Genomic DNA, 144179 nt, shown 5'->3' with positions numbered 1-144179 from the left:
TGTCAGAATTGTTACATTTTGGGCCAAGCTAGTTTACAAAGTTAAACCACAAAGTTAAATCATGCTGTTCTCTCATTCATGCATTGATTGCATTAAAGGTTACATACCCGCTGAATAGGCCACAAATCATCTGTCTGATGGATTCAGTTACTGGCAAAATTGAAATAACTGGAAGGCAAGAATGAGAGAAGAACTGTCACTTTCTTATCCTAATCTTTCCCTGGTGGCATAATTACAAAAATCACAAATGCAGGAAGCGTACACATTTAAAAGTAGCATCACGCCTCTGTTAGATTAGATGTTCTCATTCTCAAAATGTCAGTTCAACATTGCAAATTCACAGATTAACTGTCATTGTCCAAATGAAAATTAAACTGATTAATGTGGCAGCGTATACATCTTTGGGAAGTTTGAAATGACAATACTGATGTGATAAGCTGACCAAGTCACCAAAGATGCCAGATTTGTAAAGACATCACATCCATTTACTCATATATAAGACGTGTAGTAAGGGGGAAAGTTTTGCGTCCCACCCGCCCCGGGAATTGTAGCATGGACCATGCAAAGGTCCATTGACCTTGAGTGGGATTTTTCAGTTTTGGGATGAGCAAGGCCGGAAATTCCCGCCCTAATGTTTGAATCTTTTACTTTGTTAGTCCAGAGAATACAAATGATATTGAGTATCCCGTTAAAACTGCTTATCCTGTCACATGGTGCACAGCCACATAGCAGAACTTTATCATAATGGCAGCAGTAACAAAAGATTTGGTGATGGGTACACCAAGTTTAAGGTCAAGTGAAAACTTCAAAGAAGAAAATTGAAAATTTTTCTTGACCACTACTGACATACTAAATGAAAGAGAATTTGGAATGTATTATGGGCTGCAACATCCCATAACTATTCATCAACCTTATAGCTTCTGATGTCTGAACCTTTCAATTGGGTTTTAAATTTGTAATGGCATTTTCCCCGTACTCAGACATAGCACTCTCACCTCTTAAGATTGTCCAAGACTTGAACTGAAGTATAAAGGGACTTGGGAGTCCTGGTTCAGGGCTTTCTTAAGGTTAACGCGCAGGTTCAGTTGGCAGTTAGAAAGGCAAATTCAATGTTAGCATTCATGTCCAGAGAGCTAGAATAGAAGAGCAGGGATGTACTGCTGAGGCTATATAAAGCTCAGGTCAGACCCCGTTTGGAATATTGTGAGCGGTTTTGGGCCCCACATCTAAGGAAGGACGTGCTGGCCTTGGAGGGGGTCCAGAGGAGGTTCACATGATCGATCCCAGGAATGAAGGATTTGTCATGTGAGGAGTGGTTGAGAAGTTGGGGTCTATACACAATGAGTTTAGATGGATGAGGGGGAATCCAATTGAAACTTCCAGAGTACCGAGAGGCCTAGGTGGAGAGGATATGGGAGAGACTAGACTCGAAGCCATGACATCAGAGTGGAGGGATGCTCCTTTAGAACTGAGATGAGGAGGAATTTCTTTAGCCAGAGGATGGTGAATCTGTGGAACTCATTGCCACAGAGGGCTGTGAGGCCATGTCATTCAGTGACTTTAAGACAAAGTTGGATAGGTTCTTGATCAATAAGCGGATCAAGGGTTACAGGAAGAGGGCAGAAGAATGTGGATGAGAATCATATCAGCCATGATTGAGTGGCAGAGCAGACTCGATGGGCCAAATGGCCTAATTCTGCTCCGAATATTATGGTCTTAATTTCTAATTGAAGGGATGCTGCGCTGTTAGGAGTTGCCAAATTTCAGTTAAGACGATAAGCTTAGGCCCTTCTATGTTCTCTGGTAGATGTAAACGACCTTAATGCATTATTTGAAGAGAAAAGCAAGGGAATTCTCCTGGTGTCCAGGCTAACAATTATCTCTCATTCAACATCAATAAAGAAAAACTGACTCTCTGGTCATTATCACATTGCTATTTGCTTTGTCTTGCTGTGTGTCAATTAGTTGCTGCAAATTACAACAGTGGCACCACTTCATTAGCTGTGAAGCATTTTGGGTTGCCTTGTGTTTGTTATAGGCATCAAATAAAAGCAAGTCTTCCTTTTTCACAAAGAAGAATTCATTAAGCCCATGATTCATTAATCCAAAAAGAACGCCTCACCCACCATGTTACCCAACTAAATCCTAAACTGCTTTTTAAAATTTGTTTAGGGGAGATGGGGTGTCACTGGCTGGAGCAGTATTCATTGTCCATCCCTAATTACCCTTGAACTCAGCAGCATTTTTAGAGTAACCACATTACTGGAGTCACATATAGGCCAGACCAGTAGTTGGTTTCCTTCCCTAAAGAACATTAATGAACTAGAGTGTTACGACAATCAACAATGATTTCATGGTCATCATTGGACTTCAGTTCCAGATTTTTAATGAAATCAAATTTCACCATTTGTTGGACCCTGGATCTCCGGATACTAGTCCGGAGATACTGGATAACATTGGAATAGTTTAGGTTAGAGGGTCATTAGATTGGTTCCACTGGTCGGCGCAACATCAAGGGCCGAAGGGCCTGTACTGCGCTGTAATGTTCTATGTACTATGTTCTAGTCCAGCAACAATACCACAGCACCACCATTTCCTCCCCCACTCTCCCAGGAAGACTATTCAAAGTGTTTATTCTGACTTTTTCCCCTTAAAGCCTCTGTGTGAGATCTGAACAAAATTGCCCTTTTTAGTTTCTGCCTTCTTGTCATAAAGCAATGCTATGGATTCACCTCATTTATCCTGTTTAAAACCTTGCAATGTGACTAAATGAGTCAGTTCCTGAAACTAACTTTTGCTAAACAAAACACAATTCCTTTCTAAGTAATCCTTCAATGCATTCGCAAAAGTTTATGAGGGCAAGTTGTCTCCTGGCCAAGGTTGTCCAAAACTAATTGCACCTTTGAAGCTGCTCAAATTAAAAATGGAACAAATTTGACTCAGATATCACCACCCCTCCCAAATAACAAAAACTTCCCTTACCAGTTCCTTTTTGTTTTCCCTAATTTGATTATGCAAACATCCAACTGTTTCGTAACAAAATAAACCCTTATACTTTGCTCTGTTATAAATTTGTCTGATAGGATGAAAAGAATATAAAATTAATTTAGGATCCAAGGAACTTGTTTTCAAGTCAACAAGTCTTGCAATTTTGTTTTGAAGCCTTTGTACAGCTTAAAACTGCAGAATCCTTTTGCAGATATGTTATAATCTATAAATGATCATAAAGGGCAATATTTACGCCTGCTTTCTTCTTACTTTTGACTGCTATGTACAATGTGGACATTCACCAAATGGAGTTTTTCCTAATGAAGTTAAAGCACTAATGTCATTAAATAGGTAAATAATACATGGAAGAGTCTCAGTTGTTGCCAGTGGTAACAGTATGCAAATGATGTCAGCTGCATAGTGAGCAAGTTGTTCAGCATGTCTCGAAGTCAACATGTGGCCTTCAAAGATTCAGCAATTGTCCCATTCCTAAGGGCTAAGCCTGTCACTTTGCTAACAAGCCAGGAAGAGAATGAATGACACTGCAATGTCAACTATACAAACTCTAAAAGGAGTGAAATTCCCCAGGTCTCCCCCACAGCCACACATTTTCTGTGAACTACTGACGTGATTGTATAGCACATTGCACCGAATTTTCAACAGTGGCCAAAGCTGACATTGTGTCATTTTATTTCAAGTTTTTGACCTTTCTGAATCCTCTGTGCTTTTTAAGACCATAGGATATAGCAGCAGAATCGGGCCGTTTGGCCAACTGGATCTGCTTCACCTTTTAGTTGTGGCTGATATGATTCTCATCCCCATTCTCTTGCCTTTTTCCCTTGATCCTCTTTTGATCAAGAACCTGATCTATCTCTGTGTTAAAGATGCTCAATGACCTGGCTGCCATAGCCCTCTATGGCAATGAGTCCCACAGATTCACCACCCTCTGGCTGAAGAAATTCCTCCTCATCGCAGTTCTAAAGGAGGGTCCCTTCACTGAGGTTGTGCCCTCAAGTTCTAGTCTCTCCCATTATCCTCTCCAGGTCCACTCTATCTAGGTTTCTCAGTATTCTCTAAGTTTCAATTAGATCCCCCCTCATCCTTCTAAACTCCATCGAGTATAGACCCAAACTCTTCAACCCTTCTCGTATGACAAATCCTTCATCCCCAGGATCATTCTTGTGAATCTCCTCTGGACCCCCTCCAAGGCCAGCACATCCTTCCTTAGGTATGGGGCTCAAAACTGCTCTAATATTTTCTGTGTTTCTCAACAGTAATTGGACTACTTTTGCAAAAAGGTCCAGTCGCTTGGGCTAGAAAGATGCATTGGAATACTTATACATTAAGCTCAAAATGCAATCCTTTTTCCTATAACATTTTCATAACCTTTCAGGAAAAAAAGTTGCCACGCTAATATAGATATAGCTTGAAAGATGCATGGCTATATTTTCCAGGTTCTGATGAAATGTCATTGACCTTAAACATTGGCTGGGATTTTCCAGACCCACTGCAGGGCGATTGCAGCAGACCAGTCAAAAGTCCATTCGCTTTTGGCAGGACCAGCCTTCTCCAGGTGGGACTGGAAATTCCCAGCCATTAATCCTGTTTCTCCCCCGATAGATACAGAGGAGAGAATTTCTTCAGAGTGTTTCCAGCATGTTCAGAGTTTTATATTTCAGATTTCTAGTACATACAGAATTTTAGTTTTGTTTAATATTTCATACCAGATAACCACTTCTAAATTCATTTTTTAAATTCATGTTGCCTTATCAATCATACAATGGCCATTTAATTTTTAAAACAATTAAAATGTCTTCGTTGTTTAAAACAATTTTTTGTTTTATTTAAAACAATGGTGCATTTGAGTTTTCTATCCCCAGGTCAACGCACAGAGGCTTACTGTATATGTACATTTGGCAGCTTTGTGCAAAATGGAGCAACTTGGAATTAAGATCAGTATTTGCCCCATGCCAGTACAGTAGGGTAGTTCTGATGTTGGGACCAATTAATAGACAATAGCAGAGAAAACCAAAAGTCCTAAGTACCAATTTGTGTAAATCTGCAACGAGCTGACTTTGGACACAAACTGTAGAGGTCCTTCATGGTAGAGTCACAACTGTTTAGAATCATCATTCGACTTGTTAAGCAATCAATATGTTGAGAATGTACGGAGATGTACAAAGTTTCACCAGAAGAAAACTCCTTTGTCCAAAGCCTTGGGGATTTAGTAATGAAATATCTTGGACTATGATCCCTGTTAACTCTGAAAAAAAAACGGCACTACCTATGAAGAAAAAAATGTTCCCGCAAGACCGTAGCTATCATTTACATCAGCTATCACTCAAATCTTTTTACCTAAAACTTTCTGTCTCAGCTGGAAATGACAAGAATAAAATAAATTTAGATACTGCCAACCTGATCTCCTTGGCACCATATGCTATTTACATGCTAACAAAATAAAAGTATTTCATATTACATAGAATGTGGATGCTATCACACCTTCAGTGGAAGTCACGATGCTGTAACAGTAACAGTATTTGCATCTAGGAATATTAAAAAGTTCCTAGAACTGAGACATCTTTGGCAACAAAGCCAAAATAACTTTGTTAACTGGATTATGCTTCAGCTGCCATTTGAAGAGCATTAAGTGAGTAAGAAAAACATGGTAATTATCTTCGCAGCCAGTGACAAGGCATGGTATTTTCTGCAACCACTTCTGACTCAACACTCTGATCAGCTGCTATTTACTTACGAAGTTCAAGTTTACCCACACTTTGGAGGGGCCTGTGTGACATGTGTTCCTGGTTGAAGATGGCCCACAGCATAAAGCTATCCCTAATGCATTACAAATTGGCAAACCCATTCAGAGAGACCATAGAGAGGCTGGATGAAGGAATAGAGAAGTGGATATTCAAGTTTGCAGATGACACAAAGTTATAAAGAGTAACAGGTTCCACGTACGGAGCCTTTGCCAGTTCCCATCTGAAGTGTTATATCCAGTTTTGGAACCACATCTGAGGAGATTTGTTGGCCTTGGCAGAGGAGCAGTGCGGATTTACCAGAATTATACCAATACTTAAAGGTTCAAATGGAGAATAGGTTGCATTATCTTAGTTCACATTCCCTTGTCTTTGTAAGATAAAGTGCATAGTTCTCTAATAGAATCCCTACAGTGCAGGCGGCCATTTGGCCCATTGATCCTGCACCAATAACAATCCCTCCCGAGCCCTACCCCGTGACCCCATGTATTTACCTTTCTAATCTTCCTGACACTAAGGGGCAACTTAGAATGGCTAATCCACCTAAACTGCACGTTTGGACTGTGGGAGCACCCGGAGGCAACCCATGCAGACACGGGGAGAATGCGACAGTCATACAGACAGTCACCCGAGGCTGGAATTGAACTCAGGTCCTTGGCGCTGTGAGGCAGCAGTGTTAACCACTGTGCCACCCACTGTCACTGTACTGCCCACAATGAAGTGCTTAACATGATTAAAGGTTTTGACAGGGCAGCTAGAGAGTATTTTTTTTCTCCTCGATGGAGAATTCAGAACGAGGGGGCATAACCTTAAAATTCATGCTGGGCCATTTAGGAATAAAATCAGGAATCATTTTCTCATACAGAGCATCAAGGAAATCTGGAATTCTCTCCCAACAATAACTGGATACTGGATCTGTTGAGATCAATAAATTTTTGTCAAGGGTAGGAAGGGAAATGTGGAAGAAGAGCAAACAATTGAAGTTACAGAATAGATCCGTCACAAACCCACTGAATTGTAGAATATGCTCAAGCAGCTTAGATTACAAAGGGAAGAATGTCACATTGATGGAATAAAATTGTTGGCCCCAGGTTGGTGCTTGGGTGGCATGGTGGTTAGCACTGCTGCCTCAGAGGGCAAGGGATCCAAATGCAATTCCGCCTTGGGTGTTTATGTGGAGTTTACAAGTTCTCCCCATGTCTGTGTGGGTTTCCTTTGGGTGCTCTGGTTTCCTCCCACGCAAATTGGCCACGCTAAATTGCCCCTTAATGTGAGAGTGACTATGCTTAATATGACGTGCTATAAGCCCCTAACTAGTGACTTGTTCCAGAAATCATTAGCTGCTGAAACAGACGAAATTCTGAGCTATGTAATGTGAGGTGGGGAGGTGGGGAAGTCGGTGGTGGTGCGGGGGGAGGGTGGGGGGGGGAACGAGAGATTGAGAGATGTTAGTGATGGGACATATTTTCACCCAGTGTTATTATTGGCCAAGTGACAGTCATCAATTTGAATTGAATCACGGTGCAAAAAAAAACGAATTACACATTCCTCATAATTTATTTCACTACAGGGTGCCTCAAGAGATCCTTTATTGTTTTACTCTCCTATAATAATGTCTCCAGAGTCCTACAGGGTGGGAAAATTCCAACGCAGAACAAAAGAGACAATTACCTGCAATATAAAATATGCAGTTGCACACATTCTTGCTAAGAATGATTGGCAAACAAGGATAAGCATTGTGCTCTTCAACTTCAGAGAGAGGAAGCCACAACCAATTCCTAATGTTCATACCCAGGGACAGAAGCTACACACTTCTGAGTACTGCAGACATGCTCCCACTCAAATACTTCCATCAACTTAATCTCAGATGCAGCAAAACCCATTTATTCTTGGTCAATAAAATTATAACTTTAGTTAGAATTCTCCTATTTTTGTTTCTTCTATAGAAACTGCTGACAGTTGTAAATGAAATATTTTGAAAAATCACTTTCTAAACTTATAAATTGAACTGTGGTGGCATAGGGGTTAGCACTGCTGCCTCACAATGATAGGGACTTGGGTTCCATTCCCAGCTTGGCTCACTGTCTGTGCGGAGTCTGCACATTCTCCCCATGTCTGTGTGGGTTTCCTCCGGGTGCTCCCACAGTACAAAAGATGTGCTGGTTAGGTGCACTGGCTATGCTAAATTCTCCCTGAGTGTACCTAAGCAGGCACCAGTGAAGTGGCTAGTGGATTTTCACAGTAATTTCATTGCAGGGTTAATGTAAGCCTACTTGTGACACCAAAAAAACTTTAAACTGAGCAATCTTTAAACTGCAGCTGGGCTAGATATCTTATTTCTCTTATTTCCTGGAGTTCATAGAATACTAGCAGTCGAGTGTCTTAATGTGCAGCAACAAACGCAGAGTTTAAAATGCTCTTTGACAGTAACCAGACTGTGTTAAAGGTATTACTCTGGAGGCATTATTATAGGAGACCAAAACAATTAAGACTCTGCTTGAGGCAAAGCAGAAAGTGACTGTTCTCCGGTGAGAGAGATGAAATGCTAGCTTGATCTTTGGAAAATGTTTAAGTTCAGGCAGCCAGAGAGAAAGTTCCATTTGAGATCTTTGGACGGTCAGTGTGTTAAACATGTGTGTTTGGTGTTCCTCAAATCAAATAATTTACCAAGGACAATGGTTCCCATCTAGAAATCTAACCCCCCACCCCTTGTGCTTTAAAACGGATTAGCACTGGCCAGCTGGATCAATAATAAGTAGCAAGATAATCATCTGAACTGCCTCCAGGAAATTTGCAGAACTTAGGTAGAAAAACTTGGATTTAGCAATGCAAATATGCCAGCCTTTCATATGTGTAAAACTTAGGGAGTAATCCTTTCAGTATAACCTTTTAAAATAATGCTGCACAACATAAAATGAATTCACACACAACTCTTGGTAGCACGATACATTTATTGCACGACCCTCCTCTCCTCCCTTTCTCTCCATAAGCTCCTCCGTGTATTGTGCGTTATACAACGCACTCTGCACTCCCATTTAACTGGCCAACCACACGCTATTGCAGAATTTGCTTTGAGTGTAGGGAGCTAGGTCTTGGCCAACAATTATTTGCTCAAGGTTTGCATGTAAATGTTATGAAAAGAACGTTTCTGAAGTCATCCGTGCAAATTTGTAATATCATACCTGCTAAATCTCACTCATTTACAAGCCACAGATTCGTTTTAAAATATTACCCACTGAAAACCCACTGCAATTCAGAAGGTGGGAGGTGATCTGCAACATAGCATTAAAGTTGATAAAATGCTACTAAGGATCATATTCACATCATATTCACATTCACCTCATGCCTAAGAATAAAGATTGTGCCAATGATTACATTGAGTTTACGATCAGGCTCAGTCTTTGATCATAAACCACAATCAAAACTCTCACTGAAATTGGTCATGGCTATGGAACCAGTGCCAACAAATTCTTACAAACCACCCTACACTCATTTTATGATAATCACCATGATCTCCATGGGGAATCAATAACTGACCTCCCAGTTGGGCTTGTTGAATATGAGTTCCCTGGGGACTGGTAATTAGCCAACCAGGTGGAGCTCACGTACTGAGTCCTGTATAAAGCGAGACCATGAGAGGGTCCATTCACTTTTTTTTGTCCTGGTTGGGATCTGCTGTGTTCACCACAGGCTTGTGGTTACGGTTTGTTACCATTTTGTGCAAAAAAAAGCACAGTTCCTTCACAGCTGACTCCTGAAGTTTTAAATGGGTGGCACAGTGGCAAGCAGTGCTGCCTCACAGCTCCAGGGACCTGAAGTCATTTATATTCACATCCATATTGTAAAACTCAAGCCAGTCTTTCTCCATTATTAAACATTATTAATCAAAACTTATATAGATTTCTTCCCTTTTTTAAAAATGCAATCTTTACTGCACGCATTTTACAAGTTGCCTGCTGCTTGGCCACTGTTAAAAGGTTTTGTTAGGTGAGGCAGTGAATTCTTAACAATTCAATAGCCATTCAATTCTCTTAGAGTAAACATTCTCATAAAATCTGCAATTTGAACGATTTGTGGCTTTTTTTTATTGCTATCTGAACTCAAATATAATTCATCTTCCCGTTGGAATTTTTGAAAATGCTTTCAAAAGGAATAAAGTTAATTCACAGAATTTTGGCCTTTTTTCAGTTTTTGAATATTTTGACTTCTTAACTTCTATTGATGGCTAGAAGCAATTGAACTCCTGCCACATTTCCTTGTTGTAAAACTGGCAGATATATGATTCCTACTTAAAGGGGCATTACCAAAACACTAAGGAATACTCTGGAGTATTTAACCCTGCCACACTTCAATCTAAAAATTTTCCTTAAATGCCATCATCTTGTTCGATCAGGTAGATTTTTTGGAAATTTTGATTTGATTTGATTTATAATGGCCATGTATTAGTATACAGTGAAAAGTATTGTTTCCTTGTGCGCTATACAAACAAAGCATACCATTCATTGAGAAGGAAAGGAGACACTGCAGAATGTAGTGTTACTACAGCTAGGGTGAAGAGAAAGATCAACTTAATGCAAGGTAGGTCCACTCAAAAGTCTGATGGCAGCAGGGAAGAAGCTGTTCTTGAGTCAGTTGGTATGTGACCTCAGGCTTTTGTATCTTTTTCCTGACGGAAGAAGGTGAAAGGAAGAATGTCGGTGCATGGGGCGCATGGGGTGCACGGGGTCCTTAATTATGCTGGCTGCTTTTCCCAAGGCAGTATGAAGTGTAGACAGAATCAATGGATGGGAGGCTGGATTGCATGATGGATTGGGCTGCGTTCACAACCCACTTCACTTTTGAAATGGAGTTTTTTGTGTTTCTAAGACTTTACTTAAATATACTGTAAAATGCAATTAGTGATCGCATAACACAATTATTCTAGCATCTGTGCAATCATACTCTTTATAAATGTGGTCAGGTTTTTTTAATTCTATCACAGAAATGGCCTGTCATTATGGACACCAATCCTATCCATTCTCTTCAATCAAAATGGTTGCATTCAAAGCTCTGCCAATTGAAATTGTGTCAAAAAATATCTGGTATGTGGTTTGATCACCGTGGACTTGCTCAAACTACTGAATGGTTCAAATTTGCTTTGAGCAAGATTCAATTTCAAATTTGGAGCAACAATACACACATTATTTGGATCCCATTCTCCAAATTCGATTAGTAGTTCATCTTTGTTGCAAAATTACTTAAATTCGTATCACATTATGAATATTTCACGGTCATTGAGTACAATACCAGTGATCAAGATTACTAACACTCACGCGAAGCTGATGTATTAACACTTGACATTACTAATGTAGCCCTAGGTGATAAATTTACTAATTAACAACTGGCAATTATTATACCCATGTGTTTTTACTACCCTTCATTCCCCTGAGATGTACATTATTCCCTGAATGGTGAATTGCATCTCATTCCTCTGCCTCTTCCAGTCGAACTTTTCACAACAGAGCGCTGCAGGGTAGCTTGAGGTGATGCTTAGATTTCCTTGACCCTCTGTGGAAAATGCTTAGGGATCGGGAAGTCAATGGAAGTAATTTTAACTTTTGATGCCAGCGTGTCCCCGGCCAATTGTTGCTGGAAACTTGGCTAAGTGAAGGAAGACACTAAAGGCTGATGGGAAATGTGGCTAAGTTACAGAAGATACTTTGAGGAATCAAGGAATCTTCCATGGATACCAGATAGCAGGAGGTCCCTCGACTTCAAAAGGTTAATAGTTTGAAATGCCAGAGGTAGGAAATGAACAATGGTTGTAAGCAATCACCCATCAATGGGAAGACAGAGTTGGTTATTGTGATGGATGGGAATTCATTAACTGGACATCTGTCGTGATCTGAAGGAACAAAGAAATGCAAGTAGGCACACATCCCCAGATATAAGGACTGTCACAGACTTAGCTAAATCAGCGATCACCTATAGAAAGACCATCGTGGAAGAAGGTAGTCTCAAGCATTGGGCTTGAAGGAGAAGTTCTATCCCCATTCCTGTCTGGCCAGTACAATAAGATGGTGACATCTTATTGCCTTCTGCTGCCAATGACATAAGCTCTGGAACGCCCTCCCTAATTATTTCCACCTCTCTCTGTCCTTCTGAAAGATGTATCCTAAAAATCTAACCCTTTGAATAAGATTCTTACCACTTGCCCTAATATCTCCTTTTGAGGCTCAATGTTAAATATTGTTTGGTAGCACAGTGGGCCGTTTTGCTATGTTAAAAGTGCAATATAAGTACAAGTTATTGTTGTTGTAGTACCATGTCATTTGTCCCAGAAATGGCGCAAAGCAATCTATGTATCATGAATTTCTCAGGAGCGCAGTCATTGTTGTCGAGTTTGACCTCGATTTATATCTAGTTAACTCTATTCAGGTGGGACAACCTCATAGACTCTACAATTAATCGCAGCCCTTCCTAACCTAGCAAGACTAAGTAACAGGGATTTCCATTCTTGATCTCAGTTTAAAACTCCAGTTGCAACAAAGTGGCCAACTCTGCTTGAATGTATTTGTGGAGGATTCATCGTGTGGGCCCTTTGCTTCCAATTACCCCATCCAGTCAAACAGACTTGTGTTGTCAGATCTTGAATATTGAAATAGCTAATAAACTCAAATATACATAAGAAGAGAAAATTTGTTCAACACCTAATTTGTTAAATGCCCCAAGGCATTCAAGGGGCGGAGTGTGGAGGAGTGCGGGGGGTGCATTGCGAGGAAATAAATACAATAACAATCACTAGAGACAAAGTGCTAGGGAAACTAATGGGGCTAAAGACCGATAAGTCCCCTGGATCTGATGCGTTGAATCCCAGGACGTTAGAGGAAATAGCCAAAGAGATAGTGGATGCACTGGTCACAATCTTCCAAGAATCCTTAAGTTCTGGAAAAGTCCCAGAGGATTGGAAAAGTGAAAATGTAACACCTTTATTCAAAGAGGAAAGGAGACAAAAACACTAAGGCTAGTTAACTTAACATCTGTCATTAGAACCCACTATAAAGGACGTAATAGCTGAGCATTTAGAAATGCAATCAAGCAGAGTTAACGTGCTTCATGAAGGGAATCCATGCCTGACAAATGAATTAGAATTCTCTGAAGTGGTAATAAGCAGGATAGACAAAGGGGAAGCAGTAGATGTAATATACTTGGAAGACTGAAATTTTGGTTCCCTTATCTAAGGAAAGATACATTGGCATCGGAGGTAGCCCAAAAAATATTCACTAGGTTAATCCTGGGTATGGAAGGATTTTCTTATGAGCTAGGTTGAGTAGATTGGGTCCGTACTCATTGGAGTTCAGAAGAGTGAGAGATGACCTTATTGAGACATATAGGATTCCCAGGAGCCTTGACAGGGTAGAGATTGTTTTCCCTTGTGGGAGAGTCTAGGACCAGAGGGCATAATCTGAGGAAGGGGTTGTCCATTTAAAACACCGATGAGGAGGAATTTCTTCTCTCAGAGGTTAATGAATCTGTGGAATTCTTTATCGCAGAGAGTTATAGAGTCTGGAGAAGTACATCCAAGGCTGAGGTGGACAGTAATGGAACCAAGGGCTATGGGGATAAGACAGGAAAGTGGAATTGAGGGTTATCACAGAGGATCGCACATGATCTCAGAGTGGCGGAGCAGACTCAATGGGCCGAATGGTCTATTTCTGTTCCTCTGTATTGTGCCCTTATGATTTATATTATAGTAAAATTATTGTTGTAAAATTTTGTATTGAATTATGGCGTAAAAAAATTTGCATTTTCAATTTAAATCTTCAAGCAAATGAAACAGGATTAATTATAGAAAATTTACTGTGTAGGCGAATATAATCTCGCTGAGAAGAGGACAAAACCTCCACAGGGTGGTGCTATTGTAACAGATTAACAGTCTATCTGTTGACCATTTGTGGCCTGAATTTTGCTGTCAAAATAATAGTGAGGCTAATGGCATTGGCAGTCACGGAGGTGCAAATGGTGTGGTAAAATTTAGATGAGAGTAGATGCCCAGTTAAATGTGTAAACCATGAAGTGGCTGTTGGAGATGGGCTACTCTGCTTTTGGTTTTGCAAAAATAGCTCCTTAATTCCAGCTCAGACAAAAACAGCAAATGCTGGAAAATCTCAGCAGGTCTGACAGCATCTGTGCAGAGAGAATAGAGCCAACGTTTCTGGATGACCGTTTAACAGAGCTGAGTTGAATCTGGATGACCTTTCGACTAGCTCCTGCACTGAGGGAGTGAGGTTCATGTACTTTCACGATAATATAAAATAAACTCTCTACAAAACGTATTTCGGTTGGATTAACTACTCTATCATCGACGCGACAAGTGTCAAAGATTGCCAGTCAACCTCTCTGATACTGATCACTATTATAAATGTGGGGTTTCATTCCTTCATGTTTTAATTGTTGTTTGAAATTTTAAGACTTTTTAAAAAGAAACATTTCCTTGTTTCCGGATACCCGGGGTCTATTGGGGTGGGTACTGGGTGAAGCACTCCTATTCCTTCTGACTCACAAGCAGTGCTATGAAGATACCTTCTCCCTCAAACTCACCTCACCTCCCATTCAGCCACTGGGTTTGTTGAGGCCTGAGAAATCTGGCTTCCTCGGAGAAAAACTGCAATTATCCAAAGTATCTCGGGGATGGGTTGGCTGTTCACTCAGTGGTGAGCCTCTGTAAAGATTGGAAAGGGTGGTTTCGGGTTAAATTTCAGATTTTAAAATTTTAACCTCTGACCCAAAACCAGCATACCTGGTTTTGAATGCTTATACTCAGAGTCTGCAGCACAGAAATAGGCCATGTTCCCCAGCCAAGAAAAACAAACCCTTCAAAATCTTGTGCTTTTTCAAACTAATTTATGGGATTGGAATGTGGGTGTAGCTGGCAAGACTAGTATTTACTGCCATCCCTAATTGCCCTCAAAGTGAACAGTTCACTCAGCTATTTCAGAGGGCAATTAAGAGTCAATTGCATTGGGCCTGGAGTCACATGTAGACCAGACCAGCAGATCTCTTTCCCCCAAGGGCATTAGCAAACTAGATGGGTTTTAGCAACAATTGACAATGGTTTCATGGCCATCATTAAGCTTTTACTTTCATTTTTTATCGACTTCAAATTCCACCATCTGCCATGGTGAGATTTGAACCCATGTCACAGGAGCACTCCCCTGGCCTCTGGACAACTGGTCCACTATGCCACTGCTTCACCAATGTATGTTCCAATGAGACCACCTCTCGTTCACCCCCAGGATTACTCCCCCAGGATTGGGAGCGGTGCGGTGGCATAATGACTAGCACTGTTGCCTCTCAGCACCAGGGACCCATATTCAATTCTGGCCTAGGGTGACTATCTATGTGGAGTATGCACATTCTCCCTGGCTCTGTGTGGGTTTCCACCGGTTTCCTTCCACAGTCCAAAGATGCGCAGGTTAGGTGGATTGGCAGTGGTAAATTGCCCCTTAGTGTCAGGGGGACTAGCAGGGTAGATAAGTGGGGTTACAGGAATAGGCCTGGGTGGGAATGTTGCCAGTGCAGACTCGATGGGCTGAAAGGCCTTCTTCTGCATTATAAGGATTCTATGATTCTTCAAAACTCCAGTGAACTAATATACTAAGCCCCTCTACATAGGACAACCATCTCATCTCAGAGACCATCTCATCTCAAAGACCAATCTAGTGAACTTTCACTGTAATAATGCAGCTGTAAATATGGAGACCAAAACTGCGCACAGTATTACAGGTGTGAATAAATTAAATTCATCTTCCTTTACTTCAAGTTCTTTTTAGTTTATAGTGATACAAACAAAATCAGAATTGTTCAATCCTTATTCCTTGAACGTGGCATTTGGGATTCACTCTGTAAATGCTCTAACTTGGACCAGATAGGAAATCGATAGTAGCACTGGGAATCTACACTTATTCTGGAGAGAAATATGATCCAAGTATTGATTCAGTTCATATCATTGCAGATTGATATTAATGCTTTTCTTTGTTAACTTTCCCTTGGGTCACTTAAATGGTAGTGGGAGATAATGATGATAATTAATTTCTGGAACTCTAGGACGCATCAGATTTTGTCTCAATATTTTTGCTGCTCTCCATTTCCTGACAATCTCTGATTAGCCCCAAGATAGAAGATGCAGCCTCAGCCAGATTGGCAAGAAACAACAAAACAGCCACTGACCTTAAGTGCTGCCACATTCTGGTCAATTTTATTTAACAGCAGAATGCCCAGCTTAACTCTCTTCACCTAAGAACATAAGAACATAAGAAATAGGAGCAGGAGTAGGCCATCTAGCCCTTCGAGCCTGCCCCGCCATTCAATAAGATCATGGCTGATCTGAAGTGGCTCAGTTCCACTTTCCCGCTTTCTCCCCATAACCCTTAATTCCCTTGCCTGTCAAAAACCTATCTACCCGTGTCTTAAATATATTTGGCGAGGCAGCCTCCACTACTTCAACGGGCAGAGAATTCCAGAGATTCACCACCCTTTGAGTGAAGAAGTTCTTCCTCTACTCTGATCTAAACTGCCCCCTCCCCATCTTGAGGCTGTGTCCTCTAGTCCTGCTACCCTTTCTAAGTGGGAAGAATCTCTCTACCTCTACCCTATCCATCCCTTTCATTATCTTATACGTCTCTATAAGATCCCTTCTCATCCTTCTAAACTCCAACAAGTACAGAACTAGTCTATTTAGTCTCTCTTCATAGTCCAACTCCCTCATCTCCGGTATCAGCCTAGTGAACCTCCACTGCACTCCCTCCAAGGCCAATATATCCTTCCGCAAGTGCAGCGACCAAAACTGCACACAATAATCCAGCTGCGGCCTCACCAGTACCCTGTGCAGTTGCAGCAAGAATCTCATACCCTCTCATACCCTCCTTAAAATCTGCCTCTTTGTTAAGTTAGACAGACTAAGACAGGTGACCTATGTGGCTCAATATCAAATCTTGTCTGAAACCATTGGTGTGCAGCCCCTCTGAGACTTTACTAAGTTTAAGGTGCTACATAAATGCAAGTTGTGACTGTTGTAGTTAATTGTGCCACATCAAGAATAGGTATCAGCTGTGTCTTGCCTGTTTTCACCAAGCATAAATTTGAGTGAAACTAATTGATCGAGTGATGTTGGTGCACTTAGTTGGAAGCATTCTTGGCTGTGGATCAGAAAACAGCATATCCTTGTCCCACTTTAGTAGTTGGGCATATATCAATGCTGATAGTCCCATGCAGGTGCAAAGGAGAGTCAGAAATACTATCTAGATTAAAAAATTGAATAGAGTTTTTGATGGTTTAGGAGGGTATTAATCAGCCCGTGGACTATTGGAACAGCTGTAATTAGCTGAACTAACATTTTCCTTCAACTATTTTTGACAGTTATTTTTAAAAGGATATAAAGGCTGCAGAGGAGATTCACTAGGTTGATTCCGGAGTTGAGAGGGTTGGTTTATAAAGAAAGACTGAGTAGCCTGGGATTACACTTATTGGAATTCAGAAGAATGAGGGGAGATCTTGTAGAAACATTTAAGATTATGAAGGGAATAGATAAGATAGAAGCAGGAAGGTTCTTTCCACTGGTGGGTGAAACTAGAACTAGGGGGCATGGCCTCACAATAAAGGGAAGCAGATTTAGGACTAAGTTGAGGAAGAACTTTTTCATGCAAAGGATTGTGAATCTGTGGAATTCCCTGCCCAGTGAAGCAGTTGCAGTTACCTTGTTGAATGTTTTTAAGGCAAGGCTAGATAAATGTTTGAACAGTAAAGGAATTAAAGGTTATGGTGAGTGGGCGGGTAAATGGAGTTGAGTCCACAAAAAGATCAGCCATGATCTTATTGAATGGCAGAGCAGGCTCAAGGGGCCAGATGGCCTACTCCTGCTCCTAGTTCTTAAGTTCTTGATGGAGTTTTATGATAAACATTTTCTTACAGTCTTTGATTGCTACTGGTGTGTACAAGCTGCAGCTAAGAAGAATGGAAATCCTTCCAAGCATACAAATTGTGGGCAAGACCAGACAGATCCTTGAATTTTTCAGTGTACGAGGGATCACACTCACCTTTTCTCTTAAAAAGAGTCAAACAAGAAAATTTGGTATGTCAGCTATGGCTCTCATCAACATTTACAGATGCACAACAGAAAGCATTCTTTCTGGTTGTAACACAGCTTGGTATGTTTCTCGGTGCTGAAATTAGATTTTCGGGAATGTTTAGATGTTCAGGAACATAATATTTTCCCCTGTAAACACCTGGAATAAATGCTCTGTTGCTCTGGTCACTGTTCTCCCCTCTTCTCCTACTTCTTGCAGGAGTTGTGGTGTAGATACTCTTAGGATTTTCTTCATGTGTGATCCCTGGCCATGTTATCAGCATGTGGATGTGTCGGCGTTGGACTGGGGTAAACACAGTAAAAAGTCTGACAACACCAGGTTTTAGTCCAACCGATTTATTTGATAGTAAACGCACAAGCTTTCGGGTTAGTCCCTTCGTCGGGTGAATGGAGAGTTCTGGCCTCAGACAGAGCATATAAAGCACAGACAGTTTAGAGATTACTGATTAAAATCACATTGTCGGCGACTTCAAGACTTGAACAGCAGGTTAGGTGTAAAGATTTGCATTCTAATCAGTAATCTCTAAACTGTCTGTGCTTTATATGCTCTGTCTGAGGCCAGAACTCTCCATTCACCTGACAAAGGGACTAACCCGAAAGCTTGTGCGTTTACTATCAAATAAATCGGTTGGACTAAAACCTGGTGTTGTCAGACTTTTTACTATGTTATCAGCAGCCATTGAGTCTCTGCAGTGCAGAAGGAGGCCATTCATCCCATCAAGTCTGCACCAACAACAATCCCACCCAGACCCTGTCCCCGTAACCCCTCATATTTACTCCACTAATCCTTCTAACCTACACATCCTGGGACACTAAGGGACAATTTAGCATAGCCAATGCACCTAACCCACACACCTTTAGACTGTGGTGGAGAGAGGGACAAGATGATAGAGGATCTGTGATCCTGTTCTTAACTGGCAGCTTTGTTGTGTCTGCAGGATTGATGCTAGGAGACCATGGAGGTTGAACAAGATAAGGAACTTTATTGAGGAGATGTGTTCAGCAGAGGCTGCAAGCCTACTCTGCACGTTTACCCGCACGAACATTTCTGATAATGTTTATGCATGCATTATTTTAAAGTGTTCAATTCAGCTTCAATGCAGCTAAAACAAAATCACTATAAATGCACAGCATTTCCTTCCCCCACCCATTTTAAGTCGGAGTGGGATAGTGGTTGGTGCAGACTCAATGGGCCGAATGGCCTCTTTCTACACTGTAGCATTCTGTGATTTCTATCAATCAAACACCCCTAATGCCTTTATACAAGCGTAACATGAATAATGAACACCAACAATCAGTAAGTCAGACAATTCAGAGGCCATCAATTTCTGAATGGTTGCCGGCAAAATTCAGACATCTGCTTCTTGGCACTAGTTGCTACTTCAGGCGCTTTTGACTTTGTATGAGCGTCACCGGTGCTCGTTTTGACCAATGTCTATGCTGTAACTGCGGCTTGACTCTGTGCTTGATCTGCAATTGAGGTGTTGTTTTCCCTGACCAGTTGTGTCAGGTTTTTGGGAAGACTCAGGTCGGAATTCACCATCATTGTGTTCAGATTCACTGCACATAGTGCTTCTGGCTAATCGCTTCTCCCACCAGACTCCAGACGACATCATCCCGGATCTGGGTATATACGAGACAGGTCCAGTCTATGTGATAATTATGTCAGAAACCCATTTCGCTCCTGTAAAGACGTTCTGAGCCAGAACGTCTTGTCCTTGGCGGAAGGCACGACATTTAGCTTGGTTTTCCAGCCATTGGGTCTGACGTTGTTGTTTCTATTGAGTGATTCCATTAGTCTTTGGTGGTTTTAATAAGTTGAATGTTGAATGTAGTTGTTGCTTCATCAGCAGTAATGCTGGGAAGGTTTTTGTCGTTGAGTGAGCAGTATTCCTATACAAGAGTAGGAATTGATTTAGACATTGAGTCATGAGCCCTGTTTCCCAGTTGCCTTTGACGCATGTTTCATTGTTTGCACAAAACATTTTGCTGGTCTGTTCATAGTAGTTAGTGATGTGCAGGCCTAATGTGTTGTTGTATGCATGCATGTAGGTCCAACACGTTGTAGTATGTATGCATGTAGGTCTGACATGTTGCAGTTGGTGCAAGTCTAACATGTTGCATTCTGTTCACCTTCAGGAAGCTTTCAAATTCTTGAAACATGAGCTGTGGTTAAGTCATCAATTGCTCATGGAAACCAAGATTTCTCTCAATCACCTTCTCTGATGATGTTGATTTCGTGATGGTGACTTCTGGCCTCTTTGAATGAGCATTGACTACAATTTGGAGCACATGTCCTTCAAATGTTCCTACATAGTCACTGCACACCTGTTGCCAAGCCTCTTCTGGTCATTTCTAAGGACACAATAGCGCGACAGCAGATTTTGCACCTACACACAAGAGGTATAGTGTTCTTAGTGAAAAAAAAGGCCATTCAGCCCATCGAGCCTGCGTTGAGTCTCCAAAATAAGATCTTACCCAGGCCCAAGCCCATCTCCTCCTGTCACCCTATCCCCATAATCCTGCATATTTACCATGGCTACCCCCCAACCTAAATATCGGGACACTAAGAGGCAATTTAGTATTGCCAATGCATATAACCTGCACATCTTTGGACTGTGGGAGAAAACCAGAGCGCCCGACAACTTCTAGTTTTTATTTTGACATTGCAGGTTATGCAACGGTTTTAAAATGGTCACCAAATTTGGAACAAGTCTTCCATAGCAGTTCAACAATCCTAGGAAAGATCAAGCTGGTTAACATTCTGAGGTATGGGTGCATCTGTAATAGCTGTGACCTTTGAAGGAGACTTGCAAAGGCCTGTGGCATCTATACTTATTCCAAATACTCAACTGAAGCTTGGAAAAACTTACATTTGTCCTTGCAGACCCTCAATCCATTGTCCTCCAATCTTTGAAGAGTGGCATGCAGATTCTGAAAATGTTCTTCTTCACCTTTACCGGTTGCCAGAATTTCATCGATCTAACACTGGATTTCACTTTTCCCCTCAAGATTTGATCCATTGGTGTTTACAGCAATGCTGGAGTAGATCTGATGCTAAATGGTAACCTTGAGTACTGGAATAAGCTTTATGCATCACAATTATCAGAAGCTCTTGTGACATCTGATCAATGTTGATTTGAAGGATAACCTGGTTTAGGTCACGCTTGCTAACATGTTGACCTCCTGTCACCCCTGCGAGCAGGTCATCAAAATGGAGTACAGGGTATTGTTCCACACACAGTGTAGGATTGAGTGAATTTGAAGTCTCCACAAATCCGTACAGGTCTACCCTTAATAACAATTGGTGTAGTCCATGCACTAATGTTGGCAGGTTCCAAGGCCTTCACCAGTTGTTCCAAATCCACCTCTACTTTTGGTTTGATAGCATAGGGCGCCAACCTCACCTTTAGGCATTTCACTGGACTCTCTTCTCGGATCTCCAACTTCACTGACATGTCTTTCACACACCCCAGTTCACCACCAAAAACAGCAACGTGTTCCTTTAGGATTTTGATGAGGCCCAATTCTGCAACAAATAGATCAACTTTGACCCAATTTAGTCAAATCTTTTCTAACTATATTTAGCCTATTAATGCCGGATAATTGCCTTTTATTATGTGCAAGCACAAATCTGCTGTTTGCCTGTATGGTTGTACAGCTACATCATTGCGGCCCTTCAATGGAATCATTTCACTAATATATATGTCTTCATATATATATATATATATATGTTTTTTGAAAGTTTCAGGGGAATATGTCTGAGTTTTAATTTCTTGACAATCACTGGCACCAACAAGACATCTTTAGTGGCTATGCATTCAGCAACAGAGTAACCCAGTATCAATTCATAGCATCAGCAATGCTAGTACATTGTGACAATTTGTCTCCAGACTGTGATTCAGTTCACTTCTTTCACCCTTTTTACACCACGTGAACACTTTTTCCTTTGTTCTGTTGACATGCTGCTTTATTTTATTCTTGAATTTTGCTCAAAGCTTGCTTTTACTTTTAGCAGGTGACCTCAATGTGACCTCTTTTTCTATAGCTTCTGCATACAATATCCTTGAACCAGTATTTCACTGTTGAATGTCCTGTCTTCACATCTATTGTGGCAAGTACGCACCTACACTTGAGTTCGGGTTTTGAAGCTCTTAGATGTCACTTCAGTCAACATTTTATGAATCCTCATATTCAAACTCAGTTGCTGAACTTCTCTTGTTGCCAGCTACATTGAAAAAGGTGATGGATATTGCTATGCCAAATTCAGGTTACTTTCATAGAACATTACATTACAGCGCAGTACAGGCCCTTCAGCCCTCCAAGTTGCGCCGACCAGTGGAACCAATCTAATGACCCTCTAACCTAAACTATTCACTGACAATTTGAATGCCCTTAAAGTTGGCGAGTCCACAACTGCTGCAGGCAGGGCATTCCACGACCTTACTACCCTCTGAGTAAAGAACCTACCTCTGACATCCGTCCTATAATTACCACCCCTTAATTTAAAGCTATATCCCCTTGTGTTAGCCATCACCATCCAAGGTAAAAGGCTCTCACTGTCCACCCTATCCAATCCTTTGATCATCTTGTATGCCTCATCAGGTCACCTCGTAACCTTCTTCTCTCCAATGAAAATAACCTCAAGTCCCTCAGCCTTTCCTCATAAGACGTTCCCACCATACCAGGCAACATCCTGGTAAACCTCCTCTGCACCCTTTCCAATGCCTCCACTTCTTTCTTATAATGCGGCAACCAGAACTCGGTTAGCTTCAGTTAGTAAGTGTTTCTGTATTGCTTCACCTCAGACCAATCTGTCCCTGATTGTATCATTTAATACATCACCAAACTCCCACCACTCTACATGCCTTTTCAACATAACCATGAAGTGTACAATTGATTCCCCCTCTCCTTGATTATATTTGTGAAATCTGAAACATTTCATGACAGCTTGGGCAAACAGTGGGCTTGCAGATTTTGTATGATTTCACCATGTTTTTTAGTTCCCAGTTTTGCTGGCTGCTCTAGACTTCAGAGATTAATTTTTTTTCACCCATTCTGCTGAGGAATGTGGAAACCCTTATCTCTTCTAGTATTTTCTTAGCTTGCACAACACAGTGAAACCATTTCCGATGGGAACTTTATTGCTCCGTGGTTGCATCAAAAATTCCCATGGTTCCAAAAAAGTTCCGACAGTTTTCTTTCTATCAAAGGCGTTCCACGTGCACAGTGCGTTTTCAGTAACTATCTTGCCTTTCCCTTTTAGAACATGGCACAACCTAAACTCCACCCTATTTTTTCTTAAAGCACCCCCCAAATCTATACTGGCTTCAGCAGAGAAATTGTTACGTCCACCCAGCCCGTTCTGTCTGGAGCACACGGGAAACTTTTGTTTTTTTTTCCCCAAAAATCCTTTTCCTTGACCTTCCAACAACTTTTTTTTCCTCGCTGGTAGCTAGCAAATACTGCTCGACATTCTTGTTGCCGGTTTTGGCGTTGTGTCTGCAGGATTGAGGCTAGGATGCCACAGAGTTCAACACACTAAGGAGTTTTATTAAGGGGGTGTGTTCAGTGCAGACTGCAAATCTACTCATGACAATTAGGGGGCAGCACAGTGACACAGTGATTAGCGCTGCTGCCTCACAGCGCCAGGGGCCTGGGTTTGATTCCAGGCTTGGGTCTGTGTGGAGTTTGCACATTCTCCCCATATCTGCGTGTCTTTTCTTGGTGCTCCGGTTTCCTCCCACAGTCCAAAGGTGAGCAGGTTAGGTTGATTGGCTGTGCTAAATTGCCCCTTATTGTCAAGGGGACTAGTAGGGTAAGTACGTGGTGTCAAGGCGATGGGGCCTAGGTGGAGATTGTGGACGGTGCAGACTCGATAGGCCGAATGACCTCCTTCTGCAATTGTAGGGATTCTATACAAAAAAATACCCACACAAATGCTCAGTGACAACACTTCAGGTGACATCAGGCATGCATTATCTTGAAGGGCTCTGTTCATCTTCAATGCTGTTGATAAGAAACCATTAAACCTCAAAGTGCACATCCACAGACTTCCAGCAGGGGTCATTAAAGAGCAGTTAGTTGCTGGAATCCCGGTCATATTTCCTATTTTAATTCCAGGCTCCAAGAACAATGGCAGCATTCCTCTTTCACCCTGGCAACAGCTCATAACAGATTGGGGATCAAACCAGGGACTTCTCTTGGCTCAGTGCTAGTTTGTTGACTTTCCCCGTCATGACCGAGATCGCGAACAATCTGCAAGGAAACTTCCCAACCCCAATAGCAGCCGAGTAGGGAAATAAATCCTAGATTAAAATCCACAGGAGCGAACAGCAACTAGCTGCATTTCACAGCTGGCATTGCCACAATTCCCACAGGACTCACAACAATGCTCAGGCTTATTACTCAATCATTTGTGTCTGTATTTCCGATAACCCCTTTTTGCCAGAATGCCTCTTAAAAGGTTTTATCATCACAGCATTAATTGTGTTCTGAATGCAAGATGTCTTTCACCTCTGCAAAGATCACATTGTTCCCACCTTTCCCTTTGCTTTGGGCTAACTGATCTCATATTTATGCCAATGAATCAGTGATTAGAGATTCGGTTACGCCTGGCAACATGTCCACTCTTCTCAAACTTTGAAACTGAGTCAGGTTCTCTTTCATTTGTCACCCAATACGAACAAGCTGAATTCTAACCAACACTCAAAGTTGTCCCCAGAGAGGTGAAACCTTTCAGCCTCCCTCGACTAAATTCCATTTTAAAATTAAGGTCAAACGAATCAAAAGGTTAAAAATAAATTTAAAAGTTCATAGCTATGACGTGAATCTAGCCTTTCATTTTGGGTTCACAGACATTTAAAGACTTTGTGTTAATCAAATTCAAAACGTGTCGGTGTCTTTAGCAGTTCATTCATAAGAATATGATTGTTTGTCTGATTGATGGGCTAATGTGGTGTTGAGTGTCTCCACCTTACAATCAAGTCCAGGCTTTTTGTAAAGGCAACAAAGGAACCACTGTTTACAAAGTTCAGATGGATACCTGGAAAGCACAGCTTTCTGTTTATCGTGACCTCCATTATTACCCTCAGTACTTCAGAAATACCTCAGTGCAGTTTCAAAAGTGTGAATCAAAAATTTGATTCGATTTATTATTGTCACGTGTATTAGCATACAGTGAAAAGCATTGTTTCTTGTACGCTATACAGACAAAGCATGCCGTTCATGGAGAAGGAAATGAGAGAGTGCAGAATGTAGTGTTGCAGCAACCTGGGGCTTTTTGGGACCTCAACAACAAAGCAGCCAGCATAATTAAGGACCCCATGCATCCCGGACGTTCTCTCTTCCCCCCCTCTATCTACGGGAAAAAGATACAAAAGTCTGAGGTCACGTACCAACCGACTCAAGAACAGCTTCTTCCCCTGCTGCTGTCAGACTTTTGAATGGACTTACCTAGCATTAAGTTGATCTTTTTCTACACTCTAGCTATGACTGTAACATTACATTCTTCAACCTCGTTTTCTTTGTGTGCTTTGTAAAGCACGCACGAAACAATACTTTTCGCTGTATGTTAATACATGTGACAATAATAAATCAGATCAGAATGGCCAAAAACAAAACTCTTGCACTGAACCATTCAAATGGAACGGTGATTAATCCTGCCTCATTGCACATTACCAGATCTAGAAAAGCCTGCTCCCTCGTTGGCTCTAGAATGATCTGCTCCAAGAAATTGTCCTGAATACGCTCTATAAACTTCTTTTCCAGGTTACTTTTGCCTATTTGATTCATCAAATCTACATTTAGAGAATGCTACCCAGGATTATTGTGGTGCCCATCTTCCATACCCCATTTATTTCTTCCTGTATACACTCTGTTCTTCAGGATGGTTACTGATAGGGGCCTATAGAGTGTGAGAGAAAGATGGTTTGCAATTTGAAAACCAATGTAAGAATTTCTACAATACTTAAAGAGAAAAAGAGAGCAAAGCTAGTGGTGGTTTTCTGAGGAGTGAGTCACGGAAATCGATAATGAAAAACATGGAAGTGGCAGCGGTGTGGGGCTTAGAAAATATTGGTCAGCAGGAAGTTTTCTTACCCATGACGACTGACCTGGTGCTGAGATTTCATGGGCTGTGGAATCAATATCGAAGATTCCCAAACACAACTCCCATCTGATTTTACACCACTGTGCCACCACCTCTGCTGGGTCTGATCTGCCCTGTGTAGTATTGGCTGTGCCTGGGACAGTCATACTTACCCAAATCATCCCTTACAATTTCAGGCTGTTGCTTGACCAGCCTGTAGGATAGCACAAGCCTCCAGGTGTTAATGAGGATGATTTTGTAGGGTTCACAGGGCTGGATGTACCATTACCCTTTCTGATACCAGGGCTGATGTCAGGTGGCTCATTCGCTTTCATTACTTTTTGAAGTTTATTTATTAGTCACAAATAAGGCTTACATTAACATTGCAATCAAGTTACTGTGAAATTCCCCTAGTCGCCACACTCTGGCACCCATTCGGATCAACGCACCTAACCAGTATGTCTCTCAGACTGTGGGAGGAAACCGGAGCACCCTGAGGAAACCCACACAGACAACGTGCAAACTACACAGACAGTGACCCAAGCCGGGAATTGAACTCAGGTCCCTCTTGTAGGTCAGGAGGCAAATGGACTAGCACAGTAAAGGATAGCAGATTTCCTTCCTGAAACGGGCACTAGTGAACCAGCTGGGATTTGAGATTAGTTTTTAATTCCAGATTTTTAAAATTCCACCAGCTGCCATGATGGGATTTGAACCAATGTCACCAGAGTATTAACCTGTCCTCTATATTACTAGGCCAGTGACATTACCACCACACCATCACCTCCCCAATATCTAGTAGCTCTCTGGGGAGTGAACTACACAAAGCAGCTAAGAAAAGGTTGGCATTGTTGATGAAATTCTGTACATCAGATATTGAATGTTAGAATAAACAAATACAGAAATGAGATTATAATTAGCAACTTAGATGCTTTATAAATTTTATGTGCCAACATGCATTGCTACTTTTGCCCCATATTTGCACAAAGGTATGAATCAGGATCTGTTTGCAAAGAAATCAAAATATCTAGAGTGGAGATGAAATCAGCAGTTCAACAACGAGGCTGCAAAGAGAACTTGGAGTGCAATGATTTCCAAACACTCTTGAAATTTTTTTTTAAATGAGACCAATTTCAGTAAACACTGCTCATTAGGAAGATATTATTTGGGGGTTAATGAGCCAAGTTAGTTCTAATGAATGTAATTACTGCAAGACTATCATTTACTTAAATACTTAATTGTGTCCATTCTCCACGTGGTGCTGGAAATTGTCATTTTAATCTGTTATGATCTAAAATGTTATGCAGCAGAAGTTCAGAATGCACCCTGTTAGTTAGAACTTGTCTAGAGTCACCCAAGTCAAGCTATTTAATTAGCCCAAAAATTGAAATAAAGGAAATTTGCAATTAGTGCTGAGTTCTTGCCCCAAGAGGCAGATGCCCTGCTGAAGGCTTTAACACACAAACTCTTAGCCGGTCAACATCCTACAGCTACATCCTGTCCTGCACACCCATTTCACCCTGCCTGTTTTTTTTAAGCTTAATGTTTATTTATTAGCGTCACAATTAGGCTTACATCAACACTGCGATGAAGTTACCGTGAAAATCTCCCAGTCACCACATTCCGGTGTCTGTTTGGAAACACTGAGGGAGAATTTAGCACAGCCAATGCACCTAACCAGCATGTTTTTCACATCTTGCCAACTTCCTGACCCATAGCTATTAAACTTAATATCCCTGATCTCCCGTATCAATCGCTCCAGAACCCAGCCTTAATCTTCCCCAACATCCACTAGACACAATCAGAATCTATTGCAAACCCAGCTTACTATCAATGGATGAACAGGGTTAAAAATTGGTAAACGTAATAGGGTTGGGACACGCTCTGGAACTGTCTGGCTTCACCACAAATTAAACATTAATCTCCAGGACACTGCTGTGAGTAACTCTGGGAGGAGGATTAATAAGGAGCATTGAAACAAAGTGGATTGTTTTGGAAAAAAATTATTTTAGCATTTATTTATTAGTTCCAAAAATAGTGAAGGTGGGAATAAAACTCTGCAATCATCAAGAATCACCGAGTTGAGTCTTGAAGAGTCTGTTCGCTTTCCAATTGGTACATGCAGGATGTATAGTGTTTGCACGGACATTTAGGCTGACTAATGGCAGGAATATGAGGATGGGCAGTGGATCACACAATACAAAAATCAAATCTGTGTTGGCAAACTCAAGACACATCCTGCCTGGTCAGAGGAAGAAAGGGACAACACCCCATTCATGGATAGTACCATAATAACACTTGAAAGAGATAATGACTATTTTGTACACTGAAGCTATGCATGGCTGGCACAGTGGTTAGCACTGTTGCCTAACAGCGCCAGAGACCTGGGTTTAATTCTGGCCTCAGGTGACTGTGTGAAGTTTTCACCTTCCCCCTGCGTCTACGTGGGTATCCTCCTGGTGCTCCAGTTCCCTCCCACAGTCCAATGATATGTGGGTTAGGTTGATTTGCTGTGCTAAATTGACCCTTAGTGTCAGAGAGATTAGCAAGGTAAATACATGGGGCTATCGGGATAGGGCCTGGAAGGGATTGTTGTCGGTGCAGACTCGATGGGCCAACTGGTCTCCTGCACTGTCGGGATTCTATGATTTGTAACCAAACAAAAATCATGATGAGAGCAGTGGGGAGAAACAAAAATAAGATGTGGAACCACAACTGTGAGGATACAACAGAAAGACAGACACCCGAGTTCTCATTAACTAAGATTCAAGTCTAGTTTTTAAAATACACAACAATGTTTAAGTCAAAATTATTTTATGACCTGCCCAAAAGGTTCAACAAGGGAAGCTGCAATCTGGATATAAAAAAAACAATGAATCTACAATAACATGCGGGTGACTGGAATCTAAACCAGTCAGGCAGAAACTGGCATATCTAACTTTTAAAAGTATTGACGTGTCAAACATGAACTGTACCCCTCAATTCACTCATTCTGAGATATGTTATCACCTGAATTGCACATGAGCAAGAATACCAACACGCAGCTGTCTGTGGTTAAGTTTCAATTACTGCAAATACCATTTGTGAACAGGGTTCTAGATAACAGCCAGACAGATCAGAGAAGTGATTAAGGTGACCACAACACGGCTTTAAGAACGTGAGAACCTGCACAGTAATTGAAAGAATTGTTAAAGGGGAATCGTCATTAAAATCTTGAAAGCGATGCAAGCGCGTAAATGTCATTTCTCCAGCATGACAAAAACAAGACATTTCTCCACAAAATCATTTCCATGCCTTTCCTTGTTGAAATACACAAACCTCAACCCAATTGCTGTGCGTTTAGCCTAGCGGTGGGCAACCTGTGGCCCATTGGGGTTCTGAGTGTGGCCCACAAGAACTTTGTTGAAATAGCTGTTCTAGTTACTGCACATTATTCACCCAGTTGTCAACTAAAAGCCCATGGACCATAAAATAGTTATAGTGCAAAAGGAGGCCATTTGATCCATTGTGTCTGCACTCGCTCACTGAATGAGCATTAAGAATTAATGCCATTCTCTCATTTTATATTCCCCATACCCTTGCATATTTCTATTCAAATAATCACCTACTGCCCCCTTGATGCCTCGATTGAACCTGCATCCACCACACTTCCAGGCAGAGCATTCCAGACTTAAACTTCTCATTGTGTGAACATCTTTTGCAAATCACTTCCAATTGGTGCCACTCTCATTCTTGACCCTTTTACAGATGGAAACAGTTTCTCCCCACCTACTCAATCCGGCCCCTCAGGATTTTGAGCAGCTCTATCAAATCTCCTCTGGGAGAACAGTCCCAGCTTCTCCAATCTATTCTCATAACAGAAGTTAGAATATACAACATGGTAACAGACCCTTCAGCCCAAATTGTCTATGCTGATCAGATTTCTTAAACTGACCTAACCCCATTTGCCTTCGTTTGGTCCATATCCCTCTAAACCTTTCCCATCCATGTACCTGTCTCCAAATGTCTTTTAAATGTAAAATGTAAAAACTGACAGGAAATATACAGTAAATGGCAGAACCCTTAGGAGTATTGATAGGCATGGGGATCTGTGTGTACAGGTATATAGGTCACTGAAAGTGGCAATACAGGTGGAGAAGGTACTCAGGAAGGCACGTGGCATACTTGCCTTTATCGGCCGGGGTATTGAGTTTAAAAATTGGCAAGTCATTTTGCAGCTTTATAGAGCCTTATTAGGCCACACTTGGAATATAGTGTTCAATTCCAGTCGCCACACTACCAGAAGGATGTGGAGGCTTTTGAAGAGATTTACAGAAAAGATTTACCAGAATGTTGCCTGTAATGGAGGGCATTAGATATGAGGAGAGATTGGAGAAACTTGATTTGTTCTCTCTGGAGGTTGAGGGAAGAACTGATAAAAGTCTACAAGATTATGAGAGGTATGGACAGAGAGGATAGTCATAAGCTTTTTTCCAGGTTGGAAGAGTCAATTACTAGGGGGCATACGTTTAAGGTGTGAGGTTGAAAAGAGATGTACGAGGCAGATTTCCTACACAGGGAGAGGTGGGTGCCTGGAACCAGTTGCTGAGGAAATAGTGGAAGCAGATACGGTAGTGACTTTTAAGGAGCATCTTGACAAGTACATGAATGAGATGGGAATAGGGGGATATGGCCCCCAGAAAGGCAAGGGGTTTTAATTAAGTCGGGCAGCATGGTCATGCAGGCTTGGAGGGCCGAAGGGCCTGTTCCTGTGCTGTAATTTTCTTTATTCTTCGTAACTGTACCCGCTTCTACTGCCTTCTCTGGCAGCTTATTCCATATACACATCACCCTCCATCTGAAAATATTGCCCCTTAGGTCTCTTCAGTTTTTCCTCTCTCACCTTAAACCTATGCGCTCTAGTTTTGGGCTCCTCTATCCTGTAGAAAAGACCTTGGCTATTGACCTTATCGATGCCCCTCATGGTTTTATAAACCTCTCTAAGGTAACCCCTCATCCTCCTATGCTCCAAGGAAAAAAGTCCCTGCCTATCCAGCCTCTTATTATCCAAACCTTCCAGTGCTGGTAACATCCTTGTAAATCCTTGTTTTTTTACACCTTTTCCGGTTTAATAAGTTGTAATGATTAAACCCGGAGAAACTCACAGATCGTCACCTTATCAAATGATCATTTAAAGGTTTTCATCCTTGGGACCATCCTCCAATCTGTTCACCCCTCCTAAAGTGTGGCACACTTAGGAGTGTAGAGTAGACAATACTCCAACTGAGTAGACAGTTGGAGTATTGTCTTATTATTATTATTGGAGTATTGTTGGAGTATTGGAGTAGACAGTACACCAACTGAGGACTCAAAGTGTCCAGCATGACCTTCTTGTATTCTATCCCCCTATTAATAAAAGGCAAGGGTAGTGTGTCGTTTAACTGTTCTTTCCGTCTGCCCTGTCACCATCAATGACTTACCCCGGGTCCCTCTGCTCCTGCATACCCTTTAGAGCTGTACCCTTTATTTTATGCTATGTTCTTCCTATCAAAATGAATTAGCCTGTACTTCTCTGCGCTAAGCTTCATCTGCCACCTATCAACCCACTCCATCAACAGGTCTATGACCTTTTGAAGTTCAACACTCTGGTTTGATTTGATTTATTATTGCCACATGTATTAGCATACAGTGAAAAGTATTGTTTCTTGCGTGCTATACAGACAAAATGTACTGTTCATAGAGAAGGGAAGGTGGGAGTGCAGAATGTAGTGTTGCAGTCATAGCTACGGTGTAGAGAAAGGTCAACTTAGTGTGAGGTAGGTCCATTCAAAAGTCTGATGGCAGCAGGGAAGAGGCTGTTCTTGAGTTGGTTGGTATGTGACCTCAGGCTTTTGTCTCTTTCTTGATGGAAGAGATCAGCGAGAGCATGTCCTCCACCCTGGAAGCCCTGGATGTCCTTACCAGTTTCCAAGTTTTGTACCATTGACAAACTTGAGAAATTGCCCCCTGAACACCATCATTAGCTTACATTAATCATTATCTTACATTAGGACCAGGGTGACTAAATGTCTCACATTTTAATGACTTGTCTCTTACTACAGCAATAATCTGGGAGCCTGGGAGTCTCACTTGAATGATCTGAGTGGGACTGCAAGTCTGACAGTCAGTCAGCAGAGAGGTAGTGACGCCAGAAGAGCAGCCATAAGTTTTGGTTGCTATTAACCACATTACATGGCTTATCATTAGAACAACACTTAAGTGACCTTATTTTGTTAGAGTTGGTCACCTGCTGTAGGCAGATTCAAGTATAGTCAACAGTGAATACTATTGTCCACTGCTGATAGCAAACAGCAAAAAAACCAGGCCGGGTTTCTTTACAATTACCCTCTTGTGGTCCTTGCTTCTCCAACCTTTTGAAGTTTTAAATTAAAGTATTAGTGTCACAAGTAGGCTTACATTAACACTGCAATGAAGTTACTGCGAAAATCCCTTGGTTGCCACACTCTGGCGTCTGTTTGTACACACCGAGGGAGAATTTAGCATGGTCAATACACCTAACCAGCACATCTTTTGGACTGTGAGAGGAAACCCGAGCACCCAGAGGAAACCCACGCAGACATGGGGAGAAGGTGCAAACTCCACACAGTCACCCAAGACCGGAATCAAACCTGGGTCCTTGGCACTGTGAGGCAGCAGAACTAACCACTGCCTATTTTGCCCAAAGTACTGAGTCGGCATTAGTCAAAAATCACTAGTGGCATCCTGTGTGACCATGGCACTTCACTCCCTAATCTCACTACTGTCCTCAACCTCTATGACTATTCCATCTTGCTCCAATGTACCCCCTGTGCAATCCTTGCTCCTAGTTCCTCTCATTGCATAAGCATTACATGTCTGTTAATGGTTTTCTCTCCTCTCCTTGTGGTCGGTGCAGATTTGATGGGCCGTAGGGCCTCTTTCTGCACTGTAGGGTTCTTTGATTGTGTCCACATGGTCACCTCAGCATTCTGTAGTGGTTTTACCCATGCCAACTCCTTTGTCATCCTTCATGAACAATTTTAAATCATGAGGTCATCTTCCACATATATGCTAATTTTCCAATCAACAGGAAGTAACCACATCCTCATTAAAACTTGGATGAGCATCACTTTCCTCCAGCTTACTGTTGATAAAACCCATTGGCCTTGATCACATCAATCTCCCTGGTTGGCCAATGAATTAGGGTTCAGCATTTCCCACTACTAGTTTTCTTTCCCACTTCTGCTCTGTTGCCACGGCTGCTTTTGTCCACTCTGCAAAAGTTGCCCACCTCGGCCCCTGAAGCTTCACAGCATGACTTCATTACTTCAAAGCTCAACTTCTCTACAGTTTTCCTGGTTAGCTTCCTTATTTCAACCCTCCAATTTACTAAGGATGCTATAGCCAACATTATCACCACAAAGAATTCTGCCCAAATATCTCTGTCCTCTCCAAGCTCCACTGACAACTGAAATTCTTCTACTCAACTTAAAAACTTCCATTGCTTCAAACCGACCTACTTAAGTAATTGCCTCCCAGACTTATGTCCCTATAAAAGGAATATAGGAATTAGGGGCAGAAGTCGGCAATTCAGCCCTTCGAGTCTGCTCCGCCATTCAATCAGATCATGGCTGATCTCTTCCTGGGCTTGGATCCACCTTCCAACCTATTCTCCATAACCCTTTAACCCATTTTTAAAATCAGAAATATACCTATCTCCTTCTTGAAACCAATGACTCAGACTCTACCATGCTATGGGGCAGTGAGTTCCACAAAGTGGTTCCTCCTCATCTCTTTTAAATCTACCACCTCTCAACCTATACCTCTGACCTCTTGTTTTAGATTTCCCCACAAGTGGAAACATTTGGCCTATGTTTATTTTATCAATGTCTTAGTATTTTATATATCTATCAGATCCCCTCTCGCCCGTCTAAACTCCAGCGAGTACAAACCCAAACTGTTTAATCTCTCCAGTCAATCGCCCCAGTATAATCTCTTCAGTCAAAGTGTAATATGTTAGAACAAGCACAAGCGGCTGAATGGCCTTACTCCTATAAATCCTCTGCTCCCAAATCTGACAGCTTTCTTGCTTCTTGTTTCCTCCACTCATTCACTGCTCCTGTCCTCTGCAACCCCCAGTAGTTTCCTTTGCTTTCACACCTCCCTCCCTGCTTTAAAAATCCTCCTTCAACTATAATACTGACCAATCTCTCGACCCTTTCTTCTCCCTTACTGCCATGCAGTACATTTCTTTCCTTCAAATGAACCATTTGAAAGTGAATCCCTGGAAACAAAGATTACAACAGAAATGTAAGGAGCAGTTATAGAAATGAAGTGACATTACATTTGCAAATGACACATCCAAACTAGCAGGACATGGATGTGATTAGAGGAAAGACACAAAGTTTGAGCTTCAACATCCAAGCAAAATGTTCAAAAGGATGCTTGGAAATTTTCCACACACAGGTTCTTAGTATCTCCCATGTCAAGAATGGAAGACAGCCAGATACCTTCACCGTATCCAAAACACAATCTCCAAGGTCAAGAAATCTATTTGAATTTTTGTTCAGAGAATTAGGCTATTACTATAAAAGCTATATCTCAAGCAGTAACATCACAAACATTTCAGTACACTGCTTCAAGTTGCTTTATTGCAACCAAGGAGCAAAACAGTTAAAAAAAATTTTAACAAAATTAGACATCAAAACAAAGTACCCAAGCTCTGGATTCTAGATGTTCCAAGAAAGAAATTGAAGCCTACATCATTAAGAAATTATCATTGCTAAATTAGATTTGAAAATAGCATGCACAAATTAAATTAAGCGATCTAATTTCCAAAAACACAAAATAGAATTTAAGTGATATGTTTCTCTTTGGTAAAGCGTAAAGGAAAAATATGCTAGCATTATTGAAATATATATTAAAAAAAGCTGGCATTGGAAATGATAAAAAATGCAAGACTTCATACATAGGTTTGTCAGATCATATATAATTACATGCAATTAGCACAGTGGCACAGTAGTGAGCACTGCTACCTCACAGCACCAGGGACCTGGGTTTGATTCCCAGTTTGAGTCACTGTCTGTGCGGAGTCTGCATGTTCCCCCACTGTGTCTGCATAGGTTTCCTCCCACAGCCCAAAAATGTGCAGGTTAAGTGCACTGGCCATGCTAAATTCTCCTTCAGTGTACCCGAACAGGTGCCAGAGTGTGGCAACTAGGGGATTTTCACAGTAACTTCATTGCAGTGTCGATGTAAGCCTACTTGTGACTAATAAATAAACTATAACCTACAAGAAATTAATTACATGTCTATAATTCCTCTGCTGCTGGAATTAACAGTATCTTTTTTGTGGTCAATGAGTGGGCAGCTCCAACCTAATTCCCAGAGAATCTGGCTGCACTTATTGAGTGCCTATTCTAAAAATTGAGAGATGAACTGAAAATTAATGAAATGTTCAGACATAAGAGCATTTGTTTGCGCCATTGTTTCTATGGCCTTGGAAATCAGTTGGACTTGTATAGAGGGAAAGTCTAATTCCAATACGTGTATTATGAAGCTGTAACACAAACTCAGGCTTCAAATGACTCCTTTGCATTTACAAAGGCATCTGAATCCTGAGCTCGTGTTACAGAATTGTTTATAGTTTCATTGCTCTTCAAAACCAGCCATTATTCGATCTACTTCTGAGTGGTGGCACTGATTTTTATCGTATGTCGTCAATGGAAATCAAAATGTGGGCGCATAGAGATTGTAGCAAACAGAACTAAATAAAACTCTTCAGAAGCTCTTCTGCACAGTTTTGCTTCTAGTGTCAGACTTGTAAGGACAGGATTCTAGAACAAGCCTTTGAACAACATTGTTGGTTTTTTGAACAGTTGAAACATGTACCATTTTTCCATAAACCGAGTCTCTCACTCTCAAAAAAGTAGCCAGAGGCTGGTCTGATTAGCCAAAACTTACTTCTGTGCATTCCAGCACTGCATTGGCAGAGCAAACTCCATCGGTCAGCTTCTTCTCCCTTAAAGAACCCCTACAGTGCAGGAGGCTATTTGGTCCATTTTGTCTGCACTGACTCTCAGACAGAGCACCACATCCAGGCCCTATTCCCGTAACTCCACATATTTACCCCGCTAATTCACCTATCCTACACATCTTGGGACACTAAGGTACAATTTAGCATAGCCAATCCACCTAACCTGCACATCTTTGGACTGTGGGAGGAGACTGGAGCACCCAGAGGAAACCCACGCAGACACAGGGAGAACGTGCAAACTCTGCACATTCACCCAAGGCTGGAATTCTATCAGGGTCCCTGCCACAGAAGTAGCAGTGCTAACCACTGTGCTACCTATATGCAATGAATTTGACCTAACCATCACAAGTATTCCAACAAGAAAACAAAGTGAAAACAACATGGGTGCACCTGATTCAAAAACTGGTATATGCTAGACTACATTATTGTACCTTGGAGGTCTCAAAGGTGTGTGCTCTATTCACTCCCTTAGAGATGCAGAATGCTGGTCTGACCTTGGGCTTATCAGGAGCATTGTCTCTCTAAAGGTAAAACCTAAGGCATTTCAGCACAGAATCAAGCCACAAAGGAAGTTTGATGCAACTATTCTTAAAGACAAGAATTGGGACAGAAACTAGCCGCAGGAATTGTTGATATGCTGGAGGACAATATTGCCATTGAAAATTTTTGGAAAAGGCTAAAGTATATAACTTACAACACAGCATCCGAGGTCTTGGGATTTGTTACAACTAAGACTAGTTGGACAACGACCAAGACATAGGTAAGCTATGACGCTCACAGATCTTACATATCCGACAAGAAATCACTGGCAAGGAATGCCAGATATCATTGCACAAAACACATGCTGCAGGCCAAACTAAAACAAAACACAGATGGTGAAAAGGCAAAGTTTATAAGCTTCAAACAGTTGCTAATAAAAATGGCCTGAAGGCTCCACATGAAGGTTTGTGATCTGTGGCCCCCAAAACCAACGGTGTGACACCCATCCTCTCAGCAGAAGGTAAACAGCGCCTAACAAATAGAGCACAATAGTAATTGTCTAAGCCAACAATCCAGCGTGCAATGATACTTTGGAGTCACTGCCATAACACCAAACTCAGATTGTTCTTGAGCCTTCTCAGGCAGAAGTCGCAAAGGCCATAAAGTAGTTTTTAAACGTGTAAGTCATCAAGAAAGAATAGCATCCCACCTGAAGCATTCAAGTGTGGAGGGACTCAAGCCTAGGAAAGTCACTAGTCTTTTCAGCCTTACCTGGAACTAGGGCACATTGCCCCAAGCCTACAAGGTTGCCTTCATAAATCATATCTACAAGCTGAAAGACAGCAAGTCCATCTGTGATAAGCTTTGCAGAATATTCTTTCAACAGCAGGAAAATATCTGACAAGGTTATTTTTAATTGGATGGTCACTCATCCATTTACTCTGCATGCACAGGATCAGAGTGTGACTTCTGCGCAGGACAGAGAAGAGTAGACAGGATGAAGTTCAAGAAAGGTCCTGCAAACAGAACGAGGACTTCTACATGGTGCTTATTGATTGGGCCAAAACTTTTGGCACAGTAGCTTGAGAAGGCTCTATACAAATATGGCTGCCTTGAAAAGAAGATCAATGCCATTTACTCATTTCACATGGTGAGATGGTCAATGTAGTGCAAAGTGGTAAGTCATCCTGTCACTAATGGCACTAAGCAGGACTGTGTATAGGTTCAAAGTCTGTTTGCCATATACTTCTTGGTCATGCTCAAAGACCTTGACATGGGAGCACACATTCAATTCAGAACAGACAACAATCTCTTCAATTTGCAAAGGCACACAAAGATTACTGAACAGTTACTGAGTGAACTTGCAGACAATTACACTCTCACAGCAGAAACTTGAGATCATTTAGCTGTTTTAGGCCACCCAACAGCCAGCGGGAGACAGAGGAACAGATATGTAGGCAGATTTTGGCAAAGTGTAACAATAATAGGGTTGTTGTGGTGGAAGACTTCAACTTCCCCTAAATTGACTGGGATTCACTTAGTGCTAGGGGTGTGGATGGGGCAGAGTTTGTAAGGTGCATCCAGGAGGGCTTCTTGAGCAGTATGTAGATAGTTTAACTGGGGAAGGGGCTATATTGGACCTGGTATTGGGGAATGAGCCTAGCCAGGTGGTCAATGTTTCAGTAGGGGAGCAGTTTGGGAACAGTGATCACAACTCAGTAAGCTTTAAGGTACTGTTGAATGAAGTGTAGTCCTCAAGTGAAGGTGCTAAATTGGGGGAAGGCTAATTAATATTAGGCAGGAACTGAAGAATGTAGATTGGGGCAATGTTTGAGGACAAATCCACATCTGGCATGTGGGAGGCATTCAAGTGCAAGTTGATAGGGATTTAGGACTGACACATTCCTGAAAGGATGAAGGATGGCAGTTTTGGGAATCTTGGATAACAAGAGATATTGTGAACCTAGTCAAAAAGAAAAAGGAAGCATTTATCAAAGCTAGGAGGCTGGGAACACAAAGCAAGTGTGGCATACAAGGAAAGTAGAAAAAAACTTAAACAAGGAGCAAGGAGGCTAAAAGGGGTCATGAAAAGTAATTGGCCAGCAGGATTAAGGAAAATCCCAAGGCTTTTTTTTACATATATAAGGTGTAAGAGGGTAGCCAGGGAGAGGGTTGGCCCACTCAAGGACAGGGAGGAAATGGGCAAAGTACTTTGCATCCGTATTCACCAAAGAGAAGAACTTGGTGGATGATAAGTCTGGGAAAGGGTGTGTAGATTGTTTGAGTCATGTTGAGATCAAAAAGGTGGTGGTATAGGGGTTCTTAAGAAACATTAAGGTAGACTAGTCCCCAGGGCCTGATGGGATATACTGTAAGTAGTAAGGGAGGAAACTGCTGAGGCCTTGAGAGAAATCTTTGTATCCTCACTGGCTACAGGGTAAGTCCCAGAGGATTGGAGAATAGCCAATGTTGTTCCTTTGTTTAAGGAGGGTAGCAAGAATAATCCAGGTAATTACAGGTTGGTGAATCTGGCATCAGTGGTAGGGAAATTATTGGAGAGGATTCTTCAAGACAGGATTTATTCCCACTTGGAAATAAGTGCATGTATTAGCGAGAAGCAACATGATTTTATGAAGGGAAGATCGTGCCTCACTAACTTAATCGAGTTACTCAAAGAAGTGACAAAGATGATTGATGAGGGTGGGGCAGTGGATGTTGTCTACATGAACTTCAGTAAGGCCTTTGACAAGGTCCCTCATGGCAGACTGGTGCAGAAGGCGAAGTTGAATGGGACCAGAAGTGAGCTGGCAAGGTAGATACAGAACTGGCTCAATCATAGAAGACAAGAGTAACAGTGGAAGGGTGTGTTTCTGAATGGAGGGCTGTGATAAGTGGCATTCCTCAGGGATCAGTGCTGGGACCTTAGTAATGATTTGGAAGAAAATATAGCTGGTTTGATTAGCAAGTTTGCGGACAACACAAAGGTTGATGGATTTGCAGATAGCAATGTGGGCCACGAGAGAATACAGCAGGAGATGGATCGGTTGGAGACTTGGGCAGAGAGATGGCAGATGAAGTTTAATCCGGACAAATGTGAGGAAATGCATTTTGGAAGGACTGGTAAAGATACGAACTATACAGTAAATGGCAGAATCCTTAAGCGTATCGATAGGCAGAGGAATCTGAGTGTACAGGTACACAGGTCACTGAAAATGACAATGCAGACAGACTAAAGGCAAGCTTGCATTGGCCAGGACGCTGAGTTTAAAAATTGGCAAGTCATGTTGCAGCTTTATAGAACCATAGTTAGGCTGCACTTGGAATATAGTGTTCAATTCTGGATGCCACACTACCAGAAGGATGTGGAGGTTTTAGCGAGCGTACAGAAAAGACTTATCAGGGTGTTGCTTGGTATGGAGGGCATTAGCTATGAGAGGTTGGAGACACTTGGTTTGTTCTCACTGAATGATGGAGGTTGAGGGGCAGCCTGATAGAATTCTACAAGATTATGAGGGACATGCACAGAGTGGATAGTCAGAAGCTTTTTCCTAAGATGAAAGAATCAATTACTAGGGGGCATAGGTTTAAGGTGCAAGGGATAAGGTTTAAAGGAGATGAACAAGGCAAGTTTTTTTTTTACACAGAGGATGGTGGGTGCCTGGAACTCGCTGCTACGCGAGCTACTGGAAGCAGATATGATAGTGACATTTAAGGGGTATCTGGACAAATATATGAATAGGATGGGAATAGAGGGATGTGGTTCCCGTAAGGGTAGGGGTTTTAGTTCAGTCGGACAGCATGGTCGGTGCAGGCTTGGAGGGCCAAAGGGCCTGTTCCTGTGCTGTAATTTTCTTTGTTCTTTGCTTGTTGATCACCTTGCCCAGGACACTGGCCTGACAGCAAGTCTGAAGATAACACATCTTGCATCAATCCACCCTGAGCCACAGACTGAAAGACCCCACAGTCACAATCAACAACTCACCCCTCCATTCTGTACAGAAGTTTTGTAATCTTCGGAGTATCCTCTTATTGAATGATGAAAACAACCATCACCTGGCAAAAGCAAGCTCAGCGTTTGGTAAATTCATCTCACACGCTTTGAAAAAAGCATGAGTTTGCTGCTGAAGATCAAAGTCTACCAGGTTGGTTCTTGCATCACTTTTTACAGGTGAAAGACTTGGATAATCTGCTAACATCAGGTAAAGCAACTAGAAGCATTCATCTACCCTGTGATTTATTTCTTACATCAGATGGCAAGACAAAATCCCCAACACAGGAGTTTTTGCATAGTGCTGCATACCTGGCATTGCCAGTATGTTCATCAGGGCTCAGTTTCACTGGGTTGGTCATTTGATTCACATGGTGGATTCCTGCATACCAAAGGCAGTACTTTCCAGCCAGCTAAGCACAGGAACTCATACCGCAGAACACCCTAAACTTAGATATAAAGACAATCTGAATGCCAACTTCAGAGATTGCAAGCTGGATCCCAATACTTGGGAGGAAAAAAAAACGTTGGAGAGACTCGAATGGAGAATTGTCCATCATCAGGAAATATTATCAACAGTCAAGTGCCTTTAGGACAATCGAGTGTGCAGCAAAGGCAATGCTTCACCCATTCCTCCAACACTGACTTCATATGCAGTGTTTGCATTGGTTACACAAATTTAAGGCTTGGCCTAACTTCACACCAGGTGGCAAAATCTAGACTGCAAATCTTTTTTTTTGGATTTAGAGAACTTTTGAAGCGATGGGAGAATCCATCACCGCATTCCAATGTTGGTTTTCACCCCAGCACCAACACTTCTACTGTTCTGCCAATTTTTTAAAACACGCACAGCAACATTTCTTTGAAAGAACATTTTATTAATACGGTACTTGTCTACTCGATTTACATTTTCAAATAATTACACTGAATTCTAAATCACTAAGGTGCATCAATAAATCAACAATTTATTATAAAAACATTTGGGGAAAAACTGCTTGCATTTGATGAAAAATTCAAAAGAAGAGTGATTTCTGCATGAAAACACTCATAAGGCTACAAACAAAGTGTGCATCTGTATTGTTTAAAACCATTTTCCTTCTAAATACAGCATACGTCACTGTTATACAGGTCATAATACAACTAAATTCTTAAAATTTACACAGTCAAAGATTTGTTTTCAATATTTATTGTCAAAAAGAAATAGTGCTAAGCACTTGAGTACTGAGGGAATTAATCACCAAATTTTCAAAGCAACTTAAACCTGTGCAGTTGCTGCCCCACCCCTTGATAAACAAAAAGTAGTATTCATGGATTGTTAAAAAATGAACCTCTTGGTTGCTGGGGGTGAGGAAGGAAGAGGGGAAAAAATCCAATTAAATAATTAATTATGACACTGATGCACAAGACTTGGTACTGTTGTGAACTGATGATTGTATTTCAGGTCTGGGCACCTTCCAAAAATTGTTTATGCCAAGTATAGGAGGACAGTATTTTTACTTCAGGATAACAAGCTCTTGTATGAGGAGTAATGATACCTGTTGCTAAAAAATTTAGTATTAGAAATTCAAAGTCCTCAGCATTCAGGATGCTTTTAACTAAAAGAACAAATAACAAAATACAGCTGAACTTAGGAAATGCAATTATATACAAACCATAGCATGTTGAACAGTTGTAAAAATGTGGTACTTTTTGGTATTTTATTGAATCACATCAAGACTGACAGAAGTAATTTTCTGCCTCAGACAATCCCTTAGGAGGGTAGCCTCTAGTTGACTACTGGTGCTGTTGAAGGATGAGTGTGAACATTTTTTGGCATAATATTTACTTTCTTCTATTCCCAAGAAAATGCTACTTTCAAAGTGAGCATACATTGCAAAACAATCTAGTACAAACCTTCAATTCAGAAAGGCAAATAGCTGTTAGTTTATGTCAGGAACATATTATAGGATTGGTTAATAATCACATTGATCTTAGGAAGAATAATGAAGTAAAACAACAGTATGATTTAAGTAGTTAGTCCAGTACATAGAATCATACTACAGTATGTTGGTAAGGCAATAATTTACTCCAGTGCATTTGACAAAAACTGATAAGACTTAATTAGGCATGTTTAAAATTCATGACTGAGGGCCCTCAAAGTTAATGTCTTAACAGGAGTTAAGATACTGGGAAGAGCAGAAACTCTTCAGCTAGTTGTAACAAACATAGACAATTAAGTATGTATTTGACAAAAATACAATTATTAGAACCCTCACTGGATTTGTAGCTCTTAATGAGGCAGCGTGAGTACAAGGGGAGTGTGCTCCTGTTAAGATGATTTATTAACTTTTAGCATCCAAAGTTGTACAAAAAGGCACAGAATACTGATAATAAGTTAAAATTTAAAACAATTGTCCCTCTGATAGATATTGGAGTGCAATAAAGGTTTGGAGTTAACAGGATACAATTTTCTCCCTTTCAAATGACTGGTGCAGATATTAACTATTCTTTAGCACCACAAACTTCCTTGGGCAAGCAAAGACCCTCTGACGTTCTGACTGTGAAATACATCATCCTCAGGGCTATTTCACCTCTGCCCTTCTCCACGTAGGATCAGTTTTGAGTTTAGAACATCAAACGAGCCAGAAAGCTGAAGAAAATGGGACGAATAGACACACCTCTTTCCAGTTGAAAATTGACCCAAAAGGGAAACAGAATTTACATCATTAAGGATAGATTTTGCTCTTCAGTTCCAGAATATAATAGCTTAGCAGGATGGAACACCCAATTGCAAAACTGGACGCAAATTGCCCACTATTTTATTTTGTGGTGTTAAAAAAAAGTGTGATAAACTGATATTCAATTTTGTGATAAGGCCTTTATCCTGCCAAGTTCTTACATCTGATGCTGAAGAAAGTCTAAACTTTAACAATGCAGAATTCTTACAATGTCTCACCCTCTTTGCTGCATTTTTTATTACCCAATATATTCTGGGCAATATTTTTAAATCCAGTTGTGCAGTTAATTAATTTGAAGATATTTCAGAAGCTAGGATTCTGCAGGTTAGTTCACATTTTCTCTCAAGGCCTAAGACGAAATAGTGATTAGAGTGATGTTACAGTTATAAAAAGTCTAAGCACTTTGACATAATTTAATCTCGAAAGACCATAGGTTTCTAAATAAGTGTTACAATTTAGAATGAAAAAGCCTTCACTCCAGGTCAACCACATTTACTGCACGTGACCCTTTGATTTCTGGAAGCTTCGAACCATGTACTCACATATAGGCCTGGGAATAACTTACTCATCACAGCAAATGTATAACAACTTAGCTCTTTAAAGTGGTCAAGAGCCGGGCAACTGGAATTCTGCATATTTCACTTTCTACAGTTTAAGATCTACAAGTCCTGAGTTTTTCTAATAAAATTTGCATTAAAAAATTAGACTTACTGTTTTGCAGTTATATTAGATCAGCTGAGCAGAATGTAACCTCTAGGCGATTATTTATCTATTGCAAAAGATAATTTAAAAAAGCACAAAACAATTGCCCTTGTTAAATGGCCAGTGACAGTAGTTCATTAGGCTTGTAACAACGCAGGGGCAATATATTCCCTTTATTTAATCTTGGGTCTCTCATGGCACACACCATCCTTGGTCAAGTACAGACAAGTTAACCTGCATTCGAGCATTAACCTATACTATTTGATAACTGGATGGTAGAAAGTGCATAAGACTTCGCTCCACACCCCACAGCCAATTTGCTTTCCTCCCCCGTGGGGTAGGCCAGCTAGCTATTAATCTAAACAACTTGTACGGTCCAATGCAGAAACATAAATTTACATCCAGTTGCTCCATGGTAGGCTGCACTGGGCCACCCATGTGCTGACTTCCATAATGCCCAAAGTATGTCTATGCTAATCGGGCCCACATTAGTGCAATATACAAGATGTGCGAGATAATTCACAAAGCAGCAATCAGATGCATTTCCTGAAATACTGCCCAAGCTGTAAAGCATTATTGAAAAAGGCTAACTGTTAAAACATTGAACCATTTCACTAAATGTAAAAGTTTTGCTTGTTCTTACACTAAAGATTTCATTAAGTAAATATTGAGTAACAGCTTTGGGGATGTGGTGCCTTGTTCCAGAGATCTCAATAATTTCCATGGAATTCATCTAAATGCTCTGCAAATTTCCAACTGACCTATGTACTGAACAGGCATGTGTTTAGTCAAATTGCACTTAGTTAAAAAAATTATAAATTTGTGCCTACAGGAAGATAGGAGCAAAATGTCTAAAAGAACAAAGTGGGAGCGTTCGAACTTATGGGCTAAACAGTAAAAAAAAGCAAGTAAAAAATCTTATCAAACAATTCCCTTCATCCTTTCTTCCCCGCAAATCAATTTAAAAATTACATTTCATAATATTTAAGCTCAAAATACATTTTGTTCCAGCCTCATTCTTTACCCCTTTCAAATGAAAATATACTTCAGTGAACAAACCTGTCCTAATAAAACTGTTTACAGAATAAAATTTAAATGACACATGAATAACAGCAGTATGAGCGCAAGCTTGACCACTAGAAGTACTGGCTGTTTAGACGCTAACACAAATTGCAAACTTGATGTACTTTGCTTCTTTTTTTTAAAATAAGAGCTTAGTGATGATGTTAACCTTGAATTAAGCTCACTAACAGGGCAACCTGGTGCTAGGCAAATAAACAGTTTTTGGATTCAGCTCATCCACCCACCATTCCTTCAAAATAACACAGCGCCAGTAATTTCTACTTGGCCCGTCAGTCAAGCTTCCTCCCCTGCCCATCCCACATTCATTCCCTTCATAAACCGAAATGCTTTTGTAAACAAGTCCTCTAGAGTACAGATGGAAGCTTCTGTCTCCAGTAGGAAAAGCAGCTAACAGCAAGTACTGCTGGCAGCATTGCAGCACATGGGCTCATCAAGAGCTTGGATAGGAATTGCCTCCATTCAGAGTTAATATGCAGAATGAGACTCAATATATTGACAAAGTATTTGTTTGATTTGTTACTGGGATTCTTAATTATGTGCACTGTCCCATTCTTCAGCATTTAAAACCATACACAGTTAATTCCAGAAAAAACATTTAACTGTAAGTTTTCACTTGCTGCAGACGTCTTCAGTTTGCCATCCAAGTACCCTTACATACTAAAGTTGTGCTTATTATGGAGGATAAACAATATTTTTCAGCACCTCTTTAAACTTTGCACCTAAGTTTTTAATCCTGAATGCTGTCAAATACAGTAGTAAAAAATTGCATTATGTTAAGTAATTGCTCCAGTGAGAGTCTTGGCTTTGATCTGACTTCAATAAGGCTCAAGTTGTAAATACGAAATAAACATGCAGGATTTCAAACTAGTCATTTTTTTGTGCTAGTTTAAAGACTGTGCCACAACTTTACCAAAACATACTAAAATTTATAAATACTGTATATATGTATATATATATATATAGACATCTCTTTCTCTCTTGTGAAACAACATATTATAGAAAGGTGTGCAACATAACACTTCAAAGTGATAGGATCCTTAATTCATTTTGATTAGTAACTGCTCTCTAGAAAGATCAGCATACTAAAACTTGGCCATATCATCTACAATCCATGTACACACTACACGCGTCAAGTACAAATAGTCCAAAAAAGAGGACTCAAGCTCGATTAGAATTGGGTTTGATCATCTTTTGCACAAAGCCCATCTGCAACAGGACCTTTTCACCTTAACAATCAGTAAGGAGCAGCACTATCACTGCACCTTGATTCTTAAGGCTCAGGTTTGTCTAAGCAAAGCTTCCTCCACAGAATAAGACCGATTACGGAAACAGCCTCCCCATTCACAATTGTGAGGTGGAGCTGTTGAACAAGGGTAAAATGCATTTATTATTTATATACACAAAGCTGAAGGCATTTAACATTTACATCTATGCCCATTGTTTGTTATCCCAAAACTAAGGGTCAATAAGGAAAATGAACACAATTACAGTCCAACATGGGAGCAGTAAATAGGTAGTCTGTGCAGACCATTCCAAGCTGCAGAAGTAGCTGTGGTCCTTGATAATGCATTTCCATAACATTTCAGCTTCTTCACACTCAGAACACATTTGCGGTGCTGCATGTGTAAAGTCTGGCTGTATTTCCCAGTAAAAGTAATTAAAAGACATTTCTGTATATCAACAGCACTAGCCCTTGAAATGTTTGTAGCAGTTTACTGTCCTGCACTCATGCTGGAGTTGGCACTGCTGCAACTCTCTTCGTATGTTGGGGGAGGATCTGTTAAAAGACAAAACACATTAAATTATCCATCAAATCTGCAAACGGATAGTTCAGTTTTTGTTTATCGAGTAAACTTATTTACTGGCTTTCTCAATTGTTAGAAACTTTTAAAATAGAACGTCAACTCTGAAATAGGAAATCTGCAACCAGAGTTGCATTTGCTAGTAATATACTGCTACTAGTTCGGTTAAATATAATCAAAGTAAAATATAATTAAACGCTACATTTCTCAGAATTATTAAAAATGACATAGAACCTACCATATGGGTAAGCCCACGAGCTATATTCAGGAGGTAAAATCAGAGGATTTTCACTAAGGTCTGCAACAATAGGTCCATCTGCATAGTAAGGGACGGTAGCACCAGTTGAAATACAAAGCATAGGGCCAGGAAGTTGCTCACTGGTGTTGCTTTCAAAGCCAGGCGCGTAGCTAAGAGTATGAGGTGATAGAGTCTGTTGCTGAGAGTGGCTTTTGGTTGGAAGAATGATGCTGTCCATGGGCTGATATCCAGTGGCCCCAATATCTTCAGCTGGAGGAGCTGTGGGCATCACGGCGGTGTGAGTAGGTTGGAGTTGCCTGGATGGAGTCAGTGGGGGACTGTTCACCGCAATATTTCCAATATAGATTGGTAAGCTGACTAAAATCTCTGGTGATCGGACAGAAATCTGCCAAGACAAAAAAATGGACTTGCAATTTTTTTTCACAATCTTTGAAAAAGTTGGAACAATCTTACTGTACAAAATAAAATTCCAAAGCTAAAAACAAAGTTCAAGTTTATCTAACGACCCACTGAGCAAAGTACTGCTTCCTGATGCAAAATTAAGTGAGACAGTAAAATGCTACATTTATCCTCCAATTTGTGTTGAGCAAAGTAGGGTTAGTGAGGATAAGATGCAAAACAGAAAGAGCTGCTGGCATTTACACTCTTGATCTCTAATCTCTGATGTGCTGGAAAGGCTAAATGTGCAGACATCTATCTGCTGGCAGCAGGATCACGTTTAGGTGGACATACCAACAGTCACTAAGATAAAAACAAAATACTGGGGATGCTGGAATCGGAAACAAAAACAGAAAATACTGGAAAATCTCAGCAGGTCTCACAGCACCTGTGGAGAGAGAATAAAGTCAACGTTTTGAGTCTGGATGACTCTTCGTCAGAGCTGATTCTATTCTCTCTCCACAGATGCCGTCAGACATGCAGAGATTTTCCAGCATTTTGTTTTGCAGCAACAATAGTTTGCAATATACATGAAAAATGGTTTCTTTAACACAATAAAAATAAATTTGTCAATGTCTGCAGAACTATCTGAGCATACAAACATAGAAAATAGTAGCTCAGCTCTGAGCCTATGCCAGTATTCATGGCTGATCCTCTAACTCAATGCCATACCCCTGCACTCTCCCCATATCCCTTAACGGCCTCAGCATCTAAAAATCTACTTTTTAAAATATATTCAGTGACTTGGCATCCATGGCCTTTTGTGATAGAGAATTGCACAGGCTCATCACCCTCCGAGTGAAGAGCCTCAGGAGGGCTATGACCCTTTGCTCTAGATCCTGTAGCTCGAGGAAACATCATCCCTGCATCCATTGTGTTCAGCCCTGCCAGAATTTGAGTTTGTATCAATTTAGGAGATGAAAACGTAATAGTTCAGTGGGATAGGCAAGTGACTAGTTTTGAAGGAGTAGTAATTAGTTTGAGTTGAGTAAGAGGATCAGAAAGGCACAGTAAATAGCTGGGGAAAGGCAATGGGGGGAAAGAGTATTAATACTGTCAGTGTCTGGGGGAAGGACTGGTGAATACACAGGATGAATAAATTCTATATGACAATCAAGCATGGTGATTAGGATAGGGAAGATGAATAGCTGGGGAGAAAGCAATATTTCGAGAAAAGGACTTCAGTCCACCAAAGCCATAATTTTAGAACTCTCATCCTTGTGTTCAAGTCCCTCCAAGGCCTTGTCCCTAGCTATCGTTGCCATCTCCCCAGTCCTACAAAACCTCAGTGCTCCTTCAGCTCTGGTTTCTTTTGTAGCGCTTCCCCCGTTCATCCTGCTTTGGTGGCCTTACCTTCAGCTGTCTAGACTCCAGCTCTAATTTTCTTCCTAGACTTCACAACCTCTTCAACTTTCTCTTCAAGAGAACCTTTCCCCTCTCAAGCCTCTCTCTTTGACCAAGTACCTGTCCAATTATCTCTTCCACTGGCTCGGTATCAATTTAAGTTCCAGAGAAGCCCTGAGGGGCATTTAACTATGTTAAAGATGCCGTATAAACGTCAGTTCTTGTTGGCTGTCAAAGCTCTATGCCTTACATTCTACATTATTGTGCATTTCAGCAGTTAGACCTAGGCCAGCAACTCTCAGATGTTTGGGGACAAGGAGGAAAAGGGGTTGAACAAACTGTTCTATTCTATTGACCTAACTTTGAGATAAAGATACTTAATTATCATCCTCACCTGAATGAAATAATCTATTTGTATTAAATTGCAACCATGTAGAGATGACTGAGGCAACGCTGGCACGATGATCTGCTCCTTCCATTCGGCTTGTTTCCAAGATTTTACTCCTGATCCTTCCACCTCTGCAATCGTCCGCAAGTCATAGATTAATCGCTTTGATTTATATGTAACTTTCTGTAACAAAACGTCAGAAGAATGTTACTAACCTTTGGAGTGCAGAGGAGGTTTACTAGGCTGATACCGGAGTTGAGGGGGTTGAGCTATGAGGAGAGGCTGAATAAACTAGGCTTGTACTCGTTAGAGTTTAGAAGAATGAGGGGAGATCTCATTGAGACGTATATGATGATGAATGGGATGGATAGGATAGAGGTGGAGAGACTCTTCCCGCTCAGAAAGAATAGTAGGACTAGGGGGCACAGCCTCAAGATAAAGTGGGGGGGTGGTTTAGAACGGAGTTGAGGAGGAACTTCTTCACTCAAAGGGTGGTGAATCTCTGGAATTCTCTGCCCGTTGAAGTGGTGGAGGCTACCTCGCTAAATCTTTTTAAGATGCGGGTTGATGGGTTTTTGATAAGAGAGGGGATTAAGGGTTATGGGGAGAGGGCGAGAATGTGGAACGGAGCCACTTCAGATCAGCCATGATCTTATTGAATGGCGGGGCAGGCTCGAAGGGCTAGATGGCCTACTCCTGCTCCTATTTCTTATGTTCTTATATCTTTAAAACAAAGTTTGAACTTCCATATGATAGTGTAAAAGAATGTCGCATTTTACCATGGAGCCTTTTGCTAAAACAACCTGACTAAAAGCACTATTGACTAAACACTATTGTAGATAATTTAGACTTTAAACTACAGAACCAAACTGTCCCCTTTCACTTTTAATGCAACCAAAAAATCTGCTTCACAGGTATACTTTACAGTGCCCTGAAGAAATCATTTGATTTTCCAAGATCCAATCCAAAGTGATTCTTAGCTCTCAAGGGTTTATTTCCATTTCTTTATTTTCCCAGCCTGGTAACATTTAACCTCAGAACTGTTTTACAGTGAGAGTTTTTCCTCTGGCACAAGCTAGGCAAATCTTTCGACATTGTTTCAAATCCCCAAATTTGGTATTTTCAATCAAAGCACAGGTTCCCATCCATATTCACGAACCATAGGAGTTCAGACTCTTGTTGTTTCCTCTCTCCTGGATCCTGGCAGGCTACCTGTGCTTGAGTGTTTCAGGGTTATTTTAGAAATGTTTCCCCTCTCAAAGCCATCCTCCAAGGCAATATGAATCAATTGGACCTTGTACCTGGTAGAAATGCATATTTGTTATTTTTTAGACCCCAATTCTATTCTATTTGGGGGATTAACTGGATATTTTAAAGCACAACTTTACAATCTGACATTCTTAATACTTTCTTGGGATTTCTGAGACAAGCAATCTAACCACTAAACAGTGGCTGCTGCCATTGTCACCAACTTAAACACCTTCTTCCTACCAACACAATCTGGCCTCACTTTAGTCTTTAAGAGGCCCCTCACCTAGGCCTGTTACCAGGCAGACTTCAGAACAGGACCAACAGAAATGATTATTATTTTTGGGAGCAAAGGTAGGAAGGAATGTGTATTTTGATCAAATGAATAGCACTGCATATTCAGTTTAAAGGAGTTGATAATAAATTTCTTCATATATATTTTATAACTTTTTTTTATTAAAAATGTTATATTGATCATGTTATTGATTAGACTGATTGTATCAATCATGGCTGGGTACAAAGGAGACAAAACCTGCACTAGACAGGCAGCATGGTGGCAGGGGTTAGCACTGCTACCTCACAGCGTCAGCGACTCAGGTTCTATTCCTGGCTTGGGTCACTGTTTGTGTGGAGTTGGCACATTCTCCGTGTCTACATGGGTTTCCTCTGGGTGCGCTGGTTACTCCACAGTCCAATAGACGTGTTGGTTAGGTGTGTTGGCCATGCTAACTTCTCTCTTACTCTACCCAAATAGGCACCAGAGTGTGCTAACTAGGGGATTTTCACAGTTACTTCAATAGTGTTAATGTAAGCCGACTTGTAACTAATAAATAAACTTTAAACTAGACAGATTATAATCCAGTTTCCCATAAAATAACCCTACATCTGATCTGTAAGGAAATGAAGATAAAAAAAGCTTCAGCTCTACCTCTACCCTATCCATCCCTTTCATTGTATAAGATAATGAAAGGGATGGATAGGGTAGAGGTAGAGAGATTCTTCCCGCTCAGAAAGGACAGCAGGACTAGAAGGCACAGCCTCAACAGGAGGGGGGCAGTTTAGAACGGAGTTGAGGAGCAACTTCACTCAAAGGGTGGTGAATCTCTGGAATTCTCTGCCCGTTGAAGTGGTGGAGGCTACCTCGCTAAATATATTTAAGACACGGGTAGATAGGTTTTTGGTAGGCAAGGGAATTAAGGGTTATGGGGAGAAAGCGGGAAAGTGGAACTGAACCACTTCAGATCAGCCATGATCTTATTGAATGGCAGGGCAGGCTCGAAGGGCTAGATGGCTTACTCCTGCTCCTACTTCTTATGTTCTTATGTTATGTTCTTAGAAAAACTGAGTTATATCAAAGACAGCAATAACCAAAAGATTATCTAGCAGGGCTAGATTAGTGTTAGGGGGAATAGCAGGGTAAATATGTAGCATTACAAGAATAGTCCCTGGAATGGGATCGTTATCAGTGCAGGCTCGATGGGTCAAATGACCTCCTTCTGCACTGTGGAAATACTATGATTCAATGCAGGCATGCGTGTCTCCGAATATAGAGATCTCTCACAAGTGGATGCAACTCGCATGCAAACTTGCTCAGATTAAGGCATGCAACCAGGAAAAGCTATTTTTACCTGGATGCCAGCTTTAGTGAATTTAAGAAGAATACTTTCAGGTTTGGGGAGTCAGCTCCATTTGCACAAATCTCAAAACAATGAAGCAGCAAAACTTACACATTGCTTTGTTTCAGATTTGGCTACCAAGGTAAATGCGGGTAGTCTCTAAGTTCCTCCCCGAATGTCACATACATATTGAACATAAACAACAAAACAATTACTGCTGAAGCAGAACTGGAAATGAGCCATTTTGCTGGAGTATCTTCCCTTTGATGGTCTATGATTTATCCTAAATCAGATACTACTTACTGATTTGAACATTTGAACAGTAATTACAGCAGTTTTTTCCCATCATGCTTCAAAATGAATTTAAATCATTCCCTCACAAAGGAGTTAGGACGAAAGGTATTTTTCAGCCATTATTAACTAATTGTACTTTGCGCATGTTTACATTTTGACTTCAAGCTTTCGATGGATCAAAATAACTAAAATTGGCACTATTATTTCAACCAAATTCCTGTTCTCCAAGTAAAAAGACTGATTTTTACTGTTGACAACTACTGCTGCAATTTTTTCAGAACTTAACAGGACGTCTGTTGCACAAAACAAAATTATGGTCATGGGTCATATTCAATGCAGTTTCTGCAACATTAAAGTTCAGATGTGAATAATATTGATGCTTTTTGTACAGATAGCCGGTTTGCACTTATAATTTAAGCAACCAAAATGGGTAGTTAGTTAAACACTATCACTTAAGCACAATGACTAAAAACTCAGCTTGCAGGAACTTGTAAAAATGCATTGATTACCTGGATGAGGCTGGCAATAACAGTGCCCATATCTTTTCCAGACTTGTTTTGGATGGCTGTAGTAAGCTGTATGATCTGTCCTGATGTGTATCCTTTGAGATCAGTGCTCACTGTTAAAGCCACAACTCCACTTTTGACAATCAGGTAGCTAAATTTCTTGGACATAGATATTATATTTGGTTGCTGTGAAGAAAATAAAGGCTGAAAGGTAGAATTTTGGAAAAAATATATCCTAAAGATCAACTAGAAAGCATTCTATTGCTGAGGGCTCACTTGACCTCCTTTTGTGAACTGTGTGTTTGTATCCCATTTGTTCAATCAAGCAACAGTATAAACTTTATTGGATAATAGATTTGCTTCATTATTGTCACATATATAGTAAACAGTGAAAAATATTGTTTCTTGGGCACTACACAGACAAAGCATACCATTTATAGGTAAGGAAAAGACAGGGCGCAGAATATAATGTTACAGTCATAGCTAGAATGTAGAGAAAGGTCAACTTAATATAAGATAGGTCCATTCAAAAGTCTGACGGCAACAGGAAAGCAGCTGTTTTTGACTTAGTTGGTATCTGATCACAGACTTTTGTATCTTTTTCCTGACCGAAGGAGGTGGAAGAGAGTACGTCCAGGGTGCATGGGGTACTTGAATACGCTGGCTGCTTTTCCGAGGCAGTGGGAAGTGTAGACAGAGTCAATGGATGGGAGGCTAGTTTGCTTGACGGACTGGGCTTTGTTCATGACCCTTTGTAGTTTCTTGTGGCCTTGGTCAGAGCAGGAGCCATACCAAGCTGCTATAATTCCAGAAAGGATGCTTTCTATGGTGCATTTGTAAAGGCTGGAGAGGGTTGTAAAGGACATACTAAATTTCCTGAGCTCCACGAGAATGTAGAGGCATTGCTGGGCTTTCTTCGCTATAGTGTCAGTGTGGAGGGACCAAGACAGATTGCTGGTGATCTGGAACAACTGAAAACTCAAAACTTGCCACCATTTTGACTTAATCCCGTTGACAGAGACAAGGGCATGTCCTCCTCTATGCTTCCTGAAGTCGACGATCATCTCCTTCATTTTACTGACATTGAGGGAGAGATTTTTGTTGTCACACCAGTTCATCAGATTCTCTATCTCTTTCCTCTCCTCAGTCTTATCGTTGTTTGAAATCCAACTCACTATGGAGGTGTCATCAGCAAACTTGAAAACTGAGTTGGAAGGGAATTTGGCCATAGGTGAATAAGGATATAGTAAGGGGCTGAAGGCACAGCCTCGCGGGGCACTTGTGTTGAGGATAATCATAGAGGTGGTGTTGCCTATCCTTACTGATTGCGGTCTGTGGGTTAGGAAGTCGGGGATCCAGTCAGAGGGAGGAGCTGAACCCTAGGTCACAGAGTTTGGAGATGAGTTTTGTCAGAGTAATGCTGTTGAGGGCTGAGTTGTAGTCAATAAATAGAGGTTTGACATAAGTATCTTTGTTATCCAGAGTAGAGAATTTTGTGGTACAGTAGGTTATTTCACAATCCTTCTCAAGATCTGTTCTGAAAATTCATTTAATTATCTGTTCTCCAACTGCTTCCAGATGAAAGGATCCAGAGCAAAACTAGCTCCAATGTAAGCATGCTAAGTATAAAGTAGCATTATCAGAATAAAAAACAGAAAATATTGATAATACTCAGTAGGTCTGAAAACAGCTGTGGAGACAGAAACAGAGTTAATGCTTCAGATCACTGAGTTTTTCTTAAAATCAGAACTGAACCTCAGTGTAGTCACTGAATTTGGAATTAAGTTCATCATTTTGCTCATTTACTCCAACAGTTAATTCTAATTTACATTTCTACAGGCTTTGCTGTAATCAAAAACTCCGATTATTTTATACAGTTAAAGGGTTAATAATTACGTGATTAAAAATTGCAAACTGCTAAACTCAGTCACACAGGGAAACTGAGAAAACTACAGGTCTTGATTAAAGCATTCTTAGGTAACAGTCAAGGACCATTAAATTCCAGTTACAAGGTCTCTGTCACACAACATACACAAGGCCTCCACTGAGTTTTACGCAGCTGAAGCTTTTTTAGTATCTGTTCTAAGGGACAATGAACATGGGAGCACATAAGGAGTTGATAGACCACTGATTAGAAATATAACTATCATCATCATGTCTGCAAGGCAATAGATAAATAGAAAAAATGTGCACTTGGTGATATTATGAACATTAGGTAGATGTGCATAAGTTGTAATTGGACAACGATACCCTTATTTTATACATTAAGTAATCCCAATTTAGTTAGTTATATGAATAAAGATAATTTCTGTGACACATTTGACTAGTAGATGCCAATTGCTTGCAGTTAGGCCACCAGGTGTAATGGAAATACCATTATATTTCCTTGCTTGGCGAGCCTGTGAGCCCCTAATGGCCAGCAGACTTCCTTGCTGTAGCTCAAATGAAGATCTTGAACTCTGAGTTTTGTCTGGTCAGTTATGAAGAGTAAGGTACACTATAGTTGAATAGCTATGAAACTCCCACAACAACCAATTATAAAAGCAAATCCATTTTCCATCACTTACAGAATCATAGAGTGGTTATAGCATTGGAGGACAACATTTGATCTGTCAAGTTGCTCTTCCCCCGTAGCCCTACAACATTTTTCTCTTCAGGTCCTTATTCAATTCCCTCATGAAGGTCCCAACTGAATCTCCCTCCACCGCATTCAAACGATTCACTCTCGATCCTAACCACACTCTATCTAAAAATGTTATTCTCATGTCGACATATATTATGTAAAACTATATGACGTAAGTGCTGTTGATAATGTTACAATCTATGTCAAGTCAATCAATTTACCTCAATATCACTGATCTCATTCAGGTTCAGCAGGTTAAGAATGTAAAACACCTTCTCAGCTCTATAGTCTTTTGAGAATCGTGCAGTTTCTACTGTAGCTTTGATGCGATAGCTTATCTTCCCAAAGAGACCTTCAAATGAAGTAGGAGCAGTTGCTTTGAAAGAGAAAAATGTTATGCAAGTTAAGTGATCATACATATTTCATTCCTTTTCAAGTAATTCCAATACAAAAATCCAGAAGTGCTTTTAACACTGGCTTGCCCACTGACACTCAACAGCAAAATTCACATCCTTCACAGGAATTTCCTAAAAATTTCCCAATTTCTATTTTCAATCACATATCTGGGAACCGTGCTCACCCGAAGGAAAGGAGCAAACTTCGCCGTACCTTCTAATGAATAATTCTGGGGGAAATCTGCTAGAAGTCTGAACAGATGGTAGACCCGAGCTCTTGGATCAGAACAGAACACAGCACATAGGAATAGGAGAAGACAGTTAGCCCTTCAAAACTATTCTGCTAATCAATGAAATCAGCTGACTGTAATGTGATTATGCAGTGCTAGTAATATAATCCATTTAAGGAGTACTGCTTTGACGCAGTTTTTTGTTACAAGCAGTCAGTTTGTCTGGAGGAATACAGTAGATGCTGGAAAGCAGGATAATTGCTCATTTTAGCCATGTACTGTTTATTTAGTAGAGGCTTAATGAGCTTTTGCTTACCGAAGAAAAAGATTCTTAGGGTGTTTTCTTGATTAAAGTAACAGAAGGTGAATTAAGGATATAGGGTCATAGTCATGTGACACTAGAAATGGGAGGAGCCACAGTTGTAGCTGAGAAAAACAGTTGAGTTCAATTGCTAGAGAGGGCTGTTTAAAGATAAAGCCTACAAGTGGCTGTGTCTCTACAAAATCTCTATAGAAGCTTCAAAACTGTTAAAGCCCACTAGCTTTTTGACATAGGTTAAATCTATGAGAGAAATATTGCTTAATTGGAACTGGATGGTGATAAATTAGAAGTTGTTTCTTTTCATGTTTAAAGATTATTCAACATTTAATAGATGAAACTTTCATTTTTAGAGTAATACTTAAACTGTATTATAAATAACTTTTGTTTTGAGAAAAAGACCCCTAATTTGTCAGTGGAATTACTCTTGAGGCAAAGCATCCTTTCCTCACATTTTTGTCAAAACAGAAAAATTGTTGGGGTCTATCTGGCTTCATACCTTGGGGTTTCTGATCTGATACCCTAATAGTAACCTAACTCCATATACCTGCCTTTGACTCATTCTTTCTTATCTTTGGTGCAGAAATGTCAAACAGTGTGACGATCAGAACATTTGCATAACAAGGCATATTTTCCTTCCAACTTTTTTTACCTGTCACCTCAAGATTAAAGAGTTGTAAACTGGCATTTGCTAGGTCAGTTTATTTGTTTGAGGTTGGATATTAATTCAAATCGCAAGTCGAATTTCAACAATTCTGTATTGCAGCATTCCTTACAATGGAAACTGCTTTCTTTTGGGTAGCTAACACAAAGCTCAGACTAAAAGGCGACTGGAATTCATAAAGGTGTTACTCAGTGAAAAATTTGATAATCACTGTTCTAGATTGGTAACACATGCTATAGCTTTTAACTTCTCAAGAGAAATTATAGAAGTTACAGAATGGAAGGAAATTCAATAGAAATGCACTGGAACAAAATTAATCTCATGCTGGTGGTTTGGTTTTGCAGCATCTTTGAAGAAGCCCAAAGACAAATTATCAGCCTACCATCATTCAGCCACCAATGGTTTGCTGAACTAAGAACTGCAATAATTTACACACACACACACACACACACACACACCATTTACTACAAGGCAATTTCACCCCCCCCCCCCCAGCTTCAGTATAGAAGATACTGTGGAATCTTTACAATAAGCGCTTGCCTTCTGATCAGCCTTGAAGCAACTGTACCAGCAACAAGTCAAAAACAATTTTTAAGATTTGTTTATGTTTCATCCATCTGCATAGATGGATTTGCTTAAAATCTGTTTCCATTATTTGGCAAAACGCTAAGAAAGCTGCAAAGGACAGTCCCTGCTGAAACTATCAACACTTTCTTCTTGTGAATGGAGGCACAATTGACTGCCAATCTTTCCAACTGTCAGTTTAGAATGGAGTGCAAATTGTGAAGGCTTATAGGGTAGATTTAAGCATGTAATTATAACCGTTTTTAAAAAAAAGCTTGAAGGTGTTTTTTCCCACAAAGGATTATTCAAGAATCCAATGTCTATTGAGTTAGTGCACATATGTGCAATATCTAATTTAAAGGAAGAATGATAATTTAAAAAGATGTCAACGAAAATAATAACTTAATCCGATAAGGTGCCAACTAAGTCATGTTCAGAGACATTACTGCGGCTGGGCAAAAAAAAGAACTGCTGTAGTTTTGTCAGCAGTTGCCACATCAACAAATTCAAAACACCGGATTAATACATAACAAGATTTGAGTGAAGAAGGAATGAGAACGAGATTCATAAAATCCCTGCAGTGCAGAAGGCGGCATTCAACCCATCGAGTCTGCACCAACTACCACCTAGGCCCTATCCCCAAAACCTCATGTATTTACCCTGCTAATCCCCCGACACTAGAGTCAATTTAGCATGGCCTATCAACCTAACCCGCACATCTTTGAAGTGTGGGAGGAAGCTGGAGTACCCAGAGGAAACCCATACAGACATGGGGAGAATGTGCAAACCCCACACAGCCACAGTGACCTGAGGCTGGAAGTGAACCTGGGTCCCTGGTGCTGTGAGGTTGATTGCTAATGTAGTGTGAAATTATTGTCATACGCCAGAACAAATTTTAGAAAGCCAAAGTTAGCAAATGAACTCTTCCCAAGGTAGCCCTACTTCCAAACAGGATTCCTGTATGTAAATAGACATATGCACAACTTAAAAAAAAGACAGACAGTAAGTACTCAACAGTCATAGTCAAATATTTTGAAAATAGATGGAAGTTAAAATATTACTTGTTTTATTAAAATAAATGTCACATCCTTATTTACCAAGCACATAAAAGCACAACCATAGAATCACAGAACCACAGAACACTACAGCCCAGAAACAGGCCTTTCGGCCCTTCTAGGCTGCGCTAACCATTTTTCTAGTCCCACTGACCTGCATCTGGATTATATCCCTCCACACTCCTCTCATCCATGTACCTGTCCAAGTTTTTCTTTAAATGTTAAAAGTGAGCCCACATTTACCACGTCATCTGGCAGCTCATTCCACACTCCCACCACTGTGTGAAGACCGCCCCCCCCGCCCAATATTCCCTTTAAACTTTTCCCCCTTCACCCTTAACCTATGTCCTCTAGTTTTTTTTTTCTCCCCTAGCCTCAGTGGAAAAAGCCTGCTTGCATTCACTCTATCTATACCCATCATAATTTTATACACCACTATCAAATCTCCCCTCATTCTTCTACGGTCCAGGGAATAAAGTCCTAACCTATTCAACCTTTCTCTGTAACCCAGTTTGAGTCCTGGCAACATCCCTGTAAACCTTCTCCACATGCTTTCAACCTTATAAATATCCTTCCTGTAATTAGGTGACCAAAATGGCACACAATACTCTACATTCGGCCTCACCAATGTCTTATACAACCTCACCATAACATTCCAACTCTTATACTCAATACTTTGATTTATAAAGGCCAATGTACCAAAAGCACTCTTTACGACCCTGTGACGTCACTTAAAGGGAATTATGTATCTGTATTCCCAGGTCCCTCTGTTCTACTGCACTCTTCAGTGTCCTACCATTTACCTTGTATGTTCTCCCTTGGTTTGCCCTTCCAAAGTGCAATACCTCACACTTGTCTGCATTAAACTCCATCTGCCATTTTTCAGCCCATTTTTCTAGCTGGTCCAAATTCCTCTGCAAGCTTTGAAAACCTTTCTCACTGTCCATTATACCTCTAATCTTTGTATCATCAGCAAATTTGCTGATCCAATTTACCACATTACCATCCAGATCATTGATATAGATGACAAACAACAATGCACCCAGCACGAATCCCTGTGGCACACCACTAATCACAGGCCTCCACTTAGAGGAGCAATCCTCCACTACCACTCACTGGCTTCTTCCATTGAGCCAACGTCAAATCCAATTTACTACCTCTCCATGTATACCTAGCGACTGAACCTTCCTAACTAACCTCCCATGCAGGACCTTGTCAACCATTAAAAAAAACATAAAAAGGAATTGAAGACAAACAGAAACTTTAAAGAAAACATGCAAAGAGTAAGGGACTGGAATTTGGATAACAACTCCAGAGTCTAATTCAGGACAACACATGCATAGGCATGAGCGGGTCAAATGGCTTCTGCTACTGGCAACTTTAATGATGAAAGGATTTACACCAATAGCAATTTAATTGTAAATGCAGATTAAAACCTCTTGAAACATATAAAATATTCTTACCAGGAAGAAGAAATTGAAAGGGATAAGTATATTCTCCAGCTATCAGGGATCCTGTGGAGACAGAAAAAGTTTTTAAACTATTTTGTTAATCAAAGGCATCAAATTATTAAAATCACTTCTCTTACAGCTACCTTGTTTACAGTAATAACTTTAATCATAAGTTAATCAGGAATAATAAAACAAAAACAAGACTTTTTTGTGACCAATTGGTCAAAAGTTAAATATTATAATGTGCTACACAATTTGCAATATAATACCTATAAAAATTCATTGCAGCATCAGTCAAAATTTAACACATTGCTTTGGAGAGAGATATTGGGAGAGATGATCTAAAACTTGGTAGGTTTTAAGGAGGGTCTTCGAAGGAGAGGAGGAAGGTGGCAGAATGGTTTATGGAGAGAATTCCAGAGTTTAGAGCCTAGGCAATTGAATACATGGTTACCAACAGTGGGTGGATGTTAATCGGGGATGGACAAGAGGCCAGAATTGCAGGAGGCTTCAATATCTGAAAGGGATTACAGAGGAAGAGATATACATGAGCTTGAGAAATTTATAATCGTGGTATTGCTGAACTGGGTGCCAATGTTGTTTAGTGTATTGCAGGGGTGAGAGGACTATTGCTTATTTGGAACTGAAATAGTTAAGTCAGAAATTAAAGTTACTTCCTCCTTTTTTTAAAGCTATTGTTCAACTGTTAAAAGCTAAGCTGCTTCATTTTGTTAGAGTTCTATTTAACCAGAGTTACAAATAAAGCTCGTTTGATCCCCAATTTGTCAGTAGAATTACTCCTAACCATCCTATCCTCATATATGCTAAAATAGAAATATTGTTGGGGGTCTAGTCTGGCTACATTATATACCTTGGAGTTCAGGTCCAGGACCTTAACACTCTGATAAGTTAACATTTACAATGGGTGAAGGTGGGAGGACATTATAATAGTTGAGTCTGAGGGTTATCAAAAGCACGAGTGAGGGTTTCAGCAGCAGATGGGCTAAAGCAGGATGAAGACCAGTGATTTTTTTAAAAATTCATTTGTTGATCAAAGGCATCGCTGGCTGGCCAGTGTTTACCGCCCAGTCATTGGCTCCCAGTTGCTCTTGAACATTTCAGAGGGCAGTTGAGAGTCAACCACATTGCTGTGGCTCTGGAGTCACATGTAGCCAGACCTGATAAGGACAACAGATTTCCCTCCCTAAAAATGACAGGAGTGAACCAGATGGGTTTTCCAACAATAGGCAATGGCTTCATGATCATCAGTAGATTCTTAATTCCAGATTTAAAAAAAATTGAATTCAAATTCCACCATCTGCCATGGTGAGATTCAAACATTAACTGACATTCTGAATTAATAATTTGGTGATAATACCACTTGGCTATTGCCTTCCTCAAATATGATCAATGGTGAATATAGATGGTCTTTATGATTGAGTGGATGTGGATTTGAAATGTCAGTTCAGGATGTAGATTGCCAATCAACTGGTCCTAATTTAGGCAGTGGTCAGGGAACAGCATGGACAGAAAAGGTAATTAATTAATGGGGGAGGGTGACAAAAAACACAAACTTATTTAATTGGAAGACATTATTTCTCATCCCATATGGGATGTCAAAGCAACATGTCAATTTGGAAGCCTTGGAGGGATTCAGAGAAGTAGTGGTGAATTAAAGCCGAGTGCTGTTAGCATAAAAATGGAGCCTGTGTTTTCAGCTGACGTCACCAAGGGGCACCACATGGATGAGAAATGGGACAGGGGCCAGGAAAAGATCTTGGGCGGGTGAGGTCTGGGGGGTTGAGGTGGGGTAGTGAGTGTAAACAGTGCAAAAGCAAAAGGAGAAGCCACTTCAGGAGATTCATAGAACATAGAACATAACAGCGCAGAACAGGCCCTTCGGCCCACGATGTTGCGCTGACCAGTTAAAAAACAATGACCCTCTAACCTAAGCCAATCCCTTTCCATCCATAAACCTATCCACGGATCTCTTAAACGCCCCCAAACTAGGTGCATTTATAACTGCAGCAGGCAGGGCATTCCAATCCCTCACCACCCTCTGGGTAAAGAACCTACCCCTGACATCCGTCCTATAACTACCCCCCCTTAATTTAAAGCCATGCCCCCTCGTGCTAGCTTTCTCCATCCGAGGAAAAAGGCAATCATTGTCCACCCTATCCAAACCTCTAATCATCTTATATGTTTCAATAAGATCCCCTCTTAGCCGCCTTCTTTCTAACAAAAACAACCCCAAATCCCTCAGTCTCTCCTCATAGGACCTCCCCTCCATACCAGGCAACATCCTGGTAAACCTCCTCTGCACCCTCTCCAAAGCCTCCACATCCTTCCTATAATGTGGGGACCAGGACTGCACACAATACTCCAAGTGCGGCTGCACCAATTCTCTGGTGATGACTGCACAGATGAGAATGGAATCAGGTAAGGGCAGTCCTATCCAGCTGGACCACAGAGAGGCACTGCAAGAGGTTGATGTGATAAACCGTGTTAGAAAATACAGCCAGCTTTGAGATGGAATAGGAGGAATGATGCACCTTCATTTATCACTGAATATTATCATTCATCAGTTACTTCAAAGAATACTTCACTTTGTGAAACTCTTTGGGCTTCAAGTTTTTAGTTGTTGCATTTGTGGTAACCAGATCAGTTCCTGTTTAATTTGCAAAAATACAGTTACTTGCACTCTATTACTTAAGCCAGTATCCAGAATGAGAGGCAGTGTTTTGCAATGTAAAATACAGAAAAACAGCAATATTTACAGGTCTATTAAGCCAAGTAAACTTTTATAATATTATGCGACCCAACCTCTATTGGAAAATCAAGTCTTGGGGTACAGTTTTGGTAAATTGTCATTTCTGTAATATTTACTCAAAAATCTGCTGTTCAATTGCTAAGGCAGCATGCATTTCCCTCAACATCTGCATAGAGTAAATTCTTAGAATATCAGCACTCCTTCCCTGATGTTTAACATTAATGAGCTGACATGTTTATTTTCATGCAATGTGTGGGAATTATCACTAGTATTACTACAGGATGTCCGATTATACATTGACTTCTGACCACAGCTGCATAGGTTCCTGTAAGACTATACACAAATAGTTTTACCATTTCTTGTAATTAAACATTAGGATGAATAAAACCACCGCCTTCAGTTCCTGCTGCAAACTCCATTTTCCAACCACCGATTTGATATACCTCCACCGCCTCAGGCTGGACTGATTGCATACAATCTTGGCATCTGAACTGACTCAGAGCTGAGCTTCTGGACCCGTATACTCTCCATTACCAAGAATGCCCACTTTTGCCTCCATAATATCAGTCTCCAGCTCTGCCTCAGTTCAGCTATTAAAACTAATGTTTTTATTACTTGGCTAAATTAGCCATGGCTAAATTAGTAGCTTTTGTCAGCTCTGGCTAAATTAGCAGCACTCCAGGTTCCACATTGGATCAGGATTTGAGCAGCAAAATCAAAGTTGACAGTGCACTACTGTGGTAGTGCTCTAACATTATCAGAGATTCTGTCTTTCAGATGAGATATTAAACTTAGGTCCTGTCTGCCCCCTCTGGTGGGTTCCATGGCAATATTTCAGAGAAGAGCAAGGGAGTTATCTCCTGGCCAATATTTATTGCAATCAAAATCACAAAACAAAGTATCTAGGCATTTCACATTGCTGCTGTGTTCTGTGCAAGTTGGTTGCTGAGTCTCCCACGTTATAACATTGGAGGACGCTACCAAAATATTGCATTATCTACAATGTGCTTCAAAGTGTCCAGTAGTTGTGAAAAGCTACATAAATGCAAGTTTGCCTTTATTTTTTCTACATTGTAATTCCAATGCTCCCCTGGCCAGCCTCCAATCTTCCACCCTCCAAACTTCAGCTCATCCAAAACATACACAAAGTCCCATTCACTTCTCATCACACTCGTCATCACCGATCTACACTGACTCCCAGACTTGTACATCTCAAATTCAAAATTTTCCTCCCTGCGTTCAAAGGTTTCACAGTCTTACCCATCTCGGTCCCTTCTTCCAGGCCAATAACATTTCATTCAATTGAATCTGACTTCTTCGGCACCCTTTTATTTGGAAGCTGCCAGTTTCCACGATCCTAAACTCTGGAATTCCCTTAAGTTTCTCTAGTTCTCTCTCGTTCTAAGATGCTAATTAAAACTGTCAGTCAATCTGTTCCAAATTTATCACATATCAACAGCCTAAAATAAACTGATGCAAGTTACTTAAATGAGACAATATGCAAAGTACATGAACACAGTGGTGAGCACTGCAAAAATCACAGCCCCAGGGACCTGTGTTCAAATCTGGTCTTGGGTGGCTGCGTGGAGTTTGCATGGGTCTGCGTGGGTTTTCTCCCACTGTCCAAAGATGTGTAGGTTAGGTAGACTGGCCCATGTTAAATTGCCCCTTAGCATCCCAAGGTGTGCAGGTTAGGTGTCTGGGTAAGATGCTTTTTTGGAGAATCAGTACAGATTCGATGAGCCAAATGGCCTCCTTCTGCGCTGTACTAATTCTATAATTCTATTTAATACTTTGGATAAATACTTTAAATACTTTGTATTAATCTTCAACCTTGAAATCAATTGGTAAAAGCTCTAAAATGTTAATGGGTGAATTAACGTGGCAAAGGATATAATTAAGTTTAATTTCAATCTTAACTACTTATTAGAATCAGTTTTACAGCACAGAAAGTGGCCCTTCAGCCCATCCTGTCTATGCCAGCCATCACACACCTATCTATTCTAATCCCATTTTCCAGCCCTGCCCATATCCTTGTATACCATGGCCTTTCAAGTGCTCTTCTAAAACGGAAATTTCTTTGTGCCTAGTTAATAGCAGCTGAATACTGACTCTAATGGACTAGGTGAGGCATGGTTCTAACCCTCTAATGGCATGCATTAACGATAGATTGGGATACAAAGAAAGGTTAAGCTGCACAGCGCTTGCCTTTGCAAGATCACCTGATGGCCTGCCTGAGCCACAAGCCTAAAATTAGATTGCTTAGCCTCTTGGCCTGAAATAAGTTAAAAGGACAGGCAAATTATTGTGTTAGTACACAAGACTGACGTGACAGATTTACATTCAGGTTGTGACAAATGGTGAGTCTGCAGTTGGTAACATTAAAACTTCCATTTTATCTCATAATGGCAAACTACTGCAGCTGACAAAATTAATAATTCATCTGGCAGACCTTGTGCAATACTGAGTGTTGCTTTGTCAGAGGTACTTCATGCCAGATGATTAATCAGACCTACCAGGTGATGTTAAACTGAGGCCCCGCCTAAGGTGGACATAAAAGATCTCATGTTGCTACAGCAAATAGGAACAAGGAAATTCTCCCCATCGTGCTGGGCAATTGTTATCCTCCAACCCAAATCACCAAAACAGGTCATCATGATCACACTGCTATCTGTGGAATCTTGACCTCATCCTCACCAATCTACATGTTGCAGATGCATCTGTCCATGCCAGTGTTGGCAGGGGTGAGCACTGCACAATCTTAATGGAGATAAAGTATGGCCTTCATGTTGCGGATACCTTCCATTGTGTGTTGTGATACTAATACCATGCTAAAGATTTCGAACAGATTTAGCAGCCGGAAACTGGGTATCCATGAAGCACTATGGACATCAGCAGCAGCAGAATTGCATATAGTCACAATGCATAACTTGATTGTCTGCCATGTCAGCTATTCTACCATTATCGGGGGGCAGGGGGCACGAGGAATCAACCCTAGTTCAATTAAGAGTGGAGTATGGCATACCAGGAATAGAATTGCACCAGATATATCTAAACACAAGGTGTCAACCTGGTGAAGCTACAGCACAGGACTACCTGCATGCCAAACAGAGGAGGCAACATGCGATGAACAGAGATAAGCAATCCCACAATTAATGGATCAGATCTTAGCTGACTTTTTTTACCATGTGGAACTGAATCAGAAAATTGTTACAGTGCAGGAAGCTATCATGTCTGCACTGGCTCTCCAAATTATCATTTCGTTTAGTGCTATTCTCCCACCTACTCCTGACAAAATTGGAGTCTGCAAAACAAAAAAAAATGAAGGAGGATTGAGCGGAAGCAGCTGAACACAATCCAAGGAAAACGTGAAGAGGCATATTTTGTCGTTGGGTGGGACAACTAACAGCACAAAGTAAAACAGGAATAATAGTGTGTTACGGGAAAGAAAATTCATGCAACCCAACAAAGGCAATCAGGAAATTTAATGGCTTTAAGCTTCTTATAATCCATTCTTGGTTAAATTAAGCTTGTACATATTTTTCCATTCTGCTCCAATGTGACTAATTAACCATTCTCATGAGGAGATAGTTGCCAGCATCATCACACAAAAATTATATTACTTTCTGGGAACAACTACCTTGAAAATATACCCTGGGATGTTGGCAAATGAATTGTCAATATACAAACAAGAAGCAGGAGTAGGCTATTTGATCTGCTGCAGCCTACTCTGCCAGGTAAAAATGACTAATCTGACAATAATCTTAAACCTGCATCCTGCTTAACTGCAATAACTTTTCACCCCATCAAAAATCTATCCACCTCTGCCTTAAAAATAGTCAAAGACTCTGCCTTAAAAACAGTCAAAGACTCCACTTCCACCCTCTTTTCAAGAACAAACTCAAAACCCAAGTGAAAAAAATTCACCACATCTGTTTTAAATGAATGAGTCCTTACTTTTAAAACAGTGACCTCTACTTCTAGATTTTCCCACCAGAGGAAACATCCTAGAATCCCTACAGAACTCAATCTCTAGTGCAGGAGGCCATTTGGGAAATTAAGTCTGCACTGACTCTCTGACAGAGCATGTTAAACGGGCCCTATCCTGCAATCACATGTATTTACTCCACTAATCCCCTAACCTACACATCTTGGGATACCAAGGGGCAATTTCTTATGGTCAATCCACCTGACCTGCGCATCTTTGGACTGTGGAAGGAAACCCACACAGATACAGGGAGAATGTGCAAAGTCCAGATGGAGTCACCCAAGGCTGGAATCGAATCTGGGTTCCTGGAGCTGAGAGGCAAGAGTGCCAACCACTGTGCCACCCACATCCACCCTCTCAAGATCCCTTAGGATCTTGTATGTTTCAATCAAGTCACCTCTTACTCTAAGCTCCAGCAGGTACAAGCCTAGTCTGTTCAACCTTTCCTCCCAAGACAATCCACCTATTCCAGATAGTGATCTGGTCAACCTTCTCTGGACTTTTTCCAATACATCCATCCTTTCTTAAAGTGACCAATATTGCCCACAATATACCATATGTGATCTCACCAGTTTAACTGAAGCATTACCTCTCTATTTTTATAATCAATTCCCCTAACAATGAATGATAACATTCTATTAGCTTTTCTCATTACTTGCTGTACTTGCATACTAGCCTTTTGCAATTTAAGCATTTGTGCACCTGTGGTGCCTTCCACTGTTGTTTTAAAAATGGGTCAATACCTCATGGCAACAAGACAAAGGCAGCAAAAATTCAAACTCCTTAATTGCTTGCATAACTAATATTTTATAATCTCAAAGCCAATTAATAGACAATGAGGAGAGTAGAAAAGTGGATGAAGTGATAAGTAAAACAATACATTTTTCAGTAGATACCAGATATTTTGGCTTATTGCATGCTTGCCATCATAAATGTACAGTAATTTGATTAAAGATCTCTATTTCAATAGATGATACAAGAATTTACAGAATCATTGTTGTGTCACGTGTGCCTAAGTAATAGGTCAGGTTAAGAATAATAAATTATGTAATGGAAATTTAAAAGAATTTGATTTACTACCATGTATATTAGTATACAGTGAAAAGGATTGTTTCTTTTATACAATACAGACAAAGCATACTGTTCCTCAAGGGAAAACAGAATGTGCAGAATGTAGTGTTGCAGTCATAACTACGGTGTAGAGAAAGATCAACTTCGTGCGAGATAGGTCCATTCAAAAATTTCATAGCAGCAGGGAAGAACCGTTCTTGAGTCGACAGGCATATGACCTCAGACTTGTGTCTCTTTTCCCCGACAGAAGAAGGTGGAAGAGAGTATGCCCAGGGTACCTGGGTCCTTAATTAAAACCCAACACAAAAAAGCAAACAAAACATGATTCCCTCCAAATGTGCAGTTACTTCAAAACAATTGATGCCCCAACGAATGTTAGAAAGGAAATATGAAATACTGTTGGAATTTTGTACAATAGCCCAAAAATGTGCAGATCAGATGCATTAGCCATACTTAATTGCCCCGAAGTGTCCAAGATGTGGGAGATGCCGGCATTGGATTGGAGTATAGGCACAGTAAGAAGTCCAATAGGTTTATGTGGTAGCACGAGCTTTTGGAGCACTGTCCCTTCATCAGGTGAGTGGCCACTCACCTGATAAAGGGGCAGAGCTCCAAAAGCCCATGCTACCAAATAAACCTGTTGGACTTTAACAAGGTGTTGTGAGACTTCTTACTTAGTGTCCAAGATTTTCAAGTCAGGCGGCTTGACTATGATCAATGCATGGGTTACAGGGTCAGGGCAGGGAGTTGTGCCTAAATAGATGCTCTTTTGGAGGATTGGTACAGACTTGATGGGCCATTTGACCTCTTCTGCACTGTAGGGATTCTATGAATAATTTTTATGATTCAAGCACACCCTCCCATGTACAAGTCATCAGAACAATTTGCTGGGTACAAATTCTATCAAACATACATTCACTTCCCCAAGTTCTTTTAATTCAACAATGTTGCAGATCTTGCAAAGAATGGTGGGCAATTAAACAACTAACTGGAGGAAGAGGCTCTACAAACACCCCCAACCAACCATTTTGTGCCAGAAGTACCAAGTGGATGATCCAGTTCAAGTCTCCTACTGGGCATCACAGATTGGTCTTCAGCCAATTCTATCCACTCCACATGGTATCAAGAAATGGCTGAAGGCATTGCATTTGGCAAATGCTATGGGCCCTGACAACATTCCTGCAATGGTACAGCAGAACTGCAGAGACTCTAGAACTAGTCACACAACTGGCCAAGCTGTCCCAGTACAGCTACAACACTGGCATCTACCTAGCAATGTGGAAAATTACCAAAGTACGTCCTGTCCATAAGTTACAGGACAAATCCAACCTGGCTATTAGCATCCCACTAGTCTACTCCCAATCATTATCAAAGTGATGCAAAGTGTTATTGACAGTGCTACCATGTGGTACTTATTCAGCAATAACATGCTCATTGGCACTCAGTTTGGGTTCTACCATGGCCATTCAAAAGCTGAGGGGAGAGCAACTGCCCTGGACATCAAAGCAGCATTTGACCAATTGTGATACCAAGGAAGCTGGCAAAACTGGAGTCAATGGGAAATGAGGGGAAAACACTCCACTGGTTGGTTAACATCACAAAGGAGGATGGCTATGGTTGCTGGAAGTCAATCATGTCAATTCTAGGATCCTACTACAGGATTTCTTCAAGGAAGTATCCTAGGCCTAACCATCTTCAGCTGTTTCATCAATGACCTTCCTTCAATCATGACGTCAGGAATGGAGATGCTTGCAGACGATAGCTCAAAGTTCAACACAATTTACTACTCCTCGGTTACAGAAGTATCCCTACCTCAACAACATTCAGGCTTGGACTGACAAGTGGTGGGCAACATTCATGCCAGGCATTGTGTTACGACCCTGGTTGATGTTATAACCAGACAGGAAGATGCAAGAGTGGAACCATGGCTCAAGCCTCAACTTTTACTTATTTTTATAAAACATGGAGAAACAGAGTTACAGGACTGTAAATAAGTTTCAGTAACGGGAAAAAATATTTATTAAACCTGAGTAAATTGGACAATAATACTTCTTTATTCCCCCTTTAACATGACATGTAGGTTTTAAGATTAAAATGGATTTCAGAGTACACCTTAAACTACAATGGCCTTATTTACACAAAATCCCTTTTAAACATACAGGATGACTGCGGTCAAATGCATGCACTCAGCTTTGAACCCAAGTTGGTGTCCATGGTTTTTCCTTAGCATCCCTCAGATGATTGAGGCATGAGAGTTTCCAAACTCCATTCCCAAAAAACACACTTTAAAATCTTCTCCCATAGTAATGCTTTCCCTTAGTTTGCATTCCAGAATCCAGATCAGGTTTTCCAAAAGATACTCTGCTCCACTTTTAACAGTAAATCCAGTCAGGTTTTTTTTTTAAAACACCCTTTAGGATTCTTTGTTTTGACGACTGTACAAACTGTTCACAATTGTTTTAACTCTTGGTTCTCAGACTGCATTAAAATGATATCAAGTGTTTAATTTACCTCTGAAGTCTGCTGTCCCACTTTAAATCTGGTTATTGCAACTGTCTAACTCAGAACCCTTTCTTTACCCTTCCTTGAATTCTTCTGAAAAATACTTTGGTCTCTGCTCTCTTAACCTCCAGTCAACTTAGACATTCTTTCTCCCTAATTCCCTGGTTATCTGGATTGCCATTGTCCTTTTGGAAATTTGCATCATTGCAATCCCCTTGTCCCGTCCAGTTTCCCCTAGTAGAGTTGACAGATGTTTGCTCTTTAGTCTCCAACTGCAATATACCCAGCTAAAACTAAAACTTGAAAAACCTTTTCCCCTTATTTGCCTTCAGCTGCTAAGCAAAAACTGCTACTTCTATTTACTCTTCACACCTTCCCCTCCTCTAAGCACAACAGAAACATACTTGGATCTGAACAACCTTCTCACATACAAACACCTTTGTCCAGCACAAATCTAGCTATAGATTTTACCCTTGCAGGCACAGAAACATTAAATTCACTAACATTATACTGGGAGAACATGCAAACTCCACACAGATAGTAACCGAAGGCTGGAATTGAACCCAGGTCCCTAACATTGAAGCAGCAATGCTAACCATTGCTCCGCCGTGTTGCCCTCAAAAGAATTTGATTCTATTTCCCATGACTAACGTACCCAACCTACACATCTTTTGGTCTGTGGGAGGAAACTGGAGTACCCAGAGGCAACTCCGCAGACACGGGGAGAATGTGCAAACTCCATACAGCCAGCCAGCCAAGGCTGGAATCAAACTGGGGCTGCGAAATAGTAGTGCTAACCATTGTGCCACCCACTAAAAAAGACTTTTTTTATTTCTTTGTGCCAGGTTTATCAGCTTAGGCCTGACTTGAGGTAAGCTGAAGATTTATTTCAATTTCAACCAAAACAATTTTTAACCCAAAACAACTTGATAGATCATAGAAAAATTGCTGCAACTGTTATCATGAACTCCGATAGATTTCATCTTGAAACGACTACCCTACAGTATGTGCCTGAAAAGATTATTTTATATAAGCAGTAGATTTTTTTCATCTTTTAAAGGATTAAGTTTCTTTTTCCTTATTTGTCAGTGTATCAAGGAACAACTTTGAAGCACTAATTAAACTTTGTTCCTCAGAGGCAGTAGTTACTAAATCACTGCTAGGCCTGAGACACTTGTTTTTCCTGATCCCTTGTCATCTATTATGCCTGGTTTCTTTCTGAGCCGAAATGAAGATAATTTGTCTGTATCAAAGGAAATGTAGTCTGACAAGAGCAAGAAGCTTTAGCTGCTACACCCAATGCAATAAAGAAGTCTTGTCTGAGCTTTTTCAAGCACCAAAAGGTAACTTCAAATTAGTCAAAAGCAATTTCTTCCCGAGGAGGAACATATACAAGGCTTTAGCTTGGAACTTCAGAGATCAACAAAATACCCTAGAGTGCATTAGGTATACACAAGCTGCGTTGCACTGGTCTTCTGCTGGAAGTACTGCAATGACTAACTGGAACAGCTTGCTTGTTCACATTTATATAAGCCAATGTATAGTGTTGGTTGCTGTAACGCCTACTCATTGCAACAGTCACTTTTTACACATTCACCAAAAATAACAAGAAGGGCTACTTTTCTTATTATTTGTAAGATTCACTCATTGAAGTTTTCTATTTCAGCGTACAGGCATTCTAACTCCTACAACCACCTCCCATTTCTCTCTCCCAATAATGGGCATGGTCATTCTCTAGGGATTTTCTACAATCTCACATGGAAGTTATCACCAGAATGTCTGCCAAAGGCTGTAAGAAATAAAGATTCCTCAGTGCCTATGAGAACTCTGCATAACCTCACTCGTTCAAAATGACAGAATAATTTGCAGCAGATTTTCCACAAGGACATCCACAATGAACTACAGGGATGGTGACAACTGCATTCCTATGAATCTTTCTCTTTTCAGGTTGACAATCAAGTCAGAGATGCTTAGGCTCTCTGGGATACTATGCTCCATCGAAAGTTTTTAAGTGAGGGCAACACGGTGGCACAGTGGTTAGCACTGCTGCCTCAGTTTCAGAGGCTGGCTTGGGTTTGTGCGGAGTTTGCATGTTTTCCCCATGTCTGCATGGGTTTCCTCGTGGTGCTTCGGTTTCCTCCCACAGTTTGAAAGACATGCAGGTTAGGTGCATTTGCAATGCTAAATTCTCCCTTCGGTACAGGCAGAGTGTGGTGACTAGGGGATTTTCACAGTAACTTCATTGCAATGTTAATGCAAACCTACTTGTGTCACTAATAAATAAACTTTAAAAAACTTTAAACTGAGGGGATACATTGTGGACAAAATAGGATATCTATCCTGTGAACTTGCAAAAATCCTCCTAATTTCTGGGATGTCAGTCAGTACCATGAACCAAAACTAAGACAAAGCCGAAACTGTCCACATCAAGGCGTTAAGATATAGTCTTGCAATTTATTGGGGCCATTAGTACAATGCCTGCAATATAGTATGAAAATCTCAAGATAATATATTACATGATAATAAAGAAGGCGAATGGGATGCTGGCCTTCATAGCGAGGGGGATTGAATATAAAAGTAGGGAGGTCTTGCTGCAGCTGTATAGGGCATTGGTGAGGCCGCAGCTGGAGTACTGTGTGCAGTTTTGGGCGCCGCACCTGCGCAAGGATATTTTGGCCTTGGAGGGAGTGCAGAGGAGGTTTACTAGGCTGATACCGGAGTTGAGGGGGTTGAGCTATGAGGAGAGGCTGAATAAACTAGGCTTGTACTCGTTAGAGTTTAGAAGAATGAGGGGAGATCTCATTGAGACGTATAAGATGATGAATGGGATGGATAGGATAGAGGTGGAGACACTCTTCCCGCTCAAAAAAGACAGTAGGACTAGGGGGCACAGCCTCAAGATAAAGGGGAGGCAGTTTAGAACGGAGTTGAGGAGGAACTTCTTCACTCAAAGGGTGGTGAATCTCTGGAATTCTCTGCGCGTTGAAGTGGTGGAGGCTGCCTCGCTAAATATTTTTAAGAAGCAGGTTGATGGGTTCTTGATAAGAGAGGGGATTAAGGGTTATGGGGAGAGGGCGGGAAAGTGGAACTGAGCCACGACAGATCAGCCATGATCTTATTGAATGGCGGGGCAGGCTCGAAGGGCTAGATGGCCTACTCCTGCCCCTATTTCTTATGTTCTTATGTAAAAAAAAAACTTGTAGGGATGTCTCAGAGCAGTTTTCTTGATACTGCAAAAGAAAATTGAATGCTCAGTTATACTATGCGTGGAGAGCATAAAGGCTTTTGTGCGGGAGCTAGCTGCATTGGTAGCACTTATGATGAGATGGAACTGTGGCAATAAGACCACTGATTTGTTAGTTCAAGACTGCTGCTTTTATCATTCCATTTCTTCTGTTGAAAGATGTCTGTGGAGAAGCTGTAGAATTCAAGACTGGGCCAACTGCTAAAAAGGAAAAAAGCTTGCATTTATATACCACCTTATATAGCCTCAAAGTACACTTGCAGCTTATGGACTACTTCTGAAGTAATGTCACTATTGAAGAAAATATGGCAACCAATTTACACACAGCAAGCTCGCACAAACTGTTTTTGCCCAGTTGAGGAATAAATATAACCAGGATACCAGGATCCAACACATTGGTCCACAGAAATTACAAAAAAATAAACTAGCTGCAAAAGTGGCACCAGTAACTTTCAAAGCAATTCCAAATTTTGAGGAACTTTCACGGGATCATGGACTTTGCAAAAATTCACAATTTGCAGCGTGGAGACATTTTTCTCCAGGAAAAGGGATAATTGGTCTGAGATGGAGAACAAAGGTTGGGGCCTTGAGCGGAATGATTAATACTGAATCAAAGCAGTTTACAGGATCAGATGAGATCACTGACATAGTTAAACCTCTCCCTATCTCCAACTATCCACTTAATCATCTTCCATTACAGGTTTAACCTTTTTGCAAATATCTATCTACTTCTCTACAAAAAATTTCCACCATTAGAGGGCAGGTTGCTTGACTAAAATTCTGTATATAGCTAATTCTTAGATGACCCCAGGTAACATTCCCAGTCATGGATGACAGCATGGCCACCTGTGCACCTATACTGTACTATTTAGAATTTATACACAAGAAAACATAATACCATTATTTCAATTTTGAATTGGCATTGGGAGCAATATGCTAATTACCACATGCCTACTACGCAGAAACAATGCAGCAACACTGTATTTGACCAAATTCCCACTCAAAGAATCGTAAGTGGTACTTTTGTTTCTTTTCCAAAGTGACAGAAGGCTAACATGAAGTCTATACAGAGAGAGATTTATAAAGGACATTTGGACTCCCACGCTCTGCTTATAGGCAGCCATTTATGGACCAATAATTTATGATTATTCTCAATGTGGCGCTTTGTTTTGTGGCTGACACTGCACAAATGGTACATGCTTATTAACCTGACACTCTGCAAAGAACACATTCTTATGATAGCAACAGTTGCAATAGTCAGCATTCAAATCTTGAAGATGTAGGTAAAGGAACTGCTTTTGGAAAGCAATCAGCAACTTGATGAAATTGGAACCTGAACTCATGAAAATGGAACCTTCTTCTTTATCACAGTCTCCATATTTAAAGTTTCATTCCAAAGTTTTGTCAAGGCTTAAGCAAGTAAGCCAACTCTTAACCTATTGAACTGGAATTCAACAAAAAGTAGGCCAAATCTTCCAAACAGTGTCAAAGCTGGATTGCCAGTTTTCTCATATTTTTGATAGGTTGAACCTGAGCTCTGCATTTCTGGGCCGAGCTTCTTCAGAAATGCAGAGGGTAGTTGTCCTGGGAGCCCTCCTTTGTAGTACAGGATTTAAGCTAAGTCAAACACTCTTTTGATAGCACAAGATACTGTATTCCAGTGAATGCTTCTTTTAGGGGCTACAGAAAGAAGCTAAGTGTACAAGGTAAGTGGATGGCAGGCGGGTGGGTAGACGGAAAGTTAGTCGTGTCAGGATGGTTGTCATGGGTAGTTGGGGCTCAATGTGGTTGACTCTTAACTGCTCTCTAAAATGGTCTGGCGAGCCAGTTCATCAAATTGCTTCGAAGGCCAAAAGGAATGAAACCAAATGGACAATGTAGCATTGACCAAGGCACCAGCACACAAGTCCTGCTGGCCCCACAAATTCCTCCTTACTAATATCTGGGGACATGCCAAAACTGGGGCAGACTAAACAAGCAGTGTTTAGTCATGCTCATAGATTGCAGTGACTCAAGGCAACGGCTGTCTTGGACAATTCAGGGTGAACAATAAATGTTAGCCTTTTCAAATGATGCTTGTATCAATATATGAGTTTAAAAAACTGGCACAGTAACAGAAATCAATACTAATTGTTAAAATAATCATTTAGGGTAAGAATTCAGGTCTGCTCTGCACACTGTTTCCATTACTGCATTTACAGTGCTTATAAAATTTTGAACATTTCGAAATTGTGTCAATTAAATTGAAGTAACAAGTACAAGGAAGGTGGCTACGTCCAAGAGGATCTGCGCTAATTAAAAAAACAGACTAAAGAAAGGCAAATGCTTTTAAAAGTACACAAAGTTTTGCTGCAGGATGTGTGCACACAATGAGAATACTGCTCATTGCTAATGGTAGAAAACTTAACATGGGTGTGGTTACTGACTATTCACTGAAAGTATCAGACATTGAGAAACTACTGTTAAAATTAATCAAGACCTGCATGGGCATTTGATTATAAATCAAATTAATCAAACTTCTCAAAATTATATTTATGACGAATCTATTTTAGCTTCAAAATTAGGTTGACACATTAGGAATAAGCAAGAGAAGAATGACATGAGATTTAGCGCATTAAACTGTGAGAGTCTCAGAATGGGTTTAATTTTTTTTCTTCAAGATGGAGATTGAAAGCAGACACAATACATTGCTCTAAAGATCAAATTATATAAACTTAATCCAGCTCCTTGGGCTATAAATCTAGAATTTTTCTACTGTAACAGAGATTGAAAGCAGACAATACAGTTGCTCTAAATATTAAAGATGATAAACTATATAAACTTAAACCAGCTACTTGGGCTATAAATCTAGAATTAAAAGGCTCATGTATAACTGAAACAAGATCACAGATTTGAACAATGTGTTGCCCACAAGTAGTTACAATAACCAAATCCCTTCAAAAGTTAGCGAGGGTTACTTTGATCAACCCTTTAAAAAATGCTGGGTCAACATAATTCATGAAGATTGGGATAAGGGAATAAATACAGATAGTGGTGATGAATACAACGTACAGCTGACACCATCAAAATGAAATCTATGGAAAACACCTAATTAAGTTTTAATTTGGAAAATGAAGGATTGATAAATAATTTATACTTCTATTTGGGATTAGGTAGTCATTTTCCAGCATTGTTTTAAATCTGAGTGATAATTAAATAATATCACAAGCAAGAGAATTATAGTTCCAAATTCTCCATTTAGAGTGGATGGTCTTTCTGGGATGATGAAAGGCAATGGCTAACATTTAAAGAATTAATATCTGCTCTACAACAACTGTAGATCCCTTTGTAGCACAAAAGCTCAACAGGAAAAGTGATCCAACCATGGCTAACAATTCATACATTGTATTAAATCAAAGGAAGAAGCTTATAAACTTGCCAAAGTACCAAGCCTGAGAATTGGAAGCATTTTAGAATTCAAAGAAAGGCAGGAAACTGATAACAAAAGGGAAAAATCAAATATGAAGGCAAACTAGCAAAAACAAAAAAACTGTAAAAGCTTCTCTGGGTACTGTATGTAAAAAGGAAGATATTTGCAAAGACAAATGTGAACCCAATAAAGGAAGAAACAGGAGAACTGATGATGGGTCATAAGGAAATGGCAGAGAAACTAAACAACCACTTTGTATCTATCTACATTAAGAAAAGAGTAGAAGAAAACAGACCACTCTCAAGTTGGCAGGTTCAACTGGAGGAATACCACTGCTTGGACCCCCAGCTGCTCACAGGCAGGTGCAGCAAGCAATTAGGAAGGCAAATGGTATGTTGGCCTTCAATGCAAGAGGATCCAAGTACATGGGTAAAGATGTTTGCTCCATTTGTAATGAGCCTTGGTGAGACCAGAATTGGGAGTACTGTGTACAGCTGTGGTCTCCTTACCCAAGAAAGAATATACTTGTCACAGAAGCAGGGCAGCCAAGGTTCACCAGACTGATTTCTGGGATGGTGGTATTGTCCTGTGAAGAGAGATTGAAGAGGCCAGGCCCATATTCTCCAGAAATAAAAAAAAAAATGAGATGACTTCATTGAAACATATTAAATTCTTAGTCTCACTGTTTTATATGCAGAAAGGATGTCTCTCCTGGCTGGAGGGGTGGGGTGGAGGGGGGACAGATTTAGAACCGGGGACATGGTCTCAGAATAAAGGGAAGGCCAGTTCACTTATAATGAAGACGAGGAGGAGAAACTCTATCTTCAGTCGAATCTTTGGAATTATTACTCAGGAGGACTGTGACAAGTATGTTTAAGATTGAAATAGACAGATTCCTAGATATTAAAAACGAGATATGGGATAGCATGAGAAAATGGTGCCAAGGTAGAAAGTCGACCATAATTTATTTGAACGGTAGAGAATATACAAGGGTCTGGTAATGCTCCCATTTCTTATGTTCTCATACAAATAATCTCATTGGCACGTGTTGCATCTTAAAATAACTAACCATTGAAGTTAAGAAACTCCACAGCAAGTGTTCATTTACTTTCACAGCGTATACTAAAAGGGAGTTCATGATCAGTGTGGGCTTCAAGTGCCAGCTTAAATTGCAAAACAACTGTGCCTTCACTTTATATTTTCTTTAGTGCTATAAACCTGATATCCAATAAGGTCATCTAAAGTGAATTTCACAAAAAAGGTAAAGGATAAAAATGGTATTAAATAAACTGTTCTGATGGAGAGCAGTCAAGAGTACAAAACAATACACAGAACATTCAAGTGCAACATAAACTGTAACAGACGATTTAACTCCTGTTTCAGGATAAACAGATTAGCTAATTTATTAAAGCAGAAATTTCTTTGTTTACAGAACATTCCAGATAATCATCCCCTTGAGGGCCAATACTGAAGATAAACAATTACCATTGTGAATCTAACCCAATTGTTTGATACCGAGTGTGTTTTGGGCAAGGCTCCATATTTCTCTAAGTTTATTTGAGAATCCAAATTACGAAAAAAACTGGTCACAATATGAAAATCCTGCCTGTTATTAAGCATCACTGCAATTAAAATCACAGTCCAGACAATGTGCTTGGCACACTTCCATTTTTATGTAATCCAAACTTTGGGAAAGCAATATTCATTCGCCAGCACCTCCTTGTGCTAACGTTCAGAAAATCATTCTCTTACCCATGCATGGCAGACCCATATTGTTGAGATCAACCATTTCATCCCTGGGGTAAAGGAGTTAGTTTAATCACTAAATGCATAGGTCAGCATAGAATGTCATTCTTTTGTAATCCAAACTTGAATTTAATCTGACCAGAAGAAATAATTGATTGACAACATCTACTTTGTGACATGAATAAGACTAGAGCATGAGAAACATAAAATACTTAACCTGGCTATGATCAAATATTATTGTTACCCCCTTTAAGGAGAGGTCAAGCTATGAGTTTTTTTCTCCACCGGTTTTTTTTTCACTCTATCTGAAGGCAATGACTTGGAAACGAAACATATTCCTTAAAAGATGCAAGATGAAACTAGAAACTGAGCCTGACTCCTTCATATTTTCAGATGTCAACAAGACCTCCTGCCTATTTCCAGCATTCCTTGTTTTAGCTTGTTGTGCAGTGTACATTCCATAATCTGCAGCAGTGAACAGATAGAGAGGTTTTGAACCTGAAGTTCCAGCGTAAGACAAAATTCTGCATTTCCCTAGTAAACCCCACCGAGTGAAAGATTCTGCACCTCTAAAGCAAAGAGTTTTTTGGTTTAAGTACTCGCTCCTCTCAACTCTTATTCTATAGCATTGTTTCTTCTGTTTCATTATTACAGTCTCCCAGCAAGCTTGAATGCAATGGAGAGCGATCCAAATTCACAAGGACATAGTGACTCGTGCTGGTCTATTTCCACAGAAAACAAATCCTGACAGAAAATCAGGAACATGGCCATCATCAACACAGGGACATTTTTGAAGAGTCATCTGTCTCATCTCTGGTTCAGTATCAAAATTTTAATATTACTACCTTGCCTACATCATTACCAACAATTACTACTATTTGAGAAGAAATTTCTTCCAAAATTTACTTTACAGTAATGTAAACATGAACCTCCAAGGCAACTAAGATATTAAAAAAAATACATGCTACTACATTATAACCATCTATCTGGTCAACCTCAGGAACAGTAATGATTCTTAAAGTAATTCAAAAGGATGAAAATCAGTATTCTCAAGGTATATAAACATTTAACAATTTTAACAAGTGAAGCAAAAATGGCATCTGCTGAAATACATCTGTGTATGGGAAATAAATCCTTAGGGAGAGGATGCCAGATTGGAGGAGAATAGGGAAGTTGCTCATTAAATGTGTCCGCTAACGCAATTAAACTGCACCATCCGATTTTCTGTAGAAAAGCTGATACCAAAATGGTTTGTATTATGGTCCCAAGTTCAGAGATCAGGTTTAAAAATTCTCTGATCAATGCCTGTTATAGGTAAGAGACACCTCTGAGACTGTTAGTGAATCAAAATACAGTGTTTATTTCAAAGCTTTTGCGAGAAACCTGGTCCTAATAGTGGTTTACCAGGCTTCTCATTGAACACAAATACAAGTGGGTATTTATACATCATGAGTCCCAGTATCAATCATGACGCAAACTCTCAATTCCAGTTAGGGCTGCAAGTCTTCCTATTTTGATCACGACGCAAACTCCTGATTCAACCAGGACTCAGTCCATCTGACAGCTGCAGTCATAATATAATCTTCGATCTGATCAGATCCACAACACTTCCGGTAGCGTTGGCATCTCCTTCTTTGAAGTTACTTGGGCGGCCGTGGCTGTCCCAGCAGGACTTTTCCTGTTAAAAAGCTGGTATTGCAATCCACCACTACAGCGGTGTAACGATGTTCAGTTAGCACAAACAGACAAGGTTTACAATGTCTGCAAAATAACATTCACATTTGACTGTCTTTATGGAAATGAAAGTTAAAGAATGAAAGACATGAACAAGTAAGGAAAATATAAATAAATAATTTATATTGATACCAGGAGCAGCTTAAGGAGATCAGCCATGAGGAAGGGTTATGTTTGTGATGTATGCTAGGAAGAAAATGCATTAAATTCATTAACCCTTTCCCTACTTCAATGCTAAATTTATCCGAAGTTCAAACTGAACTCCTTTTTATTTACCATCAAGCTTAAATAATTTTAGTCAAATATTAAACAGATGATATCAGCCTCATGGTGGACACAGAGCTGCCCAATTTCAAAATATCATTAACAGGTGTTAAAGGCAATCATTAAAGTGGTTATAGCTGGGCATTTAGGAAAATTTCAGGCTGCTTTGTTAGCCTTACATTGTGTGGGTGGTGTCATGACATTTGGGAAGTAATGTGGTTCCCTGAACTTTCCCATCTCAAGAAGGGACAGCTGGTACAGACCATAGCAGTGACACATTATTTATTCCAATTTCCTCCGTACATGGTTCACTTTTAAACATAAAACAGCAGTCTGGCAAAAGATTAACACAATCCAGTTTTATCTGCAGTAAAAACACCAGTTGCTATGCACTCATTCAAGAAGTGGGCGAGACCATTTTGGAGCCAATCAACCATTAATGTTGCCATTACCGCACCACCCACATCGCTTATCATTTGGTCATGCCTTATCTTGAATCAGTCCAGCCACCATTCACTGGAGGGGCACTCCATGCGGCCCAATTTGTCTGCCAGCTTGACATCCCTCACCTGCAGGATTGGAGAAAGATGGGAATATTCTTTGCTTGGGCTGCCTTGCACCACCTTAGCACAGCTTCTTCAATGTCAGGATAGACAGCTGTACTGGTCCTCATTCAAGAGGATGCTTACTAGTTGGACTGTTCCAAGATGTTTGCTTTGAACTTTATAATGATGGACAAATATGATGGTAAAATCTCCTACTCCTTTGCTACGTCCTTTTTCAGTTTTGTGACAGTTTTCCAATTGCTCTATCAACATCACCCCTCTCCGATCGAGGCTTTCAATTTTCTCTCATGTTTAGCCAAACTTGCAGGTTTTATACGTCCTTTCACAAAATCATCTCGATCAAATGATGGCTTTCTCAGCGCCCCATGATTTTGTATTCTTGTATGGTCTAATTCCATTCTTATTGGTCAGTGTGGTCATTTTAAAAGCTTGGATACATTTGCCTAATCTGGAGTACTAGTGCGAAACCTTGGCTTATTGTGAACATTGTGCTATGGGATTTGCTGTTCTGTCAGCGGGAATAACAATCAGAATTTTGTGTCAATCAAGTTTGAGTTATCACAATTTCACTTGTTCAGTTTCACGTGGTTATGTGGAATATTACTGCTATTGATTACTGCAGTGACAGAGTGAAATTACTTGCAATATTTGCCAAATTTCCCCATATTGTTCTCTATATTTATAGAAGAGATAATTGGATAGCAATCTATTTAGAGAAGGTAATATCTTGTAGACACAAAGGTGAAGAATTGTGTGTAGTCAGCAGCTGTAATGGTGCCTTAATGCGATGTATGTTTGTCTGACTGGGCGCAGTTCCCACACCATCCAGGACAATGCAGCCCACTTGAATGGCACCACATCCACAAACATCCACTCCCTCTACCACCAACGCTCAGTAGCAGCAGTGGACACTATCTACAAGATGCACTGCAGAAATTCACCAAAGATCCTTCGACAGCACCTTCCAAACCCACAACCACGTCCATCTGGAAGGACAAGGGCAGCAGATACATGGGAACATCACCACCTGCAAGTTCTCCTCCAAGCCATTCACCATCCTGACTTGGAAGTATATCGCCGTTTCTTTGCAGGCACTGGATCAAAATCCTGGAATTCCCTTCCTATCGGTTTTGTGTGTCAACCCACAGCAGGTGGACCGCAGTGTTTCAAGAAGGCAGCTCACCACCACTTTCTCAAGGGCAACTAGGGATGGGCAATAAATGCTAGCCAGCCAGCAACACCCATGTCCCACGAATGAATAAGAAAAAAAAAATCAACCAACACAAAAAAAAAATCCCAACGTAAGAGTCGAAACCCATTATACAATTGCATTTTGGGTTTCAAACTGCTCAATATTGATTTTTTTTCTATCGTTGATACACAATATGATATAGAATGTAATGTCAGTAGTATTTTAAAATAATCACGGTGTCCATTCGTGCATTCATGATGGAGTCTTTACATCGTGAGCTTTCAATTTCACCTGTCCTAAAAGTAATAGCAGAGTCAAGGAGTTGTAACTATGAACAGTGTACAGGAACAATACAGTATTCAAAAAGACTAGTGACCTAATATCCATATACTAGCTAGAGAAAAACGGCAATGGGTGAATGATCAAGTTGCTTGCCTTTGCTCTTTGTCAGGATGGCAAGTGTCATAAGTGGCTCAGATATGATCGTAAAGAATTGCTCTGTGATTGCATTACATTAAAGGTAGAGCAGCAACCCGTATGAAAAGATTTGCACTTTGAATTGTTCAAACATGGCAAAGTAAAGTGCTTCATATACAATGAATCACTATGAAGTGTAGTGAGAATTTTTTGAGTGCAGGCAGCCATTTTTACGCACAGCAGGGTCTCACAAACAGCAATGTGAACAATGTCTGGAAGGCTTTTTTGCTAACTTGATGGTTGATGAAAGAATAATGCACAAATAACAGGAGAGCTTCCTGCACATCTTTAGGCAGTCCATGTAACAAATAAAGCATCATATATACCTTAGTAAGAAATTCTGCTGCCAGCAGTTTTTTTGGATAGCAGACCAGGAAAGAATGAAATAACAATCTACTTTTACACTGACACGTATTTAGATGAGATTTTAATGTAATGGCATACGTGACCCAGTTCCCTGCATTTACACTGCTAGAAACAGTCACTCTGACTCAGCAGTAGTTTTGCTGAGGGTCTCAGTTCATTGGTCGGGATAAGGAAGTCAGAATTGGGGTTGTAAAATCAAGGAACACCACCCAGAATGCAAACAAAGCAATTATAAAACTTGCTTTCCATGTGCCTTACGCACTCACTAAGATTGTTTCCTAGTAAGGATAATACATGTCATCTTAGCACTACATATCCTTCTCCAAGGGATATGCAGAATGGTTTTGGTTGCTTACAATTCTAGTTTTCACAATAAAGGGAAATCTAAACTGGTTATCAATCTCATACTTCAGTCTGCAATGAAATAGTTCATTTCTCAAGTCACGCACAATCCAGTAATTTGACAAAGAACCGATGAATCACCAATCTGAGGTATTTTACCAGAGGCAGGCAGTTCCAAACAGGAACTGAAAAAAGGGACTCTTAGGATTTGCTGAGTGCTCTTTCGGTTGGTGCAACGCCAATAATGATGCGCTTTGTAGCATAACAGGGTTCTTACCAGACTCAAACGATCATTGTGACATAAGCAAATGCAAGTCATCAGACATTTTATTCAAAACAAACTGAGGAGGAGATCATAAACAGAAAATGCTGGAAATACTCATCAGGCCAAGCAGCATCTGTAGAGTCAAAGTGTTAGTGTTTCAGATCAATAATCTCAGATCAAAATAATAACCTGGAAAAAGTGACTCTTGGCCATTTTTAAAAGGAAAATTCAATTCCAGAAGATTTCAAACAGGATTACGGCACTGCTGCTTCACAGCTCCAGGGACCTGGATTCGATTCCCAGCTTGGGTCACTGTCTGTGTGGTTTGCACATTCTCCTAGTGTCTGCGTGGGTTTCCTCCGGGTGCTCTGGTTTCCTCCCCCAGTCCAAAGATGTGCGGGTTAGATTGATTGGCCATGCTAAAATTGCCCCCTAGTGTCATAAGATGCTTAGGTTAGAGGGATTAGCAGGTCAAATACATAGGGATATGGGGGTAAGGCCTGGGTGGGATTGTGGTCGATGCAGGCTCGATGGGCCGAAGGGCCTCTTTCTGCATTGTAAGGTTCTATGATTCAGTTCTATGATTACAGTTCATGCTTTAAAATTTATGGATAGGATGTGTCTTTACAGGGCATGATTAAAAGAACTTGGGAACGGAAGCGTATAACAAGAATGCATCTGTCATTTGCATTTTAAATTGTGTATGTAGACTTACAACCCTGAAAACAAATTCATAGTTTTCAAACTCACTTGCCCCAAATCTTTGAGTATCACCATTCAAGTTTATATCTTATAGCATCATTTAACCTTTCCTTCCCTGTAGCAGGGGATACAGAAACACCTGCTTTGAGGCTATTGAGACGAAGTAGACTAGTTTAAAATAGGAATCACTGTGTACTTTTTATATATATCAAAAGGTATCACAATGTACTCTCTATGCTATATGAAGGTATTGGCTGTATAAGCACATATATAATCTTTTTGAACAAGCATAATAGATTTAAGCTGTATTTTTGTCTTTTCTTGTGGTTTTGGTTGTTCACCCTTGACATAATGGGAAATAGGTTTAATTAGACAGACCGCATTCCTTTGGAACAAAATATAAAGCATATACCATATTATCAGGGGCAGGCCAGGCTGCTACAAGTTATGAAGGTTTTCGAAATGAATAGAAAAATTCAGCATCCACTGATATAAGAGACAGAAAACAGGATGATTCCTTTCTTATTCCCAGGACTGCAGGTGTTAGGAGCGATCCTTAAACCTACCGGAATTGCATAAGTGAGGTTACTAGGCAACAAAGGGAAGAATCTATGGGTTTGGTTAATGAATTCCTAATTCTGCTCGAAGTAGAATGCTACTGGCTGAAGTAAATGAAGTTCATGTAATTAGATCATCCAATCTGAATGACAGGTGGAGCAGGAAGGTCAAATCTTCAGAAATGTATATCTGTTGTGCTCATGTGATGTAACATCAAAGCGTGTTTGGAATCCTCTGACCATCTCTCTCCCAATACGTGTTGGTCAAATAAAGAGCGTCTGTAACTGCACATTGCCTTTCACAAAGTCTGCGTGTTAGGTGGGTTCAGTCGTTGGACACCCCAAGAAAATCCCCTTACGTTCCCCTACTCCGTCCCATGAAGTTAGCACAGCATTCTTAAGTAATTCAAAGATACATTCATTGTAATGGTCAGTATAATTCAATTAACCAGATTAAACAATTTGGTATACTTAAAACTAAGATGGTTCAATTACTCCAAGTTTCAATTTTCCATTAAAAACTTTCAAAATTGGACATCGCAATCATATCCTCCAGTATCAGAATAATCTCAGATATCAGAACAATAAGAAGTACCATCATGCCTGGAGCTAAATCTTACGCCAGCAATACCATGAACATGTTTGCAAGCTACAGCAAATATTAAATGCGCAGTCTCACTTTAGCAAAATGAGGGAACAGCTCTTACCTTTGTCTGCAACAACAAGTGTGCTACTGAAGTACTGCTCCTCCACTTGCCATACTGTGTCATTTGCTTTGTTGGTAACACCACATGATCCAATGCAGTTCACTTTTAAAGCTAGTAGAGAGAAAAAAATGAAAACATGTAAATAAAAGCTAAAAGTATGAGACACCCAAATCCAGGAGATGAAATAAAATTGAAGAAACAAACATTATTCTATACACAATAAAACCTGGCGGTGTTGGAGCTACTATGAAGTCAGACAATTGCTTCTGCCAGCTGTTGGTCCAGAAGTGTTAAAGCATGTTTATTTCTAACTCCAGGAGAGCAGACTTCATCACCAGAAAGTGCCAATTTCCCCTTTATAACTATAACCATGTACTGCCAATTTCCTCTTGACAGTAAAAACAGAGCTCCTGACTCCATTACCCTTCAATTCCTGTACCCCAAACTTGTACTCAGCAGTTCACTCCTGGACTGCAAAGGTATGGAATTCACCTCCATATTACAGTACTAGTGTGACATCAGCAGCTTTCACTCATCACTGGCACTACAAAGTTGCTTTTAGCGGTAACTGAGTGTGGAAATCATTCCAGTTTCAAAAACCAGTCCTGCCAAATACAGGAGAGCTGGAAATCATTCACTCTCACCCCAAAAACATTTTTCCTGAGAAGCACTGCTGCAGTTTTACTTACAATTCATAATGGCACAGAAGACAACTATTCAGCCCATCAATACCATACCTGCTTCCTAGAGCAATGCAATCAGTTTCATTTCCCTGTTCTACCCATGGACCTGCAGGTTTATTTTCCTCAAGTGTCCATCCAGTTCCTTTTTGAAATTCTTGATCAACTCCTATCACCATTATTGGCAGACAGTTCCATCTGATGTGTACAGGAGATATACAGTTGCTTTCCTTGTTTACACAAATGCCCCGAGAAAGATATTGTCTAGTTTCCATCTTGCATTTCCAGAAACCTGCAGGGAAAACTATTACGGTTTCTGGGTTCATATCATTGCTTATTACGTGAGTAGGTAACTTTGCAAGGATCTAAGAATTGCAACCAATGTATTTTTAAAATTAATTTATGGAGATGTGGGTGTCACTGGCTAGGCTAGCATTTCTTCCCCAGCTGTCTTCTTGGATGGCTGCAGTCCATGTGGTGTAGGTACACCTCTGGTGCTATTAGAGGAGTTCTAGGATTTTGACCCAGCCACCCTTAAGGAACAACGGTATATTTTTGAATCAAGACGGCCTGGAGAGGAACTTCCAGGTGGTGGTGTTCCCATATATCTGCTGCCCTAGTCCTTCTAGATTGTAGCAGTCATGGGTTTGGAAGATGAGTTTCTGTGATGCATCTTGTAGATGGAACAAACTGCTGCCACTGTTCAGTGATGCAGGGATTGAATACTTTTGGAAAGGGTTTCAATAAAGCAGGCTGCTTTACGATGGATGGTGTCAAGCTTCTTCATTATTGTTGGAGCTGCACTCATCCGGATAAGTGGAGAGTATTCCATCTCACTTCTGGTTCATGCCTTCCAGATGGTGGATAGGCTTTTAGGAGTCACAAGGTGAAAGTGTTAATAATCACACAAGTTTAAACATCACACAAGCTGCAAACTGCTAAACTCAAACAAACAGGGAAAGCTATGAGAAACCTACAAGTCTTGATCAAAGCAAACCCAGATAAGTATCAAAGACCTAAAACTACACACAAGACCTCCACTGAATTATAGATAGCTTCAGCTTTTAATGTCTGTTCTAACAAGAGACAAAGGGAAAGGGGAGCTGATGAACCACTGGTTAGAAAGATAACTTCATAATCGCAAAGAAAGAAAAACATGCTCGATGAGATTATAATTAGATGTCGACAAGTTGTAATTGGATAACTATACCCTTATATTTTGTATGATGTAAACCTAATCAATAGTTGAGAATGGATAAGATATAACTTCTGTGCAAATTTGACTGGATCTTACCTAAAAATGTCCGTTTAATTTCTGGATCAAGGCACTCCCTTAGTGAGCCACTAATTGGAACATTGGGTCAGCCTGCCCGAAAGTTCATAATAAAAACATTGTTTGAACAAGTCCAAGCATCTTCGCCTGGTTTTCTTGAGTGAGTGAAATATACTATACTAAATAGCTATAATTTCGTCATATCAGTTGGCGAGTTACCACAAGATTCCTGGCTTCTAACCTGCTCGTGTAGCCACAGTATTTATATGGCTAGTCCAGTTCAGTTTCTGGTCAATGATAATCCCCAGGATTTTGATAGTGGAGGATTCGGCGATGGTAATGCCTTGGATGACATGAGAGTGACAGTCAGATTCTCTCTTGCCTGGCACATGTGGCAAGACTTACTTGCCACCTGTCAGTTCAAAGCTTGATTCCATCCTGGATTTACTGCATTTGGAAATCAACTGAATCTGAATCGTCATAAATATGTCCTTGATAAGTATGTACCTGTCAGGCAGGGAGGAAGTGGTTGAGTGAGGGAACCGTGGTGTACTAAAGAAGTTGAATCTCTGGTGAAGAGAAAGAAGGAAGCTTATGTAAAGATGAGACATGAAGGCTCAGTTAGGGCAGTGGAGAGTTACAAATTAGCCAGGAAGGAGCTAAAGGGAGTGTTAAGAGCTAGAAGAGGACATGAGAAGACTTTGGTGGATAGGATCAAGGAGAACCCTAAAGCTTTCTACAGGTATGTCAAGAATAAAAGATTGGTTAGGGCAAGATTATGGCCAGTCAGAGACAGTAGTGGGAAGTTGTGCGTGGAACCTGAAGAGATAGAAAAGGCACGAAATGAATATTTTGTCAGTATTTTTGCAGGAAAAAGTCAACGTAGTCAAGGAGAATACTGAGATACAGGCTTTTAGACTAATCGGGATTGAGGTACATAAGGAGGAAGTGTTAGCAATTCTTGAGTGTATGAAAATAAATAAGTCCCCTGGGCCGGATGGGATTTACCCTAGGATTCTCTGGGGGCTAGGGAGGAGACTGCAGAGCCTTTGGCTTTGATCTTCATGTCATCATTGGCTACAGGTATAGTGCCGGAAGACTGGAGGACACCAAATGTTGTCCCCTTGTTCAAGAAGGGGAATTATAGGCCGATGAGCCTTACTTCTGTTGTGGGCAAAGTTTTGGAAAGAATTGTAAGGGATAGGATTTATAATCATTGAGAAATAAATTGATTAGAGATAGTCAACATAGTTTTGTGAAGGGTAGGTCGTGCCTCACAAACCTTAGAGTTTTTTGAAAAGGTGACCAAAGAGGTGGATAAGGGTAAGGAAGTTGATGTGGTGTCTATGGATTTTAGCAAAGCGTTTGATAAGGTTCCCCATGGTAGGCTACTGCAGAAAATGCAGATGCATGGGATTGAGGGTGATTTAACAGTTTGGATCAGGCAACGGCTAGCTGATAGAAGTCAGAGGGTGGTGGTTGATGGGAAATATTCACCCTGGAGTTCAGTTACAAGTGGTGTACCTCAGGGATCTGTTTTGGGGCCACTGCTGTTTGTCATTTTTATAAATGACCTAGATGAGGGTGTAGAAGGGTGGGTTAGTAAATTTGCTGATGACACCAAAGTCGGAGGAGTTGTAGACGGTGAGGATGGATGTTACAGTTTGCAGAGGGACATAGATAAGCTGCAGAGCTGGGCTGAGAGGTGGCAAATGGAGTTTAATGTGGAAAAGTGTGAGATGATTCACTTTGATAAGAGTAACAGGAGTGCAGAATATAGGGCTAACGGAAGGACTCTTGGTAGTGTCGACGAGGAGAGAGATCTCGGTGTACATGTGCATAGATCCCTGAAAGTTGACACCCAGGTTGATAAGGTTGTTAAGAAGGTGTACGGTGTGTTAGCTTTTATTGGTAGAGGGATTGAATTTCGGAGCCGTGAGGTCATGTTGCAACCGTACAAAACTCTGGTGCGGCCGCACTTGAAGTATTACGTACAGTTCTGGTCGCCGCATTATAAGAAGGATGTGGAGGCATTGGAAAGGGTGCAGAGGAGGTTTACCAGGATGTTGCCTGGTATGGTGGGAAGGTCTTATGAGGAAAGGCTGAGGGACTTGAGGTTATTTTCATTAGAAAGGAGGTTAACAGGTGACCTAATTGAGGCATACAAGACGATCAGAGGGTTAGATAGGGTGGATAGTGAGAGCCTTTTTCCTCGGATGGTGATGGCTAACACGAGGGGACATAGCTTTAAATTAAGGGGTGGTAATTATAGGACGGACATCAGAGGTAGGTTCTTTACTCAGAGGGTAGTAAGAGCGTGGAATACCCTGCCTGCAGCAGTTGTGGACTGGCCAACTTTAAGGGCGTTTAAATGGTCAGTGGATAGGCATATGGATAACATTGGAATAGTTTAGGTTAGAAGGTCATTAGATTGGTTCCACCGGTCGGTGCAACATCGAGGGCGGAAGGGCCTGTACTGCACTGTAATGTTCTATGTTCTAAATGATGCTGAACATTGTGCAATCATCAACAAATATCCCTACTTCTGATCTTATGATGGAAGGAAGATCATTGACAAAACAGCTGACTATAGTTGTACCCAGGACACTATGCTGAGGAACTCCTGCAGTGATGTCCTGAAATTGAAAGATTAACCTTCAACCGCCACAACCATCTTCCTTTGTGCAAGGTATAAATCCAGCCAGTGGAGAGCATTGCCCCGATTCCCACTGACTCCTGTTTTGCTAGACTCCTTGATGCCATACTTAGTCAAACGTTATGTTGATGTCAAGGGTAGTCACTCTCACCTTGCCTCTGGAATTCAACTGTTTTGTTCATGTTTGAACCAAGGCTATAATGAGGTCAGCAGCCAAGTGGCCTGGGCAGAATCCAAACTAAGCACTAATGAACAGGTTATTGCTGAGCTAGTACCACTTCATGGCTGTTGATGGCTCCATCACTTTATTGATGATCAAGAGCAAACTGATGGGATAGTAATTGGCCAGCTTGGGTTTGTCCTGTTTTTTGTGTACAGGATGTACTGGGACAATTTTCCATATTACAGTGCTAGAACAACTTGGCTGGGGGTGCAATTTCTGAAGCAGAAGTCTTCAGAACTACTGCTGGAATATTGTTAGGGCCCATTGCTTTTGCAGTATCCACTGCTTTCAGCCATTTCTTGATAGCATGGAGAGAATCCGATTGACTGAAGACTGACAGCAGTAATGCTGGAGACCTCAAACTGAAAAAACTTGTTTGCTCAGCGTGCTCTTTAGTTTTGAATGTGTATTCATTTTCACATTTACCAGCTATGGTGATGATCAGTGAACACTTGTCCCTTTACAAGAACTGCTTTGAACCACTAATAGAACTTTGAATGTTTTTCACAAAACCCTTCCTGGAATTTCATGAAGTGAAACCTAATGCCATGCAATGCGAAGGTTATACTCTATGGTATGGATGAGCTGCTCAAAAAGCAGTTGCCATTTCTGGTAATCTGTGATGTAAATCGAATTAAAGTGAATTCTGTAGCATCTCATAGAATCTCTACAATGCAGAAGGAGGCCATTCAGCCCATTGAACCTGCACTGACAATAATCCCACCCAAGCCCTAACCCTGTAGCCCCATGTATCTATCCTGCTAATCACTCTGACACCAAGGGACAATTGAGCATGGTCAATCAATCTAACCAGCACATCTTTGGACTGTGTTGTAAACAACCCTTCCTTCCATTTGAAAATATACATTTCCATTAATATCTAAACCCTCGGCAGGTCAGTGGTTTAAGTTGCAGCCCTTAAAGCAGAATGAGCTCTGTTCTGTGTTGCTCTTTCATATACACATCAAAAATGAATCTGATGATGATTTGCCCAAAAGTTGTATACAATCAAATCCAAATCCAAGTTATTGAAGTTCATGTCATTGATGATACAAATCTTAGCAAAAATGTGGGACCAGCAATTGTGAAATGGCAGTTCTCAAAATGGAGATTCCTGTGAATTTAGGTTACTCTGAGTACTACAACAAATGCCAAACAATATTCCTGTGTATTACAGCAACACTCAAAGGTTCTTGACAATTAATTTTTTGCTCCCATTGCAGGAAAGATGACTTACAAAAATCGGGAAAAAATTTGATGACTTCAAATCCTCCCAGTCAGCTATTTTGAGATGGAAGTGATAGAATTTCCCAGTACTTTTCTACATGGCATCCATTACAACCACAAGGGTAGGGACAACTGGTTCCCCTAATTTACACTCAAGGTCTGGGTTGCAACTGGGTTTTGTTGCGAATGTAGCAAGGATGTGCTTTGTCAAAACTGCAGGAGTCTTACTATATATGCTTTCAGCTTATGAAGAATATATCAGACAGCTTTTCACAGTTTAAATCCAAGAATGAGAAATGTTTATTGACCACAATCCTGAACTAAACAGGGCTAGGTAAATTGTAACCCTCATTCGCACATTCCCACATTCTGAGAGGGATGGAGGGACGCACAGATTTGTAATTTGGAAGAGTTCTGCTTTCTGCAATCGAAATTAGAGGGTGAGGATATAACCAGCCAAGTATGGTGCCAAGAGATTCTGCTCCACTCTGAGCTCACTACATCATCAGATGTTGGCTAGGGAAAGGTTCACACAGATCTGTTGGAAGTTAAGCTGGCTTATAGGAATAACATTTACAGCTGAACACGAGAGAAAGGGGAGTAAAACTACAAAATGGTACAGCATGGCAACTGATTATCAAATTCGCAGTACACATATTGTGTGTTACAGCGTGGAATCCCACCACAATGGATGGTCAATGGCTCCACCAAAGGAATAGGGCATTTACTGAAATATAAATCTTTGTCTTGTTTTTATGCCGTTCTGAGCAGCAGGTCACAGAGCACCACCAGCAGACTCCTGATAAGATGCCTGCTTTCTCCAACTAAAATTGATGTGTTACGAGCAAAAAAAATTTTAAAAAGTAACAAGCTATTTAGATCGGAGATAACTGCAATTTTACAGTCTATATAATGCTACTACTATTTTGTGAAAAATTAATGTAACCAAATCCTGAAAAAGTGACTTCATCATAACTGATGTTGAAATACCAGAGCACACTGGATCAAACTAGTCAAGATACAGATCTAGTTTTAACCAGTTGATAATCAAGTTGCTTAAGCTCAAATAATAAATAATCCATGATCGAATATGAAAAAGCAAGCAAAACTATGTCGGCTTACAGCATAGAAGCAACCATTTATCCTACCACAGCTGTCCCAGCTCTTTGTAAGGGCCTTTCAAAAGTAATGCCAATGCTCTGATTTCTCCATTGCCTATTTCTGATTTAAATTTCAGCCTCTACTCCTTTATATGATGCATAAACAAAGCAGAAATGTTTTCCTCTAAACAAAGCAAACAATGATGAACAAGGCCAATTGAGATTAATTTAGATTTTATTTTTCAATCACCACAAATCAACAAACTTATAATGAATAGGGGTGGCAAGTGCACATTTGTTTTGTCATCAAGACGATGTCAATAATAATTTCAGATGCATGGAGCAGTGACATGATCATACCAGCTGACTCAATAAGACTATTTTGTCTCTTTTCTGTGTTTCCTTTTTTCTCCTCTTAAATTACTTTTGCATCTACCCTTTCCTCACACTTGTACACATTTTCAATTTGATGGAGGAACAACCAAGCCTTACTTTTGCACCCATCAGAAGATAGATAACTCCGTGGCACACTTGCACCTACTGTTCAAGGAGACCAAGCTACAAATCTACATTACTAAATTCCCACGACAACACAGCAAAGTTTGGAAGTTCATGATTGAAGCTTTGTACCAAGCCAATAGTTATCAGATTAGAAATTAAGCTGCCAAAGAAGATGGTGTTGATTGGGGAAAGGGGGAGGGGGGTGAAAGAGTTGTGCCGCTGGTATTATACTAGTCAGTTGATTCCATATGGAAGGAAGACATTTTTGATAATCAGCAGCACAATAAGAATGCTAGAGTGTAGTCTGCCCTTAGAAGCAATGTTCAAATTTTACTTCCTCACATATCCAAAGACAAGAATTTAGATACACTTGAATGATATTATAGCTGGGACCTAAATATACTGAATGCAGTCCTCAACAATGCAGCTCATTCACTATAATTCCTTTCTTCAACTGGTGAACTGAATTCATCAGTTAAATAAATAAAAAGTAAAAAAAATACAATCGCATTACTACAGAAAATGGTTTGCTGGTGCTAGGAGAATTCGTATCAGTTCATAGAAATGGCAGAGATTGCCACTGTGGTTTGCACATGTAACACATGTGAATTAAGTAAGCAATCAAGTGACGAGAACCAAGTCATCATTACCTCAGCTCTGACCAATTCTACCTACAGATCATTGTCAAGAATCATAAGAACCAAATCCAGACATAAGCCATACACCATTGTTTGAACGATGCGCAGATTTGTTAAAATTGACACATTTCAGCAGCATGTGTCATACCGTTAAAAGGATAAGTAGATATTCATGTCACAGAGTTGCCAATTTCCATTGTGAGTCACTGTGCAAAGGACACAAACCCATTTAATAGATTGGGCGGGAGACTGAAGAGAAAATCATCCCAGGCAATTTTTCCACAATATTTCATAGCTCTGGTCTCCAACAATACTGCAGAATTCTGGAACCAGTCAAATGTTACAGACATTCTTTCGGCTCTAAAATCTGGATACAAACCCAGCTCAGATTGCTGTGACAGGAAGCATTGTCCCTCCCTCAGTTGTGCAAGTGAAATTAATTTGGACAGCTCTGACCCAGTTTTCAGTAAGTTCTGTAATAATTTATCAGTAAAATTGTAGCCACGCATTGAAAGGCCACCAGGATAACTGGTGTGGAAAACAGAAGTATCACAAACTCAATTGTTTGTTGTTGAATAGGCCTCACTCAGATTAAGTACAAAAATTGGCACAAGGCAGGTATCTGATTTTATAAAAGGGGTAGTGCTATGATTAATTTCATTTTCTTCCCCTTTTCTAAATAGGTAGAGCAGTTCTTCACCCCCTCAGTAAGTACAAGACTAAATTCAGTACAACACACAGTCATATGTTAAGCATGTTATGAAAATATTGCCTGTAGATTTTGTACCCTGTTTCGACTAGAACAGCAGCTTAGCTTTGGAACTTGGGCGATGGGGTTTCTTGAACTAAATGCTACAAACCAAAATGAGTCAATTCTGGATCTCGAACAATCTTCACGGGGAACACAAAGTCTAATGACAAAACGAGAATCAAAAATCAAACAAAAACAACAATGTAATGGAAGATTTATAGCACCATTTAACTCCGAGCAAACACGCTAGTTTTTTGGGGCACTGGGGAGAAATCTTTGTTTGCATTGCTAAAGAAATTTAAACTGACCTTTTTTTAAGAAATCAGGGAAAATTGACTATGTACTGTAATATCTAGAGTTTAACCAAATATTTGAATTTAATTAGAGACTTATCAAACTACCCAAGAGGTTTGTAAACATTGAATGTTAAATATAATGCATAATGTAACAGATAACAGTTCAAGTCCAGCACGAAAGTACAGATATTTGTAACATGAAAGAAAACTACCGATTCTTACATGTCTGGGTTTTCACTCAAAGTTAAAGTTTATTTATTAGGCACAAGTAGGCTTACATTAACACTGCAGTGAAATTACTGAGAAAATCCCATAGGCGCTACACTCTGGCACCTGTTCGGGTACGCTGAGGGAGAAATGAGTATGGCCAAGACACCTAACCAGAACATCCTTCAGGCTGTGGGAGGAACCCAGAGCATCCGGAGGAAATCCACAGATTCCATAGACAGTGATCCAGGTTGGGTCATGTCCAGACACCAAAGGACACCTGGAAAATGATTTGTTATATTGTTACAGCTGAGGGGTGGGGGGGGGGGGAAAGGAATGGCCCCTGCTAGACAGGAGCAGCAGTAGAATGAAGGGTTTGAGATGAATGAAAATTCAATTTTCCTGAGCTTGTACTTTCAGCATAAACATCAGCTTAAGGCAGCTGTGGGGCTCAATATTTTCCTTGAAATAGATTGATGCAATGACGAGCAACAATTGAACTAAAAAAAGATTCACTGTTTAGGGAATGTGATAATTTGGTAGCTGTTGTGGGAGACCACACAAGACTTAAGATTTTAGCACACCTATCAGGCAAGTTACCACTGGAGAAAGGTGATATGAATGCTTTGCTTAGCATCCTAAAGGGACTAGAAATGCAAGCCGTGTCAGGATATTTCACCTTGGCCAGAACAGTGGAACAAGGGGACACTGCCTGCACTTAAAAGGGAGGTGAAGGTGAATTTAAAGTGATTTGCTACAGATATAATATTTTAATGACAGGTAGGTCAATCAATGGACTGGCTCATTCAGGAGATTGTGGAATCAGCTGGCAATTACTTATTCACATGCAAATAAAATACATTTCTATTAGAAAACATTTTGCTATTTAATGCATGAGTGATCTGAGTCAAGAAAGATGGGCAAGATAAGAAAACTTGATTTTGATTCCCAAATCTCTCCTTCATTATGGTTCTCCTTGCATCATCTCAGGGTATATTGTAGACTAATCGATTGCTGTGACGAGTCAACATCACTACGTTATTCAACTTGAAGGCGGCAAACTCTAGGGACTATGGTCTTTTATGGTCTAATTCTTATATCTCATACAGAAAAATCCTGCTGTCACCAACACCAAAACACTAAGGATGCTGAAATCACATGTCTCTCACGTCCCACAGTATTGAATGTAAACTTATTCAGTTGCACAAAATAAGTGAATATTTCTGTAAGCCTTAACATTACCCTTAATTGAATCAGGCCACAGCTGCTGTGCAGGAGCCAGAAGTTAGGAGTTGGTGCCAACAGGCTTACCTGAATTATTTGTAATTTCCACTTGTTGGCACGTTTGTGCACACTATGCAGTGGAAAAACAGAACACCATGTTACTAGTTTCTTGATAATCCTGAACATCTGAAGTTAACTGACAGGTTAGACACAGGTATTTTTCCCAATGGTTAGGGAATCAAGAACACTGGGGCATAGCCTGAGGATGAAAGGTCAACCATTTAGTCTGGAAGTGGGGAGAAATTTCAAAAGGTTCTGAATCTTTTGAAATTTTTTTACCCCACAGGGTTGTGGAAGCTCCATCATTTAATATATTTAAGGCTGAAATGGACACTCAGGGAATGAAGCTTCATGGAGAGCAGATGGAAAGTGAAGTTGTGACCAAAGATCAGCCATGATTCTGTCTGTATGGAGTTTGCACATTCTCCCCATGTCTGTGTGGGTTTCCTCCAGGCGCTCCGGTTTCCTCCCACAATCCATAGATGAGTGAGTTAGGTTGACTGACCATGCTAAATTGCCCTTTGTATAAGAGGGACTAACAGAGTAAATATGTGGGATCACAGGGATAGGGCCTGGATGGGATTGTTGTCAATACAGACTCTGAGACGAATGGCCTCCTTCTGCACTGTGGGGAATTCTATGATGATTATATTGAATGGCATTCAGGCAGAGGGGCAGTGCGGTCTACTCCTGTTCTTGTACCATAACGGTGAAATCAGAATCAAGGAAATTTTCGGGACCTCTGTGCTTGCTGGAAAGCTTAGCTCACCATGTAGTTATATATCACATATTCCCAGATTGTCCAAGTTTCAATCTCTTAACACAAATAGTTGGAGACCCATTGCCTGGGGATCTTATGCTGGTTGTACATGTGCACAATAAATATTTGCATTTTTGGAAGGAGACATACTGGTTTGCTTCTGCATGGTGACCAAATAAACAAAAAAACATCTTGGTTGACAAATGTTTCTGGCGGTAGGGCAGGGAGAGGGTATCATTATGTCACCCCACCAACCTTATCATCAGGCAGAGGTTGGGAACTTCAAGTCCTGATAGGCCCGTGGAGTTTTTGTGCATGCCTGGGCTATGCATACGCAGCCCAATGTTTCTCAGGGCACCTTCATGAAAAATAAAAAAAAGTACAGAAAATAGATCATGTGACCCCAGCAGCAAAGCACCATCATTGATAAGAACCCCAGCGAGCCAACAGGACGAGGCTCCAAAGGGACTCCAAAAGAAAGGGCAAGAAGTCCTAGAATCATAGGACAGAGATGAATTATAGAATAAAGAAAGAGATGCAAAGAAAGAGGCTCCAAACAGAAAAAGGGCTTTAGTTGGCAGACTTTACGTAACTGGACTTGGAGAAGCTATGAAGATCTAAGAGGGCAGATGGTTGGACCCTTCTTGCTGTGGGCTCTTAGGGGCGAAGGTATCCCTTTGCAGTAGTAGCATTCTGCCCAGCACAGCCAAAAAGATAAATCTGTACATAATCAGAAATCCAGGGGAACAGAATCTCAGGAGACAAGTCTGAAACCCTGCAGGCTGGGCCATCATTGAAGTCATCTGAGTTGGAGTAACTTTTGGAGAGAATTTCAAGGCAAGACATTCAGAGGTAATAAATCACAGATAATCTGACCGTAACCTCAACTCCACACTCTAGTCTACCTTCAATAATCTATCACCACCATGCCAATCAAGAATCTACTTAGCTCTGCCATAAATATATTTAAAGACTTTGCTTCCGCTGCCTTTTGAAGAAGGGTTCTAAAGACTCACGACCCTCAGAAAAAAATTTTGCATTTCTTAAATGCGTGATCCCTTATTTTAAAGGCTGACACTACCACCTTCTCTCATCCATCGCCAGTTCTAGATTCTCCCACAGAGGAAACTTTCCATATCCATCCAAAATACCCCCCCGTTTTAAAGGTTTCAGTCAAACTGCCCCTAACTCCTATAAGTCCAACCTGTTCAGCCTTTCTTCGTAAAATAACCCACCCCTTACAGGTGTTAATAGTTCACATGTATCTTATACAGGATATTGTAAATTATTTTATCTTTCTGATCTTGTGTAGTAAAGTTTATTTTTGTTTGTTCAAAACCCATGGAGCCTAATGGCTTTATCCTCTGTGTAGCATCTTGAATTTCAAATTTTGTCTACTTTAAACAAAAAGTTTTCGGTTCCTAACCAGATCATACCAAAACCTTCCAGGATCTTAACAGTATAAATTAATGACCTTGCTTCCTTAAATTTCATCCTATACCACATTCTAAATTATTAACTCTCTCTGTAAGCCCAGCTTCTGTTTTCTACCTTATAGTAACTCGTAATCACAACTGTTGAACTTGAAATGTCCAGACACCAAAAAGCAAAATTCAAATACACCATCAGATGCTATGAATTTACTATACTTAGTAAACAACAACCTTTGCCTTGTCTGATATTTCCCAAGCTCCCAGGCATCTATTAATGAATCATGTCACATGAATGCAGCATGTGACATGACAAGGTAGCCAAAACAAATAACTAAGTCTTTGCTTGGGAAAGCACCTGGCCTCCAAATGGAACTTCCTCAAATCTTTACATTGAGAAATCATTCTGCTACATGGGAATGGAATGGAAAATGTGCTCATTTTCGTCATTGCAGTGCAATGGCTCCAAACATCAATAATTTTATCTGCATTGTACCTATTCAAATTGCTTGCCATAATTCTACTGTACAGTACCCAGCATCACACTTAGTGATGCAAGGTTATATAGCAAATTTAACAGTGGTTTGGGGGGGGGGGGGGGGGGGATTGCGGCACACTGGTGGCACCCTTTTCTCTGAACTAGGAGTTCCAGTTCAAGTCCAGAGTCAGGACTTATTGGCCATGGGAAGAGTGTTCAGAATATGGTTCAATGGGTTGATATTTAACTCAGGGGTACTTCCATCACTTCCTGATTATTCCCAAAAGGAAAAAAAATGTGAAGGTACATTAAAAGAAGTGGCACTTCAGAAGGAGAAAGGGAGTAATCATTGAGCTTTTGACTACTCGCCTAACTATCCCTCTCAGATGGGCTTTGAGAAAGTTTTAAAGGCAGGGAGTGTTAGATTGGCTGTGGGCTTTATTAGGAAAGTGGTTTGATACTGTAAAGCTGAGGTGGCTGAAAGCTCTTAAAAATTTGCATTTACTCAAAGAATCATGGAACATTTACAGCACAGGAGGAAACCACTTGGCTTATCATGTCTAGCTCAGCTCTTGGGTGGAGCAATTCACTTGTGTATGAGCAAATAGATAACAGTGTAACGACCAACATATAAAACAGATTATGTCATTTACCTCATTTTTGTTTGTGGAATCTTGTGTGTCAGTTGACTGCCATGTTTCCTACACTACAACAGTGACTTGATTGTAAGTTATGGGCAAAAATTCATCCCTATTTTGCCCATACCTTCCAATCAAGTCACTGTTGTAGTAGAGCAAAGAACAAAGAAAAATTACAGCACAGGAACAGGCCCTTCAAGCCTGCACCGACCATGCTGCCTAACTTAAATAAAACACCCTACGCTTCCGGGGACCATATCCCTCTGTTCCCATCTCATTCATGTACTTGTTAAGATGCCCCTGAAAAGTCACTACAGTGTCCGCTTCCACTACCTCCCTTGACCACAAGTTCCAGGCACCCACCATTCTGTGTAAAAAAATCTGCCTCTCGCACCTTAAACCTATGCCCCCTAGTAATTGACTCCTCAACCCTAAGAAAAAGCTTACACTCTGTCCATGCCTCTCAATCTTGTAGACTTCTATTAGGTCTCCCCTCAACCTCCACGGCTCCAGTGAGAACAAACCAAGTTTCTCCAACCTCTCCTCATAGCTAATGCCCTCCATACCAGGCAACATCCCGGTAAAATCTTTTCTGCACCCTCTCCAAAGTCTCCACATCCTTTTGTTGGTGTGGCCACCAGAATTGAACACTATATTCCAAGTGCGACCTCACTAAGGTTTTATAAAGCTGCAACATGACTTGCCAATGTACCAGAGTAGGAAACATGGCAGTCAACTGACACACAGGATTCCACAAACAAAAATGAGGTAAACAACATAATCCATTTTACATGTTGGTCATTACACTGATATCTATTTGCTTGTACACAGACAATTTCTTCTGCTGTTCTTGAATAGTGACAGTTGGACAGGGAGGGCATTAGGCAAGACTTGCAGGCAAATTCAAAGGTAATGAATATAACTTTCAGTGGAAGAGAGTTTGTATAGTTGTAACTTATCTACATGCCCATTCTTCAGTTGTGAACAACATAATTCTGCTGCTTTAAATTTAACCAAATTCACAAAATTCACGAGTTTCATTGATTAGCAGTAAAGCAATACCCCTTCTGCAAAGGTACCCTTAACGCAGAATCACACATCCATTACTGTTTGTTTGAGGACCATGACTTGGCTGACTGACAAGTATTCAATGTATTCTTTGTGATTTTCAGTTTGAGCAAACTTATGTCATTGCGGGTAGGCTACTTTAACACAAAATAAAGGAAATGAAAACCAAGTCAACAACTTCCTATGAAAGGCACGCAATGAACCTCCATAGTCTGCCTATTTGAAAACTGTTGTCATATTCTGCACAGTACTTCCCTTAAAGCCAAATAAGAGTTTATCTGGAATACTGTTAATGCTGAGTAGGCAGAGATGCAATTCATTCCATTAAGTTTGAATGCACAAGCAATGGGTCAGAGGAAGATGTTGCTCCATTAACTAGTTTCAAATTTATTTTCCTTGGTGAAGAAAGCAGTGTCTTCATTCTTATGGTATTCATTCTTATAAACTATGGTTCCATCTCCAATCTCACTAAAACTACATCAACCTGGTCCTATATTTGTCCAGCACCATTATCTCCCGAGTCTCATTCACATGTTGCTGTATAGTAATGTCAAACATGGGGTCAAATGTTGGCAACACCTAACTCTCTGCTGTCTCTCTAACCTCCTCCACCACTTCTGTATTGATATAGTGCTATCTGACATTAACCTTCTATTAACTAAATTTTGTTGGCTGCATCCTATCCTTATGGGCAGCACAGTAGTTGGCACAGCTGCTTTACAGCGCCATGAACCAGAGTTCGACTCCCGGCCTCGGTCACTGTCTAATGTGGAGTTTGCACTTTCTTCCCGTGTGAGTTTTCTCTGGGTGCTCCGGTTTCCTACCACAGTCAAAAACGCGGGTGAGGTTGATTGGCCATGCTAAATTGACTAGCATCAGGGGGATTAGCAGGGTAAATATATGGGGTTCCAGAGATAGAGTGGATTTGTCGTTGGTGCAGGATTGATGGGCTGAATGGCCTCCTCCTGTACTGTGGGGATTCTATTATTCTATTCCACGAACAACGCTATTGAGGGTGTGGGCTTAACTGTGGCAGATGAAGATGGGAAAGCAGCTAATAAAAGATAAAAGTATTTTCTAAATGGCTGGAGGCTAGAAAGTATAAAGATCAGAGAGGTTTAGTATTCTAAAACAGCAGTCACTCAAAGCTTAGACAGGTACAAAATATAAACTAAACATGAATGGAATGCTGACCTTTATTTCAAGAGAACTGGAAGCTATGTCACAACTGTACAGAACTCTGGTTAAACCCCATCTGGAAAACTGCATTCAATTCTGTCATGACAGGTTGAAGAGTATACAGGCCTCCAGAATATTACTGGGATAAAAAGATTGAGGACAGGTTACATGGATCATACTCCCTTGAATTTAGAAGAACTGGCGTTTCATAAGATTTGATCAGGTAGAGAAAGAAAGAAACTATTTCCTCAGTCAGAGAACACAAGGAGGCCTAACCTTAAATCAAGGGTAATGTAAGAATGTACTTCTTTATGCAAAGGACAGTGGAAATCTGAAAGTTTCCTCCCTTCCAACCCCAAAATGCTATTGAGATTAACTTAACTGAAAATTTCAAAACCAATACTTCGTTGGGTAAAAATTTTAAGCGTTCAGGAAACAAATGAATTAAAATATAGATCCACCATGAACGAACAGGATGGCAGAACAAGCTCGACAGGTTGAATATTGATTTTGGAACAATGAGTAAGACAGAGATAAGGTTATTTGTTCCAAGTGCAAATGCTGGAAAGACAGAGCTCAGTAATAAAATAAGCATGCACCCTACAAATGTTTAAATGATCATTTGAACAAACCAAACTATAGCAACCCGGTTACAGTAATGGCTTGTCATAGTGACTATGCAGAAAAACACAACAACTGGTTTCTAATCAGCTTAAATATTATAATTCTATTTACAATTTCCTCCAATTCTTTCTCCAATTAATGCTCAGATCTTCTCAACAGGCTTTTCAGAACCCAAGCTTCACCTGAGTGAAGGCAAAATACAAGTATTTCATTTTAAACCTCTTGCCTCTACTTCCAAAAACCTTGACAAGAATCATTTTACTGACCAAGCTTTAGGTGATATTTCCTAATCTCCTCCCTTAGGTCTCCATTTTCCTTGCACGATTGCTCAGTCAAATATTTCTGACATTCAGTTCAAGTCAACTTATTCTGTGCATATGGCAAAAATTACTTCCCCATGTCATTCCAACACACAACACTGCACTAGAAACAATTATTGCATTCATCGGTCAAAACTGCACTGGTCAGAAGTCCTAACCTGAATTAATATAATCTTTAATGATCCTTTCTTGAAAAAGTCTTTGACATTCTCCATCATGCCCACATACCACACTCAATAATCAGTTACAGGTTTCAACAATAACAAAATATTTGGAAGTCTATTAAACAATTTCATCTTGGGCGGTCAAGTGATAACCAACAAGGGAAAACTTTGAGGGAGTTATCTGTGCAAAGCCCTGCACTTATTTGCTCATAGGCCATGATCAATAATTTGTTAAACTCTATATTGCCAATAAGTCAGCCATTGTTTTCCAATAACTAAGTAATTAACACTATGCAAATTTATCATAGTTATATCTGCAATTTTATCTTGGTTACAAATATTGCTCTGCATTAAAAACTCAAAAACAAAATCCACATTAGATCTCAAATACATTAAGGTAAATGTATTAGATTAGATAAATTAGATTTTAATGATTAATTCTACAGCTTCAGCATGTCAATTAGAACTCAGAAGTCAAAATGTTCAAACATTACAGTTTAATACACAAATGCATGCTGTGATTACTCAAGAGCATCCATTATCTTTTATTTGAAACAATGTAAAAGGTTGTTCTGAAAAGTGCATAATTGCATTAGTAATCCCCCTTTAATTCCTCCAAAATCTTTCTACCACTGCGAATGTGGACATTAAAAAGAAATCTGACAGATCATCTCCAAACTTTCCTTCCCCTGAACAGCCCCTACTCTCCACAGCCATCCACCCACCCACCCACCACCCCCCTCCAACCAACCCCCCCACCCCCAACCAGCCCACAACAAATAAAAAACAACTTTCCACTCTCCCTCGTCAGGACTCTAATTTAATATTTCTGCATTTCCTCTTTCACTTCTCACTTAAATTCTTTTGGGGCTTTTTGTGTTGCTGATGCCTCTCCACTCAGTTGATTTGAACACTTTGCTGGCTGCCTCTGATTGATTGATTTATTATTGACATGTACTAGGATATTTTTGATTTGATTTATTGTCACAAGTATTGATATACAATTAAAAGTATTGCTTCATGCACATTATACAGACAGAACATACTATCCATAGAGTACATGGGGGAGAAGGAATGGAAAGGGTGCAGAAGGTAGTGTTACAGTCACAGCTAGGGTGTGGAGAAAGATCAATCAATTCAATATAAGATAAGCCCATTTGAATAGTGAGAAGTATTGTTTCGTGCTTCTGCTCACTTCCCAGTGCACTTGTCCACCTGTAAAGCTCTCATTTCCACAGGTCTCTGTCCTTGAGGCGACCCCCCCCCCCCAACAAAAAACAAAATAACCAGAAGCCCCTCGACCTGTGCCACCAAGCAGCAGCCCCAGTGCCTGGGATCAGTCGCTGTGATGTACAGTCGCCGTCTCCAGGGACAACTTGAGCCCTCAGGGGTTGCTCGAACCGGGAGTGAAGAGGGGGTGGGAGTGGGGGATGGGGGGAGTCAAGCAGACTAACCTTTGAAGTTAAGTTGCGCGGACAACTTGATCCTGACTTCGCCGCTGATGAACTCGCCGGGGCTGTAAACGACTTTGTTGTTCTTCAACGCTACGCTCAACTCCTGAACTTTCCCCATGGTGGCCGCCACTGGACTGAACCGGAACCCGGCGCGCGCAGCCGCACAAACGGCCTGACGTCAGCGCCGCGCGGCGCCGGCCCCTCCCGCTCCCCGAGCCGGCCCCGCCCCTTCCCCGAGCCGGCCCCGCCCCTTCCCCGAGCCGGCCCCGCCCCTTCACGAGCCGGCCCCTCCCTCCGGGCTGTCCCCTCCTCCTTCCCCCCTCCCCGCACAGGCCCCTTCCGCCACATTCCGCGCCGGCCCCGCCCCCTCTCCCGTACAGCGCCAGCCCTGTTCCCCCAGCGCCGACCTCTGCCGCCCTCCCGCGCCGGCGCCCCCACTTTCCCCCAGCCGCTCTGGCCCGCCGCTTTCGCCCCGCCCCCCCGGCTGCGCGCCGGCCCCTCCCACCATCCCGCGTCGGCCCCGCCACGGACGCGCCGGTCCGCCCACCCCAGCCTAGCACCGCCCCCGACCAGACGTCAGCGCGCCCGCCCGCCCACAGCAGGGCAGACCCAGGCCGTCGGCCCTTCCCGCCCCCGGATGACGACTGAAAAAGAGCCCCGCCCCCTTTTCCGCCGCCCCATGTCCCTTTCGAGCGCAGAGCGCACGCGCCGGTGGATGCCCGCATTTTTCTCCCACGTGCAAACTCCTCCCCGCTCCCCAAGTGATCTAACGTTGGGAGAGCCACCTGACGGGCAGGAATTCTTCACGTGGGAGTGGCAGGGTGGCAAAGGGGTTAGCACCGTTGCTTCACAGCGCCAGGGACCTGGGTTCGATTCCTGGCTCGGGTCTCTGTGCGGAATTTGCACATTCTCCCCGTGTCTGTGTGGGTTTGCTCTGGTTTCCTCCCAAATGTGCTTGTTAGGTGAATTGAAGGGAAAAGGCGGTAGAGTGTGGCAACCAGGGGAGTTTCACAGTAACTTCATTGCAGTGTTAATGTAAGGTGACATGAATAAATAATTAAATTAATGGATTCCTAAAGAAACCAAGTCACTCCAGTAGAATCAAAGCAAAATGTTGGTGATCTGAAATGAAAACAGAAACTGCTGGAAAAACGCAGCAGTTCTGGTAGCATCTGGGAAGAGAGACCTGTTCTTGTTTTGGCTGCAATCATGGAATCCCTACAGTTCAGAAGGAGGCCATTTGGCCCATCGGATCTGCACCAACTCTCACCCATATTGGAAGAAGAGGAATATTATTCCAAATCATGTGGTGGTACAGTGATACCACCAGGAACATTTACCTGGGGCAGCAGGGTGGCTGTTTGCACTGTTGCCTCACAATACCAGGGACCTGGGTTCAATTCCAGACTCAGGTCCAAAAGAGAAAATGCTGGAAAATCTGAGCAAGTCTGGCAGCACCTGTAAGGAGAGACAGGAGCTGACATTTCGAGTCCAGACAAGTTTATACGTTCTCCCCGTGTCTGTGTGGGCTTCCTTCAGTTTCCTCCCGCATGCCAAAGAGGTGCAGGTTTGGTGGATTGTCCATGCTAAAATTGCTCCTTGGTGTTAGGGGAATTAGCAGGGTAAATACATGGAGTTGCAGGCAAAAGGCCTGGGTGGGATTGTTGTCTGTGCAGACTCAATGGGCCGAATGGCCTTCTGCACTGTTAGGATTCTATGATTCTCTGAATAAAAGCAAAACACTGTGGATGCTGCAGATTTGAAATAAAAACAGAAAGTGCCAGGAAAACTCAAAAGCTCTGATCGTGTCTGTGGAGAGAGAAGCCCAGTTCTTGTTTTGGGTGCAATAATAGGAACCCTACAGTGCAGGAGGCCATTTGCCCATCGAGTCTGCACGGACTCTTACCCATATTGGAAGAAGGGTCATATTATTCCAAAGGAGTCATATTGGTCTTGAAATGTTAATTAAATCATTGATTTAGATTTTATTGTCACATGTTCTGGGATACAGTGAAAAGTATTGTTTCTTGCACACTACACAGACAAAACATATCATTCATAGAGTACATAGGGGAGAAGGAAAGGAGAGGGTGCAGAACATAGTGTCTGTTACAGGTAAGCTGAAGGGTAAGATCAGCTTAATATATAATAGGTCTATTGAAAAGTCTGATAGCAGCAAGGGAGAAGCTGTTCTTGAGTCAGAGTTCTTGTTTTGGGTGCAACTATAGAACCGCTACAATGCAGAAGGAGGCCATCCGGCTCATTGTGTCTGTGCCGACTCTTGCCTATATTGGAAGAAGTGTTATGTTATTCCAAAGGAGAGCCATATTTTGCTCAAAATGTTAATGATTTAATTGAGGTCACAGGATGGGTGCAATACTTGAAACTGCTTTCACTCCTTTGTTGACATATGAAGTTGGCGCAGTTGAGTTTGCTTCACCATTTGCAATACAGCATGTTGCCATTTGTGTCAGACACCATTTTGTAGTGGTTAAGCTCTGCAACTGTTCATCAGCAAGTATAGTGTATCACTGTAATTAATTTACCAGTCAAGTACTGTGCCTGTGCCCCATGCAAACCTGGTTCTGAAAGGAAAACATTCCCACCCCGATGAACTGAATCTTGACCTTGAGCAGCAAGTATTCTGAGATAACATGTCCTGGGTAAACAATGGAAGTGATTTATTGTTTCTGGAGTTGTATGTACAATTCCTGCTAAGCATTTGCATATGAGAAAGATTAATAATACCAGCCAGACACTTTTGTAACAGATTTATTCATGGACAGCATTTAAATTGTCTAATGTTGGATACTGCTGAACTTTGGGCCATGAAAAGGTTCAGCAGACAAGCCGGTTGGTTCAGTTCTTTTGTGTGTAACTTTGTAGAACTTTCAGTAATAGCACACCACCCAATTAGTAAATGGTAACCTGATCCTTACTGGATGCAACGTGTGTACTAATACAGTGATTCTGGCCAAGAAAGGAATTCTGAGAGATGTTTTAAGCAAATGAATTCTGTATTAACCAAAGAAGCATTTTACCACACTTTAGAAAACCGAGCTAAAACTTTCGGTGACAACTATCAAATTGCTACAGGTGTGAGTGAACCCAAAGATACAATGCCAACTCGCATTTATGTAAGATTTTTACTGTAATAGCATTTAAGAACCATTTGGAAACAGCAATGGGCGGAGGTGAGTGCCACATCATTTTCTGGGTGAATCGGAGATAGTGTGCCTCATCTATGACTTGTTCATGGTAAAAGATCTGGTCCAGTTTGTGCCCATCTTAGCAATAAAGACAAAGGTTAGTGTGCTGTTCCTCAGCAGACTAAATCTCAGTATCAGAGGTGAAAATATGTTCCGAGCATATGGATGTATTCTACCATTTACATAGCTGTCTTTGACTGGTAAATTTGTTTTGTGGTTTATAACTACACTCCAGAGTAGTGCATATCCTACTATCTTTTAAAGCCAAGAAACATTGTTTGCTGACATGTTTTATAACCAATAACTGTATTGTACGAAAATGGTGTTTAGTCAATACCTGGGATCACTATATAGCCCCAAGATACTAGAAGTACTTTCTTAACCCTTAGGGATTTTGTGTGCAATTCTGAAATGAAGAAGATAACAATCATATCTTATTAAAAATTAGCAGTTTCAAGAAACAGAGATAGTTTGAAGTAATCTATTTTTCTAGTGTTGGATATTAGAAATAAGATATAGATGTAGGTGAGCTTAATTTACTGTTTCTGTGTAAGAAATGATTAAAATTTAGACAGAGCTAATAAAGCACCGATCTGGTGAAGTTGGCTAGCAAGTAATCAGTTACCCTTGAGCAATCCCAAGATTGGTAACCTCAGTACAGCCTGTGAGGCAGTAGTGTTCTACTGGTATGGCTGAGTACATGTGTGGAAGCTTGAATGAATGTAGCAATTCAAGATTGTGGAGATGCCGGTGTTGGACTGGGGTAAACACAGTAAGAAGTCTCACAACACCAGGTTAAAGTCCAATAGGTTTATTTGGTAGCAAACGCCACTAGCTTTTGGGACTTTGCCCCTTCGTCAGGTGAGTGGGGCGCTCACCTCTCATCCTTCGTCTAAGGAGAAAAGACTGAGCTCTCTTTCGTGAGGTTTGTGCTCTTCTGTAGATGTCCTATTTGCTTAACTTCAGTGAGCAAGTATAGTTAATTAATTTGGAATCTTGAACTCAATTTAACTTTGATGGCTGATACTACTGTTTGCTGGAATAATTCAATGAGAAACAATATTTAGAAAGCATTCATAGCTGAGGTTAGTGCCCGAGGGATACAGGTTTCATCAGGAGCAGAATATTAGGGTGAGAGGCCTGCTTACTCCAGGTATGGGAAACTGCTGAAGGAGAGAATTGTTCACTAAAGTACTCTGAAGTAAGTGAGATTCGATTTCCACCCAGTTATAAAACTACAGGCTTGAAGACATTCCACAGTGAAAAATACTTAACATGTCAATCTTACGCTTCACCCCCTGCTATTTTGTTAAAGGCATGAGTGAGCATGGCTTAAAATGAATTGGTCAATATTTATTCAAAACAGCAGAGCAAGGAATTTCAAATCAACATTGAATATATTTTCCGCTTGTATTATTTCAGGGCTTGACTTTGCTTGCTTATAAAATGCCAGTGATTTTGTGTGTAGTGTTTGAAATGTTTCAACATCAAAAGGCACCGTAAAAAATGTAAGTTCTCTTCAATAGGATCAGATCTCCCACAGTGCTGGTAAATTGGGGAATCCCATGATAAATTGGAGAGGATACTGCTTTATAAAGACTGGAGTGTTGCACTGAGTAATGTCGAATTTGGCGATTAATCTTCCATGGTAGTGTTCACAGAGGAAAGCAAATTATTCTTCCTCGGCCTGTCTAATTCTTTTGCACTGCTTAATGCGTTCTGCATGATTGACAGTATTATACTGTCTTCTCTATTTGTTGCTTGCTCATAGTCTTCTCTACATGATCTTTATCTCTCTTTTGCTTCTGGTTCTTTTTTGTTGTATTCTTTCGCCCATTTGATTTAAATCTCTTTCACTTTTTCTCCAATCATTTCCATATATCCTGATCAGAAAGATATTCTGCACTGACAATACTGCACCAGCGTTCCATACTGATAAACACCTGCAGTGACAAATGGATAGTCTCTTACACCTGTAAAGAGCTTGGTCTGACCATCAACATCAGGAAGACAACTGTCATGGTCGAGTGTGTAAACAAACTGCTATCAATTAGTATTGATAATGTAACACTGGAGGCTGTTGTTGCTTAGTGTATCTAGGCTCCAAAATCACCAGCAATCTGGGTTCCATCCTCATGAGTCCTCGACTTGTGGTGAACCCAAAAGCAGCCCTTTTTGTCTGTCTGGCACACCAGCAGCTGTTGTGGATCTTTCCCACCCACCCCCCAACCAAACTCCCGGTTTGACTGCATCTGTGAGTCTGCTGTCTCTTTTGTGATCAGATCTTAAAACTGGCACCTTACATTCAATAAGTTTCAACCTGGGCTTCGTGTACCCCATGGCAGCTAGGTCACATGGGCTTGTCTCCATGTAGACTTTGTATCAGGTCACATGCTCCTGTCTACTACTTTATTTTACCTTGAATTAAGGGAAACAGTTTAAACTTAACCCTCTCACATAATCTTGCATCCATGTAATTCAATATTAAACATTATACTCACATATAAAAGTTGATCTTGTTTCTTAAGTTTGGGTTGTCTAAATACGTATATATATTTTTTGAGGTTGAGAAAGGAAATAATAAAATAGCCCCAAGCGTACCTGCTCTCCGGAACTCATTTTTGACCTTTGTCCCTGATATGCATATTTTGTGGATCTGGAAATCTACGCAGGAGCCGAGCATGTAAGGGAACTAATTCTGAATTACATTTTATGTGAATTTGACTGACTGCCTCATTCTTTTCAATCTACCTACTCTTATTTATTACTGTTTCTCTTCACAACAATGCTCACTTAAGTTTGTAGTGTTGCATTCCTGAAAATTGTGACTTTAACTGAAACAATTTTAAACAAATTACGTTTTCCCCTTAAAACCAATGTGGAAGTTGTAGTTGGGTTCAATAGAACCGTCCTTTTCAGAAAAAAAATTATACCCTCTAACTTATGTTAACATTTTATGTTAATAAATTCCTATATTGTAAGGCAGCATGGTGGCACAGTGGTTAGCACTGCTGCCTCACAGTGCCAGGGACCAGGGTTCAATTCCCAGCTTGGGTCACTGTCTGTGCAGGGTCTGCACGTTCTCCCTGTGTCTGTGCAGGTTGCCTCTGGGTGCTCTGTTTCCTCCCACAGTCCAAAAGACATGCTAAATTTTCCCTCAGTGTACCCAAACAGGCGCCGGAGTGTGGCGATTAGAGGATTTTCACAGTAACTTCATTGCAGTGTTAATGTAAGCCTACTTGTGACACTAATTAATAAAACTTGAAAAAAATTAAAATATAACTTTCTACTTACCGTACTCTCACTCTCAGCCAGTCCTGCTTCCTGAACCTTCTGCTTGCTACATACCCACTCTCTGATCCTCCTGGTCATTGTGGACCCTTCCTCTTACTTTTGGTTCTCAGCCTCTCCTGCTTGCTAACCCACTCTCTTGCTGCCAACCCTCTGAGTTGTGACCTCTCCTGCTCCAGGGCTCACTTTCTTGTTGGTACTTGCTTTTCAACTCTCCTGCTCACCGCTTTCCTCTCGTGAACACTCACGGTGAGTTTTGAATGCAGAAGCCGCTCCTCCTTCCTCTGGCCCCCCAACTCCAGAGCCTGCTTTCAAAGTGAGGGTTCAGGGGCGAATTTCAAGATGGCGCCAGAGCGAGGTGACTTATTGCGAGCTGTCCCCAGCATACCCTCTAATTCTATCTTTTTCTCTTGTTCTATGCTTTTAAAACTGTATTCTAACTATTTTAAACTCTCTGACCTGATCTTTCTCTACACCCTAGCTATAACTGTAACACTATGTTCTGCACCCTCTCCTATCCTTCTCCCCTATGTACTCTATGAATGGTATATTTTGTCCATACAGCGCACAAGGAATCATACTTTTCACTGTATTCCAATGCACGTGACAATAATAAATCAAATTTTAAAATAGTGGGAAGAGGTGAAGGGAATCATTAAAAAAAACATGATTATAACAGCTCCAGCTCAGCACTTCAGCATCATCAGGATCTGCATTTTCACAATCCTGGAGTCCATCTGAATCAGGAGAGAGAAGAAGCAAGTGGGAAAGTTGGGATGTAGGAGGTTTGGTGCAAGCAAGAATTGAGAAGTGGGTGAGTCAGGTAATGCCAAGTTCGACGGTCAGAAGCAAAGGGGTGGGTCAGGGGGCGGGAGAGGCTATTCCAAAATGGTGACGATTGGCTCGCAAAGCTCTACACCAGACCAGCGAGAACCAATGTTAAAACACAACTCACAATGCTAACTGAGAATTCAAGCCCCATTGTCTGACTGTCGTTAAAGTGAAACAAGTTAAAGGGGCCACATTAAATGGGGACTTACTGTGGTTCCCTACGGACATTCCCAACTCATGCATGTTCTAGATGTTCACATGCCTTCTTAACCTTTATCTTAAAGCTTACTTGAAACATTGTTCCAGAAACTCATTGTACTATTGTTACATTAATTTCATTTGCATATCTAATATATGTCTAAGCAGATAACATTACTTATCTCCTGACTGCCGTTATTGTTCCCTGTGTTATCTGAGTAACCTACGTCATTTACACATGAACAAAACTGAGACAAATTAACTGCGATCAAATTATGTAAAATCCAGAATGCTTCAGACAGGAAGCATGTAGCTGAAGCTGATTGCCATGAAATTCAACCATTTTTTGTTCATTTATTATTTTTATCATCCTAACATTTTGACTGAGAACAATTTTGACTTCAGACAAAAATGTAAAATGGAGAATATTGAATATGTTGGGCTTGATGCGCCGTGCTCCTTGTCAGAAAAGGAAAACTGATAGTTCAATATATCCAGATAGATATGGAACAACTTGATTCTCTGACAATCACTTTGTTTCCTTTTGAGTTTGCTGCCTGCAAAATGTGATTTGAGCGTTGATACTTTAAGAACCTCCTTGGTGCAGAGGTGTATGTGAACGTAGGCAGGACGCTGAGAAATACATTTCTTCCCTTTTTGGACTTTGCCAGGATTTCTACAAATTGGCTAGATGTAGAAATGGTATCATCATATTCACTTTTCTCATGTAAACCTCTTAAATAGGAGAGGCAATGGCCTAGTGGTATTGTTGTTAGACTCTTAATTCAGAGACTCAGCTAATGTTCTGAGGACCCTACTTCGAATCCCGTCATGGCAAATGGTAGAATTTGAATTCAATAAAATAATAGCTGGAATTAAGAATCTACTGGTGACTATGAAAAACTATTGTCGATTGTTGGAAAAACCCATTTGGATCACTAATGTCCTTTAGGGAAGGAAGTCTGTCATCCTTATCTGGTCTGGCCTACACGTGACTCCAGAGCCACAGCAATATGGTTGACTCTCAACTGCCATCCAAGGGCATCTGGGAATGGGCAATAAATGCTGGCCAGCCACAACACCCGTGTCCTATGAATGATTACAAAAAATATATGGTTAAGATCTCCAGTGCACTGCCTAAGAGAGTGGTGGAGTCAGATTCAATTTTGGCTTGCAGAGGAAAATTGGATAAACACCCAATGATTAAAAATTGTACAGATTTAGGTAACAAAGGGCAGGGGAAGTGTGATTAGCTGAATTGTTCTTGGAGCGAGCTGGCACAGACTCACCAGGCCAAATGGCCTCCATCAATGCCATAAGCATGATACGATTCTATTCTATTTTCTCAACCAATTATTTCCATATAAACAACCATTGGTTCAAGATATTTAATCTAACTTCCTATTGGTTTCTTTCAGTTTGGCGGTACAACTCTGGCTTTGATATCTTTACCCCCTCTCTTTTTCAAACAGCAATTCACGTGAACTTGAATGATATGTATTGGCAGGTTATTTAATCATGAGAACTTCATAACTGACCCCAAATCAGTTCTTCTTCAAATATACACGTACGTACACTTAGTTTTCTCTAGTGCTTAGAGGATAGTGATCCAGTAATAGTCAGCAGACATGAAAGATTGAACCAGGGAGTCTTCTGGTCTGTGTGACTGAGCACCCACCCCATTATCTTCAAGCCTAATGATGAGCTGTTGAATAATGCCTTCATATTTACTGTTCACAGAATCTCATCTTTCATCCTACACATTTCCCACAGTAGAATGTCACTAATGCTAACTACATTTTGCTTCTTTCTTGGGCGCATGTAGCTATTTCCTGATCTTTCATCACTGAACTATCATTACCATTTCTGAGAAGTGATAAATGAAAAGAACTTTAAAAGAGCTTTCATGTAATTTTCCGCCGCACTCATTTAACCAGCCTGATGAGTGTAATGTACAGAAGAAATGGTACAGTGCAAAAAAGTGTTCAATGGTGATATCAGTTAGGGGAAACAATTGATGTGCTTTGAATTCAGAGTGGTAGTGTTTTCTGAAAGCCAGATGGGAGCAATGGTTGCTCAGCAGGTAATGTAACGTAACACACTTGAACAATATTTTGGAAAGGGTTCATCAGCTATTATTGTTTCATAACCTTTACAGTTTCCATTATAAGCAACACTTTGCATCTTACGTCTCTAAAGCTCAACTAGTTTCTCAATTTCTTTAGGAGTTTTCACGGTGGTTAGCACTGCTGCCTCACAGCGCCAGGGACTGATTCACTGTCTATATGGAGTCTGCTCTCCCTGTGCCTGCGTTATTTCCTCCGAGTGCTCCGGTTTCCTCCCACAGTCCGAAGGATGTATTTGTTAGGTGCATTGGCCATACTAAATTCTCACTCAGTGTACCCAAAAGGCACTGGAATGTGGTGACTAGGGAATTGTCACAATAATTTCATTGCAGTGTTAATGTAAGCTGACTTGTGACACGAATAAATAAACTTTTAAACTCTAAGCAATGTTCTGGAAAGTTTTATGAACTTGAAATACAGTATGTGGCTAGTAGCAGAGCATTAACACAATTCAGTAGACACCATTGAAGTTCTGTGTGAAGAGATACATTGCACAACTTTGTTGTGGGGTGAGAGAGGTATACAACTGTTTAAATAAAATATTGACAAGGTGACTAGTCATATGTGAGAAAGTAAAGACATCAAAACATATGGGGTGTTAGGGACCAGATCAGAAACTCCAAGATATATTTTGAACTTAATCTAGACTCCAACTTATTTTGATTTTGCCATTATTGTGAGCACAAATTGTTTCATTCCAGGTGTGATTCTACTGAGCCACTAGGAAGCTTTTATTAAAATAAACTTTATTTAACAATACAGTGTAACTATAACAAAAATAATTAGCCTAACTTTTACCAATTGAAATACTTAAATATGACAGAGTATGATTATTAACTGCCAGCTATTTCTATTAGTTGCAGTTTCCCCACAGATGTAAACTGATCTTCGGAATCAGTTAGCAAAACACACATGAGGTGTCAGTCCTCCAACCTTTTAACTCCTCTGGACAGAGATACAGAAAGACACCTGTCTTCTGACTCTCTGACAGCATCCTCCAGAGAGAAACCGGTCTTCAAACAGCAGAACTCCAGAGGAAGATCTGTCCCCAAACAACAGATCTCCAGAAAGGGAGAAAACACCTTTTTGCCTTTTGCAGACCTCTGACCAGAGACACCTATTTTCTAGTAGGTCCCAGACTTCAATTTCCAGAAAGAGAGAAAACCATTCCTTTCAAGTTCAAACAGCAACTGCCTCTTTTTCCTCTGTAAGCCTGGCTTCACCTATTCACATGATTTTCTCTTCTTGTCAATCAACCTAGTCAAACCCTATTCTGAAACTCCAGGGGACAACCTTAAAAATAACAAAAATACATTAGCGTGGATTAAAACGTCCAAATAACCAAGAGCAATTATTCTCCTGCAGGATCAGCATAGGGGCTGCTGGTTGTAGACAACGTTTAAACAGAGTTGAATTATAAAACTGTCCCTTCACAAGAAACATGACGTAAATAAATTTCTTAAAAGCACAGTATCGTCACAGGGGATAATGCAGGAAAATGCACTGATGTAGATATTCAGCCATGATCTAATGGATTGGGGGAGAAGGCTAGGATGGCTGATTGACCTGCTCCTTCAAATATATTTTTTGTTCTCTCAAGGAAATGGACAGACTTTGATAATGAACTGGTCAGAGGACAAGAAAGAAAATATATATATCGATGTCAACCTGGTTACTCTATAAAATTATTATTTTAGTCTTAAAAGTGGACAAGGCTTTACCTTGACTCATACCGGAGAAATTTCTAACCTTCAGACAAACAGCAGAATCTCATTATCTCTCAAACAAGAAGGCACGAATGCCTCTTCCTGAACTGCACAAAGCTTCTCTTCTGACGAAATGTTCTGGCTATTGTAGACACACTGGGTGATATTTTATGGTCTCGTTCGTCTCAAAACCATAAAATCCCACCTGAGGTCAATGGACTTTCCCATTGTCCGCCACACATCTGCTCCAATTCCTGTTGCGGGCAGGGTGATAAAGTTCTAGCCTGGGTCTCCAAGTTCAAGATAAAGCCTGACTCCTGGTAATCACCCCAAGATTTCAGACCTTTGTCCAACACCCAGAAGACATAGGAGGTGTGTCACATGACCTCCCCACAAGCTGTCTGAACTCCTTTAATTATACAGCTTTTGAATCTTCAGTCACTTTTTGACCTCCAAAGAGAAACAGGATTCCAGGCAGCAGCCCTTCTGTCTATCATTTACCATCTCACAGGTAGCAACAGGAAGAGCCCATGCCAGGTTTACAATTGCCTGGCCCCATCAACATTGGGAGCTACTGGAATTCTGGAACTTAGGCCTTCAAAACTAACATCTCAGTCTCTTCTCCAATCATGGACATCCTCAGGTCTGGACAGACAGATTACCCTGCAAGAGCCAGCTGACTACTCTCTGAAGGAATATGTACTAGACTTGATTCTGGACTCTGAACACGTGTGAAACCATAACTCATACTTTTATTATTGTCTTGTTCTGTACCCCTTTTGTCCCCTTAGCCCTCTGTTATAGTATGAGTGAAACGGAGATGGACATTGCAAACCTCCTTTCCTGCATTTTGTGTGTGTGAAATAAACCAACCCTTATATTTCATCTTATCTCATGTTTGCTGTGCAAGTTATTGTTAGAGAATTGGAACAATCCCAATTTTAGGGTTGGGGGAAATACACCACCATTTATAAAGGAAAAAAAAATCAAAGACACATTTCTGTTTCCGGACAGGTAGTAAGCGGAGAAATAAGGGCTGCTGAAATGAATCCCTCTTCTGCCCGTTGCAGAAATTGGGAGTTAAGTCTAAGATGAGAATCTGAGGGCAAATCCAGAAAAGGCAATGGGAGATGAAGATTCATTGAGTGACTCTGAAAGACAGAAACAGCACAGGTCAAAGATCATACAGCAGAGGTGTCTAGCAGTGTTAAAAGGCACCTAAGTAAATGCTAAGAAATAGCACAATCAGTTGTGATTGAAACCGGTTACTTGATCAGAATGTTTTTCTCAGTCACACACCTTTTAATTTCACTGTAGGCATCTTCATTTTCTCTGAGTGAGGAAGTCCTTTGTTGTTGCATCTTTAAATGTCCTGCAAATAAAAGCAATCTGCTGGGCCATATCCATCATATCGACTGACTCATTAAACTGCAGTGAGAAATATTCACAGCCTGATAAGACTTGGTGTATTCTGAGTCAACAATTCCGCCCTTCTGGCTATGGTTAAAGCCAGTAAAAAGTCTGACAACACCAGGTTTTAGTCCAACCGATTTATTTGATAGTAAACGCACAAGCTTTACTATCAAATAAATCGGTTGGACTAAAACCTGGTGTTGTCAGACTTTTTACTGTGTTTACCCCAGTCCAACGCCGGCACATCCACATTATGGTTAAAGCACCAAGTGACACGCTCTTGATGGCTATCATAACTTCATTTTTGTTTTCAATGTCTTTAAACAAGATGTCAACAGCAACCATCATATTAAAGAACAATATAGCACAGGAGCAGGCCCTTCAACCCTTCAAGCTTGTGCTGATCTCGTTTACCTATCTAACCAACTCTTATATCCCTCTATTTCCTGTTTGTTCATATGTCTATCAAGATAAGTCTGAAACATACTGAATAATGTATCTGCCGCAACCACCTCGCTTGATAGTGCATTTCAGGCCCCACCGCCCTCTGTGTAAAAAACTTCCCCTGCACATCTCCACTGAACCTTTTTCCTCCTTATCTTGAACTCGTGCCACCTTGTGATTGTCATTTCTGCCCTGGGAAAAAGCTTCCAACTGTTCACTTTATCTGTGCCCTTCATAATTTTATAAACTTCTATCAAGTCACCCCTCTGTCTCCATCTTTCCAGGGAGAACAATCCCAGTTTATTCAATCTCTGCTCACAGCTAATATCCTCCATACCAGGCAACATCCTGGTAAACATTTTCTGTACTCCCTCCAAAGCCACCACATCTTTCTGGTTGTGTGGTGACCAGAATTGGACACAGTATTCTAAATGTAGCCTAATCAACATAACTTGCCAACGTTTATAGTTGAGGTCCAATGAAGGCAAGCACGCCATATGCTTTCTTCACCATCTTTGCTACCTGTGCAGTCACTTTTAAGGATATGTGGATCTGTACTCCCAGATCCCTCTGTGTTCTATGTTCCTGATGGTTCTGGCCTTTATTTTATAGCTCCAACCTCAACTGGATCTACCAAAATGCATCACCTTGCATTTGTCCAGATTAAATTCCATCTGCCATTTCTCTGCACAGTTTTCCAGCCTATCAAATCCTGCTATATTCTCTGACAGTCTTCATCATTATCCACAACTCCACCAATCATAGTATTATCTGCAAACTTGCTAATCAGACCAGCTACATTTCTGAACTCAGAGTCTTCCATGAGACGTAGGTTGATGTTGAGTCTTTGCAGTTTCCTCGCTGGATCTTCACTGTGTCCCTGCTACCAACACAGAGTTTTTGCTGGGGGTGGCCTCCAGGTCTCTCTTCTTATCCCCCCTGTTCGCGCCCTTCTGGCTTCCAACCAATGAGGTTACCGGATGGGGTCACAGCACCCAATGGTCTTGCTGATTCCACGTATGGAAGATTTTGGGGTCCCCTAGGTGTCCGTCCTCAGGTGCACAGGGTGCACACAGCACTTTTCCACATCAAGCAAAAGTGGGAATTTGAGGTGTCAAATCATTTAGCCTAAATGGAGAATATTTGGTCCTTATTGGTCAGGGCTGAGCACCTCTAGTTCCGGCTTCCCAGAGAAGTCCAGATATGCCCTTGCTCGCTTCTGACCTGTGTCTGTGTCTGTGTGTGTGTGTGTGTGTGTGTGTGTGTGTGTGTGTGTGTGTGTGTGTGTGTGTGTGTGTGTGTGTGTGTATTAAACTTAGCTTGTCCGAATTCCCATCAGACCTGGCTGCAAAGGCTGTTGGCTGCTTTTAATTTAGATTGTCCAATTCTGTATCCAGCCTAGCTATTCAGGCCATGCGTACTTGACCACAAAAAAGTGATTGTTGAGCTTGAAACAGTCCCTTTAACTCCCCAACTTTCTTTGTCCAAGTGGCGCTGTCTAAAGGAATTTTTCTTGAAATTGTGCATGCAATGTCTTGTGATGACCTTCCAAATTATTATCTATTTTACTCAAGGCTACACTCCGTTGAAAAATGAGACAAATGGTGTTGCCTTTGACATTCGTAAAAAAGATATTCACTTGCCCATTCCTTTTGGATATGGTAAGTTTTTTCCCTCTTGTATGTCCCCGGCTCCTTACTCATCATTTTGTCGTCACCTAGCTTAATCCACATTTTCGTGCCTGTGATTCGACAGCCATTGAGCTGATTCGCTCATCGTCATGGGAAGCCCTAATTCTATGTATTTGTGGCAGCAGTTCAGCAGTCAATTCATTTTTTGAGACTCCAGTCAATCACGATGGATTATTTGGAGACCACAAAATTAAATTGAGCATCTAAGGAAGCCATATGGGTTGAGCTCAAAAGTAAAATTGAACAGCCACACTGCTAGGAGTGCACTTAGACCCACAAATAGTGGCAGGGAGGAGTTAGAAGAGCAAGTATGTCAACTGTTTTTGCACTCAGAAATCTATGTGACAATAATCACCAGCGACTTCAACTGCCCTAATATCAATTGGGATACCTTGTCCTTCTAGATGGAATCTAGAAGGATAAAGACGGCAGATATATGGGAACATCACTACCTAAAAATTCCCCTCCAAGCCACTCACCTTGGGAATATATCGCCATTCCTTCGCAGTCACTGGGTCAAAATTCTGGAATTCCCTCCTGAGCAGCATTGTAGGTCAACCCACAGCACATGGACTGCAGCGTTTCAAGAAGGTATCTCATCAGAACTCTCTCAAGGGCAACTAGGGGTGGGCAATAAATGCTGGACAGCCAGCGACGCTCATGACCCATAAATGAAAAAAATCCTTAAACTGAACTTTTTTCGCCAGCACGTAACAAGCTCAATGAGAGGGGCTGCAATTCTAGAATCAATCTGGGCTGTTGAAGGAAGCCAAGGAGGGCTTAGCAGATGCTCTGACGATCATTTTCCAGTCCTCATTAGACATAGTGGAGGTACCAGAGGATTGAAGGTTTGTGAATGTTGTGTCATTACTTAAAAAGGGTGTGAGGGATAGATCAGAAAACTACAGGCCAGTCAATCTGACTTCAGTGGTGGGCAAATTATTGGAAACAATTCTGAGAGACAGGATAAACTGTCACTTGGAAAGGCACAGATTGATCAGGGATGTCAGCTTGGTGGAACCTACCACCACCACACTTCCAGGCATCAGTCACTGGTTCTTCAAACTTTCCAACATTCAGCCTAATCTCCAAACTCCCAAGAATATTTATACAATGAATACTTCAGTGTACTTTCCAACTTGCTTAAGGTTTATTGAGGCATGCTGGTTTGAGCGTGATCCCTGCACTGCGCTCGTAATTTGGCTGTCCAGAAATTCCCCTAGACAACTATCTTACCTGCCTCATAGGAAATAGCTGGCTTAGAAAGTGATATAAACATTTTGATTATTAATGATTTCAGCTTTTTGTCCTTTGAATGAGACATTGCTTTATCCTCTCAGACAGATGTTAAGTGTTCCTTGATATTTATTGAGGATGAGCTGAGGCATTCTCCAGATTTCCTCGAAAATATTGATCCCCAACAAAAATAACAAGAACAGTCTATCTTGTTATTAATTGTGACGTTGTTTGTGTAACATGACATGCAAGAATTGAGTGTTCCATTTCTGTAGATTACAATGACTTTAAAAAGCTTAATTGACTGAAATGCTTTGGGATATCGTATGGTCTTGGAAAAGACTATATAAATGCAAGTACTTACTTTTTTTCAGCAGCATGGTACCATAGTAGTTAGCACTGCTGCCTCACAGTGCTAGGGACCCGGGTTTGATTCCTGGCTTCAGTCACTGTCTGTGCAGAGTTTGCACATTCTCCCTGTGTCTGCGTGAGTTTCCTCTGGATGCTCTAGTTTTCTCCCATAGTCCAAAGATGTGTCGGTTAGGTTGATTGGTCATTCTAAATTGACTCTAATGTCAGGAGATTAGCAGGGTAAATATGTGGGGTTACAGGAATAGGGCCTATGTGGGATTTTGGTCAGAGCAGACTCAATGGGATGAATGGCCTTCTCCTGCACTGTACCGATTCTATCTCCCTTAATTTCTATTATGATGCCTTTCCAGTGTTAATCTCAGCAAAACTGGCAATGGGGTTAGTGGCAAGCTAACACTGTGTATTTTAACTGAAAAACAAGAGGGAAGATAAACTGAGATTAATGTTAATTCAAATAATTTATATGGTTTTCTAAAATTACCCATTTTGAGCTTGTGTTGGGAGCAGTGGTGTCACAAGTACATAGATGGTGGAAACTCTGAAGTGACACATTCCCTGTCAAATCAGCAGCTCAATGGAGCAAAACCTACCCATATTGAAAGCTAAATCCTTTCTTGTGGCAATGCTTTGCCTGTCAGTTTGATAAGGAGGAATTGCAAGGGGACAATAACTGGATTCAAGGTTGAATAAGCTTCTGTGTTAGTCTGTTACTGATTTACTTTCCAATAGCATGAGAAGCGGGTGTGGACATTTTTCTGGTACAGTATCCAAGCTGTAAAACAAACATCCAAGCTGCCGAACAAAGTGACAAACGCAATTGAATTTAAAATCCTAACTTGTATCAGCTCTCACTCACCCATCAATCACTCCTGTGCTCAGTGACCTACATTGGCTCCAGGTTCACCAAAGCCTCTGTTTTTAAATTCTCACTTTCATAACCCACATGGCTTCACCCATTCCTATCTCTGTAACCTCTGTCAATCTTACAACCCTCCGAGAACATTGCTTTCTTCCGAATCTGGCTGGTTGTGAATTCCTCAATTCCTTTTGCCCTTTTATTGGACATCAGTTGTCTAGTCTTAAGCTCTGGCACTTCTAACCTTTGTCTCCCCACTTGGCTTTTCTCCATCGAGATGTTCTATCTCTTTGACCGGATATTTGGTCGCCTGTTTTAATGTCATCTTCTTTGCTTCAGTGTCAATGTTTGTCTGATTGCCTTTCTGCCGAAAGCCTCGGGGATGTTTTCCTACATTAAAAGTGCTCTTGTCACTGCTACCTGCTACTGCAGGCTGCAAATGCTTACATAGAAGTCAGCCTATTAGTGAATACCACAGCTTAATCATTATAATTTTGTCAAAAAATTTACTTAATCCATTGAACTTTCAACTGCTATTTAATTTACAGCAAGTGCAAGGCAGCAGAAGCAAAATATCATGTAAAGCAAGAGAAAATAGACAGCATAATATCAAAATCTACTCTCTAATTAAGTAACTGATGAATCTATTATTAGTATACAGCTTCCTCTAATTAAACGCATGTGAGCACAAAGTATTCCATTGAGTTACGCAGTAATTTCCAATGTGCAATTCGGGGCACAGCAACTAAATAAAAAGAACTTAAATCATACCAATCTTGGGTGTTTTTTTTTATAAATAGATTTTTCTAAATCCATGTGACTGCACATAATACCATGGCAATGACAAAAGGATTATCTGTCTGTATGATTAGATTCTAAAACCCTAGTGCCCATGATGCAGCATTGCATCAACCCACAGTCCCCAAAAGCTATTAATTTGAGTAACAGTCATCCAAAGAAAAGCATCTTCCACAATGCAGCACATGATCTGTGCTATGCTGCTAAACTGGTTTCGATTATCATGTCAAACTCTACTGTCTTTCTCTCTGAAGGAAAACAGTGCTACAAACTGAACCCAGCACCTTTAATGCAAATAAGAAAGGTATTAAAAAGTCTTGCGCTTGAAACATCTGTCACACTGCAGACATCACACTTCATTTGAGACATGGAAGGGTGGGGTGGGGTGGAGGATGGTGGTGGGGGTACCACCCCCTCCTCCCAGTTCCATATTTTGCGGCGGCAGAGGCGGCCTGCCATTGGCCGGCAGCAGGATTTTCCAGTCCCACCGCCATCATCATGTTTTCTTGTTGTTCCCACCTGGCGAGGCGGGGAATTTGCAGGGGAGGGGGGTTGCGGAGATCACTGACAGCGGCATCGACAGATCTCGCTGGCAGAAAGCATCAGAAAATTTTGGCTAGTGTGACCACTAAAACAAATGATAAGTGAGCCAGTTTGTGATCTGTAGACTGAAATGAACAGGAAGGGGGTGTTAGCACTATCAGTGAGATTAACTACTTCTGCCTGAGTACTGTTGCAAAGATTTGGATATGGGTTGAGATCTTTTGAACTGTTCACTTTCTTCCATCAGGGTTTTCTCTATGAACCTTCTCCAACTGTCCAATGATTGTTGACTTCCAGTTCAACACAAGCTTAATTAGCTTCTTAAGTGAAGCTATCTGTGATGTTAGTGTTAAGAGATTTTAAAAAAAAATCATGTTCTCTGTAGCTCTCAGCTCTCAGTGTTGCTGAGTTGTCTATAAAACCCTTTTTATTGCTCCTTCAGTGGTTTAAATGGGATTTGTTTATTTTGACTCTGTGTTGTTTTATGACCCTGCATTGTCAAGAGGAAGATCGTGTGTCCTGGACAGTGTTTTATTCTTCCAAGTGAATGTAAGGTTTCATTTTCCGTTTGGCTGCAGAGTTAGTTTTAGAAGGGACATCAGATTGAAAGCTGTGTCTCTCTCTCTCTTTCTCTCTCTCCCTGGTTTTGGGAAACCTGCTGGTTAGCTAAAGGCAAGACTTCTTGCTTTCCTGGAGTACAGAATCCTGCAGTTGGTGGCTTGACCAGAGTCTTTCCCTGGTGTTCTGGGATACCATTCTGACTTAAGACAGGTCTGAGTGTATCCAGAGGGCTGCTAGCAGTTACAAGGCTGGGAAGTCATCAGGATTTTCAATTCTCCAACTCAAGGATTTAATTCTAGTATCATGTGAGCATTAGTTTTTGCTGTGTTAAACCTGTGGAAGGGTTTTGGTATATGGGTTTTATTTGACTGGAACATCTTAGATATATGTGTAAAAGGTTATACATTATCATGGTTGTTTTGTTTTTGTTTGTAATTGATAAAGGTTATTGCTAGTTTTCTTTCCATTCATGTTAACTATATTCTTAAGTGAACATTGTTTGATAAAAGCTCCCAAGTGGGTCATTTGAATCACACCTGAAGTGAAACATATTGGGGGTGATTTTCCCATTCTGCTGTGCTGCTTTTTTAGTGCAGCGGGCCTGGAGACTCTAGCGGGGATGTTTCATGTGTTCCCCACTGGGCGCCCAGGCCTGAACACATCTCCCAGCACCGGATATCCAGTGCCATCAGCTTCAGACTGGAAATAGGCGTGGAGCTGAATAAGTTATGCACCCTCTAGTTTTAATATAAGTTAAATGTCATTAACGGGCCGGGGACTGAAATCTCCAGGCCCACCAGCATCTCCCCTCCCCACCAGGACTGTTTAACTCCTGTGGGGCTTATAGTAGCTCCCCACTTGTGCAGAGCTGCAGGCCTGACCCCATCGGAGTGAAGGGGAGAGAATTGAGGCCCCCAGAGGGTCGTGCACTAGAAATGGGAGGTGCTCCCTTGATATTGGCACCTTGGCAGTGCCTATTGGGCATGGGCAGTGTCAACGGAGCAGAGCTTAATGGGGATGGGGCCTGATAGGGGAGTGGCCTCTAGGAGGGGCAATTGGTAGGGGTGGGCAGGTCTCGCTGTCACTCTACAATTGGGATCAGTAGCGGGAGGGAGGAAGGCCAGTGATCAGGCTGGCCATCATAATGGGGGGGAGGGAGGGGAGTCAGCCTGTTTGGGGGGGTCTGGGCTGCAGTAATGGGGAGGGGGTCAGGACTGCTGGTGGGGCAGCAGGATTGTGGGAGTAGGGATTGGGACTGGGGTGTTGGGGAGGGTCTAGGCTGGCCTGGACATGTTCGGGGGAGGCCAGCCATCGGGCCGTGGGGGATGTGAAAAGGCCGGCGTTGTGGGGGTGGCGGGGCTCGCCAGTAATTGAGCTGGCCAGCAATTGGGAGATCAGCAGTGCGGGAACGTTGCATATGTGCTGATCTCTGCTATGATAGATTGCTGCATGCTCAGTGCTATGCTGGCCCCTCCACTGGGAATAGGCCCCACCTCTGATTTTCAACAGGATTCACACTGAGGCACTCTGCAGTACACAGACTGTGGGAGATTTTTTTTAAATGCCCACTGAAAAGAACCAGTTTACCCCAGTTTTTACATGAATTTGACACTTAGAATGTCTTTGGGTGAATCGCCCCCATCATGCTTATCCTAGCCAAATTCAAAGTGCAGAACATATAATCCAGGCGTATTCCATAAAACACTTTGGAGTTTCTGACCTGAACCATAACACATTGCCGATCAGAACAACAGCAACCTCCCCCCCCCTCCCCCGTTCTAATGTTCTTAGATAAACAATCATAGAATCCTTACAGAGCAGAAATAAGCCATTCAGCCCATCAAGCCTGCACCGATGACAATCCCACCCTGTAACCTCATGCATTTGCCTTGCTAATCTCACTGACACTAAGGGGCAGTTAAGCATGGCCGATCTACCTGACCCACACATCTTTGGACTGTGGGAGGAAAGCAAAGCACCAGGACAAAATCTGAGTGTTAATGATCTTAAATAAAAACAGAAAATGCTGGAAATACTCAATAGGTCGGATAGCTTCTGTGGAGAAAGAAACAGACTTAATGTTCCAAGAATTAATGTTCTTAACGAATGTTCTTAACATTCATTACCTCTGGAATCTTGTATCCGGAACACACTCTCCCTTTGTCTCTTCAACTTGACTTTCCTAAAATCATTGGATAATTTAATGTACCATTTAAATTAGTGTATCATTTTCTAAAAGTCATTGCTGAAGCCCTAGAAGTCTGAACTCTTTTAGTCAGCACACTGAATTTCAAATTAACTCTTCTGGGAAGATTTGTTCTTGTTTGAGCTGTCTAAGACTGCAAAGCTATACCCATATCTACTGACACCCGTAATTAACTTTGTGTGGCTATTTAGATGTTTATCTCCAGACAATTTGATCCTATGATTATTTATTGTATGCCAAGAGCATTACCAGGAATCAACTCCTAAAAAAAAACGAGCTCTCAAAGGGACCATCACCCAACGCAAATTATAGTTTCTTTTCCCAGGACATAAAGCACATGCTCATCACAGGTCACAAGTCAACTGTCAGCATCGGGGAGTGAGAAGGAAAAACATATGACTTACATAATTCAAGTCCCTTCTTAAAAATAATTTCAAAGCATGAGTTAATTTGAATATCAGTGCAGGTCTGCAAGCAGTTCTCTAATTAAGTTTAAAGTCTTTTTATTAGAGTCACACATAGGCTTACATTAACACTGCAATGAAGTTACTCTGAAAATCCCCTAGTCGCCAACACTCTGGCACCTGTTCGGATCCACTGAGGGAGAATTTAGCATGGCCAATGCAACTAACCAGAACATCTTACAGACTGTGGGAGGAAACCGGAGCATCCGGAATAAACCTTTGCAGACAAGGGGAGAACGTGCAGCTTCCACACAGACTGCGACCCAGGCTGGGAATTGAACCCAGGTCCCTGATGCTGTGAGGCAGTACTGCTAACCACAGTACCATCCTGCTGCCCACTGTGTCACCGAACCATCACTATTATCAGCTCCACGCAAAATTCCCAAAAGCATACACAATAAACATCATATATTTAAATATTGCAAACAGCTCATTAAAGAGAAGTAATTTTAGCTTGGAAAAAATTGTTTATGAAATCTGAACACGTGGGATTCCTTTGGACATCTTAAACTGTATATAATGTATACACATTAGATGAGCGACATCTATTGTTAAAATATTGTCATTGAGGTGTGTCAGCTGTGGTTTGTTGGTAACATTCTCTTTCCTGAGTCTGGTAGTTGTCATTCAAGTCCCACTGCACAAAAATCTAGGCCAGCACTCCTGAGGAATACTGCATCATGGGTGGTGCCATCTTTCAGACAAGATATCAAACCAGGATCCTGATTACCCTACTCAGTGGGTGGAAAAGATCCCAAAGGACTATGTCAAAGAAGACCTGCAGAGTTACCCATGACCAATATATATTACTAAAACTAAGAACAAATTAGCTAGTTATCATCACTGCTGTTTGTGGGAGCTAGCTGTTTAAAATAGGCTCCCAAATTTCCGACACAGCAGTGATTATATTCTAAAAGAGTATTTTATTGGTTGTAAAGTCCTTTGGGAAGTGTTGAGGCCATGAACGGTATTATGTAAATGCAGGTCTTTCTTTCTGCTCACACCAAGCTCTGATTCTCTCCTGATTTCTGGGGTTGTTTCCAATGGCTGCCATTGCCACTGGGCTGCAAGGTAGATTGTCAATCTGGCCAGCCCACTGCAAATGTTGGCAGAACCTGCATGTCTCCAGGATGGGCCAAATGGCCTCCTTCTGCACTATAGGGATTCTATGATTCTAAGTATTTGCCTTCCTTTGGCACCAATGAGTAAAATAAATGCATCAGAGCTTAGACATTCTATTAAAAGGATTGCTTCTGGCTGATCATAGCATTCGTATTGTATCATATTCATGGGTGACACAATGGCACAGTGGTTAGCACTGCTGCCTCACAGCGCCAGGAACACAGGTTCAATTCCGGCCTTGGGTGACTGTGTGGTGTTTGCACTTTCTGCCTGTGTATGCGTGCGTTTCCTCTGGGTGCTCTGGCTTCCTCCAAAGGTCTGCAGTTAGATTGATTGGCCGTGGTAAATTTTTGCTCCATAGTGCTAGGGGGAATAGCAGGGTAAATATATGGGCTTAAGGCAATAGGGCCTGGGTAGGATTGTTGTCAGTGCAAACTTGATGGGCCAAATGGCCTCCTTCTGCACTGTATGGATTTTATGATTCTATGATTATAATTCCTGAGCTTATAGATGCTTATAATAAAGTTCATAATCATTTTCAGTAACTGCCCTTTCACCATTGGCCTTTGAGAGACCTTCTATTCTGTATGTTAAAAAATCAGAATCAGAAACTCTCCAGACGTAGGAAGTGTGATATTTCATTCATAATATGAGTTCATTATGTTGCTGTGGTGTTGGTTCATTGATGAGATCTTGAGGCTTGTCTTTTTAAACATAAAGCTCTTTATTGGAGGATTTTAACGATTTAGAATTCCAATTATGGTCTTGCATGGAGTTGTTGCCACCATGCAGGCTAGCTGTTTACACACCAGGAAGGATTTTATGACCTTGCTCCCCCAAAACTGTAAAATCCTGCCTGTGGTCAACAGACCTTCCCATTGTCCATTCTTTTCCCACTCCAATTCCTGCGGCGGGTCGGGCGGTAAAATTCCAGCCAGTGTTGTTCTATCTAGATTACTGTTTGACCCTGTGACTCCATCTATCATACATTCAGTGGTACCACTCTCCATGTTAACCCTTGCTCTGTTGAACACGTTTACGTTATAATACATGCAGGCACATGTCATCACAGGAAGCAGCTAGTGAAATTGACCTGACACAGACCAGCTTAGAAAGCAGCTGAACTCTCAACCGGACAGAGATAGAGTTTTTAAAGCTGGTCTTTCGGGTCCGCATCTCTGGCTGCTCAGCATGGGCGACGAGGAACTGTCTGAAACATTGAGTCAGGCCCTCGCAGATGCTGGACCCAGTGTTTGGCAGTCTGCACCTGCCCTTCCCCTGTCTTCCAGGGCTGAACCTGCCACCTCCCCTCACTTGTGTGGAATTACAGGGCTGAATTTTCACCAGGCTGTGGACACACATTTCAATTCATGAAACACCATTCGTACAAATCTCTGAATTTCCTTGGATTTGGATTTTCCTCCACATTCCTGAATGTGTGTCGTTTTTGCATATCTTTATCACGGGTTAGGAATGCCTCCTGTGTGCAATGAATAGCCAATCTCAGAAACATCTGGTTTCCCACCAGAAGACAGGCATGTAAGTCACATTTCCTAACCCCTGCTATTTTCATCCAGATCTGCGCGTTTAATGAACTGAATAAACATCTCCTCTGTCATGTCATTGGAAATTTGCCAGGGCAAGAAGAGGCCATGGCTGAAATGCAGCAACTTTTTTCAGTGTTTTGCAGTTCTTAAACCTTGCTTGCGAGCAACCTGGGGGTCTGGCAGGGAGGGGAAGGGAGGGTTGGGTGAGCAGTAACACGGTGAGACACAGTTAACGTTCCCACTCCGTATGACATTCCTACATCTCTCTCCACAGATGCTGCCAGACTTGCTTAACTTGTTTGGCGTTTCCTGCTTTTATTCCAGATTTCCAGCACCTGCGGTATTTTTCTTTTACAAAAGGGTTCACGTACCTCAACACAACTGAGAGGATGTCAGAGGAGGATGTATCTGTCCCAAGAGCTAAAGGATGAAATGTTCAACATTTTGCAAGACGACCTCCCGCCAAGGGAAAACTAGAGTCACTTCCAGTGACATTAAAGATGATTGTGACACTCGATTTCTTCGCTGGTAGTTCTTTCCAAAATTCCACAAGTGACCTCTGTGGGATCTCAGAGTCTGCAGCATATGGGCACATCCGTCACTTAACACTGTCCTTTTTACCAGAATGGGGCCATCATCCCTTTCACTTCTTCAACACAAATGCTGCAGCCCAGATACAAAGGATGACTTGGTCTGGGTGTCTTCCAGATGTAAGGTGTAGTTGACTATGCACACATGCTGATAAAGGAACTCAATGTGAATGCTGAGAGACAACTATCACTCCTTGAATGTGTAACCCCTCTGCAACCTTCGCAAAAGCTTTTTACACATCCATGGCTGTTTCCCTGGCCATTCTTCAGGAAGTCTGGGCCACAAAGAATATTCAGAGCCCCCCGCCCTGGTGCATGGCTGGATACAGTAAAAAGTCTGACAACACCAGGTTTTAGTCCAACCGATTTATTTGATAATACTCACAAGCTTTCGAGGGGACTGCCTCTTCGTCAGGTGAATGGAGAGTTCTGGCCTCAGACAGAGCATATAAAGCACAGACAGTTTAAAGATCACTGATTAGAATGCGAATCCTTACACCTAACCTGCTGTTCAAGACCTGAAGTGGCCGACAATGTGAGTGGAAGGAGCACTGATCACAGTTTAAAGAGATGTGTATTGTCTCCAGACAGTACAGTAAGTGAGGTTTTGCAAACCCAGGCAAGTCATGGGGGTTACAGATAGTGCGACATGAACCCAAGATCCCTGTTGAGACCGTCCTCATGTGTGCGGAACTTGGCTATCAGTCTCTGTTCAGCGACTCTGCGCTGTCGTGTGTCGTGAAGGCCACCTTGGAGAACGCTTACCCGAAGGTCAGAGGCTGAATGCCTGTGACCACTGAAGTGTTCGCCAAGAGGAAGGGAACAGTCTTGCCTGGTGATTGTCGAGCGATGTTCATTCATCCGTTGTCGTAGCGTCTGCATGGTCTCCCCAATGTTCCATGCTTCGGGACATCCTTTCTTGCAACGTATCAGGTAGACAATGTTGGCCGAGTTGCAAGAGTATTTACCATGTACCTGGTGGATGGTGTTCTCACGTGTGATGATGGTATCCATGTCGATGATCCGGCATGTCTTGCAGAGGTTGCTGTGGCAGGGTTGTGTGGAATTGTGGTCACTGTTCTCCTGAAGACTGGGTAGTTTGCTGCGAACAATGGTCTGTTTGAGGTTGTGTGGTTGTCTGAAGGCAAGAAGTGGGGGTGTGGGGATGGCCCTGGAGAGATGACATGGCTGGATACACAAGGATAAGGGCCATCCCCTGAGAACATGGCTTCTCACATCCCTATACCATTCCCAGACCCAACCACGGAGAAGATACAATGAGAGCCCCTTCATACATGGGCACACATTGAATAGAGCAGGGTGCCTGGCCTCCTCAGGGGGCTTGCCACAGCATACACCTCAGAATCTCAAGAATCCATTGCAAGCTCCACAACCTGGAACTGAGAATATGGTTAGCTCTGAAACCAGAAGAAGAGGAAGAATGAAGCCTCTCCTCAATGAGGAAGATGAGGAGGAAGAAGCATTACGTGCCCAGGAGGAGGGTGAGGCAGAAGGCCTACTGGTGGACTCTCAGAAATGAAGGGAAGGTCCATATGTAAACTGTGAGGAGTCCGTGCAGGATATTGTTGTGAGAGACCTCCTCATAGAAAGGCATTACGTGTGATGCAGGTAATCAAAGTGGCTGTTTGGCTGTAGCAAGGGAATCACATTGGAAGGAAGCTGTGATCCAATCTGATAGAGAATTGATGAACCTCATCTGGATGTACAGCTCAGGTCAATTGAGATAATAAAGACTTTGGATGCATGACGCATTTAAAAATCTGTACATAGTCATTAAATCCACAGATAAAAGTATTTGTTCTATTTACACATATCTAATTTCCTACTTAATGCAATTAAAATTATCTAAGCGCCGCAGTGATCCCACTAGTGTTCCACCCAGCGCAATCTCCTCCTATCTTGGAGACTCTTGTGTAGTGGTCCTCTTGTTGCAGTGAAGGCAGGCGGCCCACCACCTTATTGCTGTGACAATCCTGATGGTTGTCAGCATTGTGCAGTGAACTGGCTACCTCAGACCACATGAGGTAGGTGTAGCCACCTGACTTGGACCCAGCTAGCAGATGGAGCATCTAGCTCAGGGGCCAAGGAATCAGAGAGGAGAGTGAGAGTCCTTCCCTCCTGGAAGCCTCAGCCTGTTCCTCTGAATGCTGAGCCCTGGTGTTGGTATCCCAAAGGTTGAATGGGATGTGCTGCCAGGGCTCAGTGCCTTCTCCCCTTGCCATCAGTTTGTCACCTTTGATATTGCCCAATGAAGTGACTGTAGCACCTCCCCTATTATTGTATTGGAGCCATTGGCACTCTGCAGATCTCATAAATCTATGTGCAGTCTTGTACCACCTGCATGCCTCGTATGTGTTCACCATGAAGCTGACCACTCACGCATGGGTGCTCATCATGACAATCCCAGACTCCTGTATGATCTCACAACACCTCAAGAAGCTCATGAGCAATTATCTGCTGCTAGGAGTCCAAACACTCAGTCCCAAAGGGGCATTGTTGAGGCCCTACCTCTCTTGCCGGTGAAGAAACCTTTCCACTGCCCTCTGCCTGCTGAGGATGAGCTGTGCATAGATGCCACTGCCTTAAACTCCCTCTCTCTCTGATGCTCTGTTCTTTAGTGAGTGCTCCCAATTGACCCCCTAAAACTCCCTGGGACGTGTATTGCAATGTTGGTTGGTACTGCCTCAGAAAAGTGTCTATGGGGCACCGTTGGGCAACTGGATCTCCTCTGGCAAGGACTGGAACTGCAGCTGATGGACCCGTGAGAAGAATTTGAGAGAGTCAGGAGCTAGGATCCTGCACATGATTTCTCTACCCATTGACATTCTCCAGATGCCCCTGACATAGCACTGCCCCCCAGTCAATGCACCATCTAGTTTAGAACATAGAACATAGAACATAGAACATAGAACATTACAGCGCAGAACAGGCCCTTCGGCCCACGATGTTGCGCCGACCAGTTATAAAAACAATGACCCACTAGCCTATACCAATCCCTTTTCGTCCATAAACCTATCCAGAGATCTCTTAAACGCCCCCAAACTAGACGCATTTACAACTGCAGCAGGCAGGGCATTCCAATCCTTCACCACCCGCTGGGTAAAGAACCTACCCCTGACATCCTTCCTGTAGCTACCCCTCCTTAATTTAAAGCCATGCCCCCTCGTGCTAGCTTTCTCCATCCGAGGAAAAAGGCTATCACTATCCACCCTATCTAAACCTCTAATCATCTTATATGTTTCAATAAGATCCCCTCTTAGCCGCCTTCTTTCCAACGAAAACAACCCTAAATCCCTCAGTCTCTCCTCATAGGACCTCCCCACCATACCAGGCACCATCCTAGTAAACCTCCTCTGCACCCTCTCCAACGCCTCCACATCCTTCTTGTAATGCGGGGACCAGAACTGCACACAGTACTCCAAGTGCGGCCGCACTAGAGTAGTGTACAGTTGCAACATTACACTGCGACTCCTAAATTCAATCCCCCTACCAATAAACGCCAAGACACCGTACGCCTTCTTAACAACCTTATCTACTTGATTCCCAACTTTCAGGGATCTATGTACACACACACCTAGATCCCTCTGTTTATCCACACTATTCAAAGTCCTCCCGTTAGCCCTATACTCGACACATCTGTTGCTCCTACCAAAGTGAATTACCTCACACTTCTCCGCATTAAATTCCATCCGCCACCTCTCGGCCCAGCTCTGCAACCTATCTAAGTCTCCCTGCAGACTATGACACCCTTCCTCACAATCTACCACACCTCCAATTTTGGTGTCATCAGCAAATTTACTAATCCACCCAACTATACCCTCATCCAGATCATTAATAAAAATTACAAACAACAGTGGCCCCAAAACAGATCCCTGAGGCACACCACTCGTAACTGTACTCCATGATGAATATTTACCATCCACCACCACCCTCTGTCTCCTATCTGATAGCCAATTCCTGATCCAACTTCCTAGATTACCCACAATCCCATACATCTGCATTTTCTGCAGAAGCCTACCATGGTGAACCTTATCGAACGCCTTACTAAAATCCATGTATACCACGTCAACTGCCTTACCCCCATCCACCTCTTTGGTCACCTTCTCAAAAAACTCAATAAGGTTAGTAAGGCACGACCTACCCGCTACAAAACCATGTTGACTATTTCTAATCAATTCATTACACTCCAAATAACTATAAATCCTATCCCTAATAATTTTTTCTAAAACCTTGCCCACAACAGAAGTAAGACTCACCGGTCTATAATTCCCGGCAAAGTCTCTGTTCCCCTTCTTAAACAATGGGACAACATTCGCTATCCTCCAATCCTCCGGGACTACACCAGAGACCAATGACGACCTGAAGATCTGAGCCAGAGGCTCTGCAATCACCTCTCTAGCCTCCCAGAGAATCCTAGGGTAGATCCCATCCGGACCAGGGGACTTATCTATTTTCAGCCCCTCAAGAATTTCCAGCACATCCTCTTTATCAACCGTAATACTGTCTATTTTACACCCCTGCAACCCAATGTCCTCCTCAGCTATATTCATGTCCCCCTGCGTGAACACCGAAGAGAAATATTGGTTCAATACTTCTCCAATCTCCTCCGGTTCCACACACAACTTCCCCCTGCTGTCTGTAACTGGCCCTAATCTTGCCCTGACCAACCTTCTGTTCTTGACATACCTATAGAACGCCTTAGGATTCTCCTTAATCCTATCAGCCAAAGTCTTCTCATGTCCTCTTTTAGCCCTTCTCAACTCACTCTTCAACTCCCTCCTAGCCAATCTAAAGCTTTCTAGTGCACTATCTGAGCCCTCCAATCTCATCCTAACATAAGCCTCCTTTTTCTTTTTAACCATCGACTCAACTCTTTTAGTGCACCACGGTTCCCTAGATCTACCAAATCCACCATGCCTGACAGGGACATACCTATCAAGGACTCGCAGTAGCTGCTCCTTGAAAAAACTCCACATTTCAGACGTTCCCAGTCCCTGTAATCCCCTAATCCAATCCATGCTTCCTAATTCACTCCTGATAGCCTCATAATCGCCCTTACCCCAGCTAAAATTGCTGACCCGAGGTTCATGCCTATCTCTTCCCATCACTAAGGTGAACGTAACCGAATTGTGGTCACTATCACCAAAATGCACACCAACTTCCAAGTCTAGCACCTGGTCTGGCTCATTTCCCAGCACCAAATCCAATATAGCCTCACCTCTAGTTGGCCTGTCTACATACTGAGACAAAAAACCTTCCTGCACGCTTTGTACAAACACTGACCCCTCTAGCGAGCTAGAACTATAGCAATTCCAATCAATATTCGTAAAGTTAAAGTCCCCCATAACAATTACCCTATTACTTTCACTCCTAACCAGGATTGTCTCCGCAATCCTTTCCTCAACCTCTCTAGAACTTTTAGGAGGTCTATAAAAGACTCCCAACAGGGTGACCTCTCCTCTCCTATTCCTAATCTCCGCCCATACTACCTCAACTGACAAGTCCTCATCAAACTTTCTCTCCGACACTGTGATACAGTCCTTGACTAGCAATGCTACCCCACCCCCCCTTCTACCTTTAGGGTGAATGTATTACCCTTTAATGGTTGTTGTATCATCCCTGAGTACCATCCATCATTCTTCCATGACCCTTGCCCTCCAATGATTATATGACACCCAAGGTCCCGTGTACTCTGAAACAGAACCTGCCATCATCCACACGTTCCATTGTTCGCACTTACTTACAATGGCCATTTTTCCTCCCTGCAACTTTGATACTATCCAGCTTTGGAGCCCAATCCTCCCCTCACCTCAGTCCTTGACATCTCAAGTTGTGGACCCTTTCCTGAAAGGCAACGATGGAAAGGGTGAAGTGTCACCTCATCAGTCTCGGCACTTGGAGATTCCATTGTTTCTCGTGTGTCTGTCAATTCCCTGCCCTCCTGGTCACATGGGCATAATTTCCACCAGGCCATGGCATTTGCTGCTGCTGCACTGCCAGACATCATATGCAGTCTGTATACAAGGCCAGCCATGCTCTATGCAGCAAGGTCAGGCTGCATATGTCCGAGGAATATTTTACACGTGTCCCTGAAATTCCTGGAATATGGTAAGATGAGACACATGACAGCAAAGTTAAAGTTAAAGTTTTTTTTATTAGTCAGAAGTCAGCTTCACATTCACACTAATGAAATTATTGAGAAAATCCCCTAGTCGCCACACTCTGGCACCTATTCGGTTACACTGAGGGAGAATTTAACATGGCTAATTCACCTGACCTGTACATCTTTGGACTGTAGGAGGGAACTGGAGCGTTCAGAGGAAACCCATGGAGAGAATGTGCAAACCTGGCACAGACAGTGACCAAAACTAAGAATCAAACCTGGGTCCCTGGTGCTGTGAGGCAGCGGTGTTAACTATTGTGCTGCCCCATCTGTGTAGGTGTAATGCCTTTCCCTGTCTGATAGTCCATGGTTGTAAAAATCTTGAATGGACAGTGTTGGCAAAGGCTTGGTAACCTAATCATAGCATGCATGGCTAGTAAACTAGGTCCCAAGTTGATAATATTCTAAGGGCATAAGGAGTAAGGAAGCAATTTTATGGCTTACTTGTGGTCTTTTCTTTCGGGGGGGGTGGGTGGAAAGAGGTGGTGAAAGGTAGATCTGTTTGCTGTATGTCCCTTGAATGGATTAAAAGGGTCAGGTGACCTAGGATTCAGGGTGGAACTTGCCAACCTGTTGTGCTAACTGCACTAAAGAGGTCTTAAACTGCTCCAGTCACCTTAAACTGCTCACTTACCTCAGTCTTGTTAGTCTCTATATCAGGGATCAATATATCAATAGAATGTTCTGGGTTGTAATAAGATCGCTTCATTTTTCTAAACTCCAGAGATTAGAAGCCCAATTTACTGTCTCATGCCAGGAGAACTCCCTCTTCCAGGGGTTAATTTAGTATAGGTTCACTGTACTACCTCTAATGGGAGGTCAGAATTCCAACTATGGTCTCACTAGTACTCTGTACAATTGCAGCAACACTTGTTTCTTGTATGCCAATCCCCTTCTAATGAAGGGTAACTTCCAAATTGCTTGCTGCACCTGCATACTAACTTACTGCATCCCTGTCCTATCACAAAGGATTTTGGACATCAAAGATGGGCAGGGGGACACAATCTTAGCAGGCTCACCATACTGACAGGTGTGGTGAGCTATCAGTGATATCAAAAGCACTTACCTTGGTCCCACATGGCATCTTCTGGCCTCCTGGAATTGTTTCCATGCTGCTGGGAATCAAGTGACATGGCCAAACCAGAACAAAAAAAGTTGGATCCCATTGAAGCCACTGTGGTCAGGTGCAGTCTGGTACTGCAAGTGTGCCATGTGCAGTGTCAAGAGGGGGTGGAGCAGAGTTATGCACAATGTAAGGGGGTGAGGGCAAAGCAAGTAGGGGGGGTTTGCCAGCAGACTTAGGAAGAACATGTCAACAATTGGGGGGGGGGTGCATGAGGAACAATGGCAGGTGGTCTCTTGGTGCACTGGGAGATCAGGCTCTGCTGTCAGCTTACCCAGAGGACTTCGGTATCTCCACCCACCCCACCCCCTGCCTACCACCAAGTAGATTTTTAATGAAGTGATCAGCCTTTTTAAGCAGCCTCTCCAAATCATGGAATTTCATTTCTTCAGATTTTAATCATTGCTGGAGAATAAAATGAAAATATTTTTTCTTTTGTCAATTTCTCTTAGTCTTCTTGTGAAGATATTAAAATCAAATTTGCAATTTAAACTTCCTGCTTTGTTTACAGGTGGCAGATGGCCTGTAGAGGGCACAAGTGTGAACTTTTGTTACAACTTTCAGTGGAAAAAAGTCTGTAGAAAGTTTGTGGGAAAATGCAAGTGTGATATCAAATGGCAAGTAAGTCAGTTTTGAAAATCATACACATCTGGCCAAAAATATTTATTCCACATTGTTTATATGGTGATATTTCATGTGTGACTAATTACAAATACAAGTTAAAACAAGACTTCTCCCATACTAGTGAAAGCTCAAGGGAAAGGAATTAGGGATTTCAGAAAACTATACAAGAATAATTCCAGCCCCTGTGTAAATTCAACTCATTTGGACTTGAAGTTTGAGACTGAAAGCATTTGCCATTAATGTGCTTTATACCTACACATGTAATCAAGTATTAATGATCATCACCATTCAAGTGGCTAAAAATGCAAGTTAATGTCTTTTAAAGATACAAAAGAACCATTTTGGATCAGATAAAATACCAGCAAGCCTCATTAGGTAGTATTATAGAGCTCATTGAGTGCAACAGTTCAGCTAATTTCCAGTTTCATTTAGGATACAGGTCCTGACCAGAACATCAGTAACAGCATAAGGGTCACAGTTTGCAGCTGGTCTTCTGTCCTCAAAATATCCACAACCATCTTGTCCAACCTGGCGGGGAATTCTAATACTTGCCCCACGGTTTGCTATTCCAGCAGAGAAGTCATGGATACTTGATGTTTCGTGTTGTCCGGTTAGCCTTCTGGAATTATCCTTCCCTCCTTTTGGATCATATACACAGATGTGGTATTGGTGCCTCTTGCTCAGCTTGTCAATTGCTTCTTCAATATGCCTAAACCAAACATTTTGTACATGGTTATCAGATTGTTTCAGCCCTCATCCTGGAGGAATTCAACATGCCTATTGCACAAGATCAAAAGTAGGAGCAAGGCATTCTGGTGAAACCAGCTCCTCCAGTTTAAGATTAGGGCTGATGTGAAGTGGTCACAATGCCACATTTTTGCCATTCTCCCCACAACACTAGTCAGTGTGAGGTTCACTAGGCTGATACTGGAGATGAGGGGGTTAGACTATGAAGAGAGACTAAATAGACTGGGTCTGTACTCAGAGTTTAGAAGAATGAGGGGGGGATCTTATATAGAGACGTACAAGATAATGAAAGGGATGGATAGGGTAGAGGTAGAGAGATTCTTCCTGCTCAGAAAGAACATCAGGACTAGAGGGCACAGCCTCAAGATAAGGGGGGGGCCAGTTTAGAACAGTTGAGGAGGAACTTCTTCACTCAAAGGGTGGTGAATCTCTGGAATTCTCCACCTGTTGAAGTGGTGGAGGCTACCTCGCTAAATATATTTAAGACACAGGTAGATAGGTTTTTGACAGACAAGGGAATTAAGGGTTATGGGGAGAAAAAAAAAAGCAGGAAAGTGGAACTGAGCCACTTCAGATCAGCCATGATCTTATTGAATGGTGGGGCAGGCTCAGAGGGCTAGATGGCCTACTCCTATTTCTTATGCTCAAAAATCTATCCAACCCAACTGCTGTGATAAATAATTCCAAACTCAATAATTCCTCCTCATTGCCATCTCAAGTAGGGAACCCCTGAAGTTTAAGAAGTGGTGCCACCTAGTTCTAGGTTACCCCAGAACAGGAAGCATCTTCAATCATATTCTAAAGTCACCTCATTCTAAACAATCACTGATCCCTGTGGCACTCCATCAGTACACCAATTCTCTATTCATATTAATATGTCACCAAACATGCTACCTTCAATAGGAAGCTTTCAACAATCTGATACATGTCTACTGATGCCCCTCCCCTCATCCGCCCTGCTTGTTATACCTTTTGAAAAAACAAAATTTCCCTTAAACTAAGTTCACTCTGTGATTGTATTGTCCAAACATCCTTCTATTACATCCTTAATAGATTCCAGTATTTTCCCAATGACAGATCTTAGACTAACTGGCCTATAGTTTCTCCTTTGAGTTGTTACATTTCCAACTTTCCAATATCTAGGGATTTTGAGACAAAGCATCCACCATCTCCGCAGCCATTTCCTTTCATACCCTAATTGTTGGTTTCAAGTCCCATTCATTTTCTTTCTCACTCCTTTTACCCTAGGAATGATTTTGGTCTCTTCATCTATTGTGAAAACAGGTAGCAAATGCTTACTCAAAGTCTACACACAATTAACTCCAGGGATGGTGCATCCTAGAGTCTTCTGCTTAACACCTATCACAGTTTCTCTACCCTTATTTTTAAAGCTACTTTCTCAGTTCACTTTAGCAACTGTCTTCATACCCTTGCATTTGCCACCTACCTATAGGACTCTGTCACTAATTAATCCTGTCATTACATAGCCAGGTCCCTAGTTTATTGACTCCTACAATGAGAATTTCATGACAAGCAACATAATCCAATATAGCCATGCTCTTTAACCCAAGATATTTGGTAAATCAATTCACTGGAAGCCTATCCAATTGCAAAAAAAAACCAACTGACAAAAACATGCAATATTTAAGTGATCAATATTAATAGCTGCAATATAAAAGCACCAAGAAAATTAGGGCAGTTGCTAGAAAGGACCAATATTCTATTGACAGCCTCAGCTTAGGTCCTATGATCTTATAGGGAAATCAAAAGCTTTATCGATGAGATCAAGAAGATGGTGAGGTGTTAGAGAAGGAATTCAATAGCATAGGACCTGGACAACTGATGACATGGTGGATGGGGCAAAGACTGAGACAAGCATCAGTTAGGAGGAACAGTAAATTCAAAAGGGCTGTAGTGATGGAACCACTGAGTTATGGGAACTCAGTGAAAAAAAAAAATTTAAAACAGGCCAATTGGAAATTTAAATGTGACATTAGAGACAGGAAGCCAGTAATAGGGGAACTGGGTCAGCTTTATTGGACAGCTGGGTGTGTAGAATGGTGATAAGAACCAAGTGGATGGTGAGAGGTGGATCACATTAACATTAAGACAATCAAATCTTGGGGCAACTAAACCATGCCATACAACAAATTCTGATCAATGTCCTATCATATACCCATTGCCATATCCTTTAATGTATCCGATTATCAGCAAATCTCAATTAAAATGGCCTACTTCTAATCATCTGATTGTATAAATACACTCCTGAAAGCCTAATAATTGGATCCAAGTCTATGTCCCTTTGTCTATTCCTCATCCAGAGGATTGGGGGAATTTGGAACAGCATTGCAGGGACAGAATCTGTCAAACAGGTGATGATTCTCAAGGACAAGTTCAGGCTGCTTGGGATGACAAACAAAAAGGAGGGAGAAGCAAGGGTTCAGAGCCCAGTAATTGGGAAGCATTTAACAAGATGGGACAGCAGAATGATGTTTTAAACCAGCAATTAATACCTTTCATTTACAGGCAATGAATTCTATGCCACTTATTTCCCCATCTAAATCAATATTACTTTGAATTTAATATACTATGGATTTAGTTATCTGTTATGGTTGGACAGCATGGTGGCAGTGGTTAGCATGGCTACATCACAACACCAGGGACCCAGGTTCAATTCCAGCCTCAGGTCACTGTGGGTTTCCTCCAAGTGCTCTGATTTCCTCTCGGACTCCAAAAGGTGTGGGTTAGGTGGATTGGCCATGCTAAATTGTCCCTTAGCACCAGCAGGATTAGCAAGGATAGATCATGGTCAGATTGTGGTTGGTGCAGATTCAATGGGCTGAATGGCTTCCTTCTGCACTGTAGGGATTCTAATGACACTAAACACTGAAATCGCCCCCCTCTCATTTAGACCATGTACTGTGGAATTCCTCCCTAAACCAAACACCCATCCATAACCCTCTCCTTTAAAAAAAGGCCTCAAGTAAGCTTTTAGTTCCTTGCAGTAATAACCTGCATTCCCTTCCTGGATTCAGTGTTGGATTGTGAAATATTGCAAAGGGATAAGTCTTGGAGGGGGGAGGAAAATATCCTAATGGTACTTTGAGTGGTAACTAGCATAAATATTTGTTTTTGTTATGGGTAACTTAAACATGGAGAACATCTGCAAAGAGACACCAATTATCCTTCCAAAGGATCCTGGCATTTCAGATGTATAATCAATCATCTTCATTGCAGATTAGTTCTAACATTATAGATACTTACTGACAATGCTTAATTTGGCCATTTTAATTAAGATAAAATGGATTTAAAAATTTGCCTTCCTACAGTTGAGCAACATGTAGTGATATCACTGAACCCATAACATTTATTGCTCAATTGTCAGTATACATAGTTGAAAATAATTAAAATCTTACTGGAGCCCTCCTTCCTTTCTCATGGCTTCTGTGCTGAAGTTAGCATGGCATCCAGCTCCATTCCAGTTTCCACTTATTGGCTTTGGATCAAATGTAGCCACCACTCCAAAGTCTTCACAAATGCGATGGAGGATATATCTGGCAATCCACAAATGATCTCCCATTTCAATCCCTTCACATGGCCCCACTTGAAATTCCCACTGAAAGAAGAGATAAGCAAGCCCATTGTTGAATTCAATTTCCACTGAAGCACTAGACACACCTGTGACCCCTGCCCAACTTTATACCTGTGATGGCATGACTTCAGCATTGCTGCCGGATATCTTCACTCCAGCATAGAGACATGCTTTATAATGAGCTTCCACTATATCTCGGCCAAAGGTTTTATCTGCTCCAACTCCACAATAGTATGGTCCTATTATAGATAAATTGATTAACATACAGAATCTACAATATAATTCTAAATCAGTTAGTTCACATCTCATTTACAATGTTCAGTCCTGCATCTCAAATTAGAAGTAACTTTATAAACTAGCAATATTTAGTTTTAGTCTTTTACTGTAACAATTTGACCCTATTTAAATATGTATAAAGTGCATGGGGAAAAAAAGTAGGCCATTCAGCCCCTCGAGCCTGTTCCACCAGTGAGATCATGGCAGAGCTGTGGCCTAACTTCATATTCCTTCACTTAAAAAATTGTCAAAATAAAGCAACTGATCCAGCATCAACTGGCATTTGTTGAAGATTTCAAACCTCTATCACTGTGTAGAATTGCTTCCTAACATCTTTCCTGAACAGTCTGGCCCTAATATTTAGGCTATGTCTCCTAGCTCTAGAATATCCAACCAGTGGAAATAATTTATCCTTATCTACCCTTTCTGGTTTCTGTTCAGTTACCCAATTGTTGATTGTACACTTCAATAGCTTCCCACCACAGATGTTAGGCTAACTGGTTTTCCTCTTATCCTTTTAAAAAAAAGAAAGAGTGACAGAATCCTACAACGCAGAAGGAAGCTATTCAGCTTATCAAGTCTGCACTGACCACAATCCCTCCCAGGCCTCTATTGCCGTAACCCTATATATTTACACTAGCAAATCCCTGTGTCACTAAAGACCAATTTAGCATGGCCAATGCACCTAACCTGCACATCTCTGGACTGTGGGAGGAAACGCACACAGACAGTGGCCCGAGTTGGGAATCAAACCCAGGTGCTGAGAGGCAGCAGTGCTAACCACTGCCATTTTTCTAATCCCGAAGGATGACTCTCATCTTGGGAATTCAAAGATTAGTCAGGGCATCTACAATATGCTGCTCTACTGCCTTTAACACCCTTGAACGGAAACCCTCAGGTTCTGGGGATTTGACACTTAGTTCCATTAATTTCCTCTATCGATGCTTTACTTGCATGAATTTTATTTGAACCGTCCACAATCCACTATTAATTTCCTTGAGATTTCTAGCAAGCTATCCTCCTTTTCTACTGTAAATACCAAGACAAATAATTATTCAATATGCCTGCTAATTCCTTATCATTGACAATATCCCTACTTCATCTTGAGGGTCAGCATTGCTTTTAACCACTTGCTTTCCATGTATGTAATAAAATTTCTTCATTGACTTTCAGATCCCTTGCAAATATCCTTTCACAGTCCCTTTTAGTATTTCTTAAACTGTTGTGGCCAATTGCACTCTGTTTTCAAATGCTACATATAACATGATCATGTTATGATCACTATTGAAAAATGTTCAAAGTTACCAATTACATTCAGCTCATTACTAAATCTAATATTGCCTGTCCCTATGTTGCATTCAGGACATTATTGTAGAAAACTGTCCTGGACACACTCCAGAAATTCACTATTTACTGA

General features: G+C 41.2%; 2 protein-coding genes across 3 annotated transcripts in view; both read right to left on the bottom strand.

The window, feature by feature from the left end:
* Positions 1-41401: 41401 nt before the first annotated feature.
* Positions 41402-105147, bottom strand: arrdc1b (arrestin domain containing 1b). Its single transcript, XM_080212080.1, has 8 exons — positions 105013-105147; positions 86062-86172; positions 60172-60222; positions 55703-55857; positions 52862-53044; positions 49201-49377; positions 47004-47409; positions 41402-46740 (listed from the first exon to the last, which is right to left on the bottom strand). The coding sequence occupies exons 1-8, from the start codon at positions 105128-105130 to the stop codon at positions 46676-46678; spliced, it is 1266 nt and encodes a 421-aa protein (XP_080068206.1). The 5' UTR covers positions 105131-105147; the 3' UTR covers positions 41402-46675.
* A 33022-nt stretch (positions 105148-138169) lies between these two features.
* LOC145358201 (glutamine synthetase-like) overlaps positions 138170-144179 on the bottom strand; it is a 10165-nt gene continuing 4155 nt past the window's right edge. For both annotated transcript variants that reach the window (XM_080211986.1, XM_080211987.1), the window contains exons 5-7: positions 142598-142725; positions 142311-142510; positions 138170-138856 (exon numbers count right to left, since the gene is read on the bottom strand). In XM_080211986.1, coding sequence (XP_080068112.1) covers positions 138559-138856; positions 142311-142510; positions 142598-142725 — 626 coding nt within the window. In that variant the 3' untranslated portion in view covers positions 138170-138558. The remainder of the gene's footprint in view (positions 138857-142310; positions 142511-142597; positions 142726-144179) is intronic.

This window comes from Carcharhinus amblyrhynchos, chromosome 25 (assembly GCF_965287045.1).
Source record: "Carcharhinus amblyrhynchos chromosome 25, sCarAmb.v2.hapA, whole genome shotgun sequence".
NCBI classification, from domain to species: Eukaryota; Metazoa; Chordata; class Chondrichthyes; order Carcharhiniformes; family Carcharhinidae; genus Carcharhinus; species Carcharhinus amblyrhynchos.
The sequence above is the reverse complement of the archived record's forward strand: the minus strand, read 5'-3'. Positions and strand labels throughout refer to the sequence as shown.

What these genes read in the sequence shown, in the direction of transcription:
- arrdc1b (XM_080212080.1), bottom strand. Translation starts at nt 105,130, where the DNA reads ATGGGGAAAGTTCAGGAGTTGAGCGTAGCGTTGAAGAACAACAAAGTC. An exon ending in ACTTGTTGTTGCAGACAAAG is followed by an intron (nt 60,223 to 86,061) that starts GTAAGAGCTGTT and finishes CTGTCTCCACAG; the next exon opens with GATCCCTGATAGCTGGAGAA. An exon ending in CTTTCAATTTCTTCTTCCTG is followed by an intron (nt 55,858 to 60,171) that starts GTAAGAATATTT and finishes TCTCTTTCAAAG; the next exon opens with CAACTGCTCCTACTTCATTT.